At 41.7% G+C, this 144,179-nt stretch overlaps 2 protein-coding genes across 7 annotated transcripts; one reads left to right on the top strand and one right to left on the bottom strand.

Moving 5' to 3' along the window:
• Positions 1-24,705: 24,705 nt before the first annotated feature.
• Positions 24,706-35,725, bottom strand: TIMM21 (translocase of inner mitochondrial membrane 21). Its single transcript, XM_054461272.2, has 6 exons — positions 34,412-35,725; positions 28,294-28,356; positions 28,098-28,195; positions 25,415-25,488; positions 25,226-25,331; positions 24,706-25,126 (listed from the first exon to the last, which is right to left on the bottom strand). The coding sequence occupies exons 1-6, from the start codon at positions 34,710-34,712 to the stop codon at positions 25,022-25,024; spliced, it is 747 nt and encodes a 248-aa protein (XP_054317247.1). The 5' UTR covers positions 34,713-35,725; the 3' UTR covers positions 24,706-25,021.
• Positions 35,719-111,300, top strand: FBXO15 (F-box protein 15). Of its 6 annotated transcripts, none has more exons than XM_054461266.2 (11): positions 35,723-35,846; positions 43,233-43,343; positions 47,724-47,849; positions 48,512-48,616; positions 53,567-53,809; positions 55,010-55,219; positions 58,519-58,645; positions 60,051-60,133; positions 61,134-61,276; positions 102,588-102,712; positions 110,907-111,300. In XM_054461266.2, the coding sequence occupies exons 1-11, from the start codon at positions 35,731-35,733 to the stop codon at positions 111,174-111,176; spliced, it is 1,659 nt and encodes a 552-aa protein (XP_054317241.2). In that variant the 5' UTR covers positions 35,723-35,730; the 3' UTR covers positions 111,177-111,300. The 6 variants fall into 6 exon arrangements, with proteins under 6 accessions (XP_054317243.1, XP_054317241.2, XP_054317242.2 ...); XM_054461267.2 differs by having other exon boundaries at positions 60,054-60,133; positions 110,907-111,294; XM_054461269.2 differs by having other exon boundaries at positions 110,969-111,293.
• The last annotated feature ends 32,879 nt before the right edge of the window (positions 111,301-144,179 follow it).

The raw sequence follows: 144,179 nt of genomic DNA, 5'->3' as shown, positions 1-144,179 counted from the left end.
TCTGGCTTCCCAGCCCTTCCTGGCATTTGCTGGGATCACCTCCCCAATAGCCCTAAGCGTCCGCTTCTGGAGGAGCTCACATGGAGGGCCTTGGCGACTGACAGGTGATGTTGAAGAGCAGGAAGGCATCTGGCTCGGGATTGAAGGGCATCACCTGGCCCGCGTGCTTGGGACCGCTGCCCCAGGTGAACCCAGGAGGCCCCAAGAGCAGCTGCTGTGTGCTGGCGGGGTCTCCTGACGCCTTTGCCTGTGATGATCACAGTGGCAAGATTAGGTCAGATGGACCGAGGAAAGTGAGAGACAGAAGGCCTTCAAGTGAGGCTGCGGGCAGTCCAAGCCCAGAGCCCGCGAAGAAGGCGGTGATGGAGGCTCGCAGACCTCCTCATGAGGTCAGCCTCCCTGCAGGGGCATCAGTGCTGTGACAGCCATCCACCCCTGTTCAGTGGCCCCACCGGATGATAGCTTTTGCAATGAGGCATTTTCCCCGGGCATCGGTCATGTGCAGGGGACAGAAAGGAGATTTATATGAAATTAAGAAGAGGAATGGACAGAGCCTGATAAAGACTGAGACTGCCTCGTTGGTGCAAACCCTTCATCTGAAGAGCGTAAAGACGCTGGCCCCACAGGGAACGGCCGCTCTCTGATGGGCATCACGCTCCACTTCCCGCCTTCTAATTTTTCAGTCTTTTTATGACTCTCTGCCATCTGGTCTCAAATCTGAAGAACATTTGTGTACAGATGAGAATTTTCCTCAAGCGAGGCAGAACAGACAGCAGGGTGTAAATATTTTATACTTTCCAGGATCATTTTCTTTCAGAATATTAAGAATTCATGCCAACATTTGAGAATGGATCACGGGAGGAATGCCATGCTGAGTGGAACGCTTGCCATGGACAAAGATCGAGAGAAAGAGCTTGAATACATTCAGAGCTGAGATTTCACAGGGCTGCCACAGCCTTTAATTAAATGTGGTCGACTCACCTACCCAGTAACACACATTTTAAATGCCCCACACGGATTGCTTTTTTTAAAAAATTTTTTTAAAACAATTTCCAACTTACAGGAAAATTGCAAGTGCAGTATAAAAACCCTTTTTTCCTACATCACCTGGAAATAAACTGCTGATATGATGCCACGTTACTTCCACATCCTTGAGTGTGTACTTCCTACAAACGAGGACATTCTCTTACTTGATGAGCTGAATTGGGCTTCCTCTGTGAAATTTATATGTTGAATGTGGAAGTTCTCCCCTCTAGTACCTCACAATGTGGCTGTATTTACAGATAATGCCTTAAAGAAGAAATTAAGGAAAAATGAGATCATTAGGATGTGCCCTAATCTAATCTGATGGGTGTCCTTAAAATAAGGAGATTAGAAAACAGTCATGCAGAGAGGGCTGACCATGTGAGGCACAGTAAGAAGACAGCTTTGGTTTAATAACATAACAAAATTTATGGTACAGTAGAGAAGTGTCAACTGATCTTTGCTCCAAGGATGTAGCCATCTTAACTGACAATTCTATGAGTTTTACAATTCTTAGGGCAAGTATGTGTGACTTTTTTGCTGCCTTCAAGTATAACAAGGTCTTGCTACCTTAAAATCCTTTTCTTGACTCTCCCAAACACTCCTGGGGTCTGTCCCTTCTGGTTCCTCCTGTTGGTTGCCTAACTTGTTGAGAAGGTGATCTTCCTGCTGGTGTGGACTTCCGCCCACCATCCCTCATGACGCCGCTTCCTCTGCTCCATGAACGTGCCCCTTACGGTCTCCAGGAACGCCCCCTTTGTTCTTCAATTCTGGATGCCTCTGAAGCAGAAGCCACTGCTTTCCTGTCACTGCCCAATGCCACTCGTGTTTTGGTTCCTGTGTTAGTTGACTGTGGTTGCTGTAACACTTGATTGGGAACTGGGCGGCTTAACATGGTAGACATTTATTCTCCCACAGTTCTGGAGGCAAGAAGTGCAAAATCAAGCAGTTGGCAGAATGCTTCCGTCTGGAGGCTGCAGGCTGGGGGATCCTTCCTCGGCTCTTTCCAGTTTCTGTGGCTCCAGGCACCCTTGGTGCCCCTGGCTTGTGGCAGCATTGCTCCAGTCTCCGCCTTCGTCTTCACGTGGCTATCTTTCATCCGTGTGTCCTTTTCTGTCTCTTGTAAGGATGCTCCTGTTGGATTTCAGGCCCCTCCAATGCAGTATGATCTCCTCTCTAGCCTTACCTTGATTACATCTGCAAAGACCCTATTTCCAATTAAGGTCACATTCTGAGATTCCAGGAGAACTTGAATTTGGGGGGACAAGATTTGACTCACGGCAGTGTCTATGTGGAGGCTTGTCTCTGATGCCCGATGTCCGTGGCCAGTGCTGGATTAGGGTGTCTGTCAGACTGTTGCTCTCGACCCAGTGTCACACCCTGAGTCATGCCCTTTCTCATGGCTTCCAGCACTGGATACTCCAAGTACGTGTCTGAATGACGCACAGTTCTGTCTCCAGTCCTGAACTGCGCAGAACCCAGTATTGTCAGCCGCCGGTCCCACATGCCGGCACACCTGACCCTGGAATCCAGCATGTCTAATGCAAACTTGTGTTCACTCTGTCCCTCCGGCCTCACCAGCCAAGCCCACGTCCCAGCTCCTCCACTGTGTCAGAGGCATCTTTCACTCTTGCAACTGTCCGGGCTAAGCTTCTTAGTGTCATGTATGATGGGGCCACTTGAGAATTTACGGCAATGAAAGAGAAACAGGGGGCCCTATATTGGCCTGATTGAGAAAGGAAATCATGAGGAGACTTCCTTCTTAAGGTAGATTCTTTTTGGGTAAATTATGAAGATAGCTCAGAGTTACTAAAGAATGTATGCTTATAAATGATTATATTGTTCCTAGCTTCAGTTAAAAATAATTTAAATTTTTGCTACTCTTAAAGTATTTAAAAATGAAGACAAATGGCTATCACTAACTAGTAGGAAGGTCAATTATAGAGGGTAAATAATAAGAAAGGAAGATAGGTTTTTTTAGTGGTGTTTAATAAAATAGAAGGGAAACAAAGGGCCTGCTTTTTCTTAAAAAGCAGTTAAATGCTGCTTTGGTGGTGCTGAGATTCTCCCCAATTTCTCATTTTTACATTACTCTTTTGCATTTTGACATGGTGTGGGTCACGTGTGTTAGGCTCTCCCTGAAAAATAACATTGAATTCTTGTTGTCACACATTTCCACTGTGTAGAAAAATGTGGCATTTAATTCTTAAAGTGCATTCTTAGTGAATGTGAATGGTTACTTTAGAGCAAGGGCTGGGTGACAGCGCCACAGCTCATGTTTTTTGAGCCTTGAATATTCCAGAGATCATGCTGGGCTGGGGATGAGTGTTTGCCTCTGACTCTCAGTCTCTGTATCACTGAGAGATAAACTGATACTCAGAGAGGCTGAGCAAAATTGTCCACGTCCCTCAACAAAGTCAGTGGCAGAACGAGCATTTCATTCCTGGGTCCATCTAGCCCTGTAGCTATGCCCCTAACTACTTAACTATAACAACTGAAAACATTTTCAAATCATAGTGGAATACTATTGTGACTTTCAAAGTACTGTGAAGATTTCTCAGGCCGGGCACAGTGGCTCACGCCTGTAATCCCAGCACTTTGGGAGGCTGAGGCGGGTGGATTATGAGGTCAGGAGATCGAGACCATCCTGGCTAACATGGTGAAGCCCCGTCTCTACTAAAAAAAAAAAAAAAAAATACAAAAAAAATTAGCCAGGCATGGTGGCAGGTGCCTGTAGTCCCAGCTACTTGGGAGGCTAAGGCAGGAGAATGGCATGAACCCAGGAAGCGGAGCTTGCAATGAGCCGAGATCACGCCACTGCACTCCAGCCTGGGTGACAGAGCAAGACTCTGTCTCAAAAAAAAAAAAAAAAAAAAAAAAAAGATTTCTCAGAAGACTTCTTTCCCTATAGAGTGGAAATGTAGGTTACCTAATAATTTCTACAACGTTCCTGCAACCATGCCTAGAAGAAAAGCTGCGCGGAGGTGACACCTTCTTCCCTCCGCCTCCTGGTCAGCTTAGCCCTCATGGTCTCATGTCCAGCACCCTGGGCAATGAAGTGAGGTCGGAGCCGTCTGGCCTCTGGCTGAGCCGTGCTTCAGAGACGGGGTAGCTGATGTTCTCTCACATGGGAAGCAATCAGAGGGAAAGATGAGAAAGGACTCTGACGAGGAAAATCATAATAATGAATAAAGGTGGGTGGGCTGATAATGATAATAAAAGTTATATGCAGAGTACACTGTATGAGAAAATATTTCATAGCATAAAGAAACGATTTCTCCCTTCAGTGATAAATCCGGATCACAACTTTTAAGACATAGTAAAACTCTAAGACAAGGTTTTAAAACAGACATACAGAGTAGCTTTACTACTTGCCCAAATAGTTCTGCTCAACATAATTTCAAATAAGGTATTTGAATGAGATACTTAAAAAATGCTTCAGAGCTAGGAATTTATTTCCTTTTTGCCATGGAAATGATTTTGACCCAAAGACAGACTCTAATTAAGCTAAACCCTTTAAGTACACTAAACAATTCAGTCTTCCTTTTCGTTCTGAAAATATGTTCAAATTTGAAGGCTGGTCTCCTATAAATTGTAATGAACTCTGACTTCCTATGAACACTTCTTCATGTCATAATTTCTGTAAAGAACCAAAGAGTGTTCCAAAGCCCATTTCAGGTAAGCAGAAAAATCACATCTGAGATTTCTCTTGGGCAATGATGTCAAAAGGAGTTCATAGCAGCCTCTGTAAGGGGCATTAAGGTGAACAGAGACCCAAATTATATTTTGAACAGGAAATTATCTGCACTTTCAACCTTGAGCAGGCGGTGATTGTAGCTGTAACAGACTGATGAACCCCTTCGGTTCCTCCTAACCAAGGCTCCTAATGTCTCATCAGATATCACAGAGCACCATACTCATGAATATCATCATCTCTGCCTTTATGGTTTTCAGGAGGAAAAAAAGAAATGGCTCTGCCAATGGCAAGGTTATTTGTAGTACTTTGTTAGTTACAGCCCACTCTATTCTCAGCACTTAGCTCGCAATGGCTTTTCCACAACTCAGAGCACAGCAGAGGCTGAGCTGGAGGGAGCGTGGAAACTTTGCTGTCACCTTCACTGGCCACTGTCCTCGGGCACACACGGAGCCCAGCAGAAGCTGCATTAAAGACATCTTTCTTTGCTCTCACTGGGTAGAGTCAAATAATTTACCTCTGCAGCAGGTTAAATGTCTTCCCAAAGCGGAGCTGCCGTCTGTGTGCCCACGTTTATTAAATTACCACAGATGTCATGTGAACAGATGGGCACACCCCCTGAGAGGCGAGGCTGCGAGGGAGAGCGGCCATGCAGCGGGGGCTCTGGAGAAGGAGTTGCTCCCTGGCAGCCCTGCGAGGCATCTTTCCCATTCTCACCGCTGCATGTTTACTGAATCCTTACAAAGGCCCTTGTCCCCAGAAAAAGGACAGCAGAATTAGAGAGCCGGGACCAGCAGCAGGAAACCCTCGGAGAAAAAAGTGGTGGCTGAAGTCATGAGATCCGAGCGTGGAGGTGTCCTCCAGGCCAGCTGTTCCCAATCACCGTGTGACTCGAGGAATTCACTAAAAATGATAAACTCTTGGGCCCTGTCATGGATTAAAGGGTGCTCCCTCCCCATATGTCCATGTCCTAATATCCGGACCCTGTGAATGTGACCTTATTTGGAAAGGGTCTTTTGAGATGTAATTAAGTGGACGATCTTGAGATGGGTCATCCTGGACTATCCGGGTTGACCTTAAATCCAATGACAGTTGTCCTTAGAAGAGAGGTGATGGAGAGACACCCAGAGAGAAGAAGGCTCTGCAGCGACGGAGAAGGCAGAGATTGCAGGGAGGCACCTGAAGCTGGAGAGGCAGGAGGGACTCTTCCCTAGAACCTGCAGAGCGAGCGCCGCCCTGCGGACACCTTGCTCTCAGACTTTTGTGCTGCAGAGCCGCGAGCAATAAACCTCTTCTTGTAAGCCAGGTTGTGGTTGGTCGTTTTGGCAGCTGCAGGAGACAAACACAGACCCTGCCCCGGGCCTCCTGAAATGCAGTTTTAGGAAGCTCTAAAGTGCTTCTGAGGATCAGATCGGCCAGGATGTACCCTCTGTGTCACTGATTGGGATTAGAGGTTTTTGATGCCTACTGCACATCAAATTACCTGGGAAGCTTTAAAATTACCTGGGATGTCCAGGCTGCACCTGCAGAAGTCCTGACTCAGGCGACCTGGGGCGGATGATTCTCATCACAAGACATTTGAGACCCACCTAAGATGCTAACAAGCTAAGATGTGGATCCTCTTGTCCCTTGAGTGGAGGGGCTGGTTTCTGCTGACTCCACAGCTGCTGATGCTGGAGGCAGCCACTGTCCTTTGCCTCCATGGCTCTGCCCACATTGCACACTCCCGCTTTCCTGCCCTTTCTCCACCTGCTTCCACATTTTCCTTTAAACTGAGGCATTATTACAGAACACCCAGATCTTAGATATATGGCCTTGAGTTGTGACAGCTGTGTGTATTGTACAACCCCACGGATGTCCCCCTCCTCCATTTAGTTCTCCCAGCCCACAAAGCAAACAATGTTACAACTTCTGTCACTGCACATGACTTCTGTTTGTTCCCTTAACGTGACAGTTTTTTTCTGTTTTACGACTTCTTTATTTTGGTTTTCATCAATTGGACCCTGACATGCCTAGGTGTTGTTTTCTTTGTTTGTATACCTCACTGAGCTTCTTGGATTTCTGGGTTGTTTCTTTTCATCAAATTTGGAGTTAACTTTGGCCACAGTGTCTTCAAGAATTGTTTTTTCTCCCCATTTTTGATTGACGCTCTCCTTCCGGGCCTCTAATTTTTTGTCTTTAAAATATCAATTCCGGCCTGGCACGGTGGATTACGTTTGTAATCCCAGCACTTTGGGAGGCCAAGGCGGCTGGATCACTTGAGGCCAGGAGTTCAAGACCAGCCTGGTCAACATAGTGAAACTCCATTTCTATTAATAATACGGAAATTAGCCGGGCATGGTGGTGCACACCTGTAGTCCCAGCTACTTGGGAGGCTGAGGCAGGATAATTGCTTAAACCTGGGAGGCGGAGGTTGCAGTCAGCCGAGATTGCACCTCTGCACTGCAGCCTGGGCAATAGAGTGAGATTTTGTCTCAAAGAAAAAAAAAGACAATAAATAAATAAAGTATCAAAAGTATTAGTTCTATGCTAAAAAGCCCCGAATTGGATGTCTCCATTCCTGTTCTCTCTTCTGAGTTCTAAGCTTGCTGCTGAACGCCAGTGGTCTGTGTGTGAGAGGTGTTTCAGATTCCAAAACTGAACTCGTAATTTTACTCCCCATACCCGCCCCTGTTTCTGTGTTACCAACTTCTATTACCACTTTGATGCCATCATTCTCCTCACATATAAAGTTGTATGCATTAAGGCAGCACTTTCCAAACGGTGTTCCTTGCTTTTTGAGGTGTGAATAAACATTCTCTGTTTTTGTATCTCTGTGTGTGTGTGTGTGTGTGTGTGTGTGTATCTTTGGGAGAAGGTTCTTTCTTCAAATAACTTTGAGAACGTCTTCATCCTAACTCCCCACTTAGATATTGACTTATAAGTTGTTTTTTCAATGAACTTAGACATCCTGCAGTCAAGAAGATTTTTAACTTAAAAGTTAAAGTGTCATTTCATATTTTTAAAAATTATTTTATCATAAAATTCTTTCTTAAAAATAGAAAGTCTGATAAAATCCATGGAGCAAATTTTGGAAAATATTACCACAGGGCCATCTTTGGCTAATTTTTCTTCTCCATGTACATCTGGTCGGTTTCCAATCCTCCGCATCCTACTTACTAACATCTCCCAAACCTGCTTCTGCCTCATATCCCCATTCACTTCCGCAGCCTGACCGCTAAGCTTCTGTCACCTCTCAGGCCGAGGACTTCCTCTTTGAGCTAGCTCCTCTCTTTTTAACTTCTCACCTTTTAAATCCAGTTTTTGCCAGGTGCAGTGGCTCACGCCTATAATCCCAGCACTTTGGGAGGCCGAGGCAGGTGTATCACGAGGTCAGGAGTTCAAGACCAGCCTGACCAACATGGTGAAACCCCATCTCTACTAAAAATACAAAAATTAGCCAGATGTGGTGGTGGGCGCCTGTAATCCCAGCTACTCAGGAGACTGAGGCAGGAGAATCGCTTGAACCCAGGAGGCAGAGGTTGCAGTGAGCCGAGATGGCGCCACTGTGCTCTAGACTGGGCGACAGAGTGAGACTCGGTCTCAAAAAAAAAAAAAAATTAAAGAAAAAATAAATCCAGTTTTTACTTGGCTGACAGAGTGATCTTGAACACAAGTCAATTTCTTAAAAACTTTCAATGGCGGCGGGGCGCAGTGGCTCACTCCTATAATCCCAGCACTTTGGGAGGCCGAGGCGGGTGGATCACAAGGTCAGGAGATCGAGACCATCCTGGCTAACATGGTGAAACCCCGTCTCTACTAAAAATACAAAAATTAGCCAGGCGTGGTGGCGGGCGCCTGTAGTCCCAGCTACTCGGGAGGCTGAGGCAGGAGAATGGCGTGAACCCGGGAGGCAGAGCTTGCAGTGAGCCGAGATCGCGCCACTGCACTCCAGCCTGGGCGACAGAGCGAGACTCCGTCTCAAAAAAAAAAAAACAAAAAACTTTCAATGGCTACCCATCACTCAGGGAAGGAAACCCAATCTCCTCAGCAAAGGATCAAGTATTTGTCACACTCAGCGTTTCCTCACCACCCCCGCCCCGCACCCAAGGCTGTGGCACCCCAGTGGGAGCCCTCCATGAGGAAAAGGAGGCAGGAAGCCGGTTTCAGGCAGGGTGGAGTTACAGGCAGGGAGGTGAGGCTGGCAGTGTTACCTAGAGGAGCATCCTTGGGACCACAAAGCTGGCGGAGGAGAGAGATGAAAGCACCCTCCAGAGACTGGAGCCCAAGCCAGCTGCTGAGAGAAATAGCGTAGTGAGTGCAGCTGGGAGGACTGGGAGGACTGGGTGAGGAAGGGAGGAGGAACCAGGGAGGGGGACAGGGCTGAGAGAGCCGAGCGGGAAGCAGACTTGGCCACGAGGTAAGGAGGGCTGGCATTGCCAGGCTTTCCCTTGAGCGGGTTCGGACCCTCTCCTCAGGATGCAGGAGGTGGTGGCCAGGCGGGACCCTCCTCGTCCATCCTCACTGCTTCCCTACAAGGTGCAGTGGTGTCTTAGAGCCCCTTTCTGGGCCCCCGAGCATAGAAACACCTGAAGCCTTCCCCAGTCCTGCCCTTAGAATGAATAGCTCCCTCTTCTCTGATCTCAGCACTCGCCTTGTTTTTGGCATGTTGTCCTGTTTTGTGGATATTTTTGTTTCCCCCATGGGAGCTCGCCACAGAGCCAGGTGAGATCGTTGTGATTTGCCCGGTGAGATCCTCCTCTTGCTCGCAGCATCTTCCTGCGTGTGCAGCGTGCGCAGGTGCGGTGGGAAGATCTACACTACGGAGTTAGCACTTTTCCTGAGGAATAGATTGCACCCTTTCCTTCACTCCAGTCTTTCTTAGAACTTTACATACAATTAATTCGCAGAAAGAATTACAAGATCAGCACTATCATTTTCCCATTTATAGACAAGGAACTAGGCAATTTACGGAGAAGTAAAGTAAATGACCTGTCGCAGTGGGAGAATTGGGACTTGACACAGCTAAAGCTGTCTGAATTCTGAGCCCAAATGCTCAGTTGCGAAAGCTGTATTGCTCAAGAGAAGAAAAGTTGATTGAGTCTCTGGACCCGTTCACTGCAAACAAGAAACTGAAAATATGAGGAGCTGGTCTGAGAATGAGATGCGGTCCTGGTATTAATATTAGAAAGATCGGCGGGGTGGGGAGCTCTCTGTTGTCCAGAGCTGACCTGAGGAAAGGGCACCTTTCTCACTTTATGCTTCTCCCAATCCACAAGACTCCTCCTCACCTCTACTGATCCGGTGGCGCCTAAAATGTTCACTTTGCCTGATTTTAAACCGAGAAAAAGGAACATAAACACCTGTCGACATGGTTGTGTTTAGGGCCTGTTTAAGGCACTAGTCTTTATTATAGTCTTTATTACAATCTGAGACAGTATGGAGATGAGGAAACAGAGGAGGAGGGGGGACAGCAGAGAGAGGAGAGAGGGACATCAGAGACAGAGAAGCAGGAAAGAAAGGGCACAAACAGCCAGGCATGGTGGCTCACACCTGTAATCCCAGTACCTTGGGAGGCCGAGACAGATGTATCACCTGAGGTCAGGAGTTCAAGACCAGCCTGGCCAACATGGTGAAACCCCGTCTCTACTAAAAATACAAAAAATTTGCTGGGTGTGGTGATGGGTGCTTGTAATCAATCCCAGCTTCTCGGGAGACTGAGGCAGGAGAATTGCTTGAACTCGAGAAGCAGAGGTTGCAGTGAGCTGAGATTGCACCATTGCACTCCAGCCTGAGCAATAAGAGTGAAACTCCATCTCAAAAAATCAAAAAAAGAAAAGAGAAGGGGCACAAACAAGGGTTGTAACTTGGGGACACTGAGGCTTGATGGGCTTCCAATGAGAGTTAGCCGGAAGCTGCGTCCTGCTGTTTCCTTGGGACATGAGCTTCTGTGTGGAGTCACCTGGATTTTGAAGCGTTTTGTGTCGTTTAACTGCTGATCAGAGCTCTCTATACACTGAAACCTCAATTCTCTTGTTGAGACTCTAGAAGTCTGCAGGTACCCTTCGCACAGGATAAATGCAAGCTGCCCACTTGAAAAATGTCCTCAGAGTTGCATCCACAGGGGCCAAGTCAAGAACACTTCAAAGACTGGATACAATCCAGCCAAGAAGTTGGCTCGTTCCCTCAGCCAGATCTCCCCTGTGCTACCATAAGGAGAGCCTCGCAGAGCTGTGGCAGGCGATGTTGGCATGGATGAGAAACTTCTGCATTGGTCTTAGTGAATGCATTGGCATTCCTGGATGAAATACATTAAAAATGAAATAAATCCATATTAATAACAAATAATGATGCAGTCACCTTTGATAGAGTAAAAATGAACACTTTTGTAATCCTTTGATATGAAAAATAATGAGCCTATGAAGATTCAATTACATTATTTGCAACTACTTGAAGCATATTTTTATCTCATTTCTTGTATCTATAGGCTAAATACAAATTGATATCAATGCTGATGATATTTAGCTTAATAAGTTTATGTCTTTTATCTGAATTATTCCTAAATAAAATTGACAGCAGTATTCGCAGCTTTTAACACAGAGCAGCCAGTGGCTTCCAGGAAAAGTATAGGTAATTTCCATCATCTTGCCAGAGACAAGCGGTTCTGTTGGGTTCATCTAGAAATCGAGACATATTCCTTTAGAGGCTTCCCTACGGGCAGTAAGCCATTCGCCTCACTTGGCATTTATTTGTTGATAGCATTTACATGTCTTTGAAACAATGCTGACAACTTTGCTTAAATAAATGAACATTTCCATGTCCATTCTCAGGTGGCCAGAATAGTCAGTGGATGTGAACAATAAGTTCTCATAAATGTGACTCGTGTTTGGACTAAGTATCATCATTGACCAAATCATTTTGTCCTTCTCCCCATTTGTCTTGCCGCCCTCCCATGATGTTATAATACCCATCAAATAATCATGACTGTCAGCAATAAATGCAGCCACTGACACCACCTGCAAGGAATGAAGTCAGGATTGTCCATGCGATGAATCTGACCTTTTCAGCTAAGCTTTAATTTTGGTATGCTTTTCCCCCCTTTTTATCGATTACTCAGATCTCAAGGTAATAAGCATGTAAAATAAAACCTGTTAAACATCTTATGCTGTACTCACCATTCCTTTAACTGTTTTTAAACAAATTCCGTGTTCATCACAAATTTGAGAAAAAGCAGAGAGTGTAGAAAAAGAGGACAGAGAGGGACACTTTATAATTTTTAGGAGATGTCGGTATTATGATTATAAACCAGAAAAGCACAGACTAATCTTTTCCTAGGTTGGATGAGAAATCTGGAAATAGGATATCGGTGGTAAAAGGGGAAGAGTGCCTTTGGAGGAGTCTTGGGGAAATTTGGGGAGTACCTTTCTTCCGAGCTACATACAGCCAACTGTTGGTAGCATCGTATTCCACACAGTGAGAAGCAAGGTGGGGCCAAGATGCCACTCTGGAAGGTCAACAGATAAGTGCAGAATATCTAATTCAAATGATTGGAAGCAAATGGTGACTCCAAGCTATGTAGGAGCTTCTCATGTAAATGGCTGCACCACCTTCACTGCAGTCGAATAAATGTGTTATCATGAAAACATTATCTTCTAAACATGAACAAAATGTGTAGGGTCAAACAATAGACACCCATCAAAGCATTTACTGTGGTTCCAGTAACTATTTCATCAGAATATCCTTCCTTTTTGGCATTTTTGTTTTGTCATATTATAAAGTAAGTGGTCTTACAAGGTGATTGTTCCATAACCGTTTTTTTTTTTTTGCTGCCTTATTCCACACCCTGAAGAGCAGCATATGTGTTTCTCCTGCCAACCCTGCTCCTCATGGTGATTCAGTCTTCTAAAGGCATTAGATTTATGTTGCTAGTGCAAGACCACTTTTGTGTGCAATGGGACACATCCATAATTTTTGCAGCCTTCTATCTCTCATGGCCGGCACACCAGGAATTTGGTAGCTTTCTCAGTCACTTTTTGAATAACGCATTGCTTGGGTATTAGAACTATAGATACTTATAAGGTTTAGATTTAACACTTTTTTTTTTCTGAGAACTTATTAACATCCAGATACTGTAGTAACTGGAGGTACAGGAGTTAAAATGATGCCTTCTCTATGTAGAGTGTAAAAGGAAGGCAAGAAACATACTGACAGTTGCGGGGTAACCATGTGCCAGCGACTGCTGAAGCCCCTTCCCCATGGCCTCATATGGTCCTTACAAAATCCCTAAGAAGTAGGTATTGTTGTCCTCATTTAAGAGGTGGGGAAACTGAAATGCAGGGAGGAACAAACAAACAAACAAAAAACAAAAACATGAAAGGCAACATTAGGTAATGTGTAAACACTCAGGATTTGAAAATCAGACATCCCTTGAGAGGATGCATTCGTCCTGGGTTATATGGGCGGGCCCTAAATTCAAGGGCATGTATTTTTGTAAGACAGACACACAGAAGAGAAGACAAGTGTGGAGGAGATTATGATGCGAAGATGGAGGCAGAGACTGGGGTGATGCGGCCACAAGCCTCGGAACGCTTGGAGCCACCACATGCTCGAAGAGGCAAGAAAGGACCCTCCCCTGGAGCCTCCCTCGGGAGCAGGATCCTGCTGATACTTTGGTTTTTGGACTTGTAACTTCCAGAGCTGTGAGATAACACATTTCTGTTGTCTTAAGCCACCCAGTTTGTAGAAATGTGTTATGGCAGCCGCAGAGAACAGACATGCCCATTTCCCACCTGTTCCCAGCTTCTTCCTGGTCACTAGGTCCTCAGTGCTCTTCAGGCATCCCTCCTCAGGGAAGCTGCTGTCCTCTCCAACCCAGACGTAGCGTCTGAGTAGTCTAAGATAACCATGGACGCCTTATTTTCATTACCTATGAGGAGTGAGGGCAGACACACTTGGCAGTGTTCTTGCTCTTGACCCTTGGGGAGAGGCTGGATGACAGGGCTGGCTTCTGGAAAAGGTTTTATCAGTCAACTTTAGGGCAACCTAAGAAGGTGCCAGGTCAAAGTCAGGCAGGTCTGCAAAGTGGGGTCCCCGGAGCGACATGGAGCAAGACAAAGGGGATGCTGGGAAGAAGTGAAGCAGGGTGGGTCTGGGGAAGCCTGTGGCAGTGGGAGAGTTGGAGACTAATGTGGTTTGGATATTTGTCCCCCAAATTTCATGCTGAAATATAATCCCCAGAGTTGGAAGTGGGGTCTGGTGGGAGGTGTTTGGGTCACGAGGGTGGATACCTCATGGCTTGGTGCTGTCCTTGTGATAGTGAGTTCTGGTTGTTTAAAAGTGTGTGGCACCTCCCGTCCTCCTCTTGTTCCTGCTCCCATCATGTGATACAGTGGCTGCCCCCACATCTTCCACCATGAGTAAAAGCTCCCTGAGGCCTTCCTAGAAGCCGAGCAGATGCTGGCACCATGCTTCCTATAAAGCCTGCAGAACCACGAGCCAATTAAACTCCTTTTCTTTATAAATTACCCAGTCTTAAGTATTTCTCTTCTTTTTTTTTTACTTTTGTTTTCAGTTCAGGGGTACATGTGCAGGTTTGTTACACAGGTAAACTTGTGTCACGGGGGTTTGTTTTACAGATTATTTCATCACTCAGGGATTATGCTAGTACCCATTAGTTATTTTTCCTGATCCTCTCCCTTCTCCCACCCTCCATGATAGGCCCCAGTGTGTGTTGTTTATAGCAACACAAGAAGGGTCTAACACAGGGGCTGACTCAGGATAATGTCTCATCTGAGGGTCGGGGGCCGAGGGTGGGTGTTTAAGCAGGGTTGATCTGATGAGCTCCAAATGGAAGGAACAACCAAGGATTTGAACCAGAACATGCACTCAGAGTGGACACAAATATGGGACTCTCAGCCCTCACAGTCCTGCACTGTGGCACTATTGTGATCCTTTTAAATAGACTCCAGCATGGAGGGTGAGGGTGAAGTTTTACTTGCCCTGCCATTTGTTATATTACAGATAATTTTTAGAAAATTTGATTATCATTCCTATAGACATATTACTTCCCAAATTTTTTAATAAATTAAATGGGGAGACCATAGAAAATCTCAAAAGGGCTTTCCATGAATGTTGATGAAAATAATGCTAAATATTATGTTAAAGTAAAGAGCTAACATTAGTTAGAGTATTTCTGAATAAGAAGAGTAGGGAGAGTGGCTTTCTCTTACCGGGTATCAGTATCTACTATGAAGCTATGTAGTAAATGGATTAGTGCAGTATTGGTATTAGCAAAAATTAACCAATAGAATGAAAGAGAGCCCCAAAATAGACCTGTACACATATGGGATTTTGGTGTATGACAGACGTAGCTGTCAGTTTAGTAAATGGAGCTGGAATGCATGGCCATCCATACGGAAAACATAAACTTGGATCACTACTTCATACTCTTAAAATAAAAATAATCAACTCCAGATGAATTAAGGACTTAATATCAAAAACAAAACTTAAAATGGTTAATAGACAATGGAGCTGAATATCCTTTCAATCTTGGTTTAGACTCCTTACACAAAAACTTGAGAAAGAGTACCTATATAAGACACAGTACCTTTTTACTTTAAAAGAAAAGATACACTTGATCTTGACTTTATTAACATTAAAAACATTTGATCATCCAAAGATACCATATATAAAGCAAAATAGCAAGTTTAAAACTTGGAGATAGTCTTTTATGCACACAACCAATGGAATATTACTATCAAATATATAAAAACCCTCTTACAAATTAATAAGAAAATAGAGGCCAGGCACGGTGGCTCATGCCTGTAATTCCAACACTTTGGGAGGCCGAGGCGGGTGGATCACTTGAGGTCAGGAGTTTGAGACCAGCCTGGCTAACATGGTGAAACCCTGTCTCTACTAAAAATACAAAAATTATCAGGGAGTGGTAGTGGGCACCCGTAATCCCAGCTACCTGGGAGGCAGAGGCAGAGGGAGGAGAATCGCTTGAGCCTGGGATGAGGAGGTTGTAGTGAGCCCAGATCACGCCGCTGCACCTCCAGCCTGGGCAACAGAGTGAGACTTGGTCTCAAAAAGACAAAAACAAACAAACAAACACAAAGAAAATAGAAAAATACCAATAAAAGCACATGCAAAAGACATGAACAGGCATTTGTCCAGAAGAAGGAACACATAAACCATATAAAAATGTTCATTAATGATTAGTGAATGGCAGTCAAGACCACAAAGAGACACCTTTTACACCATGTGGCAAATATGAACAAGACTGACAGTCATAGGGCAGGGCAGGATGGGATGCCACAGGGTTTCTTGCAATGCATGGCTGGAAGTCACGTTGTTACAATCACTTACAACTTCTTAAAGTTGGCTGCCGTAACAGAATACCACTGGCTCGGGGGATTAAACAACAGACGTTTATTTCCCTATGGTCCTGGAGGCTGAAGGTCCAAGATCAAGGTGTCAGCAGGGTGGGTTTCTCCTGAGATCTCTCCTCGGCTTGCAGATGTCCACCTTCTTGCAGTGTCCTCACATGCTCTTTCCTCTGTGCAAATGCCTCCCTGGTGTCTCTGTGTGCCCAGATTTCCTCTCATTATAAGGACAAATCAAATTGGATGAAGGCCCTCCACCCTCATTGTAACTTAATCACCCCTTTAAAAGCCCTATCCTCAAATTCGACTACATTCAGAGGTGCTGGGGTTGGGAGGCTTCATCATAGGGGTTTTGGAGGCCAGAGGGAGACATAGTTCAGTCTGTAACAGGGGGCGTCAGCCTCTGCTACCCTTAGCTTTCCCATCTCTTCTTTCCGTGGTTCTGTCCTTACTTCTTCCTTCTTCCTTTCCGGCCTGTCCATCCATCCAGCTGTCTACTATCTGTGCATCTCACCTGTCCATCCCTGTCTTCCACCTGTCCCTTCTCTCCTGTGCAGGCTCCTCTTCCTCTCCTCGGCCCTCGGCGTCACTGTCCCCCAGCTTTCAGCCTGCTTTGCTCTTCTTCCTCATCTCACATTAGGGAGAGTCATTACCATTCACTCTCCCTAGTTACGTTCTGAACAAAAGGCATTCTGGGAAACAAAGCATCTTGGGTGCCACTGCACAGTGACAGTGACATTCTGCTTAGGTGCAACCCAGCTTCCCGCTTCCTGGCTCTGTGACCAGCCTGTGCATCAGTTACTTCGTAGGTACAGATGAACTGCCAGCAGTAGCTAGTTGTCAGGAATGTGAAACCAGCTGATATTTGTGTGGTGCTTGGAACAATGACTGGCATGTTGTGAGGGTTACATGAGAGTTTGTTAAATAAATAAATAAAACCTAGAGAAACTCCTTATCTCATGTTTAACTAGAAAGTTCATTTCAACCGTAGGGCTTCAACGAAAGAGTGCCAGCTGCTTCCTCATGCAGGCAGCATTGAGTGCTGCGGTTCTCCAGGTACCTGCTCAATCAGTACTTGTTAATTCGATAACAAATTACGAGACTTGTTTAAAATGAGCTCATACTGTATTAATTATTACTGAGTAGAGAAATGAGTTGTAAGTGTGAAGACTATTCCATTTGGCTCATGGTTCTTTTGTGCAGTTTCTAATAAGATGAAAAAACAATCTTTCAAAAGAGCCTGGGTAGGGAGTATGGAAAGGCAAACTTGCTGTTACAGGGGTGAATTGCAGGGGCTCGGGCGGCCTCCAGCCCCGCTGCCCATGACTTTATTCTTAAGCTTGTTGATCTCATAGCTGGAGCTGAGGTGAGCACTGCCTGTTTCTGCTTTGGGTCTAGCTTGGCACCCTGATCTCATGGCAACACTCACACTTCTCTAGGCAGTGGCAGAAAGACAGGAGCTGCTCCTCGTGCCTCAGGCTTACCTTGTCAGTTCCTTTTTGTCTGTCTCTCTGTCAGCATCTCCTGTGTCCCAGCAGCTGCTCACCCCTCCTAACCACAGCCAGGGTGAGGGCAATGGTGACAGCGTAGCAGCCACCCCTTCGGGCCTCTGCTCTGCTCTTTCAGGGCCAGCGACCTCTGTCTGGCCTTGGGCCTGTCCTCCCCTCCAGCAGGCAGAGGCTGGCTGCCCCCGGCTCCTCCAGACCTGTCAGGCTTGTGGCTCCACCCCTCACTTCAAGGGCAGAAAAGGGCCTGGATTTTTCTGAGAAGGTCTGGAAGGCAAAAGACTGAGGATGCTAACACTGAACATAGAGGATCCCTGCATGCTGGATCTCAGAAGACAAGGCTCCCATCCAATCAGTGGTAGGCACTATGGTCTTCAACCAGGTCACAGAAATCTTTGTGCCTGATCTGATATCTGATTCCTAGGAAGAGAAGGCCACTTTCTGTAGAGGGGACAGGAGGATGAAAAGGACACTTTCTGTTTTGTCTCATAAAAGGAGGCGAATTTTTGTCATGCATATTTAGAGTACTTAGACTAGCATTATGGCAGAGGAAGGGATGGAAATTAGAGAAATTTTGAAAGAATCATCATAGAAGTCAATGATTAATTGGCAATACATGTTTAAAAATACAGAGGATTTAAAGAACAATCCAGGATCTTAAGCCTGGGGAGGGAAGGAGTGGATGGTGACTGTATGCTATGGAAATCAGTAAGAACCTGGGGGAGCTGGAGCTCGTTGTAGGGGGATGGCAAGTGCAGCGCTGGGTGTGTGGAAGCTGAGGTGACGGCAGGACTTGTCACATGGAGACGGTTCCAGCCAGGTGCAGTGGCTCATGCCTGTAATCCCAGCACTTTGGGAGGCCGAGGCGGGCAGATCACGAGGTCAGGAGATCGAGACCATCCTGGCGAACACGGTGAAACCCCGTCTCTACTAAAAATACAAAAAAATTAGCTGGGTGTGGTGGCAGGTGCCTGTGGTCCAGCTACTTGGGAGGCTGAGGCAGGAGAATGGCATGAACCCGGGAGGTAGAGCTTGCAGTGAGCAGAGATTGCGCCACTGCACTCTAGCCTGGGCGACAGAGCAAGACTCCATGTCAAAAAAAAAGAAAAGAAAAGAAAATTCCACGTAGCTGGGAATGTCTACTAGCAAAACAGACACAACAGTCTTCAAACAACCCATTACTAGAACTTCTTAAAGTAAGGGTATAAAGGAGGGAGCCCAGGGAGGGTTGCCTGTCCAGAAGCTGGACCTTGGTGGGAGGACCGGCAGAACGGTGGAGCCTGACTTTTCAATCAGGACTTTGCGAACCAGATTCAGCTTTCTCAGGACCGCTGGCGATCACTGAAGGACGTGGGGAGCATCAGGGCATAATCAGCTGCTGTGCAGCGAGGAGGACAGACACGGAGGAGCGATTTGGGATAGATGGTGATTTTGGAGATGACTCTTAATTTCCTAGCTGACAGCAGCTGTGAGCACCAAAGACAGGGCAGGGGGAATGGGAGTAGCAAGTGGACTAAGAACCAATTCAAGGAGAATGGAGGAAAAAACGTGTAGCCAAAATTGTGAGGTTAGAGACAAGTTAGGATATAGAAAGAAAAACATGAGTGAAAGAAATAAATGTCATGATACTATAGTGGGGAAAAAGAACAGAAAGCAGGATTTTCACAGATCTATGTATTAATGCATGGAGTTTGGGAAGACAGGAGTTTCATGTAACGAGGTTAATAAAACCTAAGGCTGTGAGCAGGCTGAAGGATACACTCAGGTCTGGAACACAAGCCTGGGAGGGCAAGCAGTGGAATGTTTCCATGCTAAAAATTTATGAAATACTTGGTGTGTATAAGGTATAACTTGTACACAGGTGTGGATCCAAGTTTTCAGGGCCCAAGGGTTAGATAGGTTTTGGAGTCTTCCATAAGAAAGGAAATCACTATCAACACAAAATTAAGTACTGGGCTTTGGAGTCTGTGAAAGTGAGGGGCCCCAAAACTTAAGTTTTGTGACCTTCTGGGTAACTCACCCACCTGCAGTGAAAGGTATATAGTAACAGAATGAACACCCAACAATCCACCATACTGTGTAAGAATTTGTCTAAGATGAACCCCTGGGAAATTCAATCTCATCCTCCTTCCTCCTCACCAGAAACAACAGTCTCCTGAAACCTCGGCTTACCTTTCCCTTGCATTTCTTTACAGGGTTTTCACACATACGTATGTATCTCCAAAAAGTATTTATTTAGCTCCGTGTTTCTGAACTCTATATAAATTATGTCAGAACACATATGTAATTTTGCAGTTCGCCTTTTTTGCTCGAAGTGTTTGTTAGATTCATTGGTGCTGGCAAATGCAGCTGTTAGTTCCTTTTCCCTTGCTTGTCGAAACAAAGGGAGTTCCTGCTTTGCACATCTGCGGAACTCATGCAAGTCAGAACTATCGCCTCAATTTGCACGGTCCCATGGTAACTGAAATTGTGTATCACAATTTTTTTCCACCAATCTTTTGTCAAAACTTGCCAGTTTTTGTTCTTACATATCTTATACTTGGCTCCAGGGACATGGGCAAGAATTTTCTACAGTGAACACCCAGGGGAGGAAATTCTGTGTTACGGAGAATCTGCAGTTTCAACTTTTCTAAATAATGCCAAGTTGGCCAGCCAGGTGGTTCCGTGAATATACATCTCACCAGCAGGGGATGAGAGTTCCCTCTGCTCTATTCATCGTTTTATTCATTAAAAGTTTCTTACAATCTGGCAGATGAAAACGAGTAACCCATTCTGCATTTTCTTGATTTTAGTGAGATTGAAAGTATTTTTGGAAATGTATCCGCTTCATGTTTTCCTCTTTACTGAAATGGTGTTTTGCCTGTTAGGGCAGCTTTTTCCTCCTTTTTTGGGGGGTCCTTTGTGTATCTGAAAAGTGATGCTTTCTTAGCTTTGTGTTCTTTGAAGTTTTCTCTTTCGTGGCTTTTTTTTTTTTTTTTCTGATAAAGTTCTTGATTTTAAAATCAAACTTTTTCTTTATGGTTTCTAATCTTGTGTCTTATTTAAGAAATCCTTTCCAAAATGTCATAAGGATATTCTCCTGTCTAGTTTTGCAAATGTAAAGGTTTTAATTTTCCTGGAATTGATTCTTATGTGGTGTGGGGTAGAGATTTAATTTCATTTTCTCCCAAATGGATATACGACTGTCTTCGTACTATTTGTTGAATACTGTACCCTTTCCATTGCACTGTAATGTAACCTCTGACACAGAACTAGTTTCCACAAATGTGTACGTCTGTTCTGGGGTCTCTATTTTGTTCTGTTTCTTCCATTGCCTTAATTGTCTATCGATGCATGAATGCCTTGCTGCTCTGATTACTGGAGCTTTCTAGGAAGTGCAGATACCTGGCTGGGGAAGTACCTCTACCTCGATCTCCCGTAAAGGTGTGCATTCTTCAAAGAAACAGGTCAGCTCAGAGTAACCCAGCAGGCTCACCACAGATCAGTCCAGCGGCCTGCCTCACCCATTCCTACAACTGTGAGCCCTGTGTGAGTGGACGGCATAGCTGTGCAGACCAGCATCATCACCCGCTTTCTGCGGTGTCTCACACTGGCCACTGTTCCCTAGTCAGTTTCCTCTCTTCTCCTTCGTGGCTTCTTCCAAGCTTTCATCTTTCTCTTTAAGTCCCAATGCCACCCTTCCTTGCCACTCAGCTGACAACACATGGAGGCTGACCAGCTGGGCTCAGCTGCCAATGCATCATCTTTCCACAAACTCCTCTGCCTGAGCTGCTCTCCTGCCTCTGGTCAGCTCTGCTCTGAGTTGAACCTGCCAAGACCTTACTCCACTGTTCTCTTTGATCTTCCATGGGTTTCCAAACTCTCCTCTATGGCCTCCCTTCCTTTAGCACGTTCCCCATTTCCTTCATCTTTAACAAAAATATAAATCAAACCAATTTACGACTCAAAACAGAAAAATAAAATCCTTTCCTCAGAATCTGCTAACCATTATAGGGAAAGAGGGGATTGCAAGATGTCGCTGGCCAGATGACCCCAACACACTGCAAGCTTGCCTCAACTGGTCAGCATGCTCCTCCCGGGCAATGCCATTGCCCCCTCGGCTCCAGCTGCTTCCTCTCTGCAGGCCACTCCTAATCTCGTCCAGTTCAGACAGCACCCTGAGTGCCAGACTTGAGAAGCCTGTTGCTTCTAGGCCTTCACCTGGCTGACTGATGCACCTTGAGCTCATTGTAGAACTGACTGTTTTCTGCTCATGACCCATTCCTCTCCTGGATTTTAACAGATCAGAGGCCTGAGTTATTCTCGACTGCTCCCGCCGTGTGACTCTGGATTTTAACATAGAGGCCTGAGTTATTCTTGATTCCTCCCGCTGTGTGACTCTGGATTTTAACATAGTCAGAGCCCTGAGTTATTCTTGACTCCTCCCCCTGTGTGACTGGATTTTAACATAGTCAGAGGCCTGAGTTATTCTCAACTCCTCCCCGTGTGTGACTTCCCACATGCACTTGGTCACAAGGTCCTGTCCTTCCCTCAGCCTCACACATTTCTCAAATGTACCACCTCCTCTCTAGCTTTATCCTCTCTCATCTCAACTATTACGGTAACCTCTACCTGGCCTCTGCCAAATGCAAGCCACCCTGCACACAACTACCACTTCTAAATACAGATACAGCAGCTTAATTCCCACTCAGATTCCTGTGATGCTCTTCAGGGCCTACGGGATCAAAACCTTAACCCTGTCACACGATACACCTGGCCCCTGCACTCCACACCCTGCCCCCAAGCATTTCAGTGGCACTAGACGACTCTAGTCTGACATATAGCATACCCTTAATCAACATACTGCATGAAATCTAACAGATGGAACACGAGTGGTACTATATAAAATAAATAGTAAGTGTAACTCTGAGTGGAAATCTATGAATTAGGAATTGGGGAACTGTCTCTAGATGAGAATAAGAGAAACAGAAGTAATATTGTAGCGGCTTACCAAATGGAAATAAATGGATAAAGTATTACTAGCATCGATCAACAATAGTTACGAAGGGAGCTTGCAAGGTAGTTAGGCTGGAAATCTCACTGGGCTAAAAGCAGAACTTCTGATAAACTCTTGCCTTGCATATAATTTCTTCACTAAGGAGGAAGAGCAAACAGTGACAGGAGAGTCTGCTCTAGAGTTAGTTGTGAAAAGAGTTCACTGATCAGGTGTGGAGGAGTGACAGAGGCCTTGGAGGAAAATGACCAGAGCACTTGCAAATTCACAAATATGACAGAAGGGAATACCAGGCAGAGTCAGATAAGTGCCCTAGAATTCAGAGAAAAAGTGGGAGTAAGCCCATGGACAGAGACACCACAATCAAAGCGGATTAAAGAGGGTCTTAAAAAAGAGAAATTTTAACATTTAGTAGGGTACGTCAGAGGGAATGAAAACAGAGATCTAGAGAGTTACACATCACACTTTCCTGTGGCTATACAGAAGAATCTCTCACTGGTACAGAGATTTTTCCTTTTGAAAAAGTAATTTAGTTTTATTTCTAATTATAAAAGCTCAGATCTGTTTTTTTTTTTTTTTTTTGGAGACAAAGTCTCACTCCGTCACTCAGGCTGGAGTGCAGTGGCATGATCTCGGCTCACTGCAACCTCTGCCTCCTGGGTTCAAGTGATTCTCCTGTCTCCTGAGTAGATGAGATTACAGGAGTGCGTCAACGTGCCTGGCTTTTTTTTTTTTTTTTTGTATTTTTAGTAGACAGGGTTTCACCATGTTGGCCAGGCTGGTCTTGAACTCCTGACCTCCGGTGATCCATCTGCCTCGGCCTCCCAAAGTGCTGGTATTATAGGCGTGAGCCACTGCGCCTGGCCAAAAGCTCAGATCTTAAAGGGGCATGAGCATATCGTAAAATGGCAGGTGCATAAAAATGAATATAGAAAAAGCACACAGTCTTAAGCCAAATGACAGGGCCATGGAGGGTGGCTAAATCCCCACCTGAGCTCAGATGCCGGGCTTCTTCAGCAAGCTATAGTTTGAGCAGGTCCTTTGAATAGCGGGGCTGCTTTTTTGAGTTTAGGATAGGAAGTGGAACTTCTCAGCCTGTTAAATGTTGACATTTCAGTGAATACTGAAACTGAACATTCTATAGCAAAGGAAAAAACGATTAGGAGAGAAAGCCTAAGTTAAGGCCTCATTCAGTCAAAGTGTGTTACGTCAGGGAAACAAGAGTGTCTGCTATGATATTTTCTATACTCCTTAAATGTTGGAAATTTTTATAATTAAAAACATCTAAAACAAGCAGTCAAACCAAGAAACTAAATTAAGCAGGGAGATAAAGTAAACAGGGGAGATAGATTGCCTGGAGGTCTCTCTATCTTGAATATCCCAAAATTTCAAGAACACATCAGAAATTCCTGTACAGACAGTTCTAAGGGAGAAGGAACAAACACATCAGAGGGGATACCTCACACTGAAGCCACCACAGATAAACATGGTTCTAGACCCCTCCCAATGCACATAGCACTTAAATAGATATGGAATCGGGATTTTGTAAGTGAAGGTCACTTTTTTCCAAATCCCCAGCAAATATTTTAAATAAAATAGAATTCCTTTTTTTTTCTTTCTTTTTTTTTTTTATAAGGGGGCCTCACACGCGTATTTGAATGTCTCTCATTCACTCCCATGCTCTTTTGGCAGTCAGAAGTATCAGTGCAAGTACGTTCTAAAGGGGAGGAGGGCACTTCATGGCTGCCTTCTATGGTCCAGGCTTGTACCTCTCATCACACTGCCATCCTAACAACCCACACAACAAGGACGCTTGACCACACACCTGCTAGAAAAGGTGGGGTGGGTGCTCAGGTCTACCCAACTTGGGAGTGTGTACTTTTCCCGCTATGTACAAGGCCCTTAATTCATGAAGTGGGAAATATGAGACAGATTCCTAAAACTCACACAATTTTGAAGAATGTATTTACCATCTGGTTCCCTATGGCCCTCAACCATTTTCACATGTTTATCTCAAGTCAGATTCCAAAGTATGTGGAGGGCAGCTACTAATGACATATTTGTTAGTTTTAATTTTATTCTGCAGACATTATGCAGTTCTATAATATAAAATGAATACAATACTAAAATCTATTTCCTTTATTTACATGGTATAACATTTTCAATAACAAACATTTCTAATCATGAAAGATGGTGTTAAAGCAGAAATACTGTCATGATTGAGTCAATGGGAGAACATGAAATATGCGTATTTCATAATTTTTCCATAAGAAAATGTCTAGTTTGTTTAAATGCAACAAATACTGTATTAGATTCACTTTATAAACCATACACTCCTTCTTGTCTTTCTTTTGAACACATTCTGGAAGGCAGCTGTGAAGAACGGAGTAGCGAGTCCACGCCATTCAACATCCATCAGAAACCTGCTTGCTTGCTTATTTTAATCATCTTGGGATCGATTATCTTCAATGATAATAGTTCTTCTAGGATAAGATTCAATTTCTACAAATATATATCGAAAATCATATTCACCACTTCCTGGGTTCTGAAAAAAATGTAGTGTTTCCAGGTATTATTTTCCTTTCCAGAACTTAAATAACACCACGCGCAGAACCTCTGACCCCACGTCCCATGATTCCCACACCTCTTTCACTTCCGCATACACCGTTCCTTGCTTGCCTGGCTCAGAGCCCTCAATGTAGAATTTCACACGCGTGTGTTTCAGCCCATCTTTTACATATTCAGTGAAACTGTCGAGAAAACGAAAGATCAGTCTAAGTTCCTTTCATTTAAAAATCTCCCCAGAGCTTCCTCTGAATTCAAGCCACAGTACCTGACATGCTGCCGGCGACCCCGCCTTGTCACCTCCCCATAGCCTTTAATAGACTCACCAAAGACACCGATCACCTGCAGAACAAGGACAGTGCTTTATTTTGTGTTTTTTTTTTAAGCTTCCTAAAGAAATAATTTTTAACAAACCAAATGATTTTAGGAAAAAATAATCAGTAAGCTTAGGACCTTTTCAAAAATGACCACTTCTGGCTCACGCCTGTAATCCCAGCAATTTGGGAGGCCGAGACGGGTGGATCACAACGTCAGGAGTTCAAGACTAGCCTGGTCAACTAGGTGAAACCCCGTCTCTACTAAAAAATACAAAAATCAGCTGGGCGTGGTGGTGCGCATCTGTAGTCCCAACTACTCAGGAAGCTGAGGCAGGAGAATCGCTTGAACCCAGTGGACAGAGGCTGCAGTGAGCCAAGATCGTGCCACTGCACTCCAGCCTGGGTGACAGAGTGAGACTCCATCTCAAAACAAACAAACAAACAAACAAATAAAAAAATGACCACTCCAGTAAGAAAACTGAAAAAAGGGTTATTATACAAAAATCATCCCATAAATAATTTAAACAAATATTTCATGCGAAGATTAAAATAGGTAGCTTTATGGTGTGACTTGTAGTTTCAGAGCAATGTAGGTTGACATGACGCAGTTCCTGCTCCCCTTACAGAAAACAAACATAACAACATGGAGTTCAGATGTTTCTCTACTAACCCCTTATGGTTTGAAGATAAAATGTATGAACATTTTTAATGAAATGTAATTAATTAATAGCATCTAATACTAAAACTATGAGATCAAAAAATTTTTAAAGTTACTAAACACAGTGAGGAAAAAGAAAACAGATAATGACATTTAAAATAAATCACAGCTACAGGTATGAATCTACTATTTCTAATGAGAAAATCCACATGAAGTAGAAATGTAGTTTTTATTGAATTCAAAACGCAAATACTGTGGAACCCTCTAAAAAATATAAATTTGATATTAATCTAAAAAAGTTTGACCCTCAACTCTATGAAATTTATCTTATTTTGTCTGTTTGTGGAGTATCTTCAGTATCACATTTTCCAGGATAAAAAGAAGTAATATGTAAGATGATATTTCAGAATTGCATAGCACAAACAAATAGAACAATTTACTTTAATCTATTAAACATATAAATATCAACATCCATCAAGATTTTCTGTTTTTCAAGCAGACACAGTACCCAGCAAAGAGAAGCGTACCCCTTAAAAAATGTTGACAAAATTGTTAAACTTTAATTATTATTTGTAGAGCTTTTTCAGGCAGCAAATGAAGTTATGACTTTAATAATATCCCACTTTCGTATATTCTGTGGAGTTTTTTGTTCAAAATGCTGAAAAAATCTATGAAAGGCTGAGTTTGTGAATAAAACAGCAACTCTTCATCTCTTTCCAGAGATGCGTCCTAACATTTAATAAGGTTACCACCCACAGGTATTTCCAGAGTCTGTAAAGAATGTTTCTTGTCAGATAAAATTTGGATTCCCAATAACTATTATGGGAACCTTCCTTATTTCCTGGTTTTCACCTCTGAGATACTTTACCCTCCCTGCCTCTTTCTCCATGGTTACCACTGGCTGTCCAGAGCTCAATGAAGAGAAATCAGTGGATTTAAAAGTAAAGATGCCAGAGATTGTTAGCTTCTGAGGTTTCCACCCGACATGATTAGAAAAACTGGTGGAACATTCAGAGCCAGGGCACCAGGGAAGATCAGCACCGGGTTCTATACTGAACACGCTGTGGATTCAAATCTTTCTCCTCTTCAGGGGCTGCAAATGCGAGCTATAACATTACTCCTTGGTCTGTGTGAAGAACGGCCCTAATATTTATGATGATAATGGCAGACAATTACCTGCTGTTATCTTTCAAGGTGAATGAAGGTGTATTTCAATGAGTAATATTTTCAGTGCTGAAGGTTTGCATCAGGGAGTAAGAAATCTGACACTTCCCAGGCCACACTGGCTATGTGTGACTGGAAGGCCACATCTAAAGCCTTCCTTCTTGACAGGGTCCTTCAAAGAACCAAGGCAGCTTCCCCATGTCCACTCTTCCCAGGGAAGGTAGAGGCAGACTGTGCTTAAGAGCTTAGATTTGGAAGCAAATTTTGGATTTGTTTGGATTCAGATTCCGGCTCCCCCACTTACTAGCTCAGTGATCCTGGTGAAGTTACTTAATCTCTTTAAGTGTCAGTCTCCCCTTCTGCAAACTGAAGACAAAGTAGTGCCGAACACAAATGGTTTTTGTGAGACTGAATAAAGATGATACACTGAGACCCTTAGGCAGAGTGCTTGCACAGACACATGTTTGGTAAGTGTCAGCAATGACATTACGACCATGAGATCATGCATCAGGCTTTAAAAAGACTAGAAACTTACCATGAGTTTGATATTTTGGTGTATTCTAAGAATTTAATATCTATGAACAACCAGCAAAATGACTGTCTTGTACAATTAGCATGAAAACATCTGTACACTGAGTTTTGGGTTCTCTTAAAGAACAAAGACCTAATAATGTAATGATGACTCGACCATTATGTATTATCATGCGAATTTCACTAGCGTGAGAACTGGTTCTTGAATTCTGCCCACTTCCTCCTCCCAGACATTTTCTCCCCCTTGTCAGAGTTCATGTAACTCAGTCTTGAGAACTAACCTCAGGATGTGATCTGCATTTTTCTAAGGCTCTCCCATATATCTTGCTAGGACTGGATGAAGAAAAAAGTTCTTTGAAAATCGTGTAAAACAAGCCACCTGAAATCACACAAAACAAAGATGAAGCAAAGCAAGGGCAACATAAAAAGGCCAGCTTAAAAAATATTCCAGAGCTTATACTTGCTGTTTTTTGCAACCTGTAATGCTGATTCCAAAAAGCACCACTATTAAATAGGTAAAATCTCTTCCAGCTTCTTTCACTGTAAAGAGAAAACACCAACGGGTTACATGTGCCGGCTGGGAGCAGGCATACTTGTCTGCTGCTTTTGCGCTTCTTGCGAGAGAAAAGCAGCCTCCAGATCAAAGTAAGTGGTCTGCCTGTGTTCAGGGGCAGCTGTTTTGAAAACTCCTTGTGTGTCAGCGCCTCAGCAGAATTCTCAGAGCAGGGCTTGGGAATCTATGTTTTAATTTAGGATGAAGAAATCCTTTTAACAAGTGATCCAGTCCACAACTGCCATAGGTTAGGCAACACTCCCAGATTAGGAAGAGTGCTGGCTTTTGTCAACCAAATAGGTAAGGGACTGAATGGACCAAAATGGGTGTCAACTCTTAACAGTCAGTAACTAGCTCGAATGCCAGTCCCACCCTACACTGACTGGTGCATAAAAACAGAACTGTGTTCAGAGTAGGAATTTGGTTGGCCAGAAAGATTTATGAATTAAACTTAGAAAATGAAGAACACGCACAGACCAGTTTGTTTTCCCACACTAATAAAATATGTGCATATGGGTTAAACAGACACTCTGAGAGCTAGAGAAACTCAATCAAGACAGTGTCAGGGGGCCAGGCGCGGTGGCTCACGCCTGTAATCCCAGCACTTTGGGAGGCGGATCACGAGGTCAGGAGATCGAGACCATCCTGGCGAACACGGTGAAACCCCATCTCTACAAAAAATACAAAAAATTAGCCGGGCGCAGTGGCGGGCGCCTGTAGTCCCAGCTACTCGAGAGGCTGAGGCAGGAGAATGGCCTGAACCCAGGCGGCGGAGCTTGCAGTGAACTATTGAGATAGCGCCACTGCACTACCGCCTGGGCGAAGGAGCGAGACTCCGTCCAAAAAAAAAAAAAAGACAGCATCAGGGGACAGAGTATATACGTATGTATAGCTATAAATAAATGTATTTGTATTATACAGAAATACATATACAAGTACACTTATTTGTCCCTATTACCCCAATCACCCTAGATTCCCGATTGTCCCTCCCAACATTTCATTCCTGCCTTGCTTAGTATATCAGATAAGTCTTTCTATTTTTTCACTTACCAACAGCTACTGTATATCTACTATGTGTATCTTCATATATATGCAAAGAGCTATAACATTACAATTACACTACCTTAACATTACAATTATGACTATGCTTTTCACTGATGCTGAGAAAGTGAGTCACCTCCTGGCATTATGTTTATAGACTAATTTATTCACCACATTAGCAATTCAGACTTCTGAAACATAAATCTTTAAAAAATTTTTAAGAAAAAAACTTTTGGAAGAAAATTTTATCAGATGTTGCTGTTATTTTCTCTTCTGTATAAAAAGCTTCTATTACGTTTATGAACAACATTGTTTAAAAGAAGTATTTAGCTAATACAATGCTTATTTAAAAGCAGTCTTTAGCATATCACAATCCTTGAAGTTTTCAGCAAGGTTCCCAACTTAGAAGACATTATTCAAATAATAAAAAGACCTCATCTGCCAAAAGCTGTGTAATTCATGGGACTGACTCAAACAATTGTCACAAATCCAATTTCCCTTCCAAGGTTCAGGAGTTGGGGCCTACAATGACGACATCTCATTCCACTCTCAGTGTCACAAAATACATTTCAATAAATATTACCTGCCAGTTATGTGTCAACTCCCAGGTTGAGAACCCAATAACAAATAATTAGTTGTATTAAGTATCCTTATTTGTCCTTGTTACCCAAACCAGGTCATTGGCCCCAACACCCTGGATTTCTGACTGTCCCTTCCAACAATTCATTCCTGCCTTGCTTAGGGTATCTGACAGGTCTTTTCCATTTATTTGATAAACAACAGCTCCTATATATCTGTTATATATAAAGCCCTGTGCTAAATATTCTCCATATTCTACACACTTAAAAAACTTCTGTTTGTTACTTTATAGCTGTCTCTAATGGAAGCTGCTCACTGTCTAACTTTCTCAACCCTATCAGACCTAATACTTTTATACAAAAAACCCTCATGCCATTTATTTGCTTCTGCAATTCTCCACCCCTCCTGTAGGGGGTGCTGTGGTATGGGGCTCCCAGCTGCAGGGAGCACTGGTAGCGGACAGTTGTCAGCTGAGCTCCTCTCTGGGCATTCCATCATAAGAAAGCTTCCTCACTTAGGTCACGGCACTTCCCTGGACCAGCCCATACTCAATGTCTGGTTGATGCAGAAGCATAAGACTCAGCCCCCACATTAGGTAGAAGGACAGTGACTGGCCAGCTCAGCTCCAGAGGTCCCCAGAGCAGCAGCTGAGGCCCCAACTGCAAATGCACTTCGGCCTCTCCCTCTGCCCAGTCCTGCTTCCCTCATCCCTCAAGATGTATTCTGAGAGCACTCCCTGATAAACCTTACGCAAATCCGACTTCCCTGGGAAGCCAACCTACAACGGGTGCTACCGGGAGTGGTAAGCAGCTCTCAGTTTGGATTTTGGAGCTGGCTCGCTGGCCACTGACTGGCAATGAGGACCCTGTCCCTGGTGGTAGGGGGGTACTGACAGCACCTGTCATAGAGCTGTAGTGCAGCTGATGCAGCTCTCAACCAATGGGGACCTGGGATGGAACGCTGGCAGAAGGGAATGTACTGGCTGATGTGTTATTCTGGGAGTTTAGGAGGAGTCAGTAATTTTAAGGACTTATATCAGATGGCTGTGGCTGGGGCCATGGAGAGGGATGGTGAGATGATGTGTGTAACTAATCACCAATGAAGGTGAGTGCCAAGGGCAGGAGCCTCCTTCCCGGCAGAACAAGACTCAAATTGCACCCAGAGGATAGAAAATGCGTGGGTCAGGTCTGGAGCGTAAGGGATTCAGGGAGTTTGGCATTTCAAGCCCATGAGACCTCCCACATCAAGGCCAGGGTCCTGATTTGGGAGGAAAGGGAACCTAAAGCTGGGTAGGGGGCCCTTGAGGTCAATGTTGTAAAAAATCTTGAATCCCGATTCTCCTGACCCCTCTAGCCCTGAAGCAGCAGCTCAGTGTCTGGTAAAGGTTGGCACTTCCTCCATCTTGGAAACTGGGCGAGGGGTGGGTGGGGGCTTCTGCCTAGCAAGATACGTGCTGCCCTCAGGAGGGCTCTCCACCTCCCCTCCTGGCCAAGTTACAACACAACTGGGCATGAGAAGGATGAGAAGGAACAATACTCGGAAGGAGCTGGAGGCCCCCCCCGCCGGGGTGGGGGAACACAGACACCACTGCTTCTTAAGGGTGGTGTGTCAAGGGCACAGAACACAAAACTGGCTGAGAGTTGATCAGCATGGGGCATGCTCCTGTGATGAATTTAGCAACCAGGCAAGCACTCTGGGAACTGATATGCAGCTGGCTAGGTCTGCTCCTGGAAACTTCGAGACAGTGATGGTCCACATTAAGTAAAAGTGACAGAACAGCCATGGCAAACTGGAGGAAAGGCTCAACAGCCTCCAAGAATGGGGATGCTACCATAGATATAGACTATTTTCTTAGGAGGGACAGGAGGACACTGTGTACCAAAGCCACAAGGAAGCCACAGTTACATCTTTATAGAGCAGGATGCCCTGACAGAAACGGAGATGAAAGAATTCTGAAGCAGAGACCAGGCTGGGGTGTTAAACAGAAGCCAAGGTGAGTGCAACCATCATAACTAATGGCAAGGCTGGAGTGGCAGTCGGGAGTGTCTGAACTACAGAAAGCAACAGAGTTGATGACTAGAACACAGTGTTCCCAAGGGGAAGACACAAGGGCAGCAGACAAGGCTACTTCTGAATTACATAGTCATGAGAAATTAACTACAGATGATTCCTGAGGCTGAAGGCAGCTGCTCTAATGCAAAGTCCTGAACATTGCCCCAGTTTCTGGACCTGAACCAGTTTTCAGACCTGGAACCCATTTACTGAAGGAAAGCGTATGTAACTGACTCCCCCCGTCCTTCACCAAAAGGACCTATAGTTATCAGCTTGGACATAGTCTGTGCTGACAGTGATACCTAAGGACCCAAAGAGTCAAGATGACCCCCTGACGGCCCCCCATCACCGGGATGTAAGAAGGTCACAGGTGGGTCCAGGGACTTACCTGGTAATAATTTCTGTGATTTCCAAATGTATAAATCAAGGGGATGTACTGAGTAACTGGCAACAATAACTCCCACTTTAGTTCCTTTGGAAGTGGGTTAAGAGCTATCACAGTGGGAAAAGTCAAATAGAAGCCTCTGAAACTGCCATTTCAGTGACCAAGATAATAAATTAAAAATGATATCACATCTATGGGGAATGGCAGAGTATTCTTAGAGACCTTAGATACAGGCATGGTGATCCCCATCACAGTCCCTTGTAATTTACCAGTCTTCCTTTACAAAACACAAATAGGTGCTGGAGAATGACAGTGGTTAACTGCAAACTCAACCAAGTGGCAGCCGGGGTACACATGTAATACCACATATGGTAACTTTACAGGGGAATGCATTAACACAATCTCATGGTATTGGCCATTGATTTGAAGAATGCCTTCTATTCAGAAGCAGCAGCAGGAGTAGTCTGTAGTAACATGAAACAGATAATAACAGTGTATGTTTATGATCCTGCCCAGGATTTGCTAATTCTCTCACCCTCTGTCATAACAGTCTTAAGGGACTGAAACCTTCTGGACCTGGGCTGTCTAATACAGTAGCCACTCACCACTCATGGCTATTTCAGTTCAATTTTAAATTAATTAAAATTAAATCAATTCAGTTCTTCAGTCACATATTTTAGCAACATTTCAAGTGCTCAAAATAGCTACAAGTGGCCAGGAACTACCCAAATGGACAGCACAGATAGAGGACATTTCTATGCAAAAAGTTTTATTTGAATAATGCTGTTCTGGACACTCAGCAGAATATCACATTTGTCTACTATATTTATGCCATCATGTTAGAGCCCATAAGTAACAAGTGGCAAGTGTGTTAGAAGGCTTGGTCAGACAAGCTGCCAAGTGTGAGAGGTGGGTCCAACAAAGATGCAGAGGCTCATCAACACATGAGCCGACCTCGTGGGGCTACACTGGGGCGTGCCAGGTCATGCCCTCCCAAGTAAAAGACAATTGTTGTACCCTATACCTCCTACCACAATGCTTCATAGGACTCTTTGAATTCTGGATGCAGCATATTCCATATTTGGGAATGTTGCTCCCATCCATTCACTCAGCAACAAGGAGGACTGCCACCTCTGAATGGGGTGCAGATGAGGGAAGGGGTCCCTAAGCAGGCCTGGTGTGCAGTGCAAGCAGGAGCACTGTTGCCTGAGCCAGATGACCTGACACACATGCTGTTTGCCACTTTTATGCCTTTCACCTCTGCATACAGGTTGTTCCTTCGTGCGAACTACTATGAATGAAAAACTAGGTTTTTGGCATAGTCAGCAGATTCTACAACAATTGGTAGAATATGATTCTAAAACAGCAGATTCTAAAACAATTGGTAGAATATCAATTTTTTGGGTTAAAAATTATTAAAAGGTATGTGTATGAAAGTGCAAAATGTTAAAAATAGTCACCTTCGTGTGGTATAATCATGGGGGTCTAAATTGCTTTGTCTTTTTTTTCCTACAAATCACATGCGAAATGAAGAAATTAAAAAAAAATCTTAAAATATCTGTGAATATATCTGTGACTTTCCCTGACAAATTACATTCCATCCTCCCTATTTTATATGTTTTTCTATTATTGCAGGTAACATGTGAAAGTTTTCCCTACCGGTTATGAGTCAATAATCTCTCTCTCTCTCTTTTTATTCTGTCCAATTACTCTTTATTATATGTAACAGAGCCAATACAACTTGAGAAAAATTTCCCAAACATAATGAAAAAAAGTTATATCAAATTCAAGATCAACTTTCAAATCTGAGTTCCAATCTGTGAAGAAAACTGTAGGTCTATATGTTCTAGTTCTAAATTACGTTTTATATTTAAAAATTCATGTGAATTGCTTTTTCATCTTTAGCAGTGAACTTGGTGTAAAAGGGCATTGGCAGCTCTTGTCATGTCTGTTGAAAGACCAATCATTAAAGTACTCCTTTTTACCTTTTTGTGATGTTGGGACGGCGGTTCCCCCTCTCTGACTCCTGTGCACAGACACTTGTTTGCTGCTATCCTCCTTTGCTTTTCCGGGGCTCGGTCCCTGCGTCCAAATGGTTTTCTGGGTGACTCCAAGAATACATCTAGGTAGCACCGTTTTCTTTTGATATTGAAGCCTACATCTCAAACTGGGCTCAGTCTTCAAGCACGCTTTGTTAAGCACGATGTGTGGCAAAAGCAATCGCTTTGCCAAGGACCTGTGCAGCTTCTCCGTATACTGTACGGCTCGTAGAAAAGTACAAATCATGTTCACAGAAAATCGTTCCGCTTAGGGACGATGCTAACTACAATTAGGAAAGCTTTAGGGTTCACTACACATGCGGCCGGACACGTACTCAAGCCTATACGTTTACATTACATGGCGTGTTAGGCAAAAACGTCAGTTTCCGCAGCGTAAATGAAAACGAAAAGTCTCCAGGGAGAACCTGATGTCTACCTTCCCTTCTGTCTTCTTTCTATTTGAATTAACATGCTCTGATTACCTTCTGGGCTGACATTCACAGTGTACCCGCCATGCCTTCGCAAAGTCACCTGGGAAACCCCCCGTCTTCCTGGGAATAGTAGTTTGAAAACCTCGCTCTTACTGGGATGCAGCAATGATGCGCGCAAAAGAGACTACATCTCCCAGAATTCAAGGCGGCCAGAGCACGGCGCAGTTCCTTCCCGCGCCCCCAGACGCCTCCGCGCCCAGCGCCTGCGCAGACGCCGCGCGTCCTTAGAGCGGCGGGAAAGTGGGGCGTTGGTGGGGGAATTGGTACCACCGACCCTACGTGGTTCAGGCGGGACTGGCAAAAGCCAAATTAGCAGTTACAATCTACGTGTTCTCCTGATCCTTATAGAGAGGACTGTGCACAGTGGGAAATACCCCCTCTGACTGTGGTCTTGCCATTCCGCGTGGGCAAATGATTTAGTTTTTGCGTTTCACTGTGTTTTCAGAAAAACTGGACAATAGTCAGCAAGTGGGGATGAACGAGGCCGCTGCAAAGCAGGCACCAGTTTCCTAAATGGCTAAGCCGCGAACTTGGCTTGGCGCCCTTGGCAGCAGAATGTTAGGGGTGGGGAAGGAAGCCGGGGCTCGGAAGTTTCTAGAAGCCCGCTTTGTGAGCGGGTGTCTGGCGCGGTGCCGTCTGCGCACACGCCAAGGTATCCTTAGTTTTGCCCACGCGCGCATGCGCATAAGGGGTGTGGCGGCGTGCGGGCGTGGGGCGGCGCGTGCGCTCTTCGTTTCAGCCTTGGCGCGGTCCTGTGGTGGACTCCTTGTCTCCATGGCGACTGGACGCGGTCGGATCTTGCAGCAGCACTGGCTCGGCCTCCAGACGCTGCGGGGGCCCAGCAGGGGTGGTGGCGCGGCCCGGGGGCGCGCCAGGGCCTTTGGGTTCAGGTGACTGTGGGGCCTGCGGGTGGGGTCCGCTGGCGGGAAGCCCCTCACTGCGCGACCGCGCTCTCTTCACCGTGTATTTTATTCGTCCAGCTTGGCGCAATGCCCGCGGCCGTCTTCAACGTGAGAAGGGTCTGGAAGAACGACCGGAGGAAATCCTTTCTACCCTGCAACGTGGGGTACCCTGAGTTATGACACAAATAGAGTAGCCTCTCGGGGAAATATTTTTTTCTCGCGGCGCCTGTGGCCGGGGATGCGCGCACCTGCTAGGACAGGTGCAGGTCCAAGAGGTCGCTTCTCCGGGATGCGTGCCCTAAATTCACGTGTGCTCCGCCCCTGCCTTTGTATTTTCGCTCTTCTGTAACCAAGAATCTCCCTTCTTGTTTTTCATGACGTTACAACTTAGGGAAGTAGAGTCTGTTCATCAAAACCTTATCAATTTACACCCTCATTCCCCAAGCAGATACCTCTGGCAGGCAGGTTGGTCTGGCGGGTGGGGGGCAGCACTTTCTGCACCTCCATCGTCAAGGCTAAGTTGCCATCTGCATCGCCAGGTCTTGCTCAGCTCCTAGTCCCATTCTGCCTGTCTTCCTGTCTAAATGCAGGAGCCTGTGGTATTCTTGTTCTGCTCCATAGAGGCTCGTCTCTCCATTTCTCTTGGGGTTTCCTGGAACTGAAGCGTGGTCCTCTCCTACAGTGAGAGAGAAGGCAATTTTGAAGACTTAGGAAAGGAGCAGGAGGCTGCATCTGCTTTCCAGAAGCATCTTCAGCTTGAAGAAGTAAAATGATCCAGTGCATCAGAAGTGTCAGCATGCATAATGGTACCTTATGAAATCCCTCTCATTATATCGTGAGCTGTTCCCTAGCTGTGTAGCCATCACTGCAGTTAGTTTACAGATGGAGGGATAATGCCAAGAATGGTTTACATTCTTGAGGATTATCTTTCTGCTTGTAAGACTCCTTGATTTATAAATATGGAAAGTCATCCATATTTTGCCTTCTAATAAACCAGTGGTCTACGTTTAAGCACACAAAGGGAGTCTTACATATTAGTTGAACTACTTGTTCCCCCCGCGCCGCGAATCTGCAGAACTATGTCCTGTGTCCTCTCTAGGTCTCCATTACTTCCATTTACCTGTTTGCAGAAGCCCAGCCCTGTTGCTTAGTGCTATGATAATAGTTCTTAATTGAATACCTATAATGCTAGACATACCACAAGCCTTGTCACAAAGAGAATGGTGACAATGCCTGCAAAAATTCTTTTATGTAGGAGAAAAAGCAGGAATTTCAGTAGGAAACTTGAACTTTTAATCAATTTGCTGCTATTACTAAAATTAGTTTTTACATAGTGCTCTATTAGGGGGAAGCAGAATGATTTTAATATGATGAATCTTTTATCCTTTGTAAGTTGAGTGAACTTCCTGGATTGATATAATTAGAGGGCCTGTCATTATGCCTGGCATGGGAACCTGCATTTCAAGCTGATTTGGAAATGTGTGCATTATTTTTGGTAAAGAAAAGTCCGCTGCTAAAAATAGAATGATTGACTGTGGTCAAAGCGGGTGGTTATTTTAATGTCTCGCTGTGGAAAATTAGATGTTGTTAAGGAATCAGCTTTCCCTTTTTAACACAAAATGTGAATATGTATAAATATCACAAACTGTAAGAAGTGTAGCAGAAAGCGTATTAAGTTGGCTTAATTTGTACCTGCTGTAATTTATTTGATTTGCCAGATATTTAAAATGAAGCACAGTCATTAGGTTTTTAAAATATTGGATTTGCTCAAAGCTATCAGACAAAAACCTGTCACTTGAAAAAAAGTGTTTTCAAACTAAATTTATCTTGCTAAATGTATCAGTGTATGTCTACACTTAACCTTGTAGACGTATAGATCCGCATAAAAACATAAATAGAACTTGCTGATTTTTTAATTATGTGGACCTTAAAAATGTGCAATTGGGGCCGGGCACGGTGGCTCAAGCCTGTAATCCCAGAACTTTGGGAGGTGGAGGCAGGCGGATCACGAGGTGAGGAGATCGAGACCATCCTGGCTAACACTGTGAAACTCCGTCTCTACTAAAAATAAAAAAAATTAGCCCGGCATGATGGCGGGCGCCTGTAGTCCCAGCTACTCAGGAGGCTGAGGCAGGAGAATGGCATGAACCCGGGAGGCGGAGCTTGCAGTGAGCCGAGATCGCGCCACTGCACTCCAGCCTGGGCGACAGAGCCAGACTCTGTCTCAAAAAAAAAAAAAAAAAAAAAAGTGCAGTTGGTTTATTTTATGGATAAATAGAAATGTGTTTCCAATAGTGTTAAAAGGTACACTGATGAGATGTATGATCTCATGTAAGACATGGTAAAGAGAGCTCTGACAGTACATTAAGGAGATGGGGAGTCTCAGAGACTGTCTTTGCTTCTAGCTTGGGACCTTAAGTCCCTTTAGTTGCCTTGTTAGAGCCTTAGCCTTGTAAACTGAAATGAGGGACTCTATGAGATCCATTTTAATTGTGAAAAAACAAAACAGCAAGAAATAAGTTTTGCCGTTTTAAAAGTGTGAAAACATGTTTGTAATAAAATAGCCTTCATATTCCAATTAAATAAAGGATGAAATGTCTTAAAGCACTTACACATTACCTTGTGCAGAGTATGTGATTAAGAGGTATTTGTAGAATTGAACTAACTAAGCCTTGTTAAATGTTTTAGCCAAAGATAGAGGTATATCCATTCGTTACTGAATTAGGGTTTCAGATTAGGGAAAAGCATTTGGTGCTTAAAAAAAAAATAACTAGTACCAAACAGGATTTATTTGCTTAATCGTTATTTAAAACTATCTTTGAGTGGGGAGACTTACAGCATGACTTTGAGGAACTTACTAAGATCATTTTATTTACATATATTTTATATGCATATATGTTTACAGAACAGGTGACTTTATTTCATTGACGTTTTCACAGTAATCTTTCATAAATTCGGGACACACCACTTAAGGTTTTCAGTAAGAACTTGGTGGTGAATTAAGCCAGTAGGTATTCTTGAAACATCTAAGCACCCTGGCACTGTGCTTCTCAAACGAGTAGTTGTAGTGGGTAGGGAATACATAGAGCATCTTCTTTGTCTGCAAAATCAACACAAAGGCTTTGGGAAAATGTTAAATAATTTAACTGGTAAATAATATAATACATTTTTATGATAGGACAAAGACAGATAAATCATTTAGTAGAATGCAGTATTTGCTTTAATTTTTAAGATCAATTGGGAGACTTCTAAGAAGTTTTGAGTTTGCTGCAGACTGTACCCCCAGATTTCGGGGGACCTGGTTTCAGTTTCTTTGCAAGGGTTCTGTTGCTAGGAATGCCTTTGAGAACCACTGCTCCAGTCTCAAGGATTGTGCTGTCAAACTGTGATTCCCTGGCCTTCTTTTGCATGTGACTCTTAGGTTTGAAATTAAACAATACCTGCACCCCCCAACTTATTGCAGATTCAATATGCTAAGAAAAATTAGAACATACATGGAGTTATGCCCCCTAAATCCTCCCCATTTAAAAAGACCGTCACCAACAAATTTTGTAATCCTATGGATCAGATCTATTAACTGTTAAACCTTGGTCTCTCTAGACCTCTTTTCTTTGTATGCATATATTTACTTTTCCTCTTAGAGAAATACAAAAATAAGTTTATATATTAGGTTGGTGCAAAAGTAATTGTGGTTTTTGTTACTGAAAGTAATGGCAAAAGCCGCAATTACTTTTGCACCAACCTAATAGTATATACTGATATAACCTGCTTTCTCAGTTATACTGTTAGTGATTCAGTGATATTTATTGAATGCTGCTCGCATGCCAGGCATATTGTGGGTGCTGAACAATCAGCAGTGAATAAACCCATGCAGTATAACTGCCCATGTCGTTCCAGCGATAGTAAGCAAGACAGACAGGTAAAATGTATAGTGTTGGATGGCGATGTGTGCTAAGGAGAAAAACAGAGAAAGGGCACAAAGTGCATGTGTGTGTGGGAGAGGGGACTGGATTGCAGTTTAAATATAATAGCCAAAGAAAGTCTCAGTGAGATGGTGACATTGTAGTAAATGGCTGAAGAAAGTGAGGGAGCAAGCCATATAGACACCTGGAGGATATCAGGGACCTGTTTCTAATTCAAACACTTAACCTGGGTTGAAAATCTATATTTTAATTGACCAAACGTTGTTAACTCTATGGAGGCCATGCAATTTAACCAATCCCTATACTGTTGTTCGTATTTTTTTTCCCCCAGTGCAGACAACTCTGAGATGGACATTCTTGAGTGAACTATCTGTGCACATTTCTAGAAGTGGAATTCCTGGCTTAAAAGAGCATATGTGCTTTTTAAGGATCCTGGTTTCCAATATCAGATTTGGCTTTCCATAACGTTTGTACCACTGTATCTTGTCTTATGGGCAGTAAATGAGGATGCCTGTTTCTTTGTAACATAGCCAGCATGAATCATCATCATTTATTTGGTATTTGCCAATTGCTAGATTAAAACTGATCCATCAGATGAATTTACTTTTCTTTGGTTCTCTTGGAAAGGCCTGAGGTAACAGTTTTTATTTTTCTGGCATCTTATTGAGGAAATACATAATGACAAAAAGCTGTTACTGATTCAGTAAGATATTTATTTAATATCTTAAATACAATTATATTTGATGAACTACAATAATATTTATGTTTAAAGTGTATATATATATATATAATCATATGATGCTTAGGGTATGTATGGACTCAGATTCTAGGTACAGCCAACCCCCACACTCCCATGGGCTTAAGGGTTACAGGTTTGGAGCTCCTGATAGGAATTGTTACTGTTTGATGAAGGAGTGATAGAAATTTCCTGTATTCGAAGCTTAAGTGTTAGAATCCTTTATCAATTGTAGATATTTTATCTTTGAATATGTAATATAAGTCAATACAGACTTTATAAGAATAATAACCATTTAAAAATAAGTCATGCTTTTAAATAATTTTAGAATGTATTACAAATTTTGTCTACTGTGTTGACTACTGACAGTAAACAAAGCATATTATACCTTCTAAAGTTATTTATGTCCATCTGGAAGCCGAGGATGTGACTTTATTTAGATATAGGGTCTCTGCAGGTATAATTAGTTAAGATGAAGTCATACTGGATGAGGAAGGGTCCTAAGTGCAATATGAATGATATCCTTATAAGAAAAGGTACAGAGACAGATATGCCCAGAGGGAAGATTGCTCTGTGAAGATGGAGGCAGAGATTAGAATTATGCTGACACAAACTAAGGGACACCAAGGATTTCTGGCAACCACCAGAAAAAGGAATGATCCTCCCTAGAGCCTTCAGAGGGAGCGTGGCCCTTTTGACAACTTGGGTTTTGGACATCTGGCTACTAAGACATAATACATTTCTGTTGATCTGAGTCACCCAGTTTGTGAAGGCAGTCTTAGGAAACGAATGCAATTAGGAAATGATATTTTACTTATGATTACTATGTTAGGGCCATGTTAATGGAGCCTAAGCTTTTTTCCTGTGGAAATCAGTGTTTAAACAAAATTTCTAACAGAAGTACAAAAATATATAACACAGGTAGAATTATCTGATTAAAGGAGGAGAGGGTATTGCAAAAATTTCCAAATGAGCATTTCTTCCTGTCCTTTCTCCCTGTCTTGCTGCCCTGCAGAGCACAGATTGAAAACCATTGGCTAGAAAGTCATGTAAGACCAAAAGTACATTAAGCACCTTTTACTGAGCTGGGATGGAAAGGCATGTGGAGCCAGCATTTTTTTTCCTCAGTGCATTTTTACTCTTACAGGATCTGGAAAAGTTTACCTTATGGAACTTCTTTGTTGAGATGCCAGTGGAGCAGCTGATCACTAATATTTGTGGAGGGCCTACCCTGTACCAGCTACTGTGCTTTGTTCTAGAGAAAAATTCACAAAGGGAAGACGAATTTACTCTGTAGCTGCTCGGAAGCATGTGAGGAATTGTGCCTGGGGAGCAGGACAGCCAGGCGCCAGTGGGTGATTTGAGTGCGTACTGCATATCATGATGCTGTCTTGCGGTAGGCTCCAGGGTACACTGTCACCTGGCCAGCTGATGCCTAGGGCAAGGACTCCTTTTTCACCACTTGTGTCATCTAATAGGTTGTGCTCAGAGTTGAGGGCCATCCTCTGTTAAGACCGGTTGTGTGTGGATTTCATACTTCAGCTTTCAGGGGGGTTGGTTAATTACTTTTTTTCCCAAGTTCTTAAGGCACCTGTTTTTTTTGCTCCCAATTGTTGCCCTCCTTTGTGAATGTTCTTTCAACTATATCTGGGGAATTGGCCTGGTATGAAAAACTGAGGGTGGTTAAACTGTCAGTGCACAAAGTACATATTCGAAGCAATGATGTTGGTGAACTGAGCGTATACATAATGTGCTCTCTAGGATTTAGCCACTTCTTAAATAGCACATCAGGAAGGAGGTGCGCCAATATCCAACACCTGTGTGTTGTATATTGCTTAAAGCAGAAGCTTCCAAACCTTTCCTAGAGACATGGTGTAACCACTCATGGCTCTCTGGGTGTGCTGCTGCCTAGACATGGAGGCTGTGAGCTGTATGATTTTCTGGTGTTTCAGATTCCCTCAAGGTGCTGTTGAGTACTACTGGTTTTGAGGACTGATCTTAATAAAATTTATTTTAGGAACCTCTGAAAAGACTCACTGCATAAAAATATTACATGCTATTTCATTGAATCTAAAAAACCATTCATTCTAAGATGCACTACTGTTTTCTGTACCACTAAAATAAAAAGATGGCCAGTGAAAATATATTGCATTGAATGGGAGAGGTTAAAATGTAAAAGTTTGTGGATGAGTATTTGGTAGTTTGTCTGTGACTGCAAAAGCTAGAGTTGGAACCCTCAAAGATCAGAAAAGTTGTAGATTATGTTTTATGTTGACAGTTCTAGTTCACTAATTGTAAGTTTTTAAAAAAAAACTTTAATGGTTTCTGTTATATCCAAATTGGCCAATCAATACACTAACTTTATCCTTTTTGTTTCCATTAAATGTATTTGATAGCACCTCTTTGACATGTTGAAAGCCTATAGTGAGAGTGTATATTGCTAAACCTTACGGTGAAAGCACATCAGAGTAAGTACAGTCTTCACGTTTCCTTAGCAGGACACTAAAGGTTGCACTGTCTCTTCCTTCCTTCTCCCTCCCTTTCTTCCTTCCTTATCATCTTTTCTTCCTCCCTTCCTTTTTTTCTTTGCAGAAATTAAGTTTTTCCATGAGTAATCTTTGGAGTTTATGAATCCTTTGGAATTTTGTAGAAGGGAATAGATAATTCACCTCATTTGATAATCACATAATTTGAATTTCCCACATTTACTTTCAGAAAGGGGCCAGGGGTCAAGCTTTCTGCAGGCTCTGCTGCCCTGAGGTGCCATGCCAGAGGTGGACAGCACTGGGAGAGCTCTTTCTCCTGCTGTTCTGGGTTCCTGGATGGGTAAGTAGCAGAAGTAGACTGTCACTTTTGGGGGCCTCTAGGCATGGGGTTATTAGAGAAAGTTATGATGCTGTATATACCAAGTTGCTATTTTGAGCTTGCTAAGAATAGGATTGTGTAGGAAGACAGTACAGCATGGAGCGTTTGATGAGTCATGGGCCTGTCACCACTATCTTTATGAGATGAACTTTATGAAGCGAAACTTCAAGAAGTGACAAGTAAATTGAATTTTCCTTTTATTAAAATGTTCTTCAAAAATATTCACTTTTGAGTTGATAAAGACCCTTGAAAAAGGAGAAAGAAGATTAAAGTGTGTTTTCCTGAAAGCTCAAGAGCTCTGTTCATTTCTCAGCTTTCAATATCTGGGAGCCCATTTGCCATGGCAAGATTCTGTACTGTGACCCTCAGCACCAAGATCCACAGAAGCTTTAAAAAATTATTATGTGTAATTGATGCTCAGAAGTCCATAGATTTGTACTGTAGTAACATTTATGGAACACCGATTATATGCTAAGCCTCGTGGGGAGCCTGAAAGCTTGAGATGATCACAGAGAGACATTTTACACTGCAGGAAGCTAGGCCCACGTAGTCTGCATATTGCAGAACTGTGTGATTCAGATATAAGTTGCCTGATTTCAAGTTCTGGGCTTTTAATACTGTATCATAGCCTGCTCAGCTAACAGTGTACATATCTATATACACATTTCAGTGTATTTTAAAAAAGAAAAGCCAAAAAGGATAATTAAGGACATTAATTTCAGCTTAAAACCCTATGCTCTGGGAATAGGCTGTTTTACAGTCATCTGATATGAGAAATAGAGCAAATATTCATTTGGTTAGTCCATCCATTAAATATTTGAGGACCTACTCTGTAGCAGATACTGTTCTTGGTGCTGGGACAGAAATGGTGAGCCACTCACATGTTCTCATGAAGCTGATGATTAGTCGGGGAGGCAGATTTAAAATACAGTAAGTTGGGATGCCTGTTGTCGAGAAAACAAATGGATCCCCAAATCCAGAATAATGGGGTGGCATGGTAAGGAAAGACTTATTTGAGGAGGTGCATTTAAGATGAGAACTGAACATTGAGATTCAGGAGCTTTGAGAGGAGCTTGCCAGCGAGGGGAGACCAGAGGTGTGTTGGTGGGGGCTCCAGATGCTGCAGGAACAGTGTGGGGGTGGGGGAGCCCATCAGGTGGGGCTACCGGGCTCTGGGGAGGAGTGTGGATGTCATGTAATTTCCCAAATTATCTTGTTTATTTGTTTACCTCTCTTCTCTAGAAGTAGGGAAGATGGAGAGACACAGGCAAGTGGGAGACATAGTTGGAGGCATAGCTGACATGATTCGTTCATAAATTAATGTAGGTGTGAGGGGGAAACAGGCAAGTAGAAATCCAGAGCTGTTGGCTGAAGCAGTAGCACAGGTTGAGGTGCTGTTGACTGAGATGGAAGAGAGGTGGGGTCAGGGCAGAAGAGAGGGCCATGATGATGACTTTGGACCAGTTACAGCTGAGATGCCTGGGATGGGTGCAAAGGAGGATGCCAGATGGATGATGGATGTGTCAGTCTGGCTCAGGATGAGGCCTGGCGGGGTCAGCAGTCATGGAGCTGGGTGAGGTGGCTTAGGGAAAGGGTGGGGAAGGGAAGGCAAAGGCGACTCAGGAGCAAGCTTGGAGGACCTGGGGCAGTGAGAACCAACCAAGCAGGCAGGGAAGAGCCCTGAGGTCCAAGACATTGAGGAGAGGCTGTGTGTGAAGCAGAAGAGGAGAGAGCCTGCAACACAAGAGCAGTCAGTGACCTGCGGTCTGGGGAGGCGGGGGGAGGAGGCAGCAGGGCATGGTGCCCCCTCAGAGCTGTTGCAGGTGAATGCAAAGGAAGGGGCTGGCCACTCATTTTCATATTTGCATGTGTTCTATTCCACACTGAAATGTAGAAAGCAAAAATTAGGGGGCTTTGGAGGTGGAGGCAACAGGTGTAGACAAGTGTTCTGTTTCTTTTGTTCTTTCCCAGAGCTTGGCAGTGCGAGGGAGCCTAGAAATTAGGTGGCGGCTCCAGAGAGATTGGGGTGGGGAGAAGCAAAGGAAGAGTGCAGTTTCAGATGAGAGATTCGGGGTGATTCAGAGGCTCCTATGAACAGTGCGGAAGAGGGAGGCAGGAACCGGAGGCTGAGGTCTTTGTGCAGAAACCGTGGGGACCTAGAGCACAGGTGCTTTGATGGGAGGAAGTGAGTGTTCTCCATCGGAACAGGGAGAAGAAAGTGAGGAAAGCAGGAATATTGGAATAGATCCACAATATGAAGCAGGGACAAGGACATGCTCACATTTGAATTCCCACAGTACTGAAAATGAACACGCACAAATTAACATTCTCCAGGAAGCTTGTTGGTTTAAAGCAGTTTCTTTGTTCTACATTTTGAACTTCTTTAATGGTCCTGCCTCTCACCTCCCCTTTCCCTTACGTCCCTATCATCCTGTCTCCTTACCCCACACAAAGTGAAATAACTAGAATCCAACAGAAAGTAATCCAATATGGGTATAACATTGATTGTACCAGGTTAGAAGAAATTGTTTGAACAAAAAAACAACCCCATCAAAAAGTGGGCGAAGGATATGAACAGACACTTCTCAAAAGAAGACATTTATGCAGCCAAAAGACATGAAAAGATGCTCATCATCAATGGCCATCAGAGAAATGCAAATCAAAACCACAATGAAATACCATCTCACACCAGTTAGAATGGCAATCATTAAAAAGTCAGGAAACAACAGGTGCTGGAGAGGATGTGGAGAAATAGGAACACTTTTAAACTGTTGGTGGGACTGTAAACTAGTTCAACCATTGTGGAAGTCAGTGTGGCGATTCCTCAGGGATCTAGAACTAGAAATACCATTTGACCCAGCCATCCCATTACTGGGTATATACCCAAAGGACTATAAATCATGCTGCTATAAAGACGCATGCACACGTATGTTTATTGCGGCACTGTTCACAATAGCAAAGACTTGGAACCAACCCAAATGTCCAACAATGATAGACTGGATTAAGAAAATGTGGCACATATACACAATGGAATACTATGCAGCCATAAAAAATGATGAGTTCATGTCCTTTGTAGGGACATGGATGAAATTGGAAATCATCATTCTCAGTAAACTATCACAAGGACAAAAAACCAAACACTGCATATTCTTACTCATAGATGGGAATTGAACAATGAGAACACATGGACACAGGAAGGGGAACATCACACTCGGGACTGTTGTGGGGTGGGGAGAGGGGGGAGGGATAGCATTAGGAGATATACCTAATGCTAAACGGTGAGTTAATGGGTGCAGCACACCAGCATGGCACATGTATACATATGTAACTAACCTGCACATTGTGCACATGTACCCTAAAACTTAAAGTATAATAATAATAATAAAAACAGTATTCAATCTCCACTGTCTTAACTATAAAGTAGAGATTTTCTCCTTTTGCTAGAAGGACACAGAGAGTACCCCCTTTTCATTAGGTTAGTCCAGTGGGGAGGAAGGTAAAAACCTGCTGAATGCCTGTCTTGAATGGGATTTTATTCCAGTTAAATAATTCTGGTAGTTGCTGGATACTTTTCTGAAATGTCTTTAAGCCCAGCTCTGTTTTTTTTTTTAAGCGTACTGATTTAAAAAATAATAGATATGAAGTTTTGTGAAATAGTTAAAATATAAAAATTATATGCAATGAATAATCCAAGTGGTCACAAAAACATGTTTTCTTGCAACTTTGCTGCCTCTAGCATTAGAGACTTTTTCTCATTGAAAGGATCTAATTTATTGACTCTGAATGGGAGGGGTTTATTTTGGGGACTGATTTAATTAAGGCTTAAGCAAAGCTTTTTGTTTAAACTCTCAGAATGTCTCTGGTTAACTATAGCTGGAGCTTTGAGCAGTGGGGACATATACATGATGATACACATCCAACAGGAATGGCGTTAACTGTCTTTTTTCTGAGGATATACTTTATTCCTTCTCAGTATTATCGGAATTATAGGACTGATTTTTTTCCTGTGAAACACCCAGTAACCTGATTTTCTTGAAAAATAAACAAATTTAAAATCATGACAATCACAAGTAGACAGTATGGGCAAGCCCTTTTAAATTGGACAAAAGATTTCTCCCCTGACTCCTTTATCCCTAGAACTCCCCCCACCGACCCTTGATACAATCTGTGGTAGCTCTGTTGTCACTTGCCCTTTTGCTGAAGATTCATAGAGGCGCACTCCTGACTTCTTGACACTAGTGATACTTTCTAGTCACTTTCAGATTATTACTGTGTTTTATAGAATTCTGAGATCGTAGAAATAGGTGGAATATTGAGACTATATCTCACTATCATATTTAGGCATACAAATAAAACAGACACTTCAGAAAAAACTTATGGCCCTTGGTGTCTCCTTGAAGCCCCAGAGGAAGCAGTCAAAAGCCCAAGGGTGCTGAGAAGGTGGCGCCTGGGATCGATGTGGGTGAGGTGGGAATAAGCTGCTATTTCCCATTATACTTACTTTTTTGGGGAAAGGGATTCTGTGTTTTTCTTATTAATACCTAAGAATATGTTCTCTGATTCTCTTTTTATCTCACTAAAGAAACATACCTAGTTTAGGCCAGGTTTGATGGGCAACATGGTGAAATTGCACAAAAAATACAAAAAATTAGCCCGGCTTGGCGGCGTGCACCTGTAGTCCAGCTGCTGGGGAGGCTGAGGCGGGAGAATGGCTGGAGCCCAGGAGTTCCGGGCTGCAGTGAGCCCTGATCATGCCACTGCACTCTAGCCTGAGTAACAGAGCAAGACCCTATCTCTACAAAAATAATAAAAAAAAAATACACAGTTTCATGGGGGACATTGAAATCCTGCCTGTTGATTCACAGTGTATGAACGTGATTAAAATGCTGAGGAAGTTAGCTCTTCCAACCCTTGGCTCTATTTATGGTTTATGTCATGAGAATTAGAATAACCAGAAAATTTCAATAAAGAAAAGAATTGAAGATGAGGGTACAGTTTGCCTCTTGTACAGGAGGGGTCTGTCTATGGCCTTCTGTTTACAGATGAGCAGCCAGTTGTTTTCTGGGTAATCTGCAGATTAAGCCCTGGTCCACTCTGGTGATTTTTTTTTTCTTTTTCTGTTTTTGTAGAATGCCTTCAGAAATCTTGCTGAAGATATTTTCCTACTTGGATGCTGTGAGCCTTCTGTGTACTGGATGTGTGAGCAGGCGCTTTTATCATCTAGCCAATGACAAGTAAGCAGAAATCCAAGTCTCTGTTATGTTTTGATGACAGTTTGATGGAAGTCAGGAAAACTAGTAACTTTTTAACCATTTTTAAGAATTTAAGAGAATTCAAGAGTATTTTTACACACAAGTGGAAATGTCAAATGCTCTAACTATGAAATTTTCAAATATTTGCATTTATATGCTTAAAGGAATATACTTTGCATGGAACAAAAAAATCAAACTTATTATTGCTGCAGCTGTTAGATAATGCAGCTTCAGGTCTGTTGCCAGGAAGTCTTGGCTGTATTCCCCACAGAATCAGACCTAACCACAGAGTCTCAAGCAGCACTGCAGGGACCTGCTGGCTTTGACCCTGGCCCTGCGTTCGCAGAGCAGAATGAGTGCTCTCTGCTGATGGCCAAGCAGATCCTAAAGAAAGAGAAGGAAGAGGCTAAGTTAGGTGTACTTAGCTTCTCTTCCCAAACATGCCAATCAAGTTAACTTACTCTGTGGGGAGAGCGAAATGGATAGAGAGAGGCCAAGACTGTCCTCTCCTGGAGGCTGTACCCTTGGAAGAAGGGAGCCAAAAGAGAGGGGTTCACCTGTGGTCATCTGGGCTTGCAGGGGGTGGATCTAGGAAGGAAGGGGAGAAACCTCTGCTTCTGTTTGTCACTATAATCTTAGCCTGCATCTCAGAATTGTATCTTGGAGGGAGAGATGGTGGAATCCTCCTTTCAGTGAGGATTTCATGGCTTACAACAGAACATCTTGGCTTTTTAGGCCCCTCTCTCATTTAGCATCAAAAGATCAGATAAATGTCTTTCCTACATGGAACCTACATGTCAGCTGGGGAGATCAGCAAGATGAGAGGGAATGCCGGTTTTAACTGATGGTTTTGTTTGCTAGGTAAGGAGACGGAGAATGGCAGAAGGAGGGCTGTCGTATTAGTTAACCCTGAAACATGGTGGACAAGAATGTCTTTCAGTACAGTGGTTCTCAAATGCCATCCAGAGAGGACTACATATGAACCACCTGGGAAAGTTTAAAACATGTTCATCCCTAGTCTGCATTTCTAGAGGTTATAATTTAGTGCTCTGAAATCTGTATTTTAAAAATTCTCCAGCCAGGTGCAGTGGCTCATGCCTGTAATCCCAGCACTTTAGGAGGCCGAGGCGGGTGGATCACGAGGTCAGGAGATCGAGACCATCCTGGCGAATACAGTGAAACCCCATCTCTACTAAAAATACAAAAAATTAGCCGGGCTTTGGTGGCGGGCGCCTGTAGTCCCAGCTACTTAGGAGGCTGAGGCCGGAGAGTGGCGTGAACCCGGAAGGCGGAGCTTGCAGTGAGCTGAGATCGCCACTGCAAGATCTCATTAAAGCTGTCCTCAACCATTGTCATACTCTGAAGAGGACATACACTGTTCCCTAGTTGGAAAGGGTGGTTTTTCTTTTAATTTGAAGAGATGTTTCCTATATGGAAGAATATATGTCTATGTCAATACATGCGCGCGCACACACACACACACACACACACACACACACACACACACATCAATGAATGAACTAATAATGTTCTTCATGGTAGTTATAGAATGAATTAGAGCAATTTCTACGTTTCCCTTCCTTAATGATTGTCGTAGTTTACGTAGTTGAGATTTGTTTCCCCAAGCCTCATGTTGAAATTTGATCCCCAGTGTTGGAAGTGAGACCTAATGGGAGTCATTTGGGTCATGGGAACAGATCCCTCCTGAATGGCTTGGTGCCTTCCTTGTAGTTCTTGCTCTAGAGCTGGTTGTTTAAAAAAGCCTGGCAGACCTCCCTTCCTTCTCTCTTGCTCGCTCACTCTATTTCTCTCTCTCTGCCATGTGATCTCTGCACAGTTGGCTCGCCTTGGTTTTCTGCCACATGTAGAAGTTTCCTGAGGCTTCACCAGAGGCAGATGCTGGTGTTGTGCTCCTTGTATAGCCTGCAGAACTATGAGCCAAATAAACCTCTTTCCTTTACAGATTACCCAGCCTCAAGTATTCCTTTGTAGCAACACAAAGAGACTAAGACAATGATCTAATAAGAGATGAAGGTGGTCACTAAAAGAAAGCTCAGCGAGGCATTTTTCAAGGAAGGAGTCAACCAAATGTCTAAAACTAGCATTCTGGAGGGTTCCCACTTTATTTAAGGGTAGAACTCAGACTCTTCAGATAAGCTGATAAATTGTATATTTCTTAGTTTCTTTACTGTCTCCTCTCTCCACTTCACCTGCATGGTGAAGAAACCAGGCCTGGAATCAGATGTGGAGCATGGCCCTAGTGATGTTTTTTGCATACTTTTAGTATTACTTGTGTGCCCTCCTCACTTTCTTGGAAGTTGCCCTTTGGAAATATGAGCTACTGATGAAATTGCACTCACATTTCTTTTCTTTTTCAAAGGACATATTTAATTGTGCTAAGTTGAATTGCACTTTTTAGGTCCTGCTAAAGGACCTAAAGAGTCATTGTCTGACTCCTAAAGTCAACGTCTGATCATGAAGTCAGACTACAGAAAAGGATGTGTGATAATTGAACAAGTAATCAATATGTGTTTTTGAAAAGTGTACAGTATATTCTAAGCGTTGCTTCTGAAGAGAGGGCAAGCATACATAGTGTAGCGAGTTACACTGATGACTTACGGGCAGACACGCTTGAAGGGCAGGGGGCTCCCCAGTGCCCCATCCCAGCAGCGGAGGCTACTCCCTTCTGTGTGAGCCCTGTCTCTGTGTGGGAATAACAGGGATGTGTGGATGAGGTGGCATCTGGTTTATCACAAGGGGGTTTTATTTGCCATGTACTCTGGCAAACACTATCTGAACATTAAATTGGCCATTTTCTAAACAACTTGTTTGCGTTTCCCTGAGCCTGTTGGTAGAGCTATTGGATAAATATGCCCTTTTCCTCGAATCTGACTGGGCCTTCTAACAGGATGGAGCATTTGGGGATCAAGAAGTAAATGTGTTTGGGTTTTGGAGACTGTGAAAGGTATCTGAACCTTAACATTTGTATATTATAAAAAATCAAGGGGAACCATCTGCAATATAAAATGTTTTTACTTAGGTTCACTTACGGTAAGTAATATATGATCATGTGTGTGAACATAGTTCATCATACGAATGTTAGGTGTGGTTATTGTTACTAACTGCATGTGGAGTTTATGCTATGATTCCCATCTCTGCGGCAGTGTTTGTTTTTGCAGTTTTTACATACTAACGCATGTAAAAATAGTATCAGAGGTTGTTTAGATAGTGCTGATGTGAGGACTTCAAGGCTCCATAAAGGTCCTGCTAAAGGAATACTTACACAGAATGAGATGCTGAGTAAAATAAATGTGAAGAAAACACAAGCAAGCTTTTATGCAAAGGGAATTTTAAAAGTGTCTATTCAAAGGATTTTCGTGAAACAGTTTCAGCTTTACTTAAATGTACTCAGCTCATCATCGCATTGCATCTGTCCACTTACATAGGAAAGTCTAGAAATTTCTGAATTGAAAACACAAACACTTTAATATAAAAGCTAGGCATGAAGTGATTTTGCAGAGTGAGAAATGACTTGAGAAACCCACACTAGGAAGAGAATTCAACCAGGGTCTGACTGTATGTGAGCTTGCATTTGTTGGGAAGTCCATGCAATGTCTGAGTCAAGGAGGTGGCGTTCCGAAGTCACGTGTTTGAGAAATGGTCCTTTTCTGCTGTGGTTAAGGAAATAGCTCTGCCTCCCCAGAGCACCCAGTTATCCCCAGGGGTCCTGCTGCAGTTCAGGACCACCGCTCTGTGGGGGAATCACTTTTTCCTTGCAGCCTCCAGGCAGTTGACTGCTTCATCCCATGCTGCTCTGAGTAGTAATGTGGAGACATAAATGAGCAAATCATTAATGTTTAAAATGCAAAGTTTGCCTTTCAGATAAGGAATTGATTTTAACCACTGCCTCAGTTTTCCCTGTGTCTTCCTTCTCTTTCCTTGTGGAGAGTACTGGCTGAGAGGGAGGAGCCCTCAGGCCAGCTCACTGCCACCACTCGTGGGGCTTCTCTCGGCCTCTTAGTAGAGATGAGTGGAAGGAACAGACTTTGAGTCAGAGCTGAGTTGGAATTCCAACATTGAGGCTTATTGGCTGTCTGAATTTGGGGAGCGTATTCAGTTTCTTTGACCCATTTCTTTGTGACTGAAGCGGCAGTGAAACCCAGGTGATAAGAGTGTGAGCTCTGGTTCAGATCCAAGCTTCACTATGCACTTGAGTGCACAGACCTGGGCCAGCTCACCTTGCATCTGAGCCTCAGTTACAGCATCTATGCAGTGGGGACAGGAATACCAGCACCTCCTGGTTTCTTTGTGAGGAATAAATAAGTCATGTATAATACATAAAGTGGTTAAACGATGCCTGACACATAGTAAGTGTTGAAAAAATATTAACTATTGTTTAGTTGTTACCATTAAAAACCTTCACTTTTTTTCTCTTTGTGAAAGCCTATCCCTTGTTGAAAGTTTAAAAATAGCAAAAAGAATGTATAATTCCATTGTTCCCTATTGAAATTTCTTCATATTGTACATACATCTTTTCTGATCTTTTTAAAAGCATGTATATATTTAAAAACAAGAATCATACTACATATACTTTCTGTTATATTTAAATAATATATTTCCTATTCCATTACTGATATAAGAGGGCAGTGGTTTGGATGATCCTAAATAACATGAGATTACTCACTTGAGACCTGACCCTGGGAAATGGGCTTTTCCTTTTTTTAAAATGTGTTTTTGGTGGTGTTGAATTTAAAACACCAAATCTCAAACTGCAATTCACTTTAACAGATGAACGTTCAACTGTAAATATTCAGCTTGGCTTATTCATGGAATTGGATTATTTGAAAATATTATGCATCTCTAATTTGATATATTATGACTAAGGTAGGTGACAGTGTCTCTTAGTTAACATATTTCCTCTTTTCCCTCCAGTTTTATTTGGATTGGAATCTACTCAACTGCTTTTTCACCTACAAGATCAAATTGGAAAGTTAATTCAGTAGAGAAGATAGCTATGTCTATGAGCTTTCTTTCAGTTCAGGATAAAGAAGCTGGTTATTGGAAGAAAGAATATATCACAAAACAAATAGCATCTGTAAAAGCCGCACTAGCTGACATTCTCAAACCTGTCAACCCTTACACAGGCCTTCCAGTTAAGACCAAAGAGGCCCTCAGGTACGCAGTGTGTTCCAAAAGAGAATGATGGCATCAGCTCAAAGTATCATATACATAGGACATATGTGCAGTTTAGATTGTGTGGGACTGTCTCTAGTATTTTTGTGTGTTTTGTGCATCTATAAAATATGTACCATTTTCCTATTTGGCATAGCCTTCTGCATCTGCTGATTCAACCAACTGCAGATCAGAAGTATTGATGGGGGGGAACCTGAAACAATAATAACAGTATAAAAAAGAATACAAATAAAACCAGTACATTATACATAATAACAACAGTTTGCACAGCATTTACATTGTATTAGGTATTATTAGTAATCTCAAGATGATTTAAAGAATATGGGAGGAGGAGCATAGGTTATATGCAGATACTATGCCATTTTTTTTTTTTTCTTTTATTATTATTATTATTATTATTATTATTATTATTATACTTTAGGTTTTATGGTACATGTGCGCAATGTGCAGGTAAGTTACATATGTATACATGTGCCATGCTGGTGCGCTGCACCCACCAACTCGTCATCTAGCATTAGGTATATCTCCCAATGCTATCCCTCCCCCCTCCCCCCACCCCACAACAGTCCCCAGAGTGTGATGTTCCCCTTCCTGTGTCCATGTGTTCTCATTGTTCAATTCCCACCTATGAGTGAGAATATGCGGTGTTTGGTTTTTTGTTCTTGCGATAGTTTACTGAGAATGATGATTTCCAATTTCATCCATGTCCCTACAAAGGACGTGAACTCATCATTTTTTATGGCTGCATGATACTATGCCATTTATATAAGGGACTTGAACTTCCACAGATTTTGGTATCATGGGGTTCCTAGAACCAATTTCCTGCGGAGACAGAGGGATAACTAGTAAATAGCCTAAAGTTTTAATGAAAAGCAGAAGTAACCTACTTATTTGCTATAGTACAGTAAAAATGTTCAAGGTCTCTTTTCTGGGCAGAACCTTTGTCTTATTTATATGTTGCCAGTACCTGGAAAATCATGGATGTTCAGTGGGTGTTAGGTGAGGAGAAAAAGTCTAAAGAGAGTACTGTTGTTGAAATGAAAATTATACTGGGCCATGTTTTGAGAATTTTGACTTTGGCTTTTAAGGAACTAGATGCTTTAGAGAAGATATGTGAAATTGCCTTTAGCATTTTTTTTTTTCAATGAGGCAAACATTGTTAGTTTTTTTTTCTTTCTCCAGAATATTTGGTTTAGGTTGGGCAATTATACTCAAAGAAAAAAATGGAAAAGAATATATCATGGAGCATGCTGATCTTTCCATAAATGACACATCAGTTACTGTTATATGGTATGGCAAAAAATGGCCGTGCCTAGCATCATTGTCAACCTTAGATTTATGTGGCATGACACCAGTTTTTACAGACTGGTATAAAACTCCCACCAAACATAGGTAAGTACCAATCAGCAGAACTGTTGAGTGAGAGCATCTTATATGTAAATATTAGTTGGCATTACTTTTGTAATTAAAAAATAAGCAGCGTTTTTTAATTTTGTCACATATTAAATGTACATTCTGCATTAATGTAGAAGAGGAAAAGAGTTCATTTTATCACATTTCTGATTAGGTCTAAATTTAAGTCCTCGTATCTTGGTTGTCTTTAATGGTAAAGAATGATGTTCTAGTTAACAAAATTTCCTGGATGATTGATGGCTAACCTTTGAGGTTTTTCATTTTAACCATCTTAACAGAAAGATATATGATATCTTCCTTCTTTAGTAAGTGGTATACTAATCATAGTCTAAATATGAGGAAACCAAGTCATAATTATGAGTTATTTTGTCTGACTTCTGTTGAACTTACTAGATACGTGATCTTGTGCAAGTAACTTACTCTTTCTGTGTCTCCATTCTCTCCTCTATGAAATGGAATGATCGTTATACTGGCGTAGTATTTAGCATATATGACTGCAGTGAAGAAGATGGATCAAAAGATATCACTATAAAATGCGTAGATCAGCTAAGTGTGCAGCACATGTGTAATGCTTAGTGAGCCCTTTACTATTCTGCTGTCAGGTGGCTTTGCACGGAGTCCATACTCACTGTGAGGCTGGCATCTGCCTTTCTGAGCAGCTCTCTCAGGCTGTCTTTTTCATCATTGATTGCTTCCTCCTAAAAGCTGGATTATGGCATGCATAGCATCCTCATCTCTGGAGCAAGCTAACATAGCTTTATATAAGATATATTGCAAATATAAAGGTAATACCTGCCTTCTCCTGCGTTGGTTTCCTGCCCTCCCATCTCCTTCACTGTCTCAGTATTCTTTGACTTTTCAGGAGTGTTTACCATGTCGTTTTCTTACCATCCTTGCATGCTGCAGTTCCACCCATTGGTTTCTCTCCTGTCTGTCCTTGCTATGGAGGATACTGTGATATCTGACATTAGTGCCTGCCATCTCTATGGAGGGACAGGGTTCTTTCATGGTTTCCCTGGATACAGACACTTTTTTTTGTTGTTGTTGCAGCTCTGTAACTGGGGACCTTGTTTTTGGCTCCTCTCCATGGCGCCTGCTCTTTGAGCATTGTTTTAGTGATTACTGAGCTCTCTTCCCATGCTCTGAATGTAAGACTATTCAGACCTCTTGGTGCTGGCAAATCCAGGTTTTATTGTACTCTAAAAATATTCTTAATGTTATGATGAAAAATGAATTATTTTTCCTAGATATATTACTGAAGATACTTTGGAAACAGTTACCTTTTAAAAAATGGTACTTTTATTTGGATAAGTCTTTGAAATTTCATACGGGATCATGAAGGAAGCCAGCTTTTTCTAATGTAGTAATTAGGCTTTATGCATTTCAAAATTACGTTTGGAGAATACGTCCACAAACTGTACTAGTTTTGCTAAACAATATGTTACTTGGCATAGCATGAAAAGTTACTTACAGATATTAGGACAAAATGGCTAACATTAATTCAAATGATCCTGAAGAATTAAGTTAAATGGATAATGTTGAATTATAAAGCTCTGTTAAAGACAGTATTTCCCTGAAATGATCATCAGGGTCAGAAGTAATAGATACTACATAGTGCCAAATGCTAGAATTCATTGGGAAAATTCATTTGATATAATTTATTTCCATGAAACTTCAATGGACTTCAGCCAGCCTTTGATAACTGTGATAAACAAAACTAAAAGTGTTTTTTAGGAATTTGTTTTGATCGGCACTTTTATTGCAAGTTTGTAAGTGAATGCTTTCATCGTGCAGGAATATAAATCCTTGTATGCATCTGTGTGACAGCCAAGAAGAGCCTTTGTGATTTTTATTTGGGTCTTTTTTGTTTCCTCTATGAGAAGTTTTTCAACAACAGTGAAAGCCTTATTGATGTAATCTGGATTTCCCTGTAATTTATACCTTTCTAGTCAGACTCCAAATTTTCTTGCTTGCCAGCATTTTCTGCTCCTCAGCTTGTGCTGTCCCACCCTAAATTTGTGAGAACTGCTGGGGAAATGTCAGCCTTAGTTTCTGTGTCTGTGGCTGTAAGGCCAAGCGCATGAGGACTCAGCACGTTCTCAGAGTCTATTTAATAAGTACCTCTACAGCCAGATTTTCAGAGAAGAAGGTTTCTCACATCCCCACCCAGCCTCCTCTATCCACATTAATGATACTAGCAGGGACTGCTATTTATTGAGCACCTGCCCCATGCCCTGTGCTCTCATCCCCACTCAGCAGGCTGGTGATTTCATACACAAAGAACCAGCCTGTGATAGTCGCAAAGTCACTGTAGGTTGAAGCTAAGGTTTTACCTCAGGTTTCTCTGACTCCATAGTGAGGTTCCTGACCCTGCATTTATCCTCCTCCAAGTGTATTCTGCATATGCTGGGTTTGTTTCTAATTTCTATATCACACACGGTCACCGACCGTCTCTCCTTACCCAGTTGTGGTTCTCTGCACAGGAAGTTATTTTGAAGAGTTGAACATGGGACTAGGGTCATGTGGTAGCTGCGGATCTGGTTTTGATGCTTCACAGTCCCTTCCACTTTGAAGCAGGACTGCAGCTGGTGTCCTTTTTAACTTACTTATTTAATATACCTTTGAATTCCTATTGCCTGCTGGCTTGTGCCTGAGGTGCTGGGCACCAACTGTTGAATGAGATGTGGCCCCAGCTCCTTAGGGATTTCAGTCTAATGCGGTGTTAGTGTCTCCTTTATGAAAACACTGGTGATTTAGTTTAAGTTTATTTCTGATGTGTCAACTTTCACTATCTCTGAGTTATCCTTGATAATAACTGTAAAAGGCCCATCTGCTTTCCAGCCACCTCCTGAGACCACCCGTTCTTATGTCACTTGAAATAGTGTATCTTTGCTTCTGTGTCGTTTCACTCACTTGACTAGGAATACACATTGAGAGTCTACTTTAGATTGTATTGTGCTGGATTTGGAGGGAATAGAACAGGAGACAATGCTGCCACTTCATCACTTTCCTGGTCCTTCGACTTCCTCCTGGCTGGGTCATTGAGTTGACAGTAAGAGCAAGACACGGGAGAAGAAAAACGTAGTTGGGTTGGAAATCTGAATGTATCCATTTGCCTTTTATTCATTTGTGTCCCCACGCTGCCAACGTGCCATTTAGTTTAAGCACATCATTAACATACTCTTCAAACACATTTGTGATACACTAAAGAGAACTGACAACACTATAGACAGGAAAGCTCACTTCTCTCTCTCCTTTCCTTGGCATAACGTTCAAAGACTCCGATGGCATTCTTTAATTGCAAAGTACGATCTGAGTCATTTGACTGTATCTACCATGATTGGCTGTGACAGACTCATTCGGATCTTCTGCCTGCACCCTGGCCTCCTGGTGGGAGTGTGGAAGGTAAGACTTGAGTCCCTGTATGTACTGTGTCATTTCCCCATCACAATACCACATTTACTTACCATTATGTGTGACTTCAAATGTAAAATCCTTTAAGGCTTTTCACTAACTGCAATCCGTTTTACCATCTCACCAACTTCATTTTTTCAAGCTAACATGGCCCTCTCTGTTCCACTGAGGCTGCTCTGCTGTTCTGCTATCATAGACAACTATGCTATCTGTTGTTCTGCTGCTCTGCTATCATAGACAACAACCTCTTCCTGCCTTCATGTTTTCCTTCATGTTATTCCTTTAATGTCATGTGGCTTTCCCACTTCCAATCAGTCCATGTTCCTTCTTCTCTTCCTTTCATGCTCTTTCTCTGACAACGTTTCCCTTACTATGTGTTCAGCACGCTCGTCTCCCAAGCCTGTTTCTGATCCTGTAGGTGCGGCATTGAGTGAAATCTGCTCTTCAGGGTCAGCTGTCTACGATGTTATCCTTTCTCTCTGCATAAGATTTCTCGTTTCACCAGGTCTGGCTGATATTTTAAGATAGTAGTTCACAAATCTGATTCTGAGTTGGCATTATGCATTAGTTTACAATGACTAGACGGAATTAAGACCCTAGCTTCAGACAACACCATCCTCTTATCCCTTTTCCTTAGCCGACTGTGGCCGTCAGTTTTTCTTTCCGTCCTCCCCTTTCTGTGTGAAGATGGCTTGTGGGTGAGACCGCAGCTTGCCTGCTCTGCATTCCGTGACTTGCATGCATCCAGCTTTGTCGGGTGCAGAGTTGTGAGCACTCTGGTGGCTTCGATTGTCCTCTGCATGGCTACTGGAGAGTGGCACCTTCAGATTTACCATTCGGGGTCACCTGTGCCCATCAGTGTCAGCCGTGAATCTGGGAAGAAATGGAGGTCAGTCCCCAAATAGTCTCATTTTCTGCTATTCAACCTGATGGACAAGTGAAGAAGTTGAATCTAATCATTCCCACCACGTTGGCCAAATCAAGCAGTTACTTGGAAGAGGAACATTGTGTCAGTAAAGTTCAGTATTTGTAGAATTAATCTGGTATCTGTGAAAGTCTTTGAAAGGAATTTGAAACAGCCTGGAACTAACTGCATAGTTTCACAACTATCATATATATCTTTTGATATTTCACAAGCTCTAGGCTGTGAGTTCTTTTGGTCCTGTGTGCTCTGCATATTTGAGTGAATTGTGGTCTTGCTGCCAATATGAAATATGAGTCTTATTAGGTAGTAATAACATATTAGCAGTAATAATGCATTAGCACTGTGGTGATCTTATGTTTGTAAGAAAGTGCCTGTATCTGCAAGATGAATGTGCTGTGATCTTCGCAACGACCTTGTGAAAAATTTAAACATTCTGGTTGAAATATGTATTCTTCTTAATTAACTTTTCAGAAGGAGGAAGAACTGGCTTTTGTTATGGCAAATCTTCATTTTCATCACCTTGTGGAGAGGAGCACATTAGGCTCGGCCACTATGTATGTATTTATATGTGGGTGTGTTGAATTTTTGTATAGTAAATATAAAGTATTAGAAGTTGATGCCATCTTAATATCCTGAGAATAGCTGCAGAGATATTCTGTTTTTAATCAGTAAACACAAACAAACAGGCACAATTAGCTGTCGCTAAAATAATTGGATTATTCACGAGTACATATTTGGCTTTATTTATTCTGGGTTAAGGAATTTGTACCTAGTAGGATGTTATTTATATGGGTAGGATAGCTTGATTACTTCAAGATGCCACTACTGTCCTTCAAGTTCTTGCTCTTATGTGAATTTTCACATCTTGTAAGGCATGGAGACTCGTGGCCCTTGGGCTGAACCTGGCCTGCGGATGATTCTGTCTGGTCTGGACAGTGTGTGTCTTTTAATGAATTTGAGTGTCTTTAGGTGGGGCACAGGCTTCCCATTTCACTACAGCCCTCACCCTTTTCCTGTGGACTTAGACTCCCTTACTCATTGTTTTTTTTTTATTTTATTTTATTTTTTATTTTTATTACCTGAGAAGCTCCTGAGTGTTTTTGAGTTTGTCACCTTATGTAGTCATGTTTTTCTTGTTGAATAAAACTTTGCCTTGGCTTTGGGTCTACCTGGGTGTTTGTCCTGCAGATCGGTGTTCAGTGCCTTTTCCTGCTGAGCACTTTTGTCCCCTGGACACTGAGAACAACGCGGAGGGCAGAGTGGCCTTTGTAGAGTGGCCATCCTGGGATCAGCTGCAGAAACATGTGCACCCGTGCTGGGCTGTGGCTGCCTACAGAACTCACATCATTGCCTGTTTTTATAGAAGTTGGTAAAAGGAACATTGAGCAGTCTTTTAACTTCATGGTATTGAAGATTATAGGGAATCCTATGGAGTTTTATTTGTAGGAGGTAGTGCTTTGATATGGATGGTAATTTTTTTAAAAGTATTTTCAAACCAAGAATTTTATCCCTGGCGTTGACAAATTTGTATGTTTCTTTTGTTTTGCTTTTCAGCCCCTATGAACTGCCTCCACATAGCCCCTTTCTGGATGATAGCCCCGAGTATGGATTGCACGGCTACCAACTCCATGTTGATCTGCACAGCGGTGGGGTTTTCTTCCTATGTGGTACATTTCGCAATCTCTTCACCAAGAAAGGTGAAATTAATTTAGTTTTTATTTCATTATGAAATTAAAGGTTGAGCTGAGGGAACCAATTTTGATGTCCAAGTTAAGAATTGCCCTCGCTGGTCACTTTATAATCTTTTGGCAGCAGTATCCTCCCAGACCCGTGTGTCATCCCAGGGCTTGTGAAGGTCCTCACTGGACTGAGTCTCTTCAGCACTGGCTCTGTCTCCTTCACCACCATCACTCTCAATGCCACCTCCTGGGGGTAGCCCCTACTCATCTTCTCTACTGATGCTTCTTTATTATTTTTCCATGCTCTCTGCTTTCCCCAGACTTTTTCCCTTCTTTCTCAAAGGAATGTGGTAAATTTGCCAGCAGGGCCCGTGCCGCTCCAGGATTAGTCAAGAGAAACCAGCCTTTCTCCTCTACGTACTGCATCACTGTTTGCCACACCTACCAAAGCCAGGACAGAGGCTGGGGCAGACAGAGGAAAGGAGGGGGCTTATGCCAAGCAGGAAAAACGAGGGAGTGGAGAATGCCCCATTCTAACTTACCTGATTATTTCCTTTTGGTTTCATTCTTCTGTAGCCTGTAAACTTGGAGTTTCATGTAAGGACTTGCTTAGATTCAAGTTTAACATTTCTGGTAAAAATATTTTAAAAGGGAAGTTATGTACTTCATTTTGCATTATATTGAGAGGTATATAATGTCAGGTTGCCCATTATTAGTAATGCCAGGTTTTATCATCTGGTTAAGATGGTGACCACTAGATATCTTCATTATTAAAAGTATTCTTTTCCAAATATCCTGGTCCTCCAAAGTCTTTCATCGAGTGGACTTGACACCCATTAATGATCTTTGCCTAAATCAAATATTTTGTTTAAAAATGTTGATTTTCCAATTAGGTCACCATTTCTGTATTTATCAACTGAGCTTTTGTAAAGAACTTTCTCTTATCACCTGGGTGAACTTCTATAAAGGCAGAGCAAATGCTTAATTCTTTCCTTTTAACTGCCAATTTTCAGATGAAGAAATTGATGTTACAGAGCAAAAGGGGCTTGCTGCCTGATGTGCTGGAACCCAATACTGTGACACCAGGTTTTTGAGAAAAGAAAAGCTTTTTATGGCTGGCCCACTAATAAGGAGACAGGAGTCCAGCTCAAATCTGTCTCCTCATGCTGGCTTTAATGCAGTAATTTTATTAGAAAAGGTTTAGGGAGTAGATTCTGGGATTAGTAGGTGATTGGTGGAAGGAAAGGGAGGTCTGGAAAGTCCTCAGGCATGGTGCTGTTACCTCTCCATGCCCTCATGGGTCACTTGCAAATTCAGGAGGAGTTAATATGAAACATGTGGTGGGAATTCAGGCTGTGATGTCAGAAAGCTCCATCTGTGAAAACTCCAGTTGGCCATATTGGTTCCGACTGATTTCAGCCAGTTTTATCTTACAAGTGGAGGGTGTTTTATCATTTTAGTAAGTTGCCTCTTATCTGCCATCTTGCAAACTGAAGCATTTCTGTTAGTCATTAGCTTCTTTAACGCTGGAGCACGGTTTCACTGATGCCCTAGTCATCTCCTGTGGTGGAAGAAATGTGAGCTCTTCTTCTTTCCTCCTCGCCCCCACCCTTGTTTAATGTCACTTTGGACTCTTGGATATTTATTTATTCAGTAATTTATAGTCAGTTATAGATATTTCTTTTTGAAGTTACTTGGTCGGTGGGATCTGCTTCGGGCTGCTTCTGTGTCCTGTAGATATCCCGTTTGTCTTTGAGTCTTCCTTGCTTTTTGGCTCAGGAAGATTGCTAGGTTTTCTTGTGTTTGTTGACATTTTTATCAGAATTATACAATTCCACATATTAACCTCAGGTATATTAACATCTTTGTTGTTGAATTGTTCCATCCAAGAATGTGGAATGTCTTTCAGTTTGTTTACAAATACTTTTATGTCTTTTAGGAGTGTTTCAGAATTTTCTTCATACTAGTTTTGCACATTTCTTATTAAGATATTTATGAAGTATTTAATTCTTGTTACTTCTCTTTCATTTTATCTTCCAGCTGTTTTGTGATTTCTTTGTGAGGTTTTGGTCTCATCGAATGAGTTGGGAAGTATTCTTTCCTCTTGGATTTTTTTGGAGGATTTTGCATAGAATTGGTAGTATTTCTTCCTTGTTTGGTAGAATTCATCCAAGCCTGGACCTTTCTTTATGAGAAGACTTTTAACTACAGTTTCCTTTTCTTTCAAAGAAATGGAGATATTTAGGTTATTCATTTCTTCTTGAGTGAGCTTTGGTATTTTTTGTCTTTTAAGGAATTTGTCCATTTTATCTAAGTTGCTGAATTTATTGGCATAAAGTTCTTCGTAATAGTCCCTTATTATCTTTTTCATGTCTATAGAGTCTAGTGACATGACATGATTCCTGATATTGGTAATTCCTGTATTTTTTTTTTTTTTCCTGATCAGTGTGGCTGGAAGTTTATCAATTTTATTCATCCTCTCAGAGACCTAACTTTCGGTTTTATTGACTTTTTTTCTGTATTATTTTGTTTTGCATTTCATTGATTTGCGTGTTGATTTCTATTCTTTCTACTTTTTTTCTGCTTATGTTGTAATTTGCTCTTTTTCTAGTTTCTAAAGGGAGAAGTGGAAATAACTGATTTGAGAACTTTCATATTATCATATTGAGACATTTGGTGCTATGAACTTCCACCTAAGTATTGCTTTAGTGGCATCCCACAAAGTCTGTTTTATTTCATTTTTATTCACTTTAAAATACTTTCCAATTTCCCTTTTATTTCTTCTTTGATATATGGGTTAGATAGAAATGTGTAATCTAGTTTCCAAATATTTGAGGATTTTCTGGAGATCTTTCTGTTACTGAGTTCTAATTTAACTCAGTTGTGGTCAGGAAATGTGCTTTGTATGACTTGAATTTTTAAAATGTGTCTGAAATTTGTTGTATGTTCCAGAATACGATCTATTTTGGTATATGTTCCATGTGTACTTGAGAAGAATTTGTTCTGCTGTTGTTGAATAGAGTGTTCTAAAATATTAATTAGGTAATATCAGTTGAGAGAGTTGATATTTTTTTGCCTACTTGTTTTATCAATTAGAGAGAGGTGTTGAAATCTCCAACTCTAACAGTGAATTTGTGTACTTTTTTGCTGTTTTATCAGTTTTTGCCATGTGTATTTTAAAGCTCTGTTATATTCATCAACACTGGAGACTATGATATCCCTTTGACTAAGTACACACTGTGTACATTGTTGAGGGTACTCCCAGTGTGCCCTAATGCACACCAAGGGTAGAAATGCTGTGCCTTCTATGCCAGTATTAGCAGAGAACTGAGGCTCTGCTCTCCATGGCTGCAACCCTGATGGAGTGTTGAATTGGGCATCTAGCCTGACCTGGTGCCACCACTGTGAGCAGCTGGCCTGGGAAATGGGGGAACAAGATGCGATTTCCACAGAGATGAGGTGAGATGGCTGGCTGGTCCCAGCCATAGCTGCTCCTCAGAGCTCTCCTTCCCCTTTAAACCTTGTGAACCATTACAGAGCCCTGTGTGTCCCCACTCTGCCTCCCCCACCTCAGTCCACACTGCTGCCATCCCCTCTCTGGCCTTATCCTTTTCTGTCCTCCCCACTCTAGCTCTGCTGCAGCTTTAGTGAGTTCCTCTCTGTTCCTTGACTGTATCAGGCTTTCTCTGGCCTCACATTCTTGGTGTACCCCTCCTGCCTGCAGTGTTACTGCCCCAGATCTCAGCATGGGTCCTGGGGGTCATGTCTCTCTGAGCCTGATTCACTGACAGCTTCTCAGTGAGGCTTTACCCACTTTGCTACACCTAGAAGCCCTCACTCTCCCCATTTCTCACCTGCCTGCCTCAATTTTCCTCCATAGCACTATCTGTCACACTGAGTTTACTTATTTAGGTAGTTTATGTGTTTAAGAGAAGTAACTTCCACAAGGCAGTATTTTGGTTTATTTTGTTCAGGACTGTCTTGGCACATAGTAGGCTTACACATAAATACCACAAAGAGAATGGGTGGCTCCCAAAGGCCAGGCAGTTGAGGGGCTCTTAGATAGACTCTTCTGGGCCTGTTACCTTAAAGTTCTTTCTGTTTCTTTAGCTAAAGGATGCTCAGCCGCATTGGCCAGGATCTTTTTGGCCAAAGCTCTTGCAGTTCTCTCTTGCCTCTAGAGGAAAAGATGCAGCTTCAGGATGCTGCAGAGCAGAGCTGCAGGCTGGCCCTCCTTGTGGGACCAAAGCAAGGCGACAGCGAGGGCCTGAGCCTCTCCACCAGGAGTGGGAAGCCCTGCCCTCATCCCGCCTCCCAGGGTCTGGGGAGGCCCCAGGAGGCTGGTGGGGCCTAGTTCCTAGGCCATTGTGCTGTTCCAGAGCTGCCACTGCTGGTCTTCCCCCACTGCCTTGATTCGTTTTCGCTTACAACCCAGAGGAAGGGCATCAGAGTTCCCCTTCTAAAGTACGTGACTGCATACTTCTCTCTGGAAAGAAAAAGCCTCACAAATTCAACGTCTGGCAGAGTACTTTCTATTTTGTATCTATGGCAGGTTACTTGGCTACACAAATAAAAATGAAATTTGTGTTTAGGTACTTGGTGTCTATGTCATCCTCTCATTACAAGGCAAACATCAGGAACTTGTGCCGTTTCTCATCTGAGATGGCTTATAAGACATAGTTTTTGCAGAATACCAACTATTCTATAAAAATTGCTTTCAAGACACTATTATATTACTTTCAGTTTTAAAAATGTTCACTTTGAAATAATTTTACATTGTACAGAGAACTCCTGTACAGTCTTTATACAGAATTTATTCATTTATAACATTATTTGCCATTAAAAAATCATTTTTCTTTGTCTTTCTCTCTCTCTCTCTCTGTGTGTATAATGTTAATAGACCCCTTGATGTTTATACAACGTGTGTGTGTATATACACGTATATACACGTGTATATACGTGTATATACACATATATTTGTGTATATACACAGGTCATAAAATCATCAAGGGGAATATTAACATTATTAACATTATGAATCTCAAAGTGCCGGGATTACAAGCATGAGCCACCACACCCTGGTCTACCTTTATGTGATGTGGTGTGGTGGCTCATGTTTGTACCTAGCAATTTGAAAGGCTGAGGCAGGCAGATCACTTCAGCCCAGAAGTTCCAGACCAGCCTGGGCATCATGGTGAAACCCTGTCTCTACAAAAAAATACAAAAATTAGCTGGGCATGATTACATGCACCTGTAGTCTCAGCTACTTGAGAGGCTGAGGGAGGGAGGATCGAGAGTTCCAGGGTGCAGTGAGACATGATTGTGACCCTACACTCCAGCCTGGGCAACAGAGCAAGACCCTGTCTCAAAAAAGAAAGAAATATATATGTAGAACTATGTATGTTGGAATCCATACACATGTAGAATTATCCCATCACTCTATTCTTGAGGAGTTAGGGCTTGTTAGGTGCTGGGTGTGTCTCAGGAATATCTAGAACTTCAGAGAAGAGGACTCGCCATTCATTATTGCAAACAAATACAGCATAACGTTGATTAATTTTTATATTGCATTCCTCATACTTAAAATATGCCCTTAATAATGATGAATATGATAATAATAGGGAAAATTTATGAGCACTCATTATAGGTTTCTGCTAAATGTTTTGTGTTAAGTATTTCACTTCCTCTTCACAGCAAGCCTGAGCTGTGGGTACTTTTACCTCCCCATGTTATTGATGAGGAATCAGAAGGTGGTAGAGAGTCAGGTCTCTGTTCTGTAAAGCTAGTAGGTGGCACAGTCTGCACTCAGGCCCGCGCGACTCCAGAGCTGGGTACATCCTGCTTCCTGTAATATACTTCCTGTATATTTTTGCCTTTTAAATGATGTGCTTTTAGAGTGTATCTTCTTGTGTGTGTGACTGTCAGTGTATTTCCAAAGTTTTGGCACTGTAAGTGTGGTCAGAGTAGGCTACTGACTTGCTGGAGTAACATTTAAGCCAATTTTGTGTTAACGTTAATAAATCCCTTGATGGTTATATGATTGTTATAACGCATAAGAGGTTAAGTTAAATGAAGTAGAATGGGAAACTGAGTTAGGAATAATTCGCCTTGTATGATTTTCCCCCCAATAAAAAGATGACAAAGTAGGATTTCCAAGGTGGACTCAAATATATTTCTACTTCCCATGGTTGCACTACTAGGAGTCAGCAGAGGGCGCTGTTGCCATCAGAGTGTCTTTGTAACATTTTTAAAAGTATTATACAAATAGAATGTCCTCTGTAGTTTTTGAGAAACTCTCTTGTGGTACCATGTGGTATATTTAGTAAATTTCAGCTATGTCATTGCATTTGGGGATAAATCACTTTGCCCCCATTTTTTAAAAAAGACTTTCTCCCTATCAAGGATAAAATGTTCTGTCATCATGTCTCTGGAATGTAGGTGGCTCTCTGCTCTCTTCATCCTCCGAGAGACCTGTGAAGCCTGGTTTGACACTAACCAGGCAGGCTGTAGGGAGCTGCAGGAAGTAAAGGGATGAGAGGCTGGGTCGTTTGGGGTTCATCCATTAACAAACAGTTACTGAATGCAGGAGATGGGCCACACAGAGGGAAGCTCTGCCTCCATGTGATCCCTGCCTGATAGGGTTAGGGACAGAGAGAGGCTTGGGAATCCAGGCACAAGCATGAGTGGGGAGGGGTGGCATGAGGGATTTCTGGAAGGTTCTGAGGAAGGGCACACCAGGAGGAGCTGGGGTGGGGATGAAGTGACCAGTTGCAGTGTCCAGACAGGTTACTGGGAGGGTCCAGGCTGGGATAGTAGGGTTGAGTGGAAAGGATAAAACTTCAACTATGACATAATTTATTAATAGAGCCAGAATTTGGTCATTCTGTATGGACATTTCCAGAATTCTATTTTTGAATAAGGGATTTTATGGATGCTCCAATTAAGTCCACCAAGTCATTGCAATCCTATTAAAAACCCCAATAGAAATTTATTATCAAACTTGCAAAGTAGAGTCTAAAATCACTTTGGAAATGCACATATGCATATGAAATGGCTGAGAAATTTTGTTTCAGATTTTTAATGAGAAAGTATAATCTTTTCTATGTATACAGGCTACAGAAAAACAATACAATAAAAAATCATGTAGCCACCACAGTTTAGAAATAGACCAGTACCACAAACTTTGAAGCTGCCTGCATGTCCCCAACCTGCTCTCATCTGCTTCTTTTCCTGCCAGAGGGAACCACCATTCTGTTTGTTGTGTTAATTGTTCCCTTGCTTTTCCTTTTTTTTTGGTAATTAAACATCTTTGTATTGTGAAATGACACACAGAGAAATGCATAAGACAGATAATTGTAAAGAAAACACCTGTGTGATCACCATCCAGGTCTTAAGTTTTGAAAACGGATTGAGAGGGGGCTGGCTTAGCAGATGTTAACCACTCTGAAACTACAGTGACCGAGAAAGTACAGTATCATTAAAGAAATAGATACCCAGGGGAGTGGAGCAAAACATCTTTCACATCTTTTGCAGATCCAGATTTTTCTGTCAAATTATTTTTGTATACATAAACCCTTTATCCATATTTTAATAAATCTTAGACTCATAGAAAAAGTAATGAGTAGCTATTTTGATTATACATTATACATTATGGTATATCTACATATCAGTGTATATCTTCATCCTTTAAAAGATATATATGTATTTCTTTAGAAAGTATAGAATGCATTGTGTAGAATAATTTGCCTTATGCTGGCTGAAAGGATCTCTAGAATTGAATATGTAGGGAATGCAAATAATCAAAGGATTTGTGTTTGTTTTCAGGCAGAACAATCCCAATGAAGTATTCAGAGTGAGTTCTGGCAATTTGACGTCGTCTACCTCTTGGTCACGATATTTTCTCTGAACAAAATATCCCTTAGTTCTATTTTCTTAACTCTGTGCCATGAACTTTGGTACAAGGTCCTTTGATTTTTTTTCAATGTCTGTTACTAAAAACAAACCAGAAGAACCCAGCTAACTCTTGGTGCCTGGGATTAGGTTCTCAAGTCACAGAGTGGGAGGGGTATTTCCAAAGTGACTCAGTGGTAAATGCCCAGAAATAAGTGTCACCTCATTGGCTGACCAGCAACATCTCCCAGCTTAGCCAGTGCTGCAGTCATCCATTTTGAGGCAACAGCTTGTGTCTCTTAGCTTTGAGTTCTGACATGTCTCCAGCGGGCTCAGCTCCCAGGCCAGTGGACACTAAGTCTTGCTCTACTTTTCTTCCTCTGTTGTCCTTTCAGATCTGAGGGTGTTCTATTTTGGCGTGGTTAGGAGGACCCTAGGTCCTCTAATTCCATAAAATATCGCTCATACTTCTAGACATTATTCTTCCTCAGTAAGAAGCTGTGTCTAGGGAAAGGCTTTTTGACCTTTCAGCACTACCTGATAGTGAATGAAAAGGATCCATATCCTTTCATTTTTTCCTTATGGGTTTATTTGACTGCTTCTCCTTGGAACTTTGTCATACTCCTTCTCCAAGGAACTGGGAGGTGTCCTTTCTTTGTATTTTTATGTGTTCTGCCACTTTGTCAAGTCATGGCTGTGTTGAAAATTTTAAAAAGGATCTAATTTCTTTTCAAAGAAAAATGTATGATCCCTAGACTTGCACATATCGTTACCTGCTTCTTTGTGTATTGCCACTAAAATTAAGCTAAAAAGAAGTTTAGATGAAGAAATATTTTGCTATCTGAATTGGATTTATGAGAGGAAAGAGGGAATGTGGGTAAATAGTGAAGGAAATACTGAAAGAGCAATTTGTAAATGAAAACTTAAGGTGAGCTTATAACAGTGCCTGTGGGTTTTTCTGTATACCTTTTGTTTTCTATTCTTTTGGAAATGTAAATAGATGACATTGGCTCCCTAATTTCAGTGATTCACTAGGAGGACTCCCAGGACTCAGGATATAGTTGCATTATTGGCTAAGATTTATGACAGTGAAAGGATACAGAACAAAGTCAGCAAAGATAAAAAGGGCATGGGGTGAAGTCTGCAGGAAACCAGTGCAAGCTAAGAGTCCTTCCCCATAGAGCCAACACAAAGTGCTCTTAATTCCTCCAAGAATGAGTTGTGACCAGACGTGTGAAATGTTGTCTATCATTAGACAGCTCTAATAAGAGCTCATTAGAGACTCAGCACCCAGAGTTTTTACTGTGGGTTTGTCACATAGGCAGTCTCTGCCTGGCACTAGCAGAATTCCCGACTCTCAGAAGCAAAGAGGATGTTCAGCATTAACCACACTGTACAAATTGTTTAGGTACAGGGACCACCCTTACTGGTTAGGGAATGGTGGGTGAGAACACTTCTGAAATCCAAATGCCTAGACCACATCCAAGGGCCAGGCTGGCAAGCAGTTCTTCCTAAGAATTGACAGTATAAGGCCTGCTGTTTGAACTATTTTCAGCATAGCTGTCCACGAGCACTTTGATGAGGTGATGGTGCCACCCTGTGAAAGAGAAGACAGGAAATAGTCCAGTTGTGTCTTTGAAGTGTAAATAGAGCTTGCCAAAGGGCCTGATCAGCAATGCAAAGTATGAAGAAATGTATATTTATTTGATCTTTGTATCAGGCTAATGATTACCAATTTTCAGAAGCTGAAGGAAAAATGTTTTGCATGGTGCAGTATGTTGTAGTATTTTTGTCAGTATTGAGAGGAAGAGGAATACTAAAGAATCTAAGGGAGGTAAATCTTAAATAACAAAGTATGCTGCTTCTATCATTTGAGTTTTTCTAAAAATAGACTGTACTTTTTAGAGCAGTTTTAGGTTCACAGCAAAACTGGGAGGAAGGTACAGAGATTTCCCATATAGCTTCTGCCCCACAAAACCATAACCTCTCCCATTATTAATATCCCGCACTAGAGTGGACAATGTTGGCATATCATAATCACCCAAGGTCCTACCATAGTTTATGGCAGGGTTTACTCTTGGTGTTATACATTTAATGAGTTTGGACAAATATTAATGGTCTGTATTCACTATTATAGTAGTATACAGAGCAGTTTCACTACCCTAAAATCCTCTGAGCTTCACCTATTCATCCTTCCCTCCTCCCTAATTCCTGGCAACCACTAGCCTTTTTGCTGTCTCCATACTTTTTCCTTTTTTAGAATATCATATGGTTGGAATCATACAGTATTAACCTTTTCAGACCAGCATCTCTTGGTTAGTAACAAGCATTTTTGTTTTCTCCATGTCTTTTCATGGCTTGATAGTTCATTTCTTTTTAGTGCTGAATAATATCACATTGTCTGGATGTACCACAGTTTATTCATCTACTGAAAGACATCTTGGTTTCTTCCAAGTTTTAGCAATTATGCATAAAGCTGCTATAAGCATCCATTTGCAGGTTTTTATGGACACAAGTTTTTAACTCCTTTCAGTAAATACCAAGGAGTGTGGTTGCTGGATCATGTGGTACGAGTACGTTTAATTTTGTAAGAACTGGCCAAACTGTCTGCCAAAGTGACTGTAATATTTTGCATTGCTACCAGCCATAAATGAAAGTTACTGTTGCTCCACAGTCTTACCAGCATTTGGTGTTGTCAGTGTCCTGGATTTTGGCCATTCTTTTAGATTCTTTCGGATTTTCTACCAAGACGGTCATGTCATCTCTGAACAAAGAGTTTTATTTCTTCCTTCCCAATCAGGATACCTTCTATTTCCTTTTCTTGTCTTATTGCATTAGCTAGGACTTTCAGGATGATGTGGAAAAGCACTGACGAGAGGAGTCATCCTTGCTCTGTTCCTGATCTTAATGAGAAAGTTTCGAGTTTCTCACCATAAAGCACAATGTTAACTACAGGGTTGATGTAGCTATTCTTTATTAAGTTGAGAAAGTTCCCCTGTATTCCTGTTTTTTCCTGGATTTTGTTGAATGCTGTTTCTGTATGTATTGTTATGATCATGTGATTTTTCTTCTTAAGCCTGTTGTGTGATGGATTACATGAATTGATTTTCAATGTTGAACCAGCTGTGATGACCTTGGAGAAATTCTACTTGATCATAATATATAATTATTTTTCTACATTGTTGAATTTGACTTGCCAATATTTTGTTGAGGATTGTTGCATCTTTATTCATGAGAGATACTTGTCTGTAGTTTTCTTTTCTTGCAATGTTTTTGGTTTTGAAATTAGAGCAAAGCTGGCCTTATAGAATGAGTTAGCAAGTATTCCCTTTGCTTCTATCTTTTGAAAGAGATTTTAGAGAATTGATATTATTTCTTCCTTAAATATTTGGTAGAATTTACCAGTGAACCCATTTGGGCCTGGTGTTTTCTGTTTTACAAGGTTATTAATTATTGATTCAATTCTTTCATAGCTATAGGCCTGTTCAGATTATCTATTTCTTCTTGTGTGAATTTTGGCAGATGGTGTCTTTCAAGGAATTGGTCCATTTCATCTAGATTATCAAATGTGTGGGCATTGCTTTGTTCATAGTATTCTCCTATTATCTTTTTAATATCCATGGGAGCTACAATGATATTCCCATTTTTCATTTCTGATATTAACAATTTGTATTCTCTTGTTTTTTCTTAGTTTACCTTGCTAGATGCTTATTGCTTTTATTGTTATTTCCAAAAAACCAGCTTTTGGTTTCATAGATTTTTCTGCATTGATCTTCTGTTTTTAATTTTACTGATTATTGCTTTAATTTTTATTATTTCTTTTTTTTCTTCTTAGTTTGGATTTAATTTGCTAATGTTTTTCTAGTTTCTTAAGGTGTGAAAGCTTAGATTGTTGATTTCAGATCTTTCTTCTTTTCTAATATATGAATTTAATGCCATAAATTTCCATTTAAGCACTGCTTTTACTGCCTCCCACAAAATTTGTTGTGTTTTCATTCTCATTTACTTCAAAACATTTTAAATTGTTTCTTGGGATTTCTTTTTTGACCCATGTGTTATTTAGAAATCTGTTATTCAGTCTCCAAGTACTTTGGAATTTTCCAGCTAACTTTCTGTTACTGATATCTAGTTTAATTGTATCAGTTTGCAGACATTGTATGATTTCCAGTCTTGTAAATTTGTTAAGGTGTGTTTTATGTTTGTTTTTCTTTCTTTTTTTTTTTTTTTTTTTTGGAGACAGAGCCTCAGGTGATGTGCCTGCCTAGGCCTCCCAAGTGCTGGGATTGTAGGTGCGAGCCACCGCACTTGGCCAAGGTGTGTTTTATGGTTTTATGGCCCATAATGTGGTCTATCTTTGTAAATGTTCCATGTGAGCTTGAGAAGAATGTGCATTCTGCTCTTGTTGTATGATGTAGTCTATAAATATCCATTATACCATACCCAGTTGATTTATGACATTGTTGAGTTCACTTATGTCCTTACTGATTTTCTGCCTGCTGGATCTGTCAATTTCTGATAGAGAGGTGTTGATGTCTCCAACTATAATAGTGGATTAGTTTATTTCTCTTTGCTGTTCTATTAGTTTTTGCTGCAGATATTTTGATGTTCTGTTGTTAATCACATACACATTAAGAATTGTTATGGCATTTTGGAAAATTGATCTCTTTATCAGTATGTGATGGCCCCTCTTTATACCTGGTAAGTTTCCTTGCTCTGAAGTATGCTCTGTCTGACAGATAGCTACTTATGTTTTCTTTTGATTGGTGTTAGCATGGTATATTTTTTTCCTTCCACTTAATTTGTATGTATCTTTACATTTAAAGTGAGTTTCTCTTAGGCAATATATAGTTAGGTCTTGTTTTTTTTTCTACCAACTCTGAGAATCTCTGTCTCTTAATTGGTATATTTAGACCACTGGTGTTTAAAGTTATTATCAGTACAGTTGGAGAGATATATACCATATTTGTTATTGTTTTCTATTTGTTACTTTTGTTCTTTATTCCTGTTTATGTATTCTATGCTTTTTCTGCATTTTGTAGTTTTAATTGAGCATTTTATATGATTCCATTTTGTCTTCTTTCTTAGCATATCACTTATACTTCTTTTTAAACTTATATAGTGGTTGCCTTACAATTTACCATATTTACCACAAATCCAGTTTCACTTTCAAATAACATTCTGCCACTTCACGGGTAGTGCAAATACCTTATAATAACAAAATAATCCAAATTCCTCCCTCCCAATCTTTGTATTGCTGTTTCTCATTTCAGTTATACATAAACATATATACATATATATATATATGCACACATATGTATATGTATTAGAATATATTATTACTACTACTGTTTTGGGCAAACTGTTATCTGTTAGGTCAATTATGAATAAGGAAGTGAAAGCTTTTATTTTTTCACTTATTCCTTCAGTGCTCTTTATTTCTTTATGTAGATCTAAGTTTCTGACCTTTATCATTTTCCTTTTTTTTTAAATTATTATGCTTTAAGTTCTAGGGTACATGTGCACAACATGCAGGTTTGTTACATAGGTATACATGTGCCATGTTGGTTTGCTGCATTCATCAACTTGTCATCTACATTAGGTATTTCTCCTAATGCTATCCCTCCCCCAGCCCCCCATCCCCTGACAGACCCTGGTGTGTGATGTTCCCTGCCCTGCGTCCATGTGTTCTCATTGTTCAACTCCCACCTATGAGTGAGAACATGCGGTGTTTGGTTTTCTGTCCTTGTGATAGTTTGTTGAGAATGATAGTTTCCAGCTTCATTCATGTCCCTGCAAAGGACATGAACTCATCCTTTTTTATGGCTGCATAGTATTCCATGGTGTATATGTGCCACATTTTCTTAATCCAGTCTATGATTGATGGACATTTGGGTTGGTTCCAAGTCTTTGCTATTGTGAATAGTGCCGCAATAAATGTATGTGTGCATGTGTCTTTATAGTAGCATGATTTATAATCCTTTGGGTATATACCCAGTAATGGGATCGCTGGGTCAAGTGGTATTTCTAGTTCTAGATCCTTGAAGAATTGCCACACTGACTTCCACAATGGTTGCACTAACTTACACTCCCACCAATAGTGTAAAAGCATATCTGTTTCTCCATATCTTCTCAAGCATCTGTTGTTTCCTGACTTTTTAATGATCACCATTCTAACTGGCGTGAGATGGTGTCTCATTATGGTTTTGGTTTGCATTTATCTGATGACCAGTGATGAGCATTTTTTCATGTGTCTGTTGGCTGTATAAATGTCTTGTTTTGAGAAGTGTCTGTTCATATCCTTCACCCATTTTTTGATGGGGTTATTTTTTTCTTGTAAATTTGTTTAAGTTCTTTGTAGATTCTGGATATTGGCCGTTTGTCAGATGATCATTTTCCTTTTCTTTGAAGAACTTCTTTTACAAGGCAGGTCTAGTGGCAACAAATTCCTTCAATATTTGTTTTTCTAAGAAAGCCTTTATTTCCCTTGCACTTTTGATAGATAATTTTGCAGGGTAGAGAATTCTTCATTGGTGGATTTTTTCTCTCAACACTTAATACTTCAAATGTTTTGCTCTATTCTCTTCTTGCTTGCCTGGTTTCTGAGGAAAAGTCAGATGTAATTCTTATCTTTGCTCCTGTATAGGTAATGTGTTCTTTTCCTCTGGTTTCTTTCAGGATCTTAACATTTTTTATTTTTTGTAGTTTGAAGATTATACACCTAGGTGTAGTTTTGGGGAGCATTTATCCTGTTTGGTGTTCTCTGAGCTTCCTGTATCTATGGTTTGATGTCTGACTTTTAACTTGGGGACATCTTCAGTCATTAACTGTTTCAAGTATTTCTTCCGTTTCCTTCTCTTCTCATTATGGTATTTCCATTGCATGTAAATTGCACCTTTTGTGATTTTCTTGTAGTTATTGGATATTCTGTTCTGGGTTTTTTTTCATCTTTTTTTTTTCTCTTTGCTTTTCAATTTTAGAGGTTTATATTAAAATATCCTTAAGTTCAGAAATTATTTACTCAGCTCTAGCCTACTAATAAGCCCCACAAAGGTATTCTTCATCTCTGTTACCGGGTTTTTAATCTCTGGCATTTATTTTGGTTCTCTCTTAGAGTTTCCACTTTTCTGTTTACATTGCTTACCTATTCTTGTGTGCTGTCTTTTTAAAAAAAATTTTTTTTATCTCTTACAGTCCTTAGTCTGTTAATCATAGTTGTTTTAAATTCCCAGTCTGATAATTCTAACATCCCTGCCACAGCTGAGTCTGGTTCTGATGCTTGCTCTGTCTCTTCATACTGTGTGTTTTGCTTTTTAGTATGCCTTGTAATTTTTTCTTGATAGCTGGACATGATGTCCTGGGTAAAAGGAACCACAAAAAATAGTAATGTGGTGGTAAGGTGTGTGTGTGTGGTAAGCATTCTCTAGTCCTTTGGTTAGATCTCAGTCTTTGAGTGAGCCTGTGACCCCAGATTGTGAACTTCACAGGTGCTTCTCAGTCTCCCACTTTACAACCTCCAGAATGGCTGGAGGGAGGGGCTGCGGTTTAGTGTTTCTCTTCCTTCAGGTAGGTTAGGCTCTGATAATTCCCCTAGTAGGATATTCTCTAGTTAGTTTCTCTTGAGGAAAAGCCTTGTTAAGTGGCACAGAATGCTCTGGTATATTTTGGTATTTACTTTCCCTTCCCTTTTCCAGGGGAATAGAGGAATATTTTTCTGATACTCACTGTAAGAACCAGGTGAAGCTCCTAGAGGTAAAACTCACATAAGTGTGCCCACACCCCTTGACTGGGTCCCCCTGAAGTTTTTAAACTCTCAGACTTGCTCACACTGAGTCTCTAGCAGCTTATCATTTACAGCTCAGGTTTCCCTTTTTTTAATACTGGTTCCTATGGAGGTTTTGGCTCAATAGAGCTACGACTCTCTGTATTCTTCTGTATGTCTCTCCAATTTTGGGACGGTGGTTTGCCCTGTGACTTCACTTTTCTTATAGATCTAACAAGACTTGATTTTTACTTGTTAGGATGGAGTGGTGACTTCCAACGTTTTTAAAAATGGGCTGGAAACCAGTCACATTTTACTTTTTATCTGAGTTGCTATTAAAATACTTTAAAAAAAAACTAATGTCTTCTTTGACTTCAGCTTTTGAAATTCCACATATAAGTGGGATCATGCAGTATTTGTTTCTCTGTTCTTTGGTTATTTCACTGAACATAATGTCTTCTAGATTCATCCATATTATTACAAATGACAGAATTTCCTGTTTTTTTTTTTTTTCAGAATATCACTGTGTGCCCCATAAATATCTTTAGTTATTGTCAATTGAAAGTGAAATAAAACAAAAAACAATTATCTTTTTGATTATGCGATTTGAAAATTCAGAATATGTAGAAATTATAAAGAAGCAAATAATTATTCAGGAAAACTATTGTTTATATTTTGGTTCATTTTCACATATATAGCTCTCTTTATATCCTTAGACAACATTATGTGAACAATATTACATTCTTTTTCCTTTTAAATTACATTGTGAGTGTTTTTCAAATGCCACTAAATAGTTCTTAAAAATTTGTATAATATTTCATTGTTTGGGTTTTTTATGATTTATTGATCCATTCTCCTAATGTTGGACATTTAGTATCCACTTTACATGATTATAGCACTGTTATCATGACCATTATTTTGAAAAATATCTATTGATTTGAGAGGTGAAAAGGACATCTGATTGTTTTAAATTTGCATATGCCTGAATGTTAGGTTGACTATTTTAAAAATTGACTATCACAGAGGTTTATGGTTTTTATAGCAACCATATTGCAGGCTGTTTAAGGGGAATCTTCTTAGGATCTGACTTCAATACCACCTCTTACTATGTGTGTAACTTTAGTCAATTACCACAGTGTCCTTGCTTGCAAAATAAGGAAAACATTAGTACCTACCTTATGAGGTACTAAAGAATGCTTCAAATGTGCTTGGTGCTGTTATTGTTGTTCATTATCATATTTCTTTTCTAATTGAATATTCATTATTCATGTTCAATTGGTTCCATTGTTTTAAATGTTTATAAGATTTATATGCATTATATTTGTTGAAAATCTTTTCCCATTTTATCTTTTGCCTTCTAATTTTGTATATATTGTTTTGAATCTCAGAGGTTTTTAATTGCATGTCAATAATTAATGTTGCATCTTTCAAATTTTTGTAAATATGGTAAGTTCTACTCTTGAATAAAAGGCGAATACTCAGCTATATTTTCTTTAGATTATTTCTCCTTTTTCAACCTATGCTTCCTTTTGATTAACATAAAAATTACACATAGCCTACAGATTCCTGTACCCTTGCCTCTTAGGATTATTCTTGTCTGTTAAGAATAAGTGCACCTTCTTTTATCTCTACCGCGCAAGAAGATACTTCAAGCTTTTCTTGTTCATTTTGTCATGAAAATATGTTCCCAATATAAAATTTCTTACTAATGAACTTTATCAAAGATTTCTTGATTATTTTTATCCATTTATGCTTTTAGATGTTTTTAATATTCGCCTGGCCAGATTTTAAAATATCTTCTTTGTATTTTGAGCAGATTCATATTAAATCTGTATTAATTTGGAATGGATATATTTTTATTTGGAATTTTCATCTATCCCTCCAACTACAGACATACCTCCTTGCTTTATTGTTCTTTGTTTTATTATGCTTCACACATATTGCATTTACAAAAATATTTTGGGGGCCAGGCGCAGTGGCTCATGCCTGTAATCCCAGCACTTTGGGAGGCTGAGGTGGGCAGATCACGAGGTCAGGAGTTTGAGACCAGCTTGACCAACATGCTGAAACCCTACCTCTCCTAAAAATACACACACAAAAAAATAAGCTGGATATGGTGGCACACACCTGTGTAATGCCAGCTACTCAGGAGGCTGAGGCAGGAGAATCATTTGAACCCGGGAGGCAGAGGTTACAGTGAGCCAAGATCATACAACTGCACTCCAGCCTGGGTGACAGGGCAAGACTCCATCTCAAAAAAAAAAATCTTTTGGGAAATAATTTTTTTAAATTGATGCCTAATAGATGTATATATTTTTAGGATACATGTGATAATACATTTATATAACTTTTGCAGATCAAATAATATACTTGTGATGTTCACCATTTTAAGGGTTTTTATGTTAGATACATTTGAATTATTTAATTCTAACTATTTTGAAATATATAATAGGCAATCATAAACTCTAGTCACGCTACTGGTCTGTCTAACACTAGGTTTTATCTCTTCTGTCAAACTATGTATTTGTACCCATTAACTTCTCCTCATCTCTGTCCTTCCTTGCCTCCAGTAATAACTAGTCTACTCTCTGTCTTCATGAGATACACATTTTAAGCTCCCACATGTAAGTGAGAACGTGCAATATTTGTTTTCCTGTTCTTAGATTATTTTACTTAATTACCTCCAGTTTCATCCATGTTGCTGCAGATGACAGGATTTCATTCTTTTTAGTGGCTGAATAATATTTAATTTTGTATATATTTCACATTTTCTTTATTCATTCAGCCATTGATTTACACTTAGATTAATTCCATATTTTGGTTATTGTGAATAGTGCTGCAGTGGACATGGGATGGTGCAGACATGTTAAAGCACTCTACTATTATTGTATTGTATCCTGTCCCTTCCCTTAGATCTATTAATATTTGATTTATATAATTGGGAGCTCTGCTGTTAGATGCACAGATATTTATAATTGTTGTATCCTTTTGCCAAATTGACCCCTTTATCATTATTTAGTGACCTTCTTTCTCCATTGTTACCGTCTATTTTATCCTGATTTGTAGTTTATTTTATCTGGTAGAAGCACAGCTACACTTTTTCTTTTTTGGTTTGCAGTTGTATGGAATATCTTTTTTTAACCCTTTCATTTCAGTAAACGTGTGTCTTCATAGGTGAAGTAGGTCTCTTGTAGGCAGCATATAGTTAGGTTCTATTTCTTTATCCATTCAGCCACTCTGCCTTTTAATTGGAGACTTGAGTCAATTTACATTCAGTGTTGTTACTGATAAGGAAACACTTATTACTGCTACTTTGTTGCTTGTTTTCTGGTTGTTTTGTAACTCTTCTGTCCTTTTCTTCCTATCTTTTTTTGTTGTTATATTATCTGGTAGAATATTTTAATTTGTTGCTTTTTATTTTTAGTTAATCTATTAATAGGTTTTTTCATTCTTGTACCATGAGGCTTATAAAAACATCTTATAGATATAACAAGTTATTTTAAAGAGATGAAAACTTAGAACACAAAGAAAAGAATAGACACAAATAAAGAAATGAGAAAAAAATTACATACTTTAATTACCACTCCTCACCTTATGTTTTGACCTTTAGTTGTCTCAGTTTACATATTTTTATATTACCTGTCTCCTAACACATTGCTGTAGTTATTATTGCTGATAGATTTGTCTTTTGGGCTTCATAGTAGAGTTATGAATGGATTGCACACCACAGGTACAGTGTTAGAATATTCTGAGTTTTGTGCTTAATTTTACCAGTAGGTTTTCTATCTTCCAATGTTTTCTTTTCACATATTAGTATTTATTTCTTCCAGACTGAATAACTCCTTTGAGCATTTCTTATAAGATAGGTCTGGTGTTGGTGAATTATCTCAGCTTTTGTTTGTGTGGGAGATACTTTATCTGTCCTTCATATTTGAAAGATAGATTTTCCAGATACAATATTCTTGGATGGCAGTTTTCTTTTTATTTCAGCACTTTGGAAATGTCATTTCACTCCCTCCTGGCCTGTATGCTTTCTATTGAGAAATCTATTGCCAGATGAATTTGTGCTCTTTTATGTTATTTGCTTCTTTTCTCTTGCTGCTTTTAGGATCCTCTCTTTGTGCTTGACCTTTGAGTATTTGATTATTATATGTCCTGGAGTAGACTTATTTGAGTCAAATCTGTTTGGTGTTGTCTAGTATTCTTGTACCTGGATATATCTTTCTCAAGTTTTGGAAAGTTTTCTGTTATTTATTTGAGTAAGGTTTCTACTACTTGTTCTTGCTCAACTTTCAATCGAACACCAATAGTTATTAGACTTGGCCTTTTGAGGTAATTTTCTATATCTTGTAGGCAGTCTTCATTCCTTTTCATTCTTTTTTCTTTTTTCCTCTCAGTAGGTATTTTCAAAAGGCCTGCCTTCTACCTCACTGATACTTTCCTTTGCTTGATCCATTCTGTTTTTGAGAGCCTCCTATGAATTTTTCAGTTCAGCAAATGTATTCATTAGTTCCAAGATTTCTGTTTTACTTTTTATAATTATTTCAATCTGTTTGCTAAATTTCTCTGATACATTTCTGAATTGCTTTTCTTTTTTAAAAAAATTTTATTTCCACAGGTTTTTGGGGGAACAGGTGGTATCTGGTTACATGAGTAAGTTATTTAGTGGTGATTTGTGAAATTTTGGTGCACCCATCTCCTCAGCAGTATACAATGAACCCAATTTGTAGTCTTTTATCCCTCACCCCCTTTCCACCCTTTCCCCTTGAGTCCCCAAAGTCCATTGTGTCATTATGCCCTTGCATCCTCATAGCTTAGTTCCCACTTATGAGTGAAAACATATGATGTTTGGTTTTCCATTCCTGAGTTACTTCACTTAGAATAATAGTCTCCAGTCCCATCCAGGTTGCTGCAAATGCCATTGATTCATCCCTTTTTATGCTGAGTAGTATTCCATTGTATACATATACACCACAGTTTCTTTATCCATTTGTTGATTGCTGGGCATTTGGGTGGGTTCCACATTTTTGCAGTTGTGAACTGTGCTGCTATAAAAATGCATGAGCAAGTATCTTTTTTGTATAATGACTTATTTTCTTCTGGTTAGATACCCAGTAGTGGAATTGCTGGATCAAATGGTAGTTCCTTTTAGTTCTTTAAGGAGTCTCCACACTATTTTCCATAGTGGTTGTACTAGTTTACATTCCCTTCAGCAGTATAGGAGTTTTCCCTTTGTGCCACATCCATGCCAACATCTGTTATGTTTTGATTTTTTGGTTATGGCCATTCTTGCAGGAGTAAGGTGTTATCGCATTGTGGTTTTGATTTGCACTACCCTGATCATTAGTGAGGCTGAGCATTTTTTTTGTGTTTGTTGGCCATTTGTATATCTTCTTTTGAGAATTGTCTATTCATATCCTTAGCCCACTTTTTGATGGGACTGTTTTTTTCTTGCTAATTTGTTTGAATTTTTGTAGATTCTGGATGTTAGTCCTTTGTCAGATGTGTAGATGGTGAAGATTTTCTCCCACTCTGTAGGTTGTCTGTTTACTAACTGTTCTTTTGCCTTGAAAAAGCTCTTAGTTTAATTAAGTCCCAGCTATTTATCTTTATTTTTATTGCATTTCCTTTTGGGTTCTTGATCATGAAATCCTTGACTAAGCCAATGTCTAGAAGGGGTTTTCCAATGTTATCTTCTAGAGTTTTTATAGTTTCACGCCTTAGGTTTAAGTCTTTGATTCATCTTGAGTTGATTTTTGTATAAGGCAGGAGATGCGGATCCAGTTTCGTTCTCCTACATGTGACTTGCCAATTATCCCAGCACATTTGTTGAATAGGGTGTCCTTTCCCCACTGTATGTTTTTGTTTGCTTTGTTCAAGATCAATTGACTGTAAGTATTTGGGTTTGTTTCTGGATTCTCTATTCTGTTCCACTGGTCTATGTGCCTGTTTTTATACCAGTTTCATGCTGTTTTGGTGACTATGGCCTTATAGTATAGTTTGAAATCAGGTTAATGTGTTGCCACCAGATTTGTTCTTTTTGCTTAGTCTTGCTTTGGCTATGCGGGCTCTTTTTTGTTTCCATATGAATTTTAGGATTGTTTTTTCTAGTTATGTGAAGAATTATGGTGGTATTTTGATGGGAATTGTATTGAATTTGTAGATTGCTTTTGGCAATATGGTCATTTTCACAATATCAATTCTACCCATCCATGAGCATGGGATGTGTTTTCATTTATTTGTGTCATCTATGATTTCTTTCAGCAGTGTTTTGTAGTTTTCCTTGTAGGCTTTTATTACATTGAGGTGTGTCCTTTGTATGCCGATTTTGCTGAGAGCTCTAATCATAAAGCAATGCTGCATTTTGTCAAATGCTTTTACAGCATCTATTGAGATGATCATGTGATTTTTGTTTGTAATTCTGTTTATGTGGTGTATCACATTTATTGGCTTGCATTATGTAAAACCATCCTTGCATCCCTGGTATGAAATCCACTTGATCATGGTGGATTATCTTTTTGATATGTTGTTGGATTCAGTTAGTTAGTATTTTGTTAAGGATTTTTGCATCTGTGTTCATCAGGGCTATTGGTCTTTAGTTTTCTTTTTTGGTTATGTCCTGTCCTGGTTTTAGTATGAGGGTGATACTGGCTTCATAGAATGATCTGGGGAGGATTCTTGCTTTCTCTATCTTGTGGAATAGTGTCAATAGGATTGGTACCAATTCTTTGAATGTCTGATAGAATTCAGCTGTGAATCCATCTGGTCGTGGACTTTTTTGTTGGTGGTAATTTTTAAAATACCATTTCAATCTCACTACTTGTTACTGGTCTGTTCAGGGTATCTAATTCCTGATGTAAGCTAGGAGGGTTGTATCTTTCCAGGAATTTATCCATCTTGCCTAGGTTTTCTAGTTTATGTGCATAAGGGTGTTCATAGTAGCCTTGAATGATCTTTTCTGTTTCTATGGTGTCAGTTGTAATATCTCCCATTTCATTTCTAATTGTTTTTATTTGGATTTTCTCTCGATTAATCTTGCTAATGGTCTATCAATTTTATTTATTTTTTCAAAGAACCACCATTTTCTTTCATTTATCTTTTGTATTTTTTTTGTTTCAATTTCATTTAGTTCTGCTCTAATCTTGGTTATTTCCTTTATTCTGCTGAGTTTGGGTTTGGTTTGTTCTTTTTTCTCTAGTTCCTTGAAGTATGACCTTAGATTGTCTATTTGTGCTTTTTCAGACTTTTTGATGTAGGGATTTAGGGCTATGAACTTTCCTCTTAACACCACTTTTGCTGTATCCTAGAGGTTTGATAGGTTGTCTCATTTTGTCATTCAGTTCAAATAATTTTTAAATTTCCGTCTTGATTTCATTGTTGACCCAGGGCTCACTCAGGAGCAGGTTATTTAATTTCTGTGTATTTGTGTGGTTTTGAAGGTTCCTTTTGGAGTTGATTTCCAGTTTTATTCCACTGTAGTCTGAGAGAGTACCTGATATAATTTCAGTTTTCTTAAATTCACTGAGACTTGTTTTGTGGCCTATCATATGGCCTGTCTTGGAGAAAGTTCCATGCACTGATGAATAGAATGTATGTTCTGTGGTTGCTGGGTAGAATGTTCTGTAAATATCTGTTATGTCCATTTGTTCCAGGGTATAGTTTAAATCCATTGTTTCTTTGTTGACTTTCTGTCTTGATGACCTGTCTAGAGCTGTCAGTGGAGTACTGAACTTTCCCACTGTTATTGTGTTGCTGTGTGTCTAATTTCTTAGGTCTAGTAGCAATTGTTTTATAAATTTGGGAGCTCTAGTGTTAGGTGCATATATATTTAGGACTGTGATATTTTCCTGTTGGACAAAGCCTTTTATCATTACATAATGTCCCCCTTTGTCTTTTTAAACTGCTGTTGCTGTATAGTTTGTTTTGTATGATATAAGAATAGCTACTCTTGCTCGCTGTTGGTGTCCATTTGCATGGAATGTATTTTCCCACCCCTTTACCTTAAGTTTATGTGAGTCCTTATGTGTTAGGTGAGTTTCTTGAAAGCAGCAAATAGTTGGTTGATGAATTATCTATTCTGCCATTCTGTATCTTTTAAATGGAGCATTTAGGCCACATTCAATGTTAGTATTGGGATGTAAGGTGCTATTCCATTCAGTGTGCTATTTGTTGCCTGTATACCTTTTTTTTTAATTGTATTTTTGTTTTATAGGTCCTGTGAGATTTATGCTTTTAGAGGTTTTGTTTTATGTGTTTCCAGGGTTTGTTTCAAGGTTTAGCCCTCCTTTTGGCAGTTCTTGTAGTGCTGGCTTGATAGTGGCAAATTCTCTCAGTGTTAGTTTATCTGAAGAAGACTGTATCTTTCTTTCATTTGTGAAGCTTAGTTTTGCTGGATACAAAATGTTTGGCTGATAGTTGTTTTGTTTAAGGAGGCTTAACATAGGGCTCCAATCCCTTCTAGCCTGTAGAGTTTCTGCCGAGAAATTTGTTGTTAATCTGATAGATTTTTATAGGTTACCTGGTGCTTTTGCCTCACAGCTATTAAGATTCTTTCCTTTGTCTTAACTTTTGTTTTTTTTTCTTTGAGATGGAGTCTCGCTCTTTGCCCATACTGGAGTGCACTGGCATAATCTTGGCTCAGTGCAACCTTCACCTCCTGGGTTCAAGTGATTCTCCTGCCTCAGCGTCCTGAATAGCTGGGACTAAAGGCATGTGCCACCACGCCCAGCTAATTTTTGTATTTTTAGTATAGATGGGGTTCTGCTATGTTGGCCATGCTAGTCTTGAACTCCTGGCCTCAAGTGATCTGCCCGCCTCAGCCTCCCAAAGTGCTGGGATTACAGGTGTGAGCCACCGGGCCTGGCCTACTTTGTCTTAACTTTAGATAACCTGATGACAGCATGCCTAGATGGTGATCTTTTTGCGATGAATTTCCCAGGTGTTCTTTGAGCTTCTTATATTTGGATGTCTAGGTCTCTAGCAAGGCCAGTGAAGTTTCCCCGATTATTCCCCCAAATATGTTTTCCAAACTTTTAGATTTCTCTTCTTCCCCAGGAATGCCAATTATTCTTAGGTTTGGTCATTTAACATAACTTCAAACTTCTTGGAGGCTTTGTTCATTTTTTCTTATTCTTTTTCTGTGTCTTTGTTAGATTGGGTTAATTTAAAAACCTTGTCTTTGAGCTCTGAAGTTCTTTCTTCTGCCTTGTTCAATTCCATTGCTGAGACTTTCCTGAGCATTTTGCATTTCTCTAAGTGTACTCATTATTTCCTGAAGTTTTGATTGTTTTTTATTTATGCTCTCAATTTCACTGAAGATTTCCCCCCTCATTTCTTGTATCTTTTTTTGATTTCCTTAAATTGGACTTTACCTTTCTCTGGTGCCTCCTTGATTAGCTTAATAACTGACCTTCTGGATTCCTTTTCAGGTAAATCAAGGATTTCTTCTTGGTTTGGATTTATTGCTGGTAAGCTAGTGTGATTTTGGGGGGATATTAGCCTTGTTTTGTCATATTACCAGAATTGTTTTTCTGGTTCTTTCTCATTTGGGTAGGCTATGTTAGAAGGAAGGTCTAGGGTTCAAGGCTGCTGTTCAGATTCTTTTGTCCCATGGGGTGTTCTCTTGATGTAGTACTCTCCCTGTTTTCCTAGGGATGTGGTTTCCTGAGGGCTAAGCTGTAGTGATTGTTATCTCTCTTCTGGATCTAGCTATCTAGTAGGTCTACCTGCTCCAGGCTGGTACTGGGGGGAGGAGGGGGTGTCTGCACAGAGTCCTGTGATGTGAACTGTCTGCAGGTCTCTCAGCCATGGATACCAGCTCCTGTTCCAGTGGAGGTGGCAAGGGAGTGAAGTGGACTCTGCAAGGGTCCTTAGTTGTAATTTTGTTTATTGCACTATTTTTGTGCTAGTTGGCCTCCTGCCAGGATGTTGTGCTTTTAAGAGAGCATCAGCTGTAGTAGTATAGGGAGGATCAGGCGGTAGGTGGGGCCCTAGAACTCCCAAGAGTATATGCCCTTTGTCTTCAGCTACCCGGGTGGGCAGGGAAGGACCATCAGGTGGAGACAGGGCTAGGTGTGTCTGAGCTCAGACTCTCCTTGGGTGGGTCTTGCTGTGGCTGCTGTGGGGGATGGAGGTGTGGCTCCCACATCAATGGAGCTATGTTCCCAGGAAGATTATGGCTGCCTCTGCTATGTCATGCAGGTTGTCAGGGAAGCGGGGCAAAGCCAACAGTCACAGGCCTCACCCAGCTCCCATGCAACTTAAAAGGCTGATCTCACTTCCACCGTACCCCCCATCCCCCCAACCCCCCACCCCCACAACAGCACCAAGTCTGTTTCCAGGCAGTGGCTGTGCAGGGCTGAGAACTTGCCCCAGCCTACCTGCCTCTCAACTGTGAAAGCAAGGAGGGCTTTCGTGCCTCCCAACCTGTGGAGTCTGCACACCGGATTCACACCCTCCCCCAAGTTCTGGCCAGGAGACATTGCGTTCAGTTGGAGTTGTTACAAAGTTTAGCTGGAGGTTTCCTTTCCCTTTTGGTCTTTTCCCAGTTCTTCTGGCAGCCCTCCCCAAGGATCCTTCCTAGGCAAGGCATAAATGGCTTCCTTGTGGATCCAGAGAGCCCACAGGGATTTTCCCACTGCTTCCTCTGCCCCAGTATTTCACTCGGCTCTCTAAATTGACTCAGCTCCAGGTAAGGATCCGTGAATCTTCTCCCGTGATCTAGACCTTCAGGTTCTCCAATGAGGGTGTGTTTTCGGGGTGGGTGATTCCCCTTTCCTACTTCCATAGCTTGGGTACTCACAGTATTTGGTGTGTGTCCTGTATCCTGCAGGAGTAATCCGCTTCTTTCAGAGGGTCTGTGTCTTTTCTCAGCTTTCCTGGTTTATCAACATGTTTATTTTCCTGAATTGCTTTTCTGTGTTATCTTGGAGATCACTGAGTTTCCTTAAAACTACCATTTTGAATTATTGGTCAGAAAGCTCACATATTGCCATCTTGTTAGGGTCAGTTACTGTTTTTTGTTGTTGTTTGTTTTTTGTGTTTTTTTTTTCTTTTTTTTGCTTTGGGAGATTATGGTTCCCTGTTTGCTCTTCTTTCTTGTGGCTATATGGCTATATCTTTTCATTGAATGATTAGTTATTTATTCCAGTCTTCTCTGTCTGGCTTCTTTTTTTTTTTATGGGGTGTATTTGCTTAGAGATTATTTACTGCCAAGTTGCTGGCTCCTTTTTGTCTCTAGGTGGTGCCTTAAGCCCATTTTCACCTTGGCTGTAGTAACTAATTGTCTCAGATGCAGGGGGCCCCAAAGAGTATATCCTGGCAGTGTGAGAAGGCTGGCTAGGGGTTTGTGCCCAGGAACCAGTGGAACATCCATCCTGTAGTGTGGTGCTACCGAACAGCCACAGTGATTTGGCATCTCCTTTGTCTGAGTTACTGAGCTGCATTTCCAGGGCTGGGGATGATAGTCTCACATCTCCACTTTGACTTTGCCTGTCCTCAAGGATATTTCTCTCTTCAGGCACTCTCAGTACTTCCCATGGCTTAAAGTAGGGACAGGTCTCCTGCCAGGGAACCCAAGATAGTGGGGAAGCTGGTTGTCCACCTTAATCTCTTGGTTTGCATTGTGGAGACCATGAGTTGCAGAGAAATTTTCTGCGCTCTTGGTTATGGGTAGAATGTGGGGAGAGGTGTCACAGATGTGAAATCCAATTCTGTTACCATCTGCTCGGGGTCTTTCACTTCTCTGTGGCCTCAGGAACTGTCTCATTCTCGTATTTGAGTTCTGGAATATTTCTGGTGATAATCTTAGCATTGTGCATTTGTTTTGGTTTTCTGTTGAGGGAAGTGAATCCAGCTTGCTTCTAGGCTACCATGTTGGATCTGGAAGTCTAAGATATTGTAGTTTTTACAACTTCAAAGTTTTTGGCACCTCTGCATGAAGCACATCTATTGGTGCCGGTTTTCTAATAGCATGTACTCACTTTGAATTTCTGTGTCACATTTTGGTAATTCCCAATGTTTTAAACTTTTTCATTATTATTATTATATCTGTTCTGGTGATTTGTGATCAGAGATCTTTGATGTTACTATCGTAACTGTTTTGGGGCACCTCAGACAGTGCCCATGTAAGATGGCAAACCTAATAGATAACTGTTGTATGTGTTCTGACTACTCCACTGGCCAGCTGTTCACCCGTCCCTCTCCCTCTCCTCAGGCCTTTCTATTCCCTGGTAAAAAAGAATGTTGAAATTAGGCTAGTTAATAATCCTACAGTGGCCTCTAAGCATTCAAGTGAAAGGGAGAGTTGCATGTCTCTCACTTTACATCAAAAGCTAGAAGTGATTAAGTTTAGTGAGGAAGGCATGTTAAAAGCCAAGAGAGGTTGAAAGCTAGGCCTCTTGCACCAAGCAGCCAAGTCATTAATACAAAGGAAAAGTTTTTGAAGGAAATTAAAGTGCCACTCCAGTGAACATACAAATGATAAAAAATCAAAACAGCCTTATGACTGATATGAAGAAAGTTTTAGTTGTCGAATGGAAGATCCAGCTGGCCACAATATTCCCTTAAGCCAATACCTAAACCAGAGCAAGGACCTAACTCCCTTTTATTCTGTGAATGCTGATAAAAGGTAGAAAGCTGCAGAAGAAAAGTTTGAAGCTAGCAGAGGTTGGATTATAAGGTTTAAGAAAACGAGAAATACCCACAGCATAAAAGTGCAAGGTACAGCAGCAAGTGCTGAGGGGAAGTTGCAGCAAGTTCTCCGGAAGATCTAGTTAAGATCATTGATGAAGGTGGCTACACCAAACAACAGATTCTCAATTTAGATGAGACAATCTTCTATGGGAAGGAGCTGCTATCGAGGACTTTCATAGCTAGGGAAGAGAAGTCACTGCCTGGCTTCGAAGGACAGGTTGACTTTCTTGTTCATGGCTAATGCAGCTGTTTACTTTAAGTTCAAGCCAATCCTCTTTTACCATTCTGAAATCCTAGGGATCTTAAGGAGGCTGCTAAATCTACTTTGTCTCTGCTGTATAAATGGGACAACACAGCCTAGATGACAGCATATCTGTTTATAGCATGGTTTACTGAGTAAGTCCACTATTGAGACCCACTTCTCAGAAAGCAAGATTCCTGTATTAGTCTGTTCTCACATTGCTATAAAGAAATACTCAGGATTAGGTAATTTATAAAGAAAAGATATTTTATTGGCTCAAGGTTCTGTAGGCTGTACAGGATACAGAATGGCATCAGCTTTTAAGGAGGCCTCAGGAAGCTTACAATCATGGTGGAAGGCGAAGTGGGGAGTAGGCACATCACATGGCAAAAGCTGGAGCAAGAGAAAGGAGGGGAGAAGCCACATACTTTTAAACAACCAGATTTTGCAAGAATTCACTCACTATCATGAGAATAGTACCAAGAGGGTGGCACTAAAGCATTTATGAGAAATCTGCCCTCCAATACAGTCAGCTCCCACCAGGCCCTACCTCCAACACTGGAGATTACATTTCAACATGAAATTTTGGCAGAGATACATATCTAGACTATATCAATTTCTTTCAAGGTATTACTGCTCATTGAGAATACATCTAGTCATGCAAGAACTCTGATGGAAATGTCCAAAAAGATTAATGTTGTTTTCATGCCTGCTAACACAACGTCCATTCTGTAATCCATAAAGGGTAATTTCATCCATTAAGTCTTATTTAAGCAATACATTTTATAAGTCTATAGTCTCTCTTTTGTCTCTCTCTTGTCTTTTTATAAGTCTATAGTTTTATAAGTCTATAGTTTCCAGAGATGGTTATTTATGTGATGGATCTGGGCAAAGTCAATTGAAAACCTTTCAGAAAGGATTTACTATTCTAGATGCCATTAAGAATGCACATGATTCAAGGGAGGAGGTCAAAATATCAACATTAACAGGAGTTTGGAAGAAGTTGATTCTAACCCTCATGGATGACTTTGAGAGGTTCAAGACTTCACTCGAGGAAGAAACTGCAGATGTGGTGGAAATAGCAAGAGAACTACACTTAGAAGTGGGGCCTGCTGTGACTAAATTGCTTTAATCTCATGATAAAACTTGAATGGATGAGGAGTTGCTTCTTACAGATGAGCAGGGAAAGTGGTTTCTTGAATGGAGCAGGGTGATCTTGCCCATGAAATGAGGCCAGACTCACCTGAGCACCCTTATGTCTGCTGGCCTCTCCCAGGGCCCCGGCTTGGCTGTGCCTGCTTGCAGTGCTGCCTTGGAAGCCCAGCCATGGCTTGGACCCACATCATAGCTCCTGCACTGGCAGACCACACCTGACCATCAGAGAACTCCAGCAGAGTGGCCCTCGCTGACACGCACCAGCCACATGCATTCATTCCTCATTGCAGACTATGCTATGCCACTTTGCTAGCACACACTTCTCTGCAGCCACCCCCCCCCCATTGTTTTGCCGGCACACGTGTGTGAGTGAACCTCGCCTTACCTTTCTTTCCAGCATGTGGGTGTATGTGTACTCCACCATGCTATTGCTGCTGGCATGAGCACACCCACCACCCGCCTGTTGCTGTTGTCCATGTGCATTGCTGGCACAAACATGTACATGGACAACAGCAGGCCTGCCCCAACCCTGTGTTGCCACTTCTGCTGGTATGAACACGTGCATGGAGGTCACCAGCTCTGCGCCTGCCAGCACCCTGCCCCTGTGCCCAACACAGCTGTGGGTGTGAATGTGTGTATGGACCCTAGCAGCCTGCCCCCTTCTCTGCCCCAACCTCTTCTCTGGGCCCACCAGCCCCGTGTCCCAGCTGACAAGCATGCACCCTGCTGTGCTGCTGCTGCTCGCCATGCAAACAAGCATGGATCCTGCTGCCGCCACATGATGCTTTATCTGGCACCACCCATCAGAGTGTTGTGACCAGCATTCTGGGAACACTTTGGCTCTTCTGACACAGCAGGTTTCCATCCTCAGGGGGGTCAAAGAACAAAGCTGGGGTTGTGATATCAGTCTTCCAGAGTTAAAACATGCAGCTTAGGGGTGCTGAGCTGAGCATTGGCACCCACAAAATCTACCAGAAATGAAACCAGTCGACTCAGTCTACCTTACGTCACAATCAAACCCCCAGGGACATCAAAGATAAAAGCAAAAACATACACCTATCCAAAGGACGGCAACTTCAAAGACTGAAGAAACATCAGCCCACACAGATGAGAAAGAACCAGTGTAAGAACTCTGGCAACTCAGGAAGCCAGAGTGTCTTCTTACCTCCAAACGACCACACTAGTTCCCCCACAGTGGTTCTTAACCAGGCTGAAATGACTGAAATGACAGAAATATTATTCAGAATATGGATAAGAACAAAAATCATCAACATTCAGAAGAATGTCAAAACCGAATCCAAGAAATCTAAGGACTACAATAAAATGATACAGAAGATGGAAAATGAAATGGCCATTTAAGAAAGAACCAAACTGAGCTGATGTAGCTGAAAAACTCACTTCAAGAATTTCAGAATACAATCACAAGTATTAACAACAGAATCAACCAAGCGTGAGGAAAGAATCTGAGCTTAAAGACCAGCTCTACAAAAGAACTCAGTCAGACAAAAATAAGGAAAAAACAATGAAGAAGAATGAAAAAAATCTCCAAGAAATATGGGATTAAAGAGGCCAAATCTACGATGCATCAGCATCCCTGAAAGACATGGAGGAAAGCAAACAACCTGAAAAACATATTTTATGATAAGGTCTGTGAAAATTCCCTCAACCTCTCTAGAGAGGCCAACATTCAAATTCAGGAAGTGCAGAGAACCCTTGTGAAACACTACACAAGAAGACCATCCCCAAGACACGTAGTCATCAGATTCTCCAAGGTCAAAATGAAAGAAAAAACATTAAAGGCAGCTGGGGGAAGGGGCATGTTACCTACAAAGGGAACTTCATCAAACTAACAGTGGATCTTTTAGCTGAAACCCTACAGAAAAGAATGGGGGCCTTTAGTCAGCATTCTTAAAGAAAATAATTTTCAACTAAGAATTTGATATCCAGCCAAATGAAGCTTCATAAGGGAAAGAGAAATAAGATCCTTTTCAGACAAGCAAATGCTAAGAGATTTTGATACCACCAGACCTGCCTTACAAGAGGTCCTCAAGGTAGCTGTAAACATGAAAGACTATTACTGACCACTACAAAAACACACTAAGTACATAGACCAGTGACACCATAAAGCAACCACACAAATAAATATACCTAGTAACTGCTAACAACATGATGACAGCAACAAATCTAGACACAGCAACACAAATCTTGAATATAATCAGGCTAAATGGCCCAATTAAAAGGCACAGAGTGACAAGTGGATTTAGAGAAGCAAGACCCAATGGTTTGCTGTCTTCAGGATACTCATCTCACATGCAGTGACACCTATAGACTTAAGGGATGTAGAATGAGAAAAATCTACCAAGCAAACAGAAAAGAGAAAAAAAGCAGGGGTTACTATTCCAATTTCAGATGAAACACTTTAAACCAACAAAAATCAAAATTGAGAAAGAAGGGCATTACATAATGATAAAGGGCTCAATTCAACATGAAGACCTAACTGTTCTAAATATGTATGCACCCAACACAGGAGCACCCAGATTCTTAGAGACCTATGAAGTTGTTAGAGCAAGTTCTTAGAGACCTATGAAGAGGCTTAGATAACCAAACAATAATAGTGGGAGACTTTAGTACCCTGCTAACAGTATTAGATCATCAAGGCAGAAAAGTAACAAAGGTATTCAGGACCTGAACTTGACACTTGACAAAATGGACCTAATAGCCATGTACAGAACACTTCACCCCAAAACAACAGAATATACACTCTTCTCATCTGTGCATGGTGCATACTCCAAAATCGACCACACAACCAGACATAAAACAATCATCAGCAAATGAAAATAAAGAAAACTAAAATCATACCAACCATGCTCTTGGACTACAGCACAATAAAAATAGAAATCAATACTAAGAAAATAACTCAAAACCATACAATTACATGGAAATTAAACAACTTGCTCCTGAGTGACTTTTTGGGAAATGTTTGAGGCAGAAATAAAGAAATTATTTGAAACTAATGAGAACAAAGATACAATATATCAAAATCTCTGTGACAAAGCTAAGGCAGTGTTATGAAGGAAGTTTATAGCACTAAACACCCACATCAAAAAGTTAGAAAGATCTCAGATTAACAATATAACATCACAACTAGAGGAACTAGAAAACCAAGAGCAAATCAACCCCAAAGTTAGCAGAAGACAAGAGATAACCAAAATCAGAGCTGAACTAAAGGAAATTGAGACGTGAAAAATTGTACAAAATATTAATGAATTCAGGAGTTGTTTTTTTGAAAAAATTAAGACAGACTGCTAGCTAGAGTTATAAAAAATAGAGAAGATACAAATAAATACAATCAGAAATGACAAAGGGGGCATTACCACTGACCCTAGAGGAATACAAAAACCCTGAGACTATTATGAACACCTCTGTGCACATAAAGCTAGAAAACATAGAAGAAATGGATAAATTCCTGGGCACATACACCCTCCCAAGACTGAACCAGGAAGAAATTGAATCCCTGAACAGATCAGTAATGAGTTCAAAAATTGAATCAGTAATAAAAAGCCTGCCAACCAAAAGAAAGCCCCAGACCAGAAGGACTCACAGCCAAATTCTACCAGCTGTATAAAGAAGAGCTGGTACTATTCCTAGGGAAACTCTTCCAAAAAATTGAGGTGGAGGGACTCCTCTCTAAGTCATTCTGTGAGGCCAGCATCATCCTGATACCAAAACCTGTCAGAGACACAATTAAAAAGAAAACTTCAAGCCAATATCCTTGATGAACATAGATGCCAAAATCCTCAACAAAATACTAGCAAACTGAATATAGCAGCACATCAAAAAGCTAATCCACCGTGATCAAGTAGGTTTTATCTCCAGGATGCAAGGTTGGTTCAACATATGCAGATCGATAAATGTGACTCATAACATAAATAAAACTAAAAATAAAAACCATATGATTATCAATAGATGCAGAAAAAGCTTTTGATAAAATTCAACATCACTTCATGATAAAAACCTTCAACAAACTAGGCATTGAAGGAACATACTTCAAAATAATAACAGCTATCTATTTCAAAACCAATATTATACTGAATGGGCAAAAACTGGAAGCATTCCCCTTGAAAACTGGAACAAGACAAGGATGCCCTCTGTCACCACTCCAACATAGTACGGAAATCCTGGCTAGAGCAATCAGACAAGACAAAGAAATAAAGGCATCCAGATAGGAAGTCAAACTATCCCTGTTTGCAGGCAAAATGATTATATGCCTAAAACCCCCCATAGTCTCTGCTCAAAAGCTCTTTGATCTGGTAAACAACTTCACCAAAGTTTCAGGATACAAAATTAATGTACAAAAATTAGTAGCATTTCTGTACACCAACAACATCCATGCTGACAGTCAAATCAAGAACACATTCACATTTGCAATTGCCACAAAAAGAATAAAATACCTAGGGGAACAGCACACACTGGGGCCTGTCGAGGGGTGTGTGTGTGGAAAGAGAGAGCATCAGGATAAATAGCTAAGGCATGTGGGGCTTAATACCTAAGTGATAGGTTGATAGGTGCAGCAAACCACCATGACACATGTTTACCTGTGTAACAAACCTGTACATCATGCACGTGTATCCCCGAACTTAAATTAAGAGAAAAAGAATAAAATACCTATGAATAGGAATACAGCTGACCAGGGAGGTGAAAGACTTCTATGAGATCTATTTTATAATTCTGTGAGAATTACAAAACACTGCTCAGTGAAATTCAAGATGACACAAATGGAAAAACATTCATGCTGATGGATAGGAAGAATCAATATTGTTAAAATAGCCAGACTGCCTAAAGTAATTTATGGAGTCAATGTTATTCTTATCAAACTACCAATGACATTCTCCACAGAATTAGATAAAAACTATTTAAAAATTCATATGGAACAAAAAAAGAGCCCAAATAGTCCAGGCAATCCTAAGCAAAAAGAACAAAGCTGGAGGCATCACATTTCCTGACTTCAAACTATATTACAAGGCTACAGTAGCCAAAACAGCGTGGTACTTGCATAAAAACAGACACATAGACCAATGGGACAGAATAGAGTACCCAGAAATAATGCCACACACACCTACAACCGTCTGATCTTCAACAAAGAGACAAAAACATGCAATGGGGAAAGGACTTCCTATTCAATAAATGATGCAGGGATAACTGGCTAGCCATATGCAGATGATTGAAGCTGGACCAATTCCTTACACCACATATAAAAATCAATGCGAGATGTATTAAAGACTTAAATGTAAAACCTAAAACTATAAAAACCCTGGAAGATAACCTAATAAATACCATTCTGAACATAGGACTGGCAAAGATTTCATGATGAAGACACCAAAAATAATTGCAACAAAAACGAAAATTGACAAATGGGACTTACTTAAACTAAAGAGCTTCTGCACAGCAAAAGAAACTATCAACCAAGTAAACAGACACCTGTCGAATGGGAGAAAACATTTGCAAACTGTGCATTTGATAAAGGTCTAATATCCAGCATCTGTAAGGAACTTAAATTTACAAGCAAAAAAAAAAAAACCCATTAAAAAGTAGGCAAAGGACATGAACAGACAATTTTCAAAAGAAGACATACATGCTGCCAACAAGCATATGATAAAATGCTCAACCTCACTAATCATTAGATAAGTGCAAATCAAAACCACAGTGAGATACCATCTTATACCAGTCAGAATGGCTATTATTAAAAATTCAAAAAAATGACACAGGCTCACAAGGTTGTGGAGAAAAGGGAACACTTATACACTGCTGGTGTGAATGTAAATTAGTTCAGCCATTGTGGAAAGCAGTTTGGCAATTTCTCAGAGAACTGCAAAGAGAATTACCATTTGACCCAGCAGTCCCATTATTGGGTATGTTCCCAAAGGACTATAAGTTACTCTACCATAAAGACACATGCACGTATCTGTTCACTACAGCACTATTCACAATAGCAAAGAGATAGAATCAACTTAAATGCCCATCAGTGGTAGACTGCATAAAATGTGGTACATGTACACCATGCAATGTTATGCAGCCATGTCCTTTACACCAACATAGATGGAGCTAGACGCCATTATCTTAAGTGAACTAATGAACAGAAAACAAAATACCGTATGTTCTCACTTATAAGTGAAAGCTAAACATAGAGTACATATGAACACAAAGAAGGGAACAACAGATACCACCAGGTCCTACTTGAGGGTGGAGGGTTGGAGAAAGGTGAGGATCCAAAAACTACCTGTTGGGTACTATGTTTATTACCTGGGTGATGAAATAATCTCTACAAACCCCGCAACATATGGGTTGCCTATATAACAAACCTCCACATGCACTCCTGAACCAAAATAAAAGTTTAAAAAAATGCCACAGCCACATTCAGCAACCACCATCCTGATCAGTCATCAGCCATCAACACTGAGGCAAGACCTTCCACCAGCAAAAAGTTAATGCTTTGCTGAAGGCTCAGATGCATTTTTTAGCAATAAAGTATTTTTGAATTAAAATATGTACATTATTTTTTAGACATAATGCTATTGCACATTAAAAGAGTATAGTATAAACGTAACTTTTATATGCCCTGGGAAACCAGAAAATTTATGTGATTTGCTTTTTTGTGATATTTGCTTTATTCCTGTGGTCTAGAACTGAATCTGCAGTACGTCTGAGATATGCTTGTATTTAAGTTTCCCTCTAGTACCCTGGAGAAATGCTTTTATGTAGATCCTGCATCTTTCTCCATTTATTAATTCTTATTTTTGTGTTGCCTTTGTGAACAAATTCTTATTATGTTTCCATATTTTGTTAGATTTGCTCTATATCCTATAGACTTTCTGTAATATACTTTCTATTAAAATGCCAATTAAAAACTATTCAGTGCTGGCCAGGCATGGTGGCTCACGCCTGTAATCCCAGCACTTTGGGAGGCCGAGGTGGGTGGATCATGAGGTCAGGAGATCGAGACCATTCTGGCTAACACGGTGAAACCCTGTCTCTACCAAAAATACAAAAAATTAACCGGGTGTGGTGGCGGGTGCCTGTAGTCCCAGCTACTTGGGAGGCTGAGGCAGGGGAATGGTGTGAACCCAGGAGGCGGAGCTTGCAGTGAGCCGAGATTGCACCGCTGCACTCCAGCCTGGGCGACAGAGCGAGACTCCATCTAAAAAAAAACAAAACGAAACTCTATTCAGTGCTGACTCTGTAAGACACAATAGAAAATGTCAAGGGTATGAAAAACAAGTTATGGGCCTTAGAGGTATGAGATTGTTTAGCTCTTTAGCAGTGGAACCTGATAAGTGCAGGTGATCTCATTGTGAAATTCTTCTTTAATGTTTTTGAGTTTTTTTCAGTTATTTTTGTATATATTATGTTATCGTCTTTTTATTGTTGTAATTCCAAAAATAGGTGACTTTTGTTCCATCTTGATATTATCGAGTTTCTTGATATTAATTTTTTTTCTGTGTCTAGTTCAGATTATACTCCCCAAGAATTTATAATAGGTAAAGCATTAGAAACAGTATACTCCTTTCTGAGTGGTAATTACCTAGAAAAATCGGAGTAGATAATTCATTATAGCATATTTATTAGTACTAGTTAGTACATGTTTTCTTGGTTTGTACATCTGATGACTTATTATGAAAGTGTTACAAATTAGTGTTTCTCATTTGATGAAATCTAATCAATTTTAAATTTCCTGGTTGTTTTTTCCTGTTTTAAAACTTTTTCTATCCCAGGTTATAAAGATATTCTTCTTTGTTTTTCCTACCATTGTTATGGTTTCAGGTTTTGCATTTCGGTTTGTTATCTGTCCTTAACTGGTTTTGTGTAAATTAAAAGATAAGTTGATGTTCTTTCCCAGTGTGGATGTCCAGTTGTTTTTGTACCATTTGTGAAAAGACTTTCTTTGCTCATCAAATCATTTTGATGACTTTGTCAAAAATCAATTGCTTGTAAAAGTGTGAGTCTATTTCTGAACCAATCTATTCCATTTTATGGATCTGTGTGTCTTTTTTTTGTTGTTTTGAGATGGAGTCTCGCTCTGTTGCCCAGACTGGAGTGCAGTGGTGTGATTTCGGCTCACTGCAACTTCTGCCTCCTGGGTTCAAGCGATTCTCCCACCTCAGCCTCCTGAGTAGCTGGGATTACAGATGCCTGCCACCACACCTGGCTAATTTTTGTATTTTTAGTAGGATGGTGTTTCACCATGTTGGCCAGGCTGGTCTCGGACTCCTGCCCTCAGGTAATCCACCTACCCTGGCCTCCCAAAGTGCTGGGATTACAGGTGTGCGCCGCCGCGCCCAGCCAATCTGTTTGTCTTTATAAATAATCCCACACTGTCTTGATTTCTGTAGCTCTGTAGTAAGTCTTGAAGTCAACTTTTTTTTTTTTTGCCTTTCCAAGATTGTTTTGGCTATTTTAGGTCCATAGCATTTTCATAAGGAGTTTAGAATCATCTTGCCAATATTATTATTTATATAAGTATTTATTATTTATAAACCATTTTCTGAAGTACCTGTTGGGATTATGCTCGTGATTGTGTGAAACTATAATAGATAAGTTTGGGTAATTGGACATCTTCACTATATTGGGTCTTCCAGTCTACAAACATGGCACATCTCCACATTCTGTTTGACAATGCACTTGGCAGTCTTTAGATAGAATATTATTATTGAGATAAAGCATAGAGGGTACTTGACACACTTAGCTTGGCATACATAATCAACTACTGTATAATGTTAATATTATCAGTTCCATTCATCCTAACAAAGCCTTTTCAAGTGCTATTTGTATCCGTATTTTACTGAGTTCGGAACTTGCCCATGGTTATATAGTTAATAAATGGCTGAGCAGGGTTTGGAATGAGGTCTTTATGAGTCTAAAGGCCATGCTTACAGGCACAGTGTCACTGGAAACCAAGGATGGTGAGCCTCAAATTGTATTTTGCTGAATTTTGCAGATGATCTTGTGTATTGGTAAGTTAAGATTACAGTCTCCAAGAACAGAATTTATTCTGAATGACTTAAGGAGCAAGGGAATTTAATAAAGGATATACTTGCTCATAGTCTCTCTAGGAGAGCCACACTCTGTGTTTATAGATGCAAAGCCATGCTCTGTGGCTTCTCTTGTGAAACTATCACCAGTATAGTAACCATTAGCAGCCTCGGGACCTCTGCCCCTGCCAGCCTGAGGCGCAGGCCCCTGCCACTGCCTCTGCCAGCAGATGGCTCTTCCCGTTCTGCTCCTCCTCTCAGTGCTCATTTCCGACTCCAGGTTTGCAGGAACACATGTGTCTCATTGAAGGAGCCTGCCTCACCAGTGACCTGCTTATAAGGAGGGCTGGGAGCAGAGGCTGAGTGTGGGACTCATAGGCTGAGCCATTACTTCAAGTATTGGGAAGCCATAGTGATTCCCCAGTGTATCCTGCTTGCTAATTTATAAATAGGCTTTTCTCTTGGGAGTAGTATGAAAACAAACATGAGAATCTGAATCTGCATTATAAATTATTGGCTAGTAGATAATTAATTAGTGATATATTTCGCATATTTCTTACTCTATTGTAACATAGACTCTGGACACAGAACAGCGTTTGGATCATGTTTCTGCCATTGACTAGGGATCTGACCTTGGGCAAGTTACTGTTAACCTCTCTGCATCAGTTTTATCACCTATGAATTCAGAAAATTATAGTACCCAATTAATATTATTATTTAAGGTGTTAAAGTATTCTTCTAAGCTACTAAGTGTCTAACTCAGTGGTTGGTATACAATAAGTACTCAAAAATACACCGATTTTATGTACACACACTTTCACACATCTGTTCCATGTGCAGACTGTTTAAATGTAGGAAGAGCTTAACCTTTCTCTGTCTTATAAGTGGTTACAGAGGGTTGGCGGAAAGAGCTCTGACCTTTTGAGACACCACAGTGTTACAGTTGTTCTGAAGTGGGAGAATACCTGGTAATAACAAAATAACCGTCTCTGCTTCCTACAGGGATTTGATGTTTATTAGCTCGGACAGTTGCCATTGAGACGTTATTGGCTGCTGTACTTTGGAGTGCATTTTCTGCCGTGTCCTGGGGACAAGCTGTGTGGAAGATGAGCTCCTGGTTTTCTGTAGGCGCCGTCGGCTGCCTGCCTTTGCCGCACCAGTCAGAGGCCTCCCTTGGTTTTGCACACGGCTGCAGTAGTGCAGGGCAGAGCAGAGTCACATCTGGTCCATTCAGAATGTCATTACTGTGCCTCCACTGAGGCCTCGCTTTTCATACACTTCCTTCCTGCTTCCGTCAAGCCCTGCTGAGGTGACGAGGTGATGAGGTGACAGCAGAGCTGTTGCCTAGGAAGGGTCCGTGTCATTTGGCATTTCTTCCTACGCCTTGGGAGAGTGGAACGGAAGCTACACAGCTCTTGCTAATTACTCAGCAGTAGAGAGGAATATGTGGGCTGCCTCTGTCCTTGGAACAGAAGTAAGACGTGGAGAAACCAGCAGTGTGGCATCTGGGCAAGGAGCTCCCGTTTGCGGGGCTGGAAACCCTGCCTCTGTGTCGTCTCTCACTTAAAGCATATTACTGGGTCACAAAAGAGGCCCCAGGCAAAGCATGGGCTTTAACCTTCTGGTGACACTGAAGTTGGAGAGCACTGTATAACATTTCTAGAACAGAGCTTTGGTTCCCAAGGCAGCTTGGCTTTGGTTTTATTTTGTCTCGTGAAATAACCAGGCCAGGGCTGGAGAACACTTGCTCTTTTCCATGATTTTTCTGTCTGCTTTGCCCTGTGACTTGCACCTTCCCTTTGTTCAGACTTCCATCTCTGGAGAACTCTCGGGTATGAGTTGTGTTGCTGTGCCTGGTGGTCGCTTCTCAGGGTGTGTTCAGACAGAACCAGGAAGCTTGTGTCTGTGTGAAACCGAGTGGTGCCGCGGCTCTCCCTGCCACAGGAGGCCTAGGGCAGCAGGGCTAGTGTGCTGTGTGGGTGCGAGGGCTCCTCCGTGTGGCCAGGCTGCCAGTAGCTGGCTTGGAGCTGGCAGCAGAGGGCCAGGGTTTGGCCTCCAGCTAGGTGGGCATGTGCACGGACTCTCAGTTACAAGCGTGTGCAGAGGTGTTGGTTTATTTCATATGAGTTTCTTCCACTCCTCTTCATGTTCGCCTGCTCTCCAGCCCCTTGTTTCTTTGCCGTTTCTGCACCTGCTTTCTTCAGCTATGTAATTCTAGATATCGGTTTCCAGCACTGTTGGCTTACCCACATCAGAAGAACCCTTTCTGCCTTCAGCGACCACCTTTCCATCAGTTACAGGTGGCTCAGGCTCACCTCAGCCGGCTTCCCCTGACTCACCTTTGACATCACCTTCTGGGCACTTGTTAATGTTTCTGTCTCTGGGACACAGATGCATCACTCTGGCCTCAAGCTAGAGGCTGGGATTGCTGTGCCCATGTTACCCCTGTTGCTGAGGCCAGGGCTTACCAGGGTGAGGTATCCTCATAAAGTTGCCGACTGAACGTGCTTGGCTTGTCGTCTTGCATTGGAAGACAGTGATTGAAACAATCTTGTATCTTTTCAGGAAATATTGAAAATGGACACGTGAAGCTCATTGTTATACATTTAAGAAATAACAGAGAACACCTACCTCTTATTGGAAAAGTTGGCCTCTCGTGGAAAACTGATATTTTTGATGGCTGTATAAAGGTAAAAAACAGAACCGTTTTCTTTTCTTCAAGTAACTTGATTTCTATATAATAAAAAGTCTGTTTATATATGTAAATTATATAGTCATATATGTGTGATGTTTCTTTTATAGTTCTGGATTTATTGTTTTGGTTTCTGAAGATTGGTGCGCATTCTGTTAGCCATTGACAACCAGTGGATTCACTCATGAGATGCTTATTGAGTACCTTTCATTTGTCACTGAGTGTGGTGGAGTTGGAGGGGCAGGTAGTCTGCAGCAGTGTTTCAGAACACTGTTGATCACAGCCCCCTACTCCCTCAAAGCCCCTCTGTTTTGTGGAAAGAGAGTGTAACTGAAGGTTGGACCAGGCAGGCAGCATCTACTCAAAACATCTTGATCATCCATGTACCAATTTAAAACTTATTGCAGTTATAAATTCTTAGTCCAGGATATAGGGATTTCCTTGAACTGTTAAATAGAAGATTAGCTACATGGGTGGGAGAGTTGATTTAGTGGTTGGGAAGTGGCAGGGAATGAGGGAGGAGGAGGAAGAGGAGAAAGATGTTCTCACAGTTTTGCTTTCTTCTGTCGTTGTACCCATGGCTGCTCCTGGTTCTTGTCACTCTTCATCTTTATTTTGTGGGATGAACAAGATTTTCACAGTCCCAGGGACCAGTGGGATCAATCTCCTGTGACTGCGGGGGCCTCCTGTAACATGGCTTTATACTGCGCTATGCATGGGCACCTTGTTAGAACTATTAATGATGACGACCGGGACCAAGAGTGGTGTTATCATGAAGCACTGTCCCTTGAGCCGCTTGATATTTGATACAACGAGATATTTCACAAATCCTATTTATTCATAGCAATGTTTAAGTTTTGGTAAAAATTATGTTTATCACACACCGTGTTGTTTCATGCCTTTAAGAGAACAGATCTACCTTCTTTCTTTTTCTTCAGATTTCAATAAAGCCTATAATAAAAATAGGTACTAAGATAAAATATTCACATCAAAATAGACCTTGAGGATCAAGAAAGGCAGAATGTGAATGTGACAGTCTTTTAAAGGGTCAGCATAATTTTTAAAAATAATTTATTCTGTGTTTTCTGGTAGTCCAGAGCAAGATGAGAGCAGTCATTTAGTTCTCATTGGGAGAAAAAAGGGAAGTGTAGTAATTATACAAAGAAAGCTTTATCCCAGTTCTGATCATTAAAAACAAAATCTCCAATGGGACTTTATGTAGGGCAGACTAAGCTACATAATGGACCAACCCTAAATAGCATCTTAGCAGCAGATGCACTCACAGATTTCTCATAGAAGTTCTCAGAGAAGCTGAAGATACAGCTTCAAAACTGGACCTTTACATGAGCTCCAAGCAGTGATTCTGTCGGTTGCTAAACCAATGTGACTCAGGTGCACAGGTTTTTAGAAAAACAGCTTGATCTGAAAGCAGGATTTTGAGTTTTTAAAGTAGGGAATGGATTGCATGTCCCTGGACAGTTTTCCTCATAAATTCCTTCTCTCAGATGGGCTTCGGGAAAAGATAGCAAATAGCTCAAAAGCTTGTACCTTCTCCCTTGGGCCTGGAGGGTAGATGTGGTTTATTTTCTGTTTGCCTTTTATGCTCTTGGGTTCAGTATTAAGACTAAGCTGTCCTCAGAATTCCCAAAAGAATAAAAAAGTCAGATCAGTGATGTCATGTGCCTTGTATTTGCTGTGCAGCTCAGGTATTTCTCTCCAGGAATCTGATCACCCTAAGAATAGTGAAATGATAACATGTATTTTAAGAAATTGCTTGGAATGAGTTAAAAACTTTTTTTTAAATCATGGACATAAGCTTAGAAAGTTTCTTAGGTACATATGACTTTTAAAAAAATGTAAAATAAAAACCCTGCTCCTTCTGGAAATTGTAGACCCAACCTCTGGTGAGGAGCTTCTATTACATAGTTTACGATGCGTGTCAGAGCATAGGCTACTGAGAAAGTACGTCACCCAAATACGATGCTGGTGGAAGGACAAAGAAGTGAGAAAATATTAACGATAATGACGGAGGATGCCGCCTAGTTGCGTCGTGTTGAAGTGATGTGCGGTCATGAAAGGACATCTGATGTCTTCGGGACTTGCTGTTCCCATGAGAATCTCTGTCTTCCTCCAACCTCAGAGTTGAGTGACCTCCAACACTTACTGGTATGGAGGTAATTCAGGTGGAAAGTATCTTTAGCTTGAGTTCCTGGAGCAAAAACTCAACAGATCATAAGTTTATGTGGTAAATTATTAAACTTTAAAATTCTTTAAAAATCACATTATAAGTAGGTCAGTTTTTTATTCCTTTTTTAAAAAAAGTCAAAAGATACTGATAATTATTACGATGATGTTATGAATGAGCTATATTTTAATTGTGGTAAAATAAACTTAAAATTTACCACCTTCACCACTTGACTTCTATATTTCAGTGGCTTACATACCTTCTCATTGTACCATCACTACTGTCTAATCTCCAGAACTCTTCATTTAAAGATGCTTTCAGTGGCCATGTGTTAGTACTGAATCCATGCAAGACGCTTGCTCTGTTAAGTGGTTACCATGCTATTTTACAAAGTCATGTTGAAACAGCTAGGCTACCCTCTCAAGGTAACCTTGCTGCAGTCTTCGGTATAAGTCAAGTAATCAAAGTGAAATACTCTCCTGCTGTGTCTCCTCCCAGTGCCTATCAGAATTTCAGATGGATGGATTTTCTTTTGGTGAGGCTTTTCCTGTATGTTTCTTTTATGTTTTTCTTTCACTCCTTGGCATTTTTGATGTTATTTTAATGTTACTTCTAAATCTTTATGGAGATTGGCATCAATTTTTATTTAGACTAGATATTTCAGTGTAGTTCTGTGGTTCTGTTTTATGTCAGAAGAGTTGAGTTCAGTAGAGCCTGCTATGGGCACATCATGGGTCAGCATGTTGCAGGTGGCGGTGGCCCATGAGAAAGGCACCCTGGCCACTTTGCTTGACAAGGACTGCCGCTGCATGGGTGATTAAGGCTGCTGGTGCTGATACAACCAAACACTGCAGGAAGAACAGGACAGTCCCACATGTGCGAGTGCTGCCCTCTCTCCAGACGCTGAGTTTTGAGCCTGGCGTAGTTCACTGGTCTATGGGGGCGCAGGTGAGGAGAGACTTCCTCCTGCAAGGAGGGTGAGGTCTGCCGACTGCTCAGATGTGTGCCTCCTGGACGTTCAGGGTGAGAGGGACTGATTTAGGAGAGGATGATTGTAAACAAGCTCTGTGAGGAGAAAGAGGAAAGAGGCAGTGGGAGGAAGGCTCATGGGAGGTTCTGACATGCATCCCCCTCCAGAAGGTTGGGAGTGATTTATTCTGGAGAAGGAACCCAGTGGAGAAAGAGATGCTTCGGACAGGATGGGAAATAAGGAGCGAGGTTCTAGAGGTGAGGGGCAGCTGGCCCGGGGAGGGGTGCGAGACCCACTGTGCCACTGCGGCTGGTGCTGAGACGGACCTCTTCCTAGCTGGCTGTCCTGCTTGGGGTGGGCTAGCACCCGGGGAAAGGAGGGACAGTGACTGGGGGGCATTGGAAAGGCTGCTGGGGCAGGTCAGGAGGGGCCTTGAAACCCTCAGGAAAGAATTTGGATTTTGGTGTATCTGTGGATGTTGTTAAAGAGTTTGATGTGCCTATCATGTGCTAGGCCATGTTTTAGGTTAGGAGGGAATTGGAGAATGCTGGACTTTGAGAACTAGGAGGGCTTCAGAAGAGAGTCAGCTCCCAGCTCTTGATCTGGCCCCAGAGTGAGTGGGAGAGCAGAAAGACTGAGACACCCACTGACGGCTTAGGGCTGTGAGCAGTGTTCTCACCAAGGAGCCCTTGTGCCCCACCGGCTGCTCCCTCCTGACTTTTGTCAGGGTTTCTCCTCCTCAACCTTCTCGCAGGTGATGGGACCCAGGGCTCCACTTTCTTCCTCCCATAGGATCTAACCACCATCTCTATGCTGGTGGGTTTGGTGAGGTTGTAAGTAACACAGTCAAGTGACTACTAGCCCAGTGGCTAAGGTCGTGCAGGGTGGTGGGGTGTGGAAGATGGGTGCAGCATGCAGTCCCACCTGCTGCATTATCTCAGAGGTGCTTAGGCCTCAGAGCCTTCTCTCTAAAATGGCCACAGTGGTAATGGCCATTCCAGGAGGGCTCCGGCTGCCTGCCAAAGACAGAGCCATCTGCTGGCCCTCAGTATTGCCTTCGACTCCCCCATTCTCAGCCTCAGTGAGGCTGCAGTGTAGGGTGTTTTTTCTTCTTCCCCACCTGCTCCCCACTCTGGTGTCCTCCTCGCAGCCCAGGCTCTATGTGTGGTGGTTCCTGTCATGCAGGAAGCAGTGGGTGCTGTGGAACAGGCTGTGTGGGGCTGGTCACTGCTGTTCCAGGACCACTGTAGCCGATTGCCTGGGAAAGGCATCAGGGAGCAAGGTCAGGTGTCTGAGGGGTTCCTGGGTGGTCTCACTGTGTAGCTCATCTGACGTGAGGGGCCTTAGGCTCTGGCGTGCACTCTCCCATCAGGGATTAGAGTGTTTTCATGCTGGCTGCTTCTTCACCCATCTCTTCTTTCCTGGTGTTTGCTGCCCCTGATGCATTAGGGCTCCTGCTGTCCTACTTTAGTGTTTAATAACAACCAGCACCTCTATCACTACTCTTACCACCTCCCTCTCATTTTATCACACTCATTCATTCATTCAGCACATAGTAGCTGAGCTCCAGTGACTGTGTGCATATGCAGGTGGCCAGGGGCACGATGCTGAGCCAAGCTGGCCTAAGTCCTGCCCTGTTGGTGCTTAGTGTCCATCTCTGCCTGCACTGGCCGGGCCGAGTCGGTTTCAGCACTGCAGTTGCATCAGGTTCTGCATTCAACACACTGGTGTTTCTGCCCATTGGGTACATGGTCAGTTGAGATGAGAGTATCAGGGAAACTTCCCCAAGGGACTGGTATTTGAACTGAATGCTGAGATGGACAAAGAGAAGATGGGAAGAGGAGCTCTCAGCAGGGGAACCTGGGTGGCTCTTTGTCAGCTGGGGGCATGGTGTGTTCAAGGGTGAAGGGTCAGTGTGGCTGGAGCACAGATGGCAAGAGGTGGCATTGTGTGCAATGAGGTGGGATGGGCAGGTGAGGCCAGGTCAGGCCTTAATGGTAGCCGGAAGGAATTTGGTTCTTTCTTGAGAACCATGGAAAGTTGTCTCAGAGTGATATGCTCAGACTCATGTTTTGTAAAGGTTTGTCTTCTGAATATGGCGAATGAGTGGGGAGATCAGTTAGATGGCTGCCTCCTTAAAGGAAGAGCAGTCACTTGGTTTCCTAGTCTGCTTGGCATGCTATCACATATCACCATCAGCTGGGTGGCTTTTAAGCTATAGAAACTTACTTCTTACTGTTCTAGAGGCTGGAAGCACCAAGGTCAAAGCACCAGCAGATGGGTGTCTGGTGAGGGCCCTCTTCCTAGTTCCTAGAGGCACCTTCTAGCAGTGTCCTCACCTGGTGGAAGGAGTGAGACAGCTCTATGGGCCTCTTTTATAAGGACCTCAGTCCTATTCATGAGAGCTCTGCTTCCACGACCTAATCACCTCCCAGAGGCCGCACCGCCTAAACAGTCACATTGGTGATCAGATTTTAAGACATGGGTTTTGGGGCGCACAAACATTCAGACCATAGCACTTGGACTAGGGCAGTGGCAATGGAGATGGACAAAATTAAAGCAATTCGAAAGAGAGGTAAGAACTAACGGGATTGGGTGATGATTGGCTCATCAGGGCTAGGAGGGAGGCCCCTAGAATGACGCCCACATTTCAGGCATGCACAGCCAGATGACTATGATGGTTCCACCAATCCCTGGGACGAGGAGCACCAGGAGAGCTTTGCCGGGAGGGTCCTGAGTTTGGGTGTAGTTCTGCTGGACTTGAGGGACCATTGAAAGATCTAGAAGTAGAGTACGCACTTGAATATTTAGGTCTTAAACTTAGAAAAGAAGTTCAGCCTGGAGATAAACTTTTGGGAATCACAGGCATGTTGGTGATAACTTAGGATGTGAATGTAGATGAGTTCCATTTACGGGAAGAGATTACATAGAGTGAAAATAGGGCCTAGAACCAAGCTGTAGGAACCTCAGCAATGGGAGCGGGTAGAGAGCTGCAGGGCTTGTGGGTTCTGGATGCATGTGAAGAGGTAGAATTACTCTTCACTGTTTTCTTGAAAAACTAAACACTGCTGAGAAGCAGACTGACAGATGGTCACTAGATTTAGTGGCCTTATCAAGAGATGTTCGGTCAGATGATGGAGAAGGGATACCAGGCCAGAGTGGTTTGATGAGTGAATGGGTATTAATGGGCAAATCCAGCGGAGACAGCTCTTTGGAGAGGGCTGTCTGGGAAGTGAGGAAAGAGCAGGGGCCTGCGGGTCCCAGGAAGCCCGTTTCCCTCTCTGCCTCTCTAAGATGGGAGTTACTTGAATGTGTTGAAGACTAAAAGCTGACGGGAGGACAGAAGTAGTCACTTGAGAGAGGGACATCGTGCCTTTGTGAGATGGGTTACGCTGCAGCAGGAGGTTACTGGGCCACACCCGGGAGGAGCAGATGAGAAACACATGTGAGGAGAGGTGGGCACAGAGGAGCTGGGCTGTGGATCTGCAGTGGGAAGTTGAGGAAAACATCCTTCTCCCCTCTCTGTGAAGGCCGAGGTCCTCTGCAGAGAGCACCCTCCTAGCAGGATGCAGAGGGCTGAGGGAGGGGATGAGGCATTGTTCCATGAGGCGGAGAGGGAGCCACCCAGAGAGCCAGGGCCATGCTGAGGATGGTGCAGCTGCATGGGCACCCAGCAGCTCTGTGCAGCCCTTCTGCTGTGCTTGGTGCTCAGGTCCAGACAGATAGAAAATAACTGCGCTCTCTGGGGCTGGGATTTTGCTGGACCTGGACCTAAGGTGTGATGCAAGGGGAGTGAGGGAGGTATGTGCATTGGCAAGAGTGTTATTCCAGCAAAGGCCAGTGAAATCTAAAGTGGAAAGGAAGAGGCGGGAGAAGGAAGGGCTGGCTGGTGGGTGGGCTAGGTCCATGGGCAGTGCTCTTCAGGCCTTTTTACATATCCACTGCGGTGTGGGCATATACAGACCACACATTCATGTGCAATGAAAACAGCGTTCATGAAATGATGTTTATGCTTACTATGTGCAATGCATGCCGACTGTGTTCTCTTTCATTTTGTTTCATTTTATTTTGACAAACAGTTGTTTCCTGCTAAATTTACTTCAGGATGATGCATTAATAGGTCGTGGCTTGCAGGGTGAAAACCCTGGGTGAATCTGAAGTACAGTTGTAGTGGAAGTCATCCAGTGAGTCAGCTGGAAGACGAAGGGTGGCAGTTAGAAGACAGGGTGCCTGAGGCGTTGGTAGTGAAAGTGGACCACTTCCAGGAAGTGATGTGTCGGCCATGTGACTGTGGGAGTGAATAACTGAGGTCAAGTCAAGGAGGAGGTCATGGAGTTGACCAGCTCAGGAGCTGAGAGTCCAGGATACTGGAGGCTCCACCAGGGTCCCCACGGATGTTGGGATCACTTGGGATGACAGTGAGACTTGGAAGACTTGGGAGAGAGTGAGAGGGAGAGGCAGACAGCAGGGCTGGTGCCAGAGTTCTGGAAATGAGAGTGGGCGGACAGGAGGCTGGCACATGTCAGAGACGGGCATGGAGCAGGGGTGCAGAGCTGAAGTTCAGAGCCTCAGAGAAGCAGGAGGTTTCTCAGAAGACGGGAGGGGATGGCCTAGCGGTGGCAGTGAAAACCCAGGAACACAGCCACACTGCTTCTCAGGGTGATGCGGCGCCTCACGCTCGGAAGCACTGACTGGTTGTTGGTGTGATTTGTGTCACATCTGTAGCCACTATACTTTAAGTTCCATGAGGAGAGGGACAATATTTGTGACACATTTCTCTGAGCTCCCAGTGCTAAGTCCTAAACTGAGCCCTGTGAGAGCTCCTGTGTATATTTGAGAATGAATATTAAGTGATGAGACACATAAAAGCCCAAGTATAGTCTAGGTTATGAAGTAGGCCATGAAAAACCAATGATAGTATTCTGGATTTTGATGCCACACACAGCATTTCTAGCGAGTTTTACAGAGTCACGATTTTCTGTGAAAATCAGGTCTGATTGGCCTTTTTATCCCTGTCAATCTGTGTTTATTTTGCAGAGTTGTTCCATGATGGACATAACTCTTTTGGATGAACATGGGAAACCCTTTTGGTGTTTCAGTTCCCCGGTGTGCATGAGATCGCCTGCCACACCCTCTGACAGCCCTAGCTTCTTGGGACAGACATACAACGTGGACTACGTTGATGCGGAAGGAAGAGTGCACGTGGAGCTGGTGTGGATCAGAGAAACCGAAGAATACCTTATTGTCAACCTGGTCCTTTACCTTAGTATTGCAAAAATCAACCATTGGTTTGGGACTGAGTATTAGCAGTAGGTGGCAAATTATTGTTGTTATTTAGTTGTTTATTTTTGACTGGCTTTGTTCTTGGTGTTGAAAGTTAAAATAAAGCAAATCTGCAGAGTGCTGTGCGATGCCTTTCATCTCACATTAGAAATTATGATTTATGGGTCATTTTTAAGTTAATGTTTGAAGGATTCAGTTATATTTTAAAAACAAAAATAACAGTGAAACTTCATATAAAAAGAAAAAAAGGTATTTACTTCTTTTCTGCCCTTCGTTAAAAATCTAAGAACTTTTACTTAAGCAAATGATCATGTGATCACTGTGTGTGTGTGTGTGTGTGTGTGTGTGTGTGTGTGTAGGGGTGTTTTCTTACAGATAACGGTTTTTCTTTTTCTTTATTGGTAAGAAGCTCAAATGAGAAAATGTACTTAATTATTAATATAAACTTCGTTATATTCACTAGAATTAGAAAGTGCTACATTCATGACAGTCAGCAGCCATATTGGTATTTAATAAAGTTAAATAGACCAGTGGCCTCATTCACAAGGAAAGATATATCTGAAATCATAAGGAAGTTATAACTTAAAAGAGCAAGGCACAGTACAAGTCCAGTGGGGACACCAGCTCTGTGTGAGTAGGGATAGAGACGGATGAGTTATCGAAACTTCCTCTGCAGAAATATTTTAAGAAAATTGACAGATGATCAGGATTCAAATAGGGGTGATAAGTATCTAAGCCTATGTTATTTTAGGGCATTTAGTTCTACATTTGTTTTAGATTGTGTTGGTTGTTTTGATTATATTTTTATCCCCTACTTGAAAGTTCCCCTCCGAGGTGGTTTTCGACGTCCTGCCATGTTCCTCCTTCTCAGGCGTGCGTGAGCACGTGCCCCCTCCCTGTGTTTCATTCTTCTCCTGTTTAGTGACCTGGCCACTTTCTCTTTGGAGGTATGTGTAGGATAGTGAGCATGCGAGAGTGCAGAATAAAGAGCCTGAAGACAGCAATCAAGTGAAGATGGGGGACAGATATTATGTTCTTGCCCCAAGAAACGTGAGAGTAAAAGGATTTCTGCTGCTGACACCGTCCTCTACCCTCCTGTCCTCCACGACCTTGGGCCAAAGTCCTTGGGAAGAGAGGAATTTGAAATGCGGTCAGATGTTGTGAGCATTGGGCTGTGTTATTTCATGGCGTCACCAATGAGGGAATGTGGAGTGTCTTCCCCAGCTGAGTGAGCGTCAGGGGAGGAAGGAGGCGCTGGCCTGAGCACTGAGCCCAGATGAGGACCAGGAGTCAGGAGAGGCCAGGGATGCCGAGTGCTGCTTACAGAGCTGCGTTTGAATACAACCACGAGAAAATGCGTGGAGATCCCCCTGAACCCCCTGGGTTAAATTGTGAGGGACTAGATGTCCTGATAATACTGGAAACATAGTAGAGCGGGGGAAGAAGCCCTGTTCTCTACCTCCTGTTTAATGATGTTTGGATGGAGGAGGGAAGCAAGGACCTCCAGGGATGGCACAGTGGAGCTCCGTGGACATGAACGCCTGCCTTCCCTGCCAGACTGCTAGTCCTGTGAGCAGGGACAGTGACGACTTCTGGTTCACTGCTTCGTCTCCAGCACCTAGGAGCATGCCAGGTGCTCCATAATCGATACTCAATAACGATTTGTCAAACCAATGGAAACTGTTATCGGGATATACCAGCAGCTATGGGAGCACGAAGGAAGCAGGGAGCAATTCTGACCAATGATTCTGGGAGTCCCTTACATCTCAGGTGACATCTGAGTTCACCCTGGAAGGGAGGTTTACTGGGCAGCAATGGGGAAGGGTGAGGCGGGGAGGCAGTGCTCATAAAGCCTTGGTGCTTTTAAGAGTCTCATCAAAACAGGTGTGCATGCCACACACAACCGAAAGATGCTAGCGGACAGCCCTGTCCCAATGTAACTTACGCATGTCTGAGATATTAATATTCAGCTTTTAAAGCTGTCTCTTATATTTGCCTCCATATTTCTAAGTAATTTTAAACATATCAGATTATGAATTCTACTTTTTGTTTCTCCCAGGATACTTCAGCCCTGGAGATCCATCTCTTTTCGCTGCGAACTGCTTGTTCTCTAGCCATGCTGGGCAGCTGTTATTCTGGGGTTCCCTGCATGCATCCTCCATTTTATGGAATCCTGTCTTCCTCTTTACTGGTTCATATCCTTTTTTTCAGTGGTACACGTTCTCCTGTGGCTTTCTAAGAAAGATGACACGGAAGATATATTTTGAATCTATGAATTTATGAAAAATATCTGATGGATAGTTTAATTGGGTACCAAACTGTAGGAAGAAAAATGTTTTCACTGGGAACTTTGAAGACAGTTGTTATCATTGTTGCTGTATCTAATGCCACTTTGCCTTTTCTTCCTCTGTATGTGGTCTTCTCTCTTTCTCTAGTCGCTGAAGGCTTTTAGGATTTACTCTTCTCTCCTGGTATCTTAAAATCTCAAGATGATGTGCCTTGGAATAGGTTTTTTGCATTCATTATGGGTCATTTTTATCTATGAACTTGTGTACTTAAGTCTTGGATTTTAAAAAAATCGGACAGTAGTTTCTTTGCTGTCTTTCGGTTTTGTTAACTGTGATTCTTTCGGTTTTGTTAACTGTGATTCTTTCTGGATTGATTCTCTCAAATGCCTTATCTTTTCCATCTTATCGTCTGTCTTTTAGTCTTTTGTTCTGCTTTATGGAATATTGCTTCATTTCTGTATTTTATTTTTTATTTTGATGATCAGGGTTTTACTTTGTAAGAACTCTGTTTTTCTAGTTCCTTCTAAAGCATTTGTGTCTGTTTTATAAATGTAATATTTTCTCTAAAGCAGGTGTTGGCAAACTTTTTCTGCACAGGGCCAGATAATAATTGAGGCTTTGTGGGCCATATGGTGTCTGCTGCAACTCCTCAACTGTGCCATTGTAGTGTGAAGTCAGCTTTAGATGGTACACAAATGGGCATGGTTGTGTTCCAAAAAGACTTTATTTATAAAAACAGCAGCTGAATTTGGCCTTCAGGCTGTAATTTGCCAGGTTCTGCACACATCTCTAGGTTATTGATTTCGGTTTTCAATACAGTTTTTATCTTAACCATTTGGCAAAACCGTAGTAGTAACAATAGTCTTAGGCAAGACTCTTCAGTAGATACCAAAATATGTGGGTAAAAGTGTGATGAGAAAGGAGATATTGACATAGTCTCAAAGATTTTGCCACAAAATAATATTAGTTACAAAGGAAAAAATAGGAAGTTCACAGTGAAGGAGCCTAGGACAGCACCTTAACCAGTGCTTAGCAGCGTCAGCAATGGGCAGATGTTTGCCTCCTGATCATGCCGTGAGAAAGACACCTTATCACTTTGTGGCATTTTATCAAAAATGTATAACAAGGATGGTAACATGGGGAAACATCAGACAAATACAGGTTGGAGGGAACTCTGCACTTATATTTGTACTTGTAGTCTACATTCCCCTTTAAAAGTGTCAGGGTCATAAAAGGCAATGTCTCCTCGACTGGAGGGGGCAGATGAAAGCAACATGTGATCTCAGATGGGATCCTGGATCAGAAGATGGTACTTATGGAACTACAGGTGAAATGTGAAGAGGGGCTGTAGTTTATAGCATGTCAGTGTTCATTTCCTGACTTTAATATCAAAATGTGACGTCAACATTTGGTGAGTCTGAATGAAGGGCATATGGGAAAGCTTTGTCATATTTTTGCAACTGTTTTGTAAACCTGAAATTGTTTCAAAGTAAAAAGTTAACATAAAAAAATAAAAGTTTTCACATCTTCCCATGCCCTTTGTTTTGTGGAATTCAGGCTGTCTCTGTCAGTCTATTTGCCTTGCTCTCAGGCTTGCCTGTTGGAGTGTCTGCTGTCTGCTCATATTTAAGACTGCGGCCCTCAGAAGTGCAGCAGGAGGTCAGCTGAGGGAACCCACTTGTGCAGGAGGTCTGCCGAGGGAACCCACTTGTCAACTGATGGCTACACTGGAGTAACTGGGCCCTGCACTGCGTTTGGTACTGGGACCTCCAAATATGAGTATTAGGACGTCTGTTCTTTAGGGCTGCCAGTTTCTTCACAGGAGAATTCTCCCATTTCACAAGAGCCCAGGGTTGCGCAGGAGTCCCCCGCGTAAAGGGTGTGGAGAGGGGCTTGCTGTGGTTACAGCCTGGGGAAGGTAAACCTGCCACAGCTTGGGCCATGCTGAGAAAGGAACAGCATGTCCAGATAGAGTTGGACTTGATTCTTTACATGATCGGAAGTTCTTAAATGTTTTGCTTTGTTTTCATATACAAAGGTAATACATTCAAATAATAGGAAGATATAAATCAGAATATAAATGAAAATTTTGTTTCTAAACTACTCCACCTCCATTTGGCCTAAGCGAACTGTCATTGGTTGGATGTGGTTTCCACACAGATGGGAAAGGATGGATTGGAGCAGGAGGATGTGAAGGCAGGGATAACAGGTGGGAGGTGGTGGTGGGAATCTGAGCAGAAGTAACATTTGTGTGCTCTTGGCCTCCTATGATTAAGGGTGTGAGAAAGGGAAGTGGACCAGGACGTGAAGCAAAAGATCTTAGGGGAAAATAATTTACCTTAATAGTATTTAGGTGACCAGAGCTTTCCAAACGTTAGCAATTTGAAAACAACTGGTAAATCTACTTTGGGAGACACTTAAAAATGTCTTTCTCCAGGTTCCTAAATGACAAGACAATATATATATTTTTTAAATCAAGGGGTTCAGTTTGATAATTATTTTTAGTTTTTTTCTTTTGAAGCACTCTCAAACTTACAGAACTGTTACAAGTGCAGTTCAAATAACTTTTTTTTAAATAACTGAATCATTTGAGAGTAAGTTGCTAACAGGTTGCCCCATCACCTCTCAATACTTTAATGTATATTTCCTACAAACAAGGATAGTCTCCTAATAACATAATCACAACCACTACAATCAGGAAATCAACACAACTGATTACAATGATCTCATGCTTAGACCGCCCCCATTCACTTTTCCCCAGTTGTCCCAATAATGACCTCATAGCAGAAGGTCCAGTTCAGGATCAGGTGCTGTGTTTGGTTGGCCTATGGCTCTCCTCCCCTTCACTCTGGAATGGCTCACCAGGCTTCTTGACTATTACGACCTTGATACTTTTGAATGTCACAGGCCAGTTATTTAATAGAATGTCCCTCAATATGAGCTTGTCTGGTGTTATGTATTTGATATTGTTTGGCTGTGTTCCCACCACATCTCATATTGAATTGTAGTTTCCATAATCCCCACGTGTTGTGGGAGGGACCTGATGGGAGGTAATTGAATCACAGGGGCAGTTACCTCCATGCTATTCTCATGATAGTGAGTTCTCATGAGATCTGATGGTTTTATAAGGGGCTTCTCCCCCACTTCGTTCTGCACTCTCCTTGCTGCTGCCATGTGAAGAAGGACATGTTTGCTTCCCCTTCCATCATGAATGTAAGTTTCCTGAGGCCTCTCCAGCCATACAGAACAGTGAGTCAATTAAACCTCTTTTCTTTATAAATTGCCCAGTCTCAGGTATTTCTTCATGGCAGCACGGGAACGGACTAATACAGCATCTTTGTCAGAAATATTGCAGAAGTGGTTCTGTGTTCTCACTGTGTCCTATCGGGGTCATAGGATTTCAATTTGTCCCCTTACCAAACTGTTTGCAGGCCCTGGATGACAATGGTGTCTGGCATCTTCTCTAGTTACTTTTCCCACCTTTGTGATGATTATTTTGTGGGAGGTACTTTGAGACTAGGTAACTGTCCTATTCATTGGCAAACTTTTAACATATTTATTTGTTTCTATCAGTATAGAATCATGGTTTTCTTTTTTTCTCACTGGGTTGTAATCAGTTACCATTATTATTTATTTCTGTGCTCAAATTTTCTCAGGTCTGTCTGGCAGAAGCCCTGGCTAGTGATATGTCCCCCATCACTCGCTGGACACTTCCTTTCTGGAATAAGGTGGTTCAGACTCATCCTGTACTTTCCCTGCCACAGCCCTGGAATCAGCCTTTCTTCAAAGAGCGTGCCTTCCTTCTGGTGGAGAGTATTTGGAAACAAAGATCTGGGTGCCAGGCATGCTCATTCCTACTGAGGTGTCACTGCTTCAGTTCCTCTCCAAGAACAGCATCAGGAATGTAAGTATTCCCCCTCATATGTATGCTACACATTCACTTACATCCTTTTTTTAGGTTGTTGCAAAAGTAATTGCGGTTTTCGCCATTACTTTTAATGGCGAAAACCGCAATTACTTATGCACGAACTTAATACATCCGCAGATATTGAAAAGCATGAATTCACCCCTATATCTTCAGTTGCAACCCAGCACCACAAGTTCATTCTTGTTTTCTTCTTTGGATGCTTGGCGCTCGCATGCCCACCTGACTCCCATCATCCTGAATCTCTTTCCTCCTCGGGGCATCCCATCCCATCTCCCATCACACCTCTCCTGTAGATGCCTCGCTTCCTCTCCTGGGCTCTGACAGATTGTGATGAGAGGCTCAGGCAAAAGGAGACCCTCCGCACTATGCCAGGGCCCCCACCCCTCATGCCTCAGGGTGCCCACTCCTGTTTGTGCAGTCCTCGCATCCACTCAGGCTCAGAAATGTCACACTCAGCCACTGACCTACAGGATTAAAGATTCTTTTTCATGCCCACAACATCCTGGCATTCGGATGGATGACGGGCAGAACTCGTGGTTACTTACAGCTCCAAATGAGAGAAGGCTGCCAGATAAGGCCGCTTCGGGATTGCCCCTGGGGACAGGCTAACAGCAAGCAGGCATTGCAGGGGCAGCCTATTAATGGTGAGCTGGGTGTGGAGGGAGACTAGCTAGGTCTCGCAGCCTCCCTGTGGATTGGCTAACTTGAATAATTCTGTGGGCATATCCTAGTTGTCTGGTACCTGGCCCCGGAGCCATTAAGGCTGGCACATAGTGGACATTGACAATGAGAGCCTGATAAGGGAACTGGTTGGGGTGTGGACTTAATTAACTGCTCAGGAAGGGAACTGACCAGCCTCTATCCTCAAAATCGGGTCAAGCATTAAATGGGTACAGCATTAAAAAAAACTGATACGGTTTGGATTTATGTCCCCACACAAATCTCCTTTCAAATTGTAATCCCCATATGTCTGGGGAAGGGTCTGATGGGAGGTGATTGGATCATGGGGCCAGTTTCCCCCATGCTGTTCTCGTGATAGTGAGTGAGTTCTCACGAGATCGGATGGTTTAAAAGTGTATGGCACTTAACCCCCTCGCTTTCTCTCTCCAGCCACCACGTGAAGAAGGTCCCTGCCTCCCCTTCATCTTCTGGGAGGCCTCCCAGTCATGCTTCCTGTGAAGCCTACAGAACTGTGAGTCAATTACACCTCTTTTCTTCATAAATTACCCAGCCTCAGGTAATTCTTTATAGCAATGTGAAAACGATACAATAACAAACCAGTTTCCAGCCACTCCTTCTAAGCTCTGCCTCCTCTACCAGACACCCCAATCACTCCACCTGGGCCTTAAGGAGCGCTTAGTCCACCAGCTGCAGGTGCTGCCTTGCTCTGCTCCACTTAATGGCTTTAGGAATCCACAGTGGGTGAAGGGGAGATATTTCTCAAGGACTAAATATGCTAACATCATGTAAGTTCTGTGTGTCATCAGTGTTCACAGATTATACCCGGTAGAAATACTAGCTTTTTGCGGGGACTGACCATCTTAATATTGTGTGTGTTGAAATGCAGTTGTCAGACACATGAAAAGAAAGCATTTACTAATCATACTCCTTTGTCAGAGATAAAGGTTTTTGTTTGCAAAGCAAGAGGAATTATTGTGCTGGGGTATCTTGACTACAAAGAAAAATCACGAGGCAGGGCTCATTGAGCTGAATCAATTCAAGAAAAGTAGCGGGTGCAAACTGTTAATCATGCAGTTGGCAAAGAAAACAAGTGTGAGTTACAAGAAAGCATACCTATCACTAGTGTAGAAAAAAGGACATGTTTTTTATTTCAAGTAAACTCCAGATGCAAAATCTTGTCTGATTCAAAATTAGGTCAAAGATCTGACCATCCTTTGGAAAGTTGACTTTTATATGTAACTCCATAGTTGTCTCTTATTTTCATTAACATCCACCTGAGTCTAATGATCATAACTTCTTCAGAAACAAAATGTTCTCATGGGAAAATCTATGGAAACTGTTTTCCCAATACTTGTAATGGAAAGAGGTTGTGCCTTTAACACATTGGATGGTTTCAGGCACCTGTGAACCTTTGGTGCGTGGAATATCATGGCATTTACCTGCAGGCTAGGGAGTATTTTGTGATCTTCTGTGGCTGCAAGGAATAACCCGAGGTTCCTGTGAGCTATGGGGAATATGAGCCAGATCACTGCCGGGTCCATCTCGAGCTGCAGAAGCCCTTGGGGCTGCGAGGCAGGCTCACTAAGCACTGCTCTGGGAATTAAACACAAGGCAAGAAAGGAGGGGAGTACGTAGGACACCCAAAGAAATGAGGGCTGCTATGGGGACATGAAATGCATGTTCGTGAGCAGCTGAATGGCAGCTCTCCTTTGCCCACTGCAGCTGAGGAGGTCCACCAGGCTCCTGGGGAAGAGCTTAGAAGAAAAGGCTGGGCTGTGGGCAAAGCAGGTTAAAGGTGCAGCCACAGACCATGTCAGGTCTCCTGCCACCAGCACAACATTGCAGGCTCCAGCAGGGATGCAGGATGCGTGCTCACACATCCATCACTGCAGCTGTGCAGGACGTTGTGGGCGTCAGTTTGTTCCTGAATGTGACGTGCAGAGATGAGCGCATGCCCTGAGAAATGTGTAAACATTGGGGATTTGTCAGGTTTTAGAGTCACATGGGGTGGGGCACACAGGTCCTCAGCTTCTTTCTCCTGCCTCAGCCTGGACAGCTGGCCTGTGCCAACCCCCTCACTTTACCTTCTGGCTTCCTGGTGATGATAAAAATGAACTCCGAGAGGTGCTCCTAAGGAAAATGTATGTTTACTGCTTGACATACAGTCACATGATTGAGTTAGTGAAATGGCTGTAAGAAATACATTCATCTTTAGGTGTTTGGTTCAGAAAAGTGCCCAGAGATGTAAGATGAAACACCTGTGATTTCTCACTGACTTAATCTTGGTAAAGGAGAAAGTGAAAAATTCACCATGAAATAATAATAGTAGCTTTCATTTTTAAAAGTTGGAACCTTATTGTGTGCCAGGCATTATGCAACAAGCTTCACCTATATTTTTAAAAATCCTTCCAAAACACTATGGGCAGTTGGTATGAAAATGGCATTTAAAATGAGGAACTGAGCAGAGAGGTTAAATGCCCAGAGGTGCACATCTAGTACTGGACAAAGCTAGGACTGGCCTGGAGAAAGCTAGGATTGACCTGATTCTAAAGCCCACGGCCTGTTGTCCCATATCTCCACCTGTGCACCTGTGATGCTGGATGGTGGGTGATGGATTATGAACATTTGACACACAAGGTCATCACGTAGGGGTTTAGCAGAGCATAAATAAACACATGCAGTGAAGCTTATTCTGCCTAACAGGGATAAGGCCATTTGAAAGAACTGTGTCTTAAATCAATGGAACTGGTATATACTAACACAAAGAACTGAGAATAACCAAGTCACTTTGAAGAAGTGGAAGGTGACAGGGCTTGCTCTATCACATGGGAAGGCTTTCTGTAACACCACAGGAAATTAGAGTGCCCTTTGGTGCAAGAAAAGAGTAAATAGACAAATGGGGCGGAACACAGAGCTCAGAAACAGACGCACACATAAGGACAGCTGTTTTATGGCAAAGGTGGCATCTCAGAGCAGTGGGGGGAAGAATGGACATTTTCATAATGATGCCAGGACAATTGTATAGCCATCTGGAAGAAAGAAAAGTGGACCTACTTATATCATGCCCTAAATGTGGAAAGCAAAGTAAGGAAGCTTCAGGAAGACAATATGGGCAGTATTTCCATGTTCCGTCATCTCTGACGGGCACTCAAGTTGGGAACCATTCTTTTACTTTTTTAGAAATAGGACTCTCACTTTTCTTAGGAAACATACTCCTTTGATAACTCTTGCTGGAATATTCCTCTCCAAGTTGAATCAGCCCAGAGGCGACACCTGCCCATAAGTAAGTTTCAGAAAAATATGACTCATTGGTCTTATTTCCCCCCACTGGGGGTTCATAGAATAAGTCTAACCCGGCCTGGCCTCATCTCAGTTGTTTTTAAAGGGAAAGAGGAGATGGTCCTCAAAGTATCAACTAAAAAAGCTGGAGGAACAATCTATGTTGCATCTAAGCAGACAGTGCCCTATCTTCTCAGTTAGGGCTGTAAGGGACATCTTAGTCATCTACAATCAACTCTGTGAAAAACAAAAGGAAAGTCTTATTATATGATGTATATATAAAGAGAGCAGGGTATTTAACTCTGCCATTTTAGCCACAATGATGTTTGTTGGGTGCATTATTTAAAAAAAAACTAGACTTGGTGGAAATAACCAATCTAAAGTAAAACTGAGAGTAGTTAAAACTTCACATAAGAACATTAGCCTGGGAAGAAATAATGGTCATTTTAGAAAATGCTCAGGGGGAGACATGGTGATTGGTAAAATTTGATAGGGATCAAAAAAAATCAATGAACCAAATTTATAGTGTGAAATTTACATGGATGAGAACTGGTCCCAATGAAAAGGAAAAACTGAAAACAGTTCACTTACGCAGTCTTGGTAATTACTCAAACGATCAAGTTGCTTTAATGGCATTTCATCTTGCTATAATTCTGAGAAAAATATTTTATTGATAAATAGAGCCTAACATCCTCAAGGTTAAAATAGTAAGGTTAAAACATTCTAAACATTCTGTATTGATTTAAAATATCAAGTACTTCTTAACTGCAGCATTCTTTAAGCTAAGCAAAAGTTAGATATTTTAATAAGAGACTAGAAGTAATAATGGACAAATAAATGCAGTTTGATTTGTTGAAGTCATGAGATTCTAAGTACATTTTATTTGTAATTTTATTAATGTTGCTATAATAAAATATTTTAAAATGAGAAATTTAGTTCATGGTTACATTAATTCTACTATTAAATTCTGATGTAACTAGACTCTGGAGCCAGCAATAAAAATGATTCAATGTTTTATTTACATACAACCTACATCCCAGCAGTCTTATATTGCCCCTGATTCTTGTGTTTGTGCAATACACACTGATCTTTGCACTATTAGGGCAAGAATTGCTGTTGTCTTGGAATAAGATACTAAGTGGCTGTCTGCTTGCTTACAGATTTATAGACCCCATCTACCCATTTTCCCAGAACAAGATACTTTCTTTCCATAATAAGATTCTGTTGGCCACTGTTTTGCAGCTAAATTGCGAATTTGCCCTATTACTGGTTTTGCTTAAGTGGAATGAATGGCCATGCCGGAGAAATGCATTTCTGTGGCAGCCCTGTAAAATGACTATGCTGATGTATCTATTTAGTAAGGGCTCCATGGACAGCTGAAATAGACCTGCGTGATGCCTGACCTGAAATTGTAGGCGTTTGCTCTTCTCTTTCACAAGGAGATAATTATGGTACATCTATAACTGTTGTAAAAAGAGATTCTCGAAGCTATATTGTATAAAAAAGTCCCGAGTCCCCAGATGGTAAAACTTTGTTTCATGGAGGGGCAAAAAACGGAAAACCTGCCATACTGGCACTAGGAAAATGTTAAAAGTTTTATTCTGGAGGCAGACAATGCATTATAGTCTCATGGTTTATGTTCCCATCACTTTTATTCCTCAAGGGTGTTATTAAATTAGGAAGTATAACCATGCATTTTAATCACTATGATTTATGAAAAACCTAATAGCAACAGAGAATATTACTTCTGTGTGCAGAATCTCCCCTGTCCCTATCTGTGGATGTGAGAAAATTGTTCCCTTAATTGTGAATATGGGTTTGAAACTTGTTCCTGTATCAGGAGTTAAATATGGCTTTTCGGACAGAATACTTAGGATTACCTTCAATTATTTTAAATGCTCTAGTCTCCCCATGAAAATGGTGAGAGGATCGTGTAGCAGACGAACGTAAGCCCTTTGTTTCAGATTTCAGCATGAGCTCTGGGTTTTAGATGTATGCATTCTCTATTAGCTGCAGCTGATACTTTACACTTAAGTAGCAGGCTCTTGCTCACACTTCATGCCACTCATTCTAAAACACAGGCAAGACAACTGTTCTTCCCCTAACAATAGCCAGGGACCCTAAGAAGGAAAGCCAGCAGGCATTTATTTTGTGCTGCTTCAGCACAAGGCAACACCCTGGCTACTTTGGATTCCAAGAGGAGAAGACATGGACGACCAGAGAAGCAGACCATGACGTGCGCCCTGTCCCAGTTCTGTGCTCTGTGCAGGGAAGAAGGGGGATGAGGACTGAGGAGGGAATGAAAGAGTCTCCATGGGCCTTTGATGCAGGGCAGGTAAGCCCCAACTTGGGGCTTAACCCAGGAGGGTTCTTGGCTTCAGCTAGGAAAGAATTCAAGGGTAAGCTGGTGGTAGAAGAAAACAGCTTTATTGAGGTGGCAGTTACTGCTCCATGACTGCATCTGCAGAGCAGGGCTACCCACAGGTGGTGCACTGAGAGTAGCTTCTCAAAGGCTCTTCTGCAGCTGTATTTATACTCACTTTAAATTACACGCAAACTAAGGAGCAGATTGTGCAGACGTTTCTAGAAAAAGGGGGGTAACATCTGGGTCACCAGGTTGTTGCCATGGAAAGGGGCAGTGGCTTCTGCATGTTGCTATGGCAATGGTAAACTGACATCCACACTGGTGGGTGTGTCTTAGGAGAGGTGCATCTGCTTCTTCCCTGTTTTAGCTAGTCCTCAATTTGGTCTGGTGTCCAAGCTCCACCTCTGGAGTCAAGTTGTGCCTCCTACCTCACTTTGAAATACGGGTTTTTTGTTTTGTAAAACTGAGGTTATCCAGATAGGGGGAAAAGCATAAGAAAAAAGAGAGGAAAGAAGAGGGAAGAACATTTGGGGAAAATGCAGCTTCCTTTTCAGTATTCGATAGAGCCAATTTTTTAAGTATTGAGCATAACAGTTGATCTCAAAGCACAGCAAGTCCTCAACAAGTGTGTGGAAAGGAGGAGGTAGGAGATAAATCACAGGGCTGGGAGAGATGTAGACAAAGGGAGATACAAGTAGGATGAGAACTGGAGAAAAAGAGCTGGGGTTGGGCTTTGGGTAGAGGCCAAAAAGACACCAGGCAAGGTGGCCCGGAGCTGAGGAGGGCCCAGGGGAAAGTGGAATGGGCAGGCTGCTTTCTCACAAGGCCCAGTGTTTTCCTCTTCTTTGCCTAAATAATCCAAATATTTTAATATTCTTGTTACAAAGTCTTTTACTCATAGATATTATTGATATGGGTATAACATTTTAACTTTGTCAGTAATCCCAGTATGATTCTTTATTTTTTCAGTCCATGCATGCTGCTTACATAGCCTATACCTTATCTACTGGCACTCTTTTTTTTTTTTTGAGACAGAGTCTTGCTCTGTCGTAGTGCAGTGGTTCGATCATGGCTCACTGCAGCCTCGACCTCCTCAGGTCAAGTGATCTTCCCATGTCAGCTTCCTGAGTAGCTGAGACTACAGGTGGATGTCACCACATTAAGCTAATTTTTCTATTTTTTGTAGAGATGGGGGCCTCCCTGTGTTGTCCAGGATGGTTTTGAACTCCTGGGCTCAAGCGATGCTCTTGCTTGATCTTCCATAGTGCTAGGATTATATGCGTGTGCCACCACACCTGGCTACTGGCACTCTTTAGTTAGGACACTTTCATAGATGCCATAAATACTTGGTGTATGTTGCCAGAGGCAATGACGCATTTCTGAGTTCTATACAACAGGCAGAAAGGTTCATGCCCACCATTTCCGGAGCACAATTTTGGGAAACAATATTAAAAGACTCAATATTTTATATAGTTTGCTATAATTTCTTTTTCTAAATAAATATGTGACCATGTCCAGTTTAATTGATTTCACACTTCAAATACCTCAAACCTTCAGGTTTTCCCTTTTTTATTTTTATTTTTTATTATACTTTAAGTTTTAGGGTACATGTGCACAATGTGCAGGTTTGTTACATATGTATACATGTGCCATGCTGGTGTGCTGCACCCATTAACTCATCATTTAACATTAGGTATATCTCCTAATGCTATCCCTCCCCACTCCCCCTACCCCACAACAGGCCCCGGTGTGTGATGTTCCCCTTCCTGTGTCCATGTGTTCTGATTGTTCAATTCCCACCTATGAGTGAGAACATGTGGTGGTTGGTTTTTTGACCTTGTGATAGTTTGCTGAGAATGATGGTTTCCAACTTCATCCATGTCCCTACAAAGGACATGAACTCATTTTTTATGGCTGCATAGTATTCCACATAGTATATGTGCCATATTTTCTTAATCCAGTCTGTCATTGTTGGACATTTGGGTTGGTTCCAAGTCTTTGCTATTGTGAATAGTGCCTCAGTAAACATATGTGTGCATGTGTCTTTATAGCAGCATGATTTATAATCCTTTGGGTATAGACCCAGTAATGGGATTGCTGGGTCAAATGGTATTTCTAGTTCTAGATCCCTGAGGAATCGCCACATTGACTTCCACAATGGTTGAACTAGTTTACAGTCCCACCAACAGTTTAAAAGTGTTCCTATTTCTCCACATCCTCTCCAGCACCTGTTGTTTCCTGACTTTTTAATGATTGCCATTCTGACTGGTGTGAGATGATATCTCATTGTGGTTTTGATTTGCATTTATCTGATGGCCATTGATGATGAGCATTTTTTCATGTGTCTTTTGGCTGCATAAATGTCTTCTTTTGAGAAGTGACTGTTCATATCCTTCACCCACTTTTTGATGGGGTTGTTTGTTTTTTTCTTGTAAATTTGTTTGAGTTCTTTGTAGATTCTGGATATTAGCCCTTTGTCAGATGAGTAGATTGCAAAAATTTTCTCTCGTTCTGTAGGTTGCCTGTTCACTCTGATGGTAGTTTCTTTTGCTGTGCAGAAGCTCTTTAGTTTAATTAGATCCCATTAGTCAATTTTGGCTTTTGTTGCCATTGCTTTTGGTGTTTTAGACATGAAGTCCTTGCCCATGCCTATGTCCTGAATGGTATTGCCTAGGTTTTCTTCTAGGGTTTTTATGGTTTTAGGTCTAACATGTAAGTCTTTAGTCCATCTTGAATTAATTTTTGTATAAGGTGTAAGGAAGGGATCCAGTTTCAGCTTTCTACATATGGCTAGCCAGTTTTCCCAGCACCATTTATTAAATAGGGAATCCTTTCCCCATTGCTTGTTTTTGTCAGGTTTGTCAAAGATCAGATAGTTGCAGATATGTGGCCTTATTTCTGAGGGCTCGTTCTGTTCCATTGGTCTATATCTCTGTTTTGGTAGCAGTACCATGCTGTTTTGGATACTGTAGCCTTGTAGTATAGTTTGAAGTCAGGTAGCATGATGCCTCCAGCTTTGTTCTTTTGGCTTAGGATTGACTTGGCAATGCTGGCTCTTTTTTGGTTCCATATGAACTTTAAAGTAGTTTTTTCCAATTCTGTGAAGAAAGTCATTGGTAGCTTGATGGTGATGGCACTGAATCTATAAATTACCTTGGGCAGTATGGCCATTTTCACGATATTGATTCTTCCTACCATGAACATGGCATGTTCTTCCATTTGTTTGTGTCCTCTTTTATTTCATTGAGCAGTGGTTTGTAGTTCTCCTTGAAGAGGTCCTTCATGTCCCTTGTAAGTTGGATTCCTAGGTATTTGATTCTCTTTGAAGCAATTGTGAATGGGAGTTCACTCATGATTTGGCTGTCTGTTTGTCTGTTGTTGGTGTATAAGAATGCTTGTGATTTTTGCACATTGATTTTGTATCCTGAGACTTTGCTGAAGTTGCCTATCAGCTTAAGGAGATTTTGGGCTGAGATGTTGGGGTTTTCTAGATATGCAATCATGTCATCTGTAAACAGGGACAATTTGACTTCCTCTTTTCCTAATTGAATACCCTTTATTTCCTTCTCCTGTCTGATTGCTGTGGCCAGAACTTCCAACACTATGTTGAATAGGAGTGGTGAGAGAGGGCATCCCTGTCTTGTGCCAGTTTTCAAAGGGAAAGCTTCCAGTTTTTGTCCATTCAGTATGATATTGGCTGTGGGTTTGTCATAGATAGCTCTTATTATTTTGAGATACGTCCCATCAATACCTAATTTATTGAGAGTTTTTAACATGAAGGGTTGTTGAATTTTGTCAAAGGCCTTTTCTGCATCTCTTGAGATAATCATGTGGTTTTTGTCATTGGTTCTGTTTATATGCTGGATTACGTTTATTGATTTGCATATGTTGAACCAGCCTTGCATCTCAGAGATGAAGCCCACTTGATCATGGTGGATAAGCTTTTTGATGTGCTGCTGAATTCGGTTTGCCAGTATTTTATTGAAGATTTTCACATCGATGTTCATCAGGGATATTGGCCTGAAATTTTCTTTTTTTTGTTGTGTCTCTGCCAGGTTTGGATATCAGGATGATGCTGGCCTCATAAAATGAGTTAGTGAAGAGTCTCTCTTTTTCTATAGTATGGAATAGTTTCAGAAGGAATGGTACCAGCTCCTCTTTGTACCTTTGACAGAATTCGGCTGTGAATCCATCTGGTCCTGGGCTTTTTTGGTTGGTAGGCTATTAATTACTGCCTCAATTTCAGAACTTGTTATTGGTCTATTCAGGGATTCGACTTCTTCTTGGTTTAGTCTTGGGAGGGTGTATGTGTCCAGGAATTTATCAGTTTCTTCTAGATTTTCTAGTTTATTTGCATAGAGGTGTTTATAGTATTCTCTGATGGTAGTTTGTATTTCTGTGGGATCAGTGGTGATATCCCCTTTATCATTTTTTATTGTGTCTATTTTATTCTTTTCTCTTTTCTTCTTTATTAATCTGGCTAGCAGTCTATCTATTTTGTTAATCTTTTCAAAAAACCAGCTCCTGGATTCATTTATTTTTTTTGAAGGGTTTTTCATGTCTCTGTCTCCTTCAGTTCTGCTGTGGTCTTAGTTATTTCTTGTCTTCTGCTAGCTTTTGAATTTGTTTGCTCTTGCTTCTCTAGTCTCTTAATTGTGATGTTAGGGTGTCAATTTTAGATGTTTCCTCTTTCTCCTGTGGGCATCTAGTGCTATAAATTTCCCTCTAAAAACTGCTTTAGCTGTGTCCCAGAGATTCTGGTACATTGTGTCTTTGTTCTCACTGGCTTCAAAGAACTTATTTATTTCCGCCTTAATTTTGTTATTTACCCAGTAGTCATTCAGGAGCAAGTTGTTCAATTTCCATGTAGTTGTGTGGTTTCGAGTGAGTTTCTTGATCCTGAGTTCTAATTTGATTGCACTGTGGTCTGAGAGACTGTTTGTTATGATTTCCATTCTTATGCACTTGCTGAGGAGTGTTTTACTTCCAGTTATGTGGTCTACTTTAGAATAAGTGCGATGTGGTGCTGAGAAGAATGTATATTCTGTTGATTTGTGGTGGAGAGTTCTGTAGATGGTCTGCTTGGTCCAGAGCTGAGTTCAAGTCCCGAATATCCTTGTGAATTTTCTGTCTTGTCATTCTGTCTAATATTGACATTGGGGTGTTAAAGTCTCCCACTATTATTGTGTGGGAGTCTAAGTCTCTTTTTAGGTCTCTAAGGAGTTACTTTATGAATCTGGGTGCTCCTGTATCAGGTGCATATGTATTTAGGATAGTTAGCTCTTCTTGTTGCATTGATCCCTTTACCATTATGTAATGCCCTTTGTCTTTTTTTATCTTTGTTGGTTGAAACTCTGGTTTATCAGAGACTAGAACTGCAATCCCTGCTTTTTTTGCTTTCCATTTGCTTGGTTAATCTTCCTCCATCCCTTTATTTTGAGCCTATATGTGTCTTTCCACATCAGATGTGTCTCCTGAATACAGCACACCGATGGATATTGACTCTTTATTCAATTTGCCAGTCTGTGTCTTTTAATTGGGTCATTTAGCCTATTTACATTTAAGGTTAATATTGTTATATATGAATTTGATCTTGTCATTATGATGCTAGCTGGTTATTTTGCCCATTAGTTGATGCAGTTTCTTCATAGTCTCGATGGGTCTTTACATTTTGGTATGTTTTTGCAATGGCTGGTACCGGTTTTTCCTTTCCATATTTAGTGCGTCCTTCAGGAGCTCTTGTAAGGCAGTCCTGGTAGTGACAAAATCCCTTAGCATTTGCTTGTGTGAAGGATTTTATTACTCCTTCGCTTATGAAGCTTACTTTGGCTGGATATAAGATTCTGGGTTGAAAATTCTTCTCTTTAAGAATGTCGAATATTGGCCCCCGCTCTCTTCTGGCTTGTAGTCTGATGGGCTTCCCTTTGTGGGTAACCCGACCTTTCTCTCTGGCTGCTCTTAACATTTTTTTTCCTTCATTTCAACTTTGATGAATCTCATGATTATGTGTCTTGGGGTTGCTTTTCTCGAGGAGTATCTTTGTGGTGTTCTCTGTATTTTCTGAATTTTGAATGTTGGCCTATCTTGCTAGGTTGGGGAAGTTCTGGATAACATCCTGAAGTGTGTTTTCCAACTTTGTTCCGTTCTGCCTGTCACTTTCAGGTACACCAATCAAGCATAGGTTTGGTCTTTTTACATAGTCCCATATTTCTTGGAGGCTTTGTTCATTCCTTTTTCTCTAATCTTGTCTTCCTACTTTATTTCATTAAGTTGATCTTTGATCTCTGATACACTTTCTTCTGCTTGATCAGTTCAGCTATTGATACTTGTGTATGCTTTACGAAGTTCTTGTGCTGTGTTTTTCAGCTCCATCAGGTCGTTTATGTTCTTCTCTAAACTGCTTATTCTAGTTAGCAGTTCCTGTAACCTTATATCAAGGTTCTTAGCTTCCTTGCATTGTATTAGAACATGCTTCTTTAGCTCGGAGAAGTTTGTTATTACCCACCTTCTGAAGTCTACTTCTGTCAATTCGTCAAACTCATTCTCTGTCCAATTTTTTCCCTTGCTGGCAAGGAGTTATGATCCTTTGGAGGAGAAGAGGCATTCTGATTTTTGGAATTTTCAGCCTTTTTTGCACTGGTTTTTCCTCATCTTCATGGATTTATCTACCTTCGGTCTTTGATGTTGGTGACCTTTGGAAGGGGTTTTTGCGTGATTGTTCTTTTTGTTGATGTTGATGCTGTTCCTTTCTATTTGTTAGTTTCCCTTGTAACAGTTAGTCCCCTCTTCTTCAGGTCTGCTGGAGTTTGCTGAAGGTCCACTCCAGACCCTATTTGCCTGGGTATTACCAGCAGAGGCTGCAGAACAGCAAAGATTGCTGCCTGCTCCTTCCTCTGGAAGCTTAGTCCCAGGGGGGGCATCTGCCAGATGCCAGCCAGAGCTCTCCTTTATAGGGTGTCTGTCGACCCCTGCTGGGACGTGTCTCCCCATCAGGAGGCACGGGGGTCAGGGACACACTTGAGGAGGCAGTCTATCCTTTAGCAGAGCTCAAGCACTGTGCTGGGAGATCCACTGCTCTCTTCAGAGCTGGCAGGCAGGAACGTTTAAGTCTGCTGAAGCTGCACCCACAGCCACCTCTTCCCCCAGGTGCTCTGTCCCAGGGAGATGGGAGTTTTATCTATAAGCCCCTGACTGGGGCTGCTGCCTTTCTTTCAGAGATGCCCTGCCCAGAGAGGAGGAATCTAGAGAGGCAGTCTGGCTGCAGAGGCTTTGTGGTGCTGTGGTGGGCTCCACCCAGTCTGAACTTCCAGGTGGCTTTGTTTACACTGTGAGGGGAAAACCACCTACTCAGTCCTCAGTAATGGCAGATGCCCCTTTCCCCGCCAAGCTAGAGTGTCCCAGGTCGACTTCAGACTGCTGTGCTGGCAGCGAGAATTTCAAGCCAGTGGATCTTAGTTTGTTGGGCTCTGTGGGAGTGGGATCCACTGAGCAAGGCCACTCGGTTCCCTGGCTTCAGTCCCGTTTTCAGGGGAGTGAAGGTTCTGTCTTGCTAGTGTCCCAGGTGCCACTGGGGTATGAAAAAAAAAAAAAACTGCAGCTAGGTCAGTGTCCGCCTAGTTTTGTGCTTGAAAGCCAGGGCCCTGGTGGTGTAGGCACCCAAGGGAATCTCCTGGTTTGTGGGTTGTGAGGACTGTGGGAAAAGCATAGTATCTGGGCTAAATAGCACTGTCCCTCATGGCACAGTCCCTCACGACTTCCCTTGGCTAGGGGAGGGAGTTCCCTGACCCCTTGCACTTCCAAGGTGAGGTGACGTCCCACGCTGCTTCTGCTCACCCTCCGTGGGCTGCACCCACGGTCTAACCAGTCCCAATGAGATGAACCGGGTACCTCAGTTGGAAATGCAGAAATCACCCACCTTCTGCATTAGTCTCACTGGGAGCTGCAGACCCGAGCTGTTCCTATTTGGCCATCTTGTCCGGGAATCAGAATCTGAATTTCTAGCAGGTCCCTGGATGGTGCCACTGGCCGTCAGGCCCAGTGCTGAGAACCCTGGAGTCTCCCATCAGCCTCTCACAGCTCAGGAGTCACCAGAGAATCTGGAACCAAAGCAGAGGAAAGGTCAAGAGGATGTCCTCGCTTTAGGAAATAACTCTTCATCCACATATAGGGTGAGAGGAGTGGGGTGGGGCATAGTCAGGACAGGGGTCAGGGGAGTTGTGGGGAGCCCAGTGAGAAATGGCCCTGAGAGAGCCTAAACCAGGAGGGGCAGACGCTTGGGGAAGAGGGTTTATACCCTGGTGCAGGATGGGTGGGTTTGTATTCACCATTGTGTCCCCAAAACATGTTCCTTTGCTCATAAAAAAGACTTACTCAGAAAGTCCTCATTGAAATAGATTAATATCCCCTTTGAAAGTCATGACTAGATGACAGACTCCAGGGTAATGACAGATATTTGGTCAGGGTGGGAAGACTTTCCCTGTTTGTATCTGCCCTGAATCAACCAGGCGATGTTTGTCCATCTCCCTGAGAAACTGCAGCTAGCAGAAGGAGCTACACAGCAGAAAATGTGTCTAAGAAGTCTACATTCATGCGTTCATTCATCCATGTACAAAACTCTCATTAAGTTCCTAGGGTATAAAAGGCATTGTTCTGTATACACAGGGGATAGCCCAGATCCTCGCTGCCTTCAAGACTCACACAACCTAACCCAGGGACTGTTGAAACTGTGATCTTAGTGTGGGCAGAGGCAGCACTCTGTCTGAGCTAAGGAGTCTATGGATCTCTTAGCGGTCAGACGGAGCAGCACTGACTGCAAGACAGGAACCATCCTGCCTTGGACTTGGGAATATGCTGCCTGCCTGGGGGACATCCCAGGTGCTCAATGCCAAAAGGTTACTGTTGTTTAAACTGGCATTCCATGCTGAACAATGACATTACTCTCTGAGCAAGCAACTCTACACTTCTTAATATGATGACAATCTTCATGTCCCACAACCCAAAATGGAGTTCTCCAAAGAAATCAATGAGAGATGAAAGTAACAGTTTCTGATGTAGTACAAATAGAATGCAACTCAGCAGCACTTGTCCGTGTATAAAAATTTGCAGGGTGATAGAGTGTGGATTTACTAGCTTGCAATGACAAACACACAGTAACACTCTTAATGCACAAAGATATATTGTGTCTGCATATTCCCTCTCTCCTCTCTTTCCTCCAGAAACATTAACAGGGCTAATTTTCTGGGAAAATATTCCATAAGAGTTCTGAATCTTAAATCAAGGCCATCAGGACTTCGCCCTGAGATAGATAGTTGTGTGCTCACTCTCCCATTGGTGCAGTGTACAGAATGACAAATCACATCGTAATGAGAGGAGAATCCCTTGTGGGGCTAATGCATGTCCTTAGAAAGTCTGCTGGAGGACAGGGTTCAATACTGAAAAACACAGGAGAAACTACAGCTAGGAGCGAGTGAAAAGAACTGCTTTTATTCACACTCCTTCCCAAGTTATTACATTCAATTCAACAAATATTTACTGAGTACATAACAGGTGTAAATTATTACCTGTCTCCCTATAATATTTACTCTATCACACTCTATAATAAGATCTGTCTGTGATTCAATAGTAATTTCCCTGTTTTCAACCATCAGTGTCTATTTAACTTGAAGATAACGCCTAAATTTTCAGAGCCCAAATTAAAGTTCCCGGGCAACTTGCGGCGAGGAAGTAAGACACTTTCAATGAATTAAAAATGGGTTCGTGATTCTGTTTTTTTCACTTGCCATGTTAGAATCTTAGAGAAATGGCTCCACATGAGAGGAAGTCAGCTATGCCTCTCCTGGGATCAGAAATCCAATGTATATATAACAAGCAGCTGCAGATGGTGCTGGATGCCGCAGCGTAGTTCTTCCTCCTCCTCAGCAACTCCCCTGGCATGTGTCTAAAGGAAGACGGTGGATGTGTGGATGAGGAAGGCGGGATGCAGCTGAAAACGTTCAATTTTAGAAAGTTACAAGCATTGTGACTGCATGGAGGTTACAGTGTTTATTGTAACCATCTGGGCATTAGAGAGTGAGTCAACAATGTTATATGTCCTGCTTCTAACTTTGAGGTTCACTTTCAGAAAGACCTTTAGGATGTCATTTAGAAGAGAATCTTGCTGATCAAGTTGGCATGCTAAATAAAGCCCACAAAGAGAACACGTTGAATTGATGAAGCTTCATACTTCATTACAGTTTGCCAAGGGAGAGAAATTGCAGTAATGAACTGATGTCATCCTTCACATAGTAGACAGTCAACAAATGTTGAATCCAAGCAAGTTTGTGGCAATGAATGCAATTACACATCTTCTCCTGACTTGACTCAAATGATTAAACCGCTAATATCCATTAGAAAAGCAGTACTATGTTTATATAATTAGGCAAGTTATTTTTAGAGACAAATGAATACTAGAAATTGTGCCCAAGTCTCTGCCCGCAGGACATTTTATAGCTGCCTGTGTCCAGAGAAGTTAATAGCTTAGTTTTGGAGATGTAGCTTTAGTATAATTCCTTAGCCAGAGCTGAGATCTCTGAAGAACCTGTATAATTGGGATGGAATTCACCTAAGAAACAGTGGGATAAGCCTCCTTTTATTAATCTATGAATCTTAGATATGATGTTCCTACTTCTGTCATTTGTAGAATTACCTTCCAATCCACCAACTCTGCAGACAATGTAGAGCAGGGAAGAAGGGATGATTAGTTAGAGAGCTTATCTGTCTTATGAGAAGTAAAAATAGAAATTGATAGTTAAGTCTGACCTATGGGGATGACAGTTTTCACTTGTTTGCTGTACAATTTAAAATCCAAGATAAAGGCCAATTGAGACCATGTGGTAGTACTATTTAAAACAAAAACTGAGATGCAGCTAAGCAGCATGGAAAATATAAAGTAAGGTATTGATAGATGACTCCTGGCTAAAAAAGCAAATAATTTTCCTAATACATTGCATTCCTAAACTCTCTCACAGAATATTAGAATTTGCTGAAAATAGTTAAATCCACTTTCTTTCCATTGGGGAAAGTGACCTTTCTAAATATGTTGCCAAACATTTTATTCCAATACTGAGATGAATTATTTCCATAAAGATAAATATTATCCTGGCTTTCAGGATATTATGTGCTTACTTTTCTTTATACTTTCTTTTCTTTTTTCTTTTTTTTTTTTTTTTTCTGAGACAGCGTCTTACTTTGTTGCCCAGGCTGGAGTGCAGTGGCCTGATCTCGGCTCACTGCAACTTCTGCCTCCTGGGTTCAAGCGATTCTCCTGCCTCAGCCTCCTGAGTAGCTGGGATTACAGGCACATGCCACCATGCCTGGCTAATTTTTGTATTTTTAGTAGAGACAGGGTTTCACCATGTTGGTCAGGCTGGTCTCAAACTCCTGACCTCATGATCCACCCGCCTTGGCCTCCCAAAGTGTTGGGATTACAGACGTGAGCCACCGTGCCCAGCCTCTTCATACTTTCATAATCTTACTATGCATTCCTAAGTGTTTCAGTTTCTTCTGTTTGTGAACTTTTATATAAATGGCTTGGATGGAGGTCGTGGACAATGCAGTAAGTTTGTAAAGAGAAAAAATGAATAAGAATTAGAAGTAACTAAGCTGTTATTTGCAAATGATGTGATTTTCTACATTGACGCCCGAAACTAACCTATTGACAAGTTTTAAAATAAGAAAGTTCAGTAAGACTTCTGGATAAAATATCTATGTATGAAAATCAATTTAATTCCATTAAAAACCCACCAGTCAGAAAGTTAAACTAAATAATATGTTATTTATAATTGCCAAAAAGCCTAACTGAAACAAAGATAGATAACTCTATGGTACTTGGGAACAAGTTCAACAAAGGACATATAAAACCTATATGGAGAAAATGTACAATTTTTTCAAAAGCCACAAACAAAAATGTAAATAAATGGAGAGTTAGCATTTTCATAGATGGAAAGGCTCTAGCAATGTCTGTTCCCACTAAATCCACAAATACAACATCACCACAATGTAAATAAATGGAGAGTTAGCATTTTCATAGATGGAAAGGCTCTAGCAATGTCTGTTCCCACTAAATCCACAAATACAACATCACCACAATGTAAATAAATGGAGAGTTAGCATTTTCATAGATGGAAAGGCTCTAGCAATGTCTGTTCCCACTAAATCCACAAATACAATATCACCACAATGTAAATAAATGGAGAGTTAGCATTTTCATAGATGGAAAGGCTCTAGCAATGTCTGTTCCCACTAAATCCACAAATACAACATCACCACAATGTAAATAAATGGAGAGTTAGCATTTTCATAGATGGAAAGGCTCTAGCAATGTCTGTTCCCACTAAATCCACAAATACAACATCACCACAATGTAAATAAATGGAGAGTTAGCATTTTCATAGATGGAAAGGCTCTAGCAATGTCTGTTCCCACTAAATCCACAAATACAACATCACCACAATGTAAATAAATGGAGAGTTACCATTTTCATAGATGGAAAGGCTCTAGCAATGTCTGTTCCCACTAAATCCACAAATACAACATCACCACAATGTAAATAAATGGAGAGTTAGCATTTTCATAGATGGAAAGGCTCTAGCAATGTCTGTTCCCACTAAATCCACAAATACAATACCACCACAATCTAATTGCTAAAGAATTGTTTTTATTTAATAAGTGAATTAAAAAACATGGAAAACTACAGGACTAAGAATGGAGAGGATGATTCTGAAGAACAGCGTGGAGGGCATGCTTTCGAGACGTATCTCAAGGGTAAACGTTGCTTTATAAACAAAGTCATGCATAGTGGAAACAATTTACAGCAAAATAGCATTATCAATTAGTTGGAAATGATAGACCATTTAATAAATTGGATATCCATATGCAAAATATTAAAATTAGACTTTTACTTTACACCATACGCCGAGATACAGTCCAGGTAAAGATAGAAGCAAAATTTCAAATTTGAGATGAAAATGTTGGAGAGTATCTAATCCCAGTGTAGGGAGGGATTTAAATAAAGACACAAAAAACACAAGCCATGGGAAGAATGCAGATCAAATTGTCTATATTTAAAACAAACATTTCCATACATAAACAAACTACAGAATGAGAGATATTTGTAAAACCTATAACTGTTAAATGATTGGTGTTCAGAATAACTTAAAAAACCCCAAACTCCTTCAAAGCAGTAAGCTGCAGACCAGAAACTCACTAGGAAGATGATAAAGAATATGAGCAAACAAGTCACAGGAGAGGAACCAACATGAAAATAATCGACATCACTAGTCCTCAGAGAAGTTCACATTAAAACCCAAGTGAGATTCCATTTCACATTCTTCAATTGGCAGAAAGGTAAAAATCTGACAATTCCAAGTGTTAGTCAGGATGTGGAGCATAAAAACTCACATGCCCTGTGATGGGAGTACAAACTGGTATAACCACTTTGTAAAATAATTTTGCATTCTCTAATAAAGTTCAAAATGTGCATAATCTACAATCTACTAATTCCATTTCTAAGTATATGCCAATGGAAACTTGTGCACATGTACACAAAGAAAGTTGAAAAATGCTTATAAAAATATTGTTTGTGATAACAAGAAATGGGAAACATCCTGTATATTTGTCAACAGGAAAATGAATAACTAAATTGTGCTATATTCATAAAATGTTAATATTATACAGCAAAGTGAATGTACCAGAGCCACATGCATGAATATGAGTAAAAAACAGAGCATTGCAGTATGATATTATTTATGTAAGACTTTAAGACCTTCAAAACCAACACTCAATATGTGTTATGAAAACATACATTTATAGTAAAATCATTAAAAATATGAATGGAGATGATAAACATCAATTCAAGTGAGAGATTAGGAAGGGAGGGAGAGAGCGTTAGTGGGACTGAGGATACTTTAAAAAGTAATATAAAACCAATATGGCAAATATGAAAAAGCAAAGAAGAATGATGGTATGCTTGAAATATTTCATACAGAAAGGAAAACCATCATTAATATGTACCATCATATCACTGTGCTCAATTTTTGATATCTAAATAGTGTTCCTTAGTAAGGTCATATTTCATAGACATATCGAATAGTAATTTCATGATCATACTTATATATGCATATAAAGTTTAGGTTTATTTAAATTTTTAGAAACCAATATAGTTAAATAAGGCCAAGTATGCAATATATAAATTACATACGCCTACAAACTCATTTACTACAATTAATCATCAATTCTCAAGAACATCATATAAAAAAAAGTGGATGTTGTTAACCTCTGACCTCCTTTCAACTCTTTTCTAACTCAGCCCTTCCATGCCAATCCCCTACACTTGAAGGCCTGAGGAAAGGATACTATAAATGCAAGTTAAACCTGAGATATAAAAACGGGATCTAGGAAGCATCTGCAGAGTTTTAAAATATTAATGTATCAGGCCAACAAGAGAATGATGTTATTGCAAACATTTCCATCACTTTCCTTGATGTTGTTTTCTTTATACGCTAGATTGCCAGCCATTAGACTACACTAGGAGTGACCCAGTCTTTGACTGGAAGAGAATTAACTCTGTGTAACACTAGAACTGACGCAAAACAACGGGTAATTTCTGCTGTGAGAAAGTTACCAGTAACGTATGACTGTGTAATCTAAGCTCTGCCGTAACTTACAGATTTAAATGGGAAGAATGACAAAATACCACTGTCTTATTTTCTCAGGCAATGACACCAAAATACCATAGATCAGGTGGCTTAGACAGCAGACATTTATCTCTCACAGTTCTGGAGGCTGGAGGTCCAAGATCAGGTTCCAGCTGATTTGGGCAGCTGCCTTCTTGCTGTGTCCCCACATGGCAGGGGAAGAGAGAACTCTGGAGTCTCTTTTTATAGGGACACTAATCCCATCAGATCAGGGTTCCACCCTCATGGCCTCATTTAACCTTAGTTTCTTCCTTACTCCAAATACAGCCACACTGGTGGTGAAGACTTTAACATATGAATTTTGGAAGGACACATACGTCCGTCCCATATTACCAACTAAGGCAATTGTCCTCGAGCCACCCTGGGGCCATTTGTTATTATGTATCATTTGCACAACCAGTTAGGCAATGGATACATCAACTGGGCTTGGTTTTGAGTGCCACTCCGTGCACTTCCTGCTGCTCTCTTGTTAGAAATGAATATCAAGGACATTGGCATCAACTTTGGGCTCTCATAAAGGGGTTTGAAAATAGGAATATGCTACCTTTCAGAAAAAAAGATGGAAATTTAGATGAAAATTTTCAAAAGTATCTGACTTAATAGCTCTAACCTAATAGCTCTTATTCAACTGCTGGATGAAAGATGGTTCTGAATAGTAGAGACAGACAAAATATTTGGGCTTCTTGTTCCTCCCTAGAGCACTGATAAAGCACAGTGCCTGGCACACGTCAAATACCCAATGAAAATGTAATTTACATAAGGAACAAATGAATGAAAATTCGTTATTGTTTTACCACCTTAACCCAACTTGGCTTAGTGAGTGACTTGTTAATGGCTTATATTTCTGAACATACCACACTGTTTGCTATGCTTGGCAAGTTCCTTAACACTCTTCTACTTTTTGTAGGTCAAGGAGATAATTGCTACTTAATATTTAAAAGCAAATCGATGTCTTGGATAGTGAAGGACAGTTCTGAGGCTTTTTATTTGTAGCTTTATCTCCCATGTCCCCATTTCATTCTCTGACTTGTCCTTTTGGTTCTAACCATTATTTGCTTGGTGTGCATCAGAAAGCCCTAAAGAAGATGGAAAGAATAAATAAAATGATATCTCCAATGGGCAAGTGCTTTGGAGATGATAAAATGAAACACTTTGTAAATAAAATGTTTGGCCTTATAATTTTGATGACATATATATGTATATATATGTGTATATGTGTATATATATGTATATATGTGTATATATATATGTATATATGTGTGTGTATATATATATATATATATATATATTTGCAGCAATAGAAAATAGGGGAAGGGCCACCACCCTTTGGTTTTGGTTGCCAGGACCTGCAAGGTGGCGGGCATTAGGAAGAGGGCAGGAGTTCTGCTGGGGCCAGAGAGAACACAGAGAGGCCAATGGGCAGCTAGGTCTGAGGAGGCTCTGGCCAGGAAAAGCTCTGATTAAAAGGCTCTAATTTAGGAGCTTTCGGCCCCACAAGAATTTGTCTTCACCCCCACCTTTGCATTTTGGCTACCTGTGTTGGCTATATTGAAATAAAGTCACTTTAAAAATCTGAGTTACTTAGAGAAACTGCTTGATAAACTTGTCAAAATAGGAGATGATGTGGAAAGCATGAGCATTTGGAAGTTGGACAAATCCAAATCCCAGTCGTAGCTGTGTCACTGACTAGAATGTGATCTGGGTAACATTTTTAACTTCAGATCCTGAGTTCTCCATCCATCACCAGGAAGCAACACCTGCCCGTGGCAGTGGATTATTGCAGAGCTAATGGGAGGAAGGCAGCTGGCCCTGCATCTACACGTGGGAGGCACTGGTGCTCCTTTCATTCCTTTCCCATTCCAGGTGGAATTTTGGAAATCTGAATGGACATGAAGCCAGACAAGCAATGTAAAGGGAGAACTAAGACTTCTTGGGAGCTGCCAGTGGCCCAGGGTTGGGCCAAGAGCGTCACACCCAGAGCAGTTGTGGGCATGTTTCTGTGATAGAATATTGGGCGAGCACACTTTAAAACTTTGACTTTGTTTTTTTCAGTTATATTAGAATGACAGTTGTTGGTACTATGTTTTTATCATATGCTCTGGACTTCCACATGTGGTTCCTATTGTGTAATGTGGAAGTGACAAGCTTGTGCCTTAAGGGTGCAGGAGGAAAGGGTGACTCCTGTGTTGCGCCCCCAGGCTTGAGGGATGTGGAGGTGGACATGGGATTTATGCATGGAGTCATACAACAGCCTCGGTTGGATGGGTCTTGTAATTAGCACATTTCTTAAAATATATTTTATGACGGCTATTTATACTGTGGCATTTAGTGTGGCTTGCCTGTCTTAATTTGCTGAAATGCTTCTTGTTTCTTTTTAGGAGACATGAAAATGAAAATAGGGAGGAGTAGTAAGGATAGCTCTTTGTGTGTGTGCATGTGTGTAAGCAAGAGAGAAAGAGGGAGAGTTTTTAAAATTTAATTTAATGTGATTTTAAGTTCCTGGATACACACACAGGACGTGCAGGTTTGTTACACAGGTAAACATATGCCATTGTTGTTTGCTGCACCTATCAGCCGATCACCTAGGCATGAATCCCTGCATGCATTAGCTATTTATCCTGATGCTCTCCCTCCCCCACCACCACAGGCCCCAGTGTGTGTTGTTCTCCTACTTCTGTCCATGTATTCTCATTGTTCAGCTCCCACTTATAAGTGAGAACATGTAGTGTTTGATTTTCTGTTCCTATGATAGTTTGCTGAGGATAATGGCTTCCAGCTCCATTTATGTCCCTGCAAAGAACATGATCTTGCTCCTTTTTATGACCGCATAATATTCCATGGTATATATGTGCCACGTTTACTTTATCCAGTCTATGATTGATGGGCATTTGAGTTGATACCATGTCTTTGCTATTGTGGATGGTGCTGCAGTGAACATACGTGTGCGTGTATCTTTATAACTGAATGATTTATATTTCTTTGAGTATATACCCAGTAATGGGATTGCTGGGTCAAATGGTATTTCTGGTTCTAGGTCTTTGAGGAATTGCCACACTGTCATCCACAATGGTTGAACTAATTTACATTCCCACCAACAACATAAAAGTGTTCCTATTTCTCTGTAGCCTTGCCAGCATCTGTTTCTTGACTTTTTAATAATCACTATTCTGACTGGCATGAGATGGTATCTCATTGTGGTTTTGATTTGCATTTCTCTAATGATCAGTGATGTTGAACTTTTTTTCATGTTTGTTGGCTGCATGTATGCCTTCTTTTGAGAAGTGTCTGTCTGTTTATGTCCTTTGCCCACTTTTTACTGGGGTTGTTTTATCTCTGTAAATTTGTTTAAGTTCCTTGTAGATTCTTTGTCAGATGGATAGATAGGAAAAAATTGAGAGAGAGAGAGAGTTTAATAGGAAACACATTGACACCTTCAGAGAAGAGAAGGAAATACTTAAATATTTTGAGAGAAAAGCCATTATAAAGCTGAAAAGGTTTTCTAGCCTCCATATAAACATATCCCCCCTCTAAGTTTTTAGAAAAGTTTTATTATTCTTATTAAGATAACTTTATGTTGAGGTTTTGGTGTGGTGATTTAATAGCACAGAATAAAGAAAAAAAATGTGATAGAGACCAGATAATTTAAAAAGTTGAGGAGTGTTAGTCTGTTAGTCTCTTTTGAGATAAATCACTACTAGTCTTTCAAATTGGGTTTGCATTTGTTTGTTGTTGGCCTTCAGGGTGGAGCAGGGAGGACAATGGCTAGAGCATCGCTTTTGCCACTGGGGCAGCTTTGCTTCTGTTCTGTGCTCTGCTGCCCATTAATCGAGTCACCTTGTATGTGTGATTTGGTTCCCTGGGTCTCAGTTTTGTCATTTGTGGAATGTCATCTGTGTAATGATAGAAAATGTCTCATAAGATTGCTGTGTTAAATAACATGGGTAGCACCTGGCCCATAATAAATGTCCAGCTAATACAGTTATCATTTCTCTGTGTTTATACTGAGCAGTGTATTATAGAGAATTATGTCTGTGCATATTACTTAGCAGCATGGTTGAAAAGGGAAAAGTGGAGTAGAATTGGGAATCAGGTACAGAGGCTTGGAATTTATCTACTGCAAGAATTGGCATTATTTCTTTTTGCTTTGTTTCTTTTCCTATCCTGTTGAATCATGTCCTTGGAAAGCTGAAATTAACCTCATCCTAAAATCTAGAAACTGCTAGTGTAATACATACAAAATACATACTCTTCTCATAGTTTGCATTCCTTCTGATTTAAAATAAGTTATTGAAAGATTTGTTTTCTTTTTCCGGTTCATTTATGTGATCATTTCATTGCACTCTTACTAGCATTCACAGTGTGGTATGCACTCTGCTGAATATGAGCCAGAAAGCTGAGAAAAGAGGAAGAAAAATTCAAAGAGGAAGAGTAGGAGAAAGCTTTGGTCTGGGGAGAGCTTGCAGACCCACGGGGCACATTGTCCTGAGGGCCAGTGGTCTCCATGTGTTGTGGTCTATGGGCAGTGGTCTTTGCATGCTGTAGTCTCCACATACAGCGGGCTCCACGTGCTGTGGTCTCCGTGTACTGTGGTCTCCGTGTGCTGTGGTCTCCGTGTGCAGTGGTCTCCGTGTGCTGTGGTCTCCGTGTGCAGTGGTCTCCGTGTGCTGTGGTCCCCGTGTGCTGTGGTCCCCGTGTGCAGTGGTCCCCGTGTGCTGTGGTCCCCGTGTGCTGTGGTCCCCGTGTGCAGTGGTCCCCGTGTGCAGTGGTCTCCGTGTGCTGTGGTCCCCGTGTGCAGTGGTCCCCGTGTGCTGTGGTCCCCGTGTGCTGTGGTCCCCGTGTGCAGTGGTCCCCGTGTGCTGTGGTCCCCGTGTGCTGTGGTCCCCGTGTGCTGTGGTCCCCGTGTGCAGTGGTCCCCGTGTGCTGTGGTCCCCGTGTGCTGTGGTCTCCGTGTGCAGTGGTCTCCGTGTGCAGTGGTCTACGTGTGCTGTGGTCTCCGTGTGCTGTGGTCTCCGTGTGCAGTGGTCCCTGTGTGCCGTGGTCCCTGTGTGCCGTGGTCCCTGCGTGCCATGGTCTCCGCGTGCACTGGTCTCTGTGTGCTGTGGTCTCCGTGTGCTGTGGTCTCCGTGTGCAGTGGTCTCCGTGTGCCGTGGTCTCCGCGTGCCCTGGTCTCCGTGTGCCGTGGTCTCTGCGTGCCGTGGTCTCTGCGTGCCGTGGTCTCCGCGTGCACTGGTCTCCGTGTGCTGTGGTCTCCGCGTGCTGTGGTCTCCGTGTGCAGTGGTCTCCGTGTGCTGTGGTCTCCGCGTGCTGTGGTCTCTGCGTGCCGTGGTCTCTGCGTGCCGTGGTCTCTGTGTGCCGTGGTCTCCGCGTGCACTGGTCTCTGTGTGCTGTGGCCTCTGCATGCAGTGTTCTCCGCCTGCTGTGGTCTCTGCTTGCTGTGGGAAGGCCTCCATGGGAGCCATGTGGAGCAGGCCTGCTGCCCCCTGCTGGCGGGGTGAGCAGGCATCACAGAGACTGTTCTGTGGTGGGAAAAGGAAAGTTGTAGAAGAAAAATTTCACTAGAGGCCTGTTAAAAACAGCAAGAAAGACTTTACCCAAGACTATTGCAATAGGAGAGAGAGAGAGAGAGAGAGTGCGAGAGCATGCGCACATGCTAGAACTCAACTGTGTTGAGACGAAAAGCAGGAGTGGTTTGAAGGGTAGAAAGCTCTAAGTATGTCAGGGCAGAGGCTGGTCCGTGGGATTAGGAAAGCTGTG

The sequence above is a fragment of the Pongo pygmaeus genome, chromosome 17 (assembly GCF_028885625.2).
Source record: "Pongo pygmaeus isolate AG05252 chromosome 17, NHGRI_mPonPyg2-v2.0_pri, whole genome shotgun sequence".
Taxonomy (NCBI): Eukaryota; Metazoa; Chordata; class Mammalia; order Primates; family Hominidae; genus Pongo; species Pongo pygmaeus.
The sequence above is the reverse complement of the archived record's forward strand: the minus strand, read 5'-3'. Positions and strand labels throughout refer to the sequence as shown.

What these genes read in the sequence shown, in the direction of transcription:
- TIMM21 (XM_054461272.2), bottom strand. Translation starts at nt 34,712, where the DNA reads ATGATTTGTACTTTTCTACGAGCCGTACAGTATACGGAGAAGCTGCAC. An exon ending in AATGCAGATCACATCCTGAG is followed by an intron (nt 25,489 to 28,097) that starts GTTAGTTCTCAA and finishes CTTGTTCTGCAG; the next exon opens with GTGATCGGTGTCTTTGGTGA. An exon ending in GGTCGCCGGCAGCATGTCAG is followed by an intron (nt 25,332 to 25,414) that starts GTACTGTGGCTT and finishes TTTTCTCGACAG; the next exon opens with TTTCACTGAATATGTAAAAG.
- FBXO15 (XM_054461266.2), top strand. Translation starts at nt 35,731, where the DNA reads ATGGCGACTGGACGCGGTCGGATCTTGCAGCAGCACTGGCTCGGCCTC. An exon ending in TATCATCTAGCCAATGACAA is followed by an intron (nt 48,617 to 53,566) that starts GTAAGCAGAAAT and finishes TTTTCCCTCCAG; the next exon opens with TTTTATTTGGATTGGAATCT. An exon ending in AAAACTCCCACCAAACATAG is followed by an intron (nt 55,220 to 58,518) that starts GTAAGTACCAAT and finishes TAACGTTCAAAG; the next exon opens with ACTCCGATGGCATTCTTTAA.